Raw genomic sequence first — 137097 nt, forward strand, 5'->3', positions numbered from 1 at the left:
CTGCAGGGCTGCATGATGCCTCTGCAGGGCTGCATGATGCCACTGCATGGCTGCATGATGCCTCTGCACGGATGCATGATGCCACTGTATGGCTGCATGATGCCACTGCATGGCTGCATGATGCCACTGCATGGCTGCATGATGCCACTGTATGGCTGCATGATGCCACTGCACGGCTGCATGATGCCACTGCATAGCTGCATGATGCCACTGCACGGCTGCATGATGCCTCTGCATAGCTGCATGATGCCACTGCATGACTGCAAACATCACTTCTCTGCAGTACCGAGAAGGCTGCTGATATATGGGCCACTATATTGAAACTGCACGTGTAATTCTTACAGAGTTGAGATTACAACAAATATGATTCCTACCCTTCCGTTATATAGCAAGGAAATTACTAACAATATTACTAAATATATAGGCTGATAATATATTCGTTATTTACACGTGAAGTATCTCATTAATCGTAAATATATGATCCGAGAAAAGCTGTGACTGCAGCGAATCGCAGAGACGGCAGCAGGGCAATCGGGATCAGCTCAAACTTCACGAAGACGTATAACACTTATGATCGAAAACACTTGATCGTAATTCAAATATAATTTTTTTTAACTTGAACTATGAAAATTCATGGAAAAATGCGTGATGTGTCGTGGCCACGGAGGTTCTTGTGGCTGCGATGGACAAGAATGACGAGGAAGGATGTGGCCGCTGCCACGAAGGTCAGCGCCGCCATGGGAAGCTATTAATTGAAGCCTTAAAGGGGGCCCATGAGATGCACTAGGCTGCGGGGACTGCCAGCAGTTTGTGGGACTGCCAGCAGTTGGTGGGACTGCCAGCAGTTGGTGGGGACTGCCAGCAGTTGGTGGGACTGCCAGCAGTTGGTGGGACTGCCAGCAGTTGGTGGGACTTTCAGCAGTTTGTGAGACTGCCAGCAGTTGGTGGGACTTCCTGCAGTTGGTGGGGATTGCCCGAAGCTTTCAGGAGCTGTCAGCTATTACCGGGGACTGTCTGCAGTTGACTGAAACTGCCAGAAGTTGGTGGAAACTGCCAGCGGTCGTTAATTTGGGACTGTCCAAAATCGGCGCGAGCTGTCAGCTGCACGTGGTAGAAGTCAAATGTCTGAGTGGACTGTCAGCCTTCAGTAAAGACGGCCAGCATGTAGTGGTGTCTGTCAGCAATTACTGATCCTTGTCAGAGTAGTCGTAGTACTACAGGGATTGCCAGAGACTAAAACTGCAACGATTGTCACAGGCTAGCACTACATGGACTGCCAAAGATTAGTGCTACAGCTAGTGATTTATTACAGGGGTATTATCATTTATACAACGATATTATTAGACATTAGTTTGTCAGAAACTATAGTACGACAGGGATTGCCAGAGACTAGCAAGTACTACATGGATTGCCAGAGACTAGTACTATATGGATTGCCAGAAACTAGTACTACATGGATTGCCAGAGACTAGTAACTACAGAGGTTGCATGGAAGAGGCTTCAATAGCTCGAGCTTTCTGCCAGCAGTTGCAGGCATGCTGGCAGAAAAGATGTCACTTGCAGAAGCCTATAGATTTCATCATGAGATGGCAAGCATCATCATGGTATGACTGGCACCATCATGGTATGACTGGCACCATCATGGTATGACTGGCACCATCATGGCATGACTGGCATCATCATGGTATGACTGGCACCATCATGGTATGACTGGCACCTTCATGGTATGACTGGCACCTTCATGGTATGACTGGCACCTTCATGGTATGACTGGCACCTTCATGGTATGACTGGCACCATCATGATAGGACTGGCAACATCATGATATGACTGGCACCATCATGATATGACTGGCACCATCATGATATGACTGGCACCATCATGATATGACTGGCACCTTCATGGTATGACTGGCACCTTCATGGTATGACTGGCACCTTCATGGTATGACTGGCACGATCATGATAGGACTGGCAACATCGTGATATGACTGGCATCATCATGATATGACTGGCACCATCATGATATGACTGGCACCTTCATGGTATGACTGGCACCTTCATGGTATGACTGACACCATCATGGTATGACTGGCACCATAGGGGATGAAATGACTGGCACCATCAGAATGTGACTCCATGGTGCCAACATGATGCGACTGCCTGCACCTCTTCATATCGCTGTTAGGATCATAAAATTGGCGACAGTATAAGAAAATTCCGGCCAATTCAAGAAGATGATCATCATCAACATGTAACCGATGGCGCTGCTAACAAATTCATCAATTTATCGTACAAAGTTGTAATTTCTTAAAAATTATTCGTTTCTGTTTATTTAAATATACTTGTTCACATATTTTAATGCCTTTTCACTCATCTTCAACAGGAACGATTTTCGCAACCAAGGGAAATAACGTCTGTAGCTTTGTTAGTATTTCTGCATATTTTAATTGTTATCATTTTCTCGATGTGTTTGATCAACAACCTCTGAGGAGTGTCGAGTTTCTAGTATATGAGGCAGCCGCTCCTATTCCAAGTCACCACGAGTCAAACATAATGCGCATCACTAAATGCTTTCAATGATAACGACTTATAATATATATTGATATGTTATATAATAATATATCCATCTCATATGAGGCTCAATTTTCCTAGAAATTTGTAATTTTGCAATTCAGTAGGCAATGATTGAGGATCGTCTTGACGTGCACGTATATACGACGGTCGATAATATCGACGTACGATACACTTTCTCCTTTCCTTTTGCTGACCTAGATTGTGCGGACTGCGGGCTCATCGATTGCGTTCTTTACTGTCATCACTAACGAGGGATTTCCTTCCCATATATCTATGGACATTAGTATTTTTTATAATTAATTTTCATGCTTCATGAATGCGAAAAACTGTTATTAAATGTTCGTTTATTGGCAATCAATATGCGTAAATTTTGAACCCAAAAATGGTTTCCTTGAAGATTTATATTCACTTCTTCAATGAAAATTTTCCTCAATGATCGACTTTGCTGTTTATGTCACAGGTTTCCCAGCACCGTGTCCAGCTGCTGGTCCCTGGTCACATTGTGGGCCGAGGCCCTACAGAACTTACTGTAAGTATAGGATTAAATTTATTTATTTTAAGTATATAAAATATTTTTTATTTTTTATAATTCAGGTATTCAAATATTTTTCAATTTTTTTTATTCAAATATTTATTCATTTTACTTTGATTTAATAATTATTGATAAGAAATTTCAAGATAAGATAAGAAATTCTTGATATGATTGTAATTACCGGAATTGTGCTGAATGCAGGTAGTAATAGCAAATAATAACATTCAATTTTGTAGGTATTGCCATATAATATATTTATTAACGTTTATAAACAGTTTAAAGCCCACAACCGGGCTATAAATAAGCTTATGCAAGAATGAAGATTCTTCATTATCGGCTTGAAGATATTTTACTCTAGGTTCAAGAAAAATGTCATGGTATGATGAAATTAAACACGCACCATAACAAATATATTGCGGCCATATGTTAATTATGCATAATATTATCTGCATTATTCATGATATCGTCCTTACGATGGAAGAAAATGAACATTTTTTTTATTTGCAAACACTGTAAAGCTTTGGACTGCTGATCTATATGAAATTAATCTCTTGAATCCACTCGAGATAATCTATTACGACTATATTATAGTTCTTACTTATATAGTTCTATTACTCATAGCCATTTGTAACTTAAGAAAATTTTAGATCAAACGGTTTTCTAAGAAAATTGTGCGTGGCATCCTGAATTTTTCAGAAAATTAAATGGATTTATGTACAATTTTCAATTAATTAACAACAAAAGTTATTTCTCGACAACAGACCTTTTGCTTTACTATCCAACCAAAGGGCAGGTGGCAGCTACTGCCTGCTTCTATATTTGTTCGGCCGCTCTGCTATCATCAGGCTTTACGATTGGTGTCTTATATGCAGCATCAGTAGCTGAGATCTACCCATTTATCAGCACCATGGGGTTGATAAAGAAAGAACATATCACCACGTTCTTTCTTGAGTGCCAGCTCAAGCCAAATTATAAGCCCGGCAGCTCACTCAAGATGTCACCAATCAACTCGACCACTCGATCTTATTGCAGATACGCGGCCACTTCATCTCACGAGCTCTTTAACCGCCAAACAAAGGAACAAATCTCCCCATACGAGAATAGCAATAACAATAAATCTTCTAGTAAATAAAAGACGCTGCAGTATATACTGTGCGCTTCTACATAATTAACATTAATGATTCCCGGAAAAAGTTCATGGCAAAAAGAACATGTAAAGTTTTAATAGTGAGAAGCAAACGTACGAAGTATATATGGGCAATATGTATCTATTTTAACTTACGATGTTTTGAAATATTCAACCAGTGTACCATTCAGAGTTTGTTCGACAGCGACCATAACTATGAGCACGGTTCACATGATCGCTAAAAAATTATTATCCTTGAATTAGGACTTTCGTTTATCCTATATGCTTAAATTTGATCGTATTAGAATTATAATTATTCACAGAATCTCTTTTGCTAACAAACTTAGCGCAATATATTTTCTGTGCATGGATAATGATAAAATCTGTAAGTTATAAATTCTGGCATGACAACCTTTTCCTTTCTCGTATCTCATTATTCAAAATATGAATTTTTTGTTCACCCTGATAATTGTTAATAGTACAGAGCAGCACGCGCCCGCTAGTGCAGCAAATTATCAGTAAGGTAGAAGAGCTGCAATGTTCGAGAGCCTTCACTCGAACAGACGCCGCCACAATATCTGATAAAAGATCATCGATAACAATCATGTCAGCAGCAACAAAGAGACAATGAAGATCATGAACTCTGCATCTGCTCTTGTCCTGAGAGCCTCCTGTTGTCGTACAATCTTGAGTCGTATTGCATAAAAAGTTAGCAGCATGCGAGACTTTTATTTATGAGTATTAAACTGCCACGAATTAATGTTGGTTTCAATTATACAAAATTTTACGATTGAAATTTTGAAGGGTATAGTAGTATAGCTAGTGCAACCCGCTAACACTTCATTCAAGAAAAATGTACTGAGCGAAATTGTAATATAGTTAAGCTGCCTTTGTTAACATTGCGCTAGATAAATTATAATTGTAAAATGTGGTCCATTTAATTTCAAGTGTCACTCGTCGATCAGTCAAAACGTCTATAATAAAAGATGTGCCAACAAAGTCCCTAATTTTTTTACAAAACACTCAATCAAATATGTCATTTCGTTTTAAAATACTGTATATATAGCATTTAAATTTTCCCTTTGCTCCCGCTGTGTAAAATCTTTGTTTAATCGCTTTAAGACATAAATAGCACTTAATTAAGTGAGAAGGAATCAATGGCAGGACGACATGTACTGGACCTTAGACCGTCGGGAGCAGCAGCAATGCAATGCGAGAGGGCGCAGTTCCAGACCTCAGACTGCTCTTTCCCCTCGTTTCCCTCACTTTTGCCCTCCCCTTCTCCCCGGGTTTCAGAAATATGCTGCGAGTCAAAGAGAAATGCCCTCGAAAATCGCCAGAGGGAAGCACTCTCCGATCCTGCCGAAGTCTACGTCACCACGAGGGCTATTTGAAATATTCCCTGGATACATGCCATTCATTCTGATTAATAATGTGTTTTTATTGCTATTAAAATGATTTTTTCGCTAATCAGTCAAGCACTCATATATTTGATTCTATAATGACTAGTCCGATCCAAATTACAGTAATAATTAATTCCATTGTTATGAAACCGCATCCATACCTCATCCAACGTATCCCGCATTTATATGTTACCTATTGTAATAAAATTGTATGTACAATGTTTTAATGAGAAGTAAATTCCTTTAATGCCTCGCGATCCAATAAGAACTTTTGTGGATTACTTTGAAAGGCCAGGCAGAAAAATTTGTTCTACATCTTCAATGCAAATCAGCTATTTGAAATGTAGACAACTATTACGCAATTTCTCTGTCAGTCATTGATAGCTATACCGAATTTTGTCGAATTTATCTTTTGTTTGCTTTATTCGTTATCGTTTTGATTCAACTACGAAAAATAATAACAATTGGAGAGAAAAATTACATTTTCCCAAGAGAAAGTACAGCCTTGCACATCTACCACAATCCCGAGTTGGGTTTTTACAATAAAGGACTCATTTGGAGGGATTTTTCATCATTCGGAGCGTCAAGTAATTCATTAAACAGATACATATTTAATAATTTCACAGGTTTTCTGTGCATACGAATATTGAATCATTTAATATTATGGAATATACATGCAAGTTAGCTTTAAATTAAAAGTATTCCTTTTACCTAAAGAATGCAGACATGAATTTTTTTTTAATATACTGGGGTTAAAAACACCAACGCCAGTCTCCATTCACCCGAAAATACTGAATTGTGTAAGTGAATAATTACAATATCCAACAAAGGATCTCAATGGAGGAATCTAAAGAGAGAGTGACGGAAAATATAGTGACTGAGTAAAGAAGAGAAGCAAGGAAAGAGAAAGTAGAGCGTTTACTCGCAGTTGCAGGTGTTAGCGCGAGCGCGGGTGGAAGAGGGAGGAAAGAGGGGAGTGAGTGGGAGGAAGTGAGGCAGCGAGCGAGGGAGGAAGTGGTGGTTGGGGTTGGGGAGTCTGCGGTCGGAAGTCGGAACTGGCAACAAAACGTTTGTTCGAACGGATGTCGTGAGATAAAAGAACGCCGTGCATGCTGCTGTCGCTCGGGCGGAGAACGTTCGCTTCAGGTATTTGTGGCTTCAGGTTTGGAAGAACGTCGTCGAAAGAACTAATCCTAATTCTCAATATCAGTATACCCAGAGAGTGGAAATATGTATCGATGTACATTTTATGTTTTTTAGATTGTTTGCTCGAGAACTAAAAATTTACTCTACGTTACTCTGAAATACAAGTAAAATGATATGTGTGCTCCCGAGGAAATTCAGTGCATTACCATCAAATCCAAAGCATCAGGAACAATATAATGCAATATTGTGAGTAACTTTGACGAGAGTGCAAATCATAGTGGCGCACGAGCATACTCCTTCAATGTAATCCCACAGCCCAATTAAACTATCATTCATTACGATCACTGCCCGGTAATCCGAGTCCGCTCGCTAGCAGTGACCAGCAAGTACGGCTGTAGGCCGCACGAGCGCAGGCGTTCGCACAAGCTTCCTTTGGCGACGCGTGCCGCTGCCCTGCGGTGTCTCGCCAGCTTCTCTGCCCTTAATCAGCTGACAACAATCGCCAAATTCGGCAAGAAACTCTGTTTATGGAGCCTCCCAACCTAGCTGACTAGGAGAAGCGAGCTGCAGGCAAGGGGGCGGCCTCCGGTAACGGCTGTCGAGGCGGGCGGCCCTTGCCTGCCAGACTGGACGCGTGCCAGAAGCCGCCACGGAACTTCTCGCGTTCAAGACGCCTTAACCTGCTTCTCCTTAGCTTTAAGATTCTTTCTTTCATCCTAAGTGCCTTTGTTTATTAGAGGATTGACTTGGTTGTCTTATTTTTGAGTAGAAAAGATAATTTATCATCTGGAACTAAATTTTGAATTTCATTATGCAGGAAATTTAACCGCCTTCAAGGAGCCGGATTGAGATGATTTTCCGACTTTAGGGAAAGAAAAGAAGTCTTCAGGGCGTTTTGACTGGAATTGTTAAAACTTATAGTTACATGTATTTTACTTGACAGTTTTTTCAGTAAATAACAGAAGAGAGTCGTGAAAATAATGAGTTAAATTTGTCTAATTTCAGCAAGTAGTGTGGATTCGAGTGTCCTGGTTGGAGGCTTGAGACCGAGTCCTCGTGACGTCACCTTGCCCTACTGGCCGTGCCTGCCTCTCGCGCCGCCTCCGCTTCACCCTCCGCCAATGGCTGGGTTAGCTTGTCACGAAGAAGGCGAGTGTTTCCTGGCAGAAAAGCAGCTGAAGAAAACCAAGAGGATCAGAACCCGTGTAGACGCCGGCGAGCCTCGTAACCCTTACAGTGCAGCGCCAGCCTTCGCCAGTGTCGGTGGTTTGAGTAGCAATGCTCTGTGTATAAGTGTTGACAGTGCAGTGTTGAGCGGACCTGTGACAGCCCCTGGTGGTGCTTACTCTTGTGCCCCGCACTACAATCTCCCTCAAACGTGGTGGAGACCACCAAACAATTTTTATCATTCAACATTACAACATCCGATGACTTATTGTGCAACAGCAGGAGCTGCGGTTCAGCCTTTGCCTCTTGTGCATTATATTACACAGCCTCAGCAGCCTCTGCCTCACTACCTCGTCACTGCGAGGCAGAGACAAGGAGCTGCAACTGCAGCAATGTTGAGTGAACTTTTTGCAGGACATAACAAGAATAACCCACCAACTTCCCTCGAAAGCATGGGAATTTTGGATAAACTTGCCAGTGGAGGAGCCGATGCCACGGCTCTTTTACGGTCTCCTGGTCCAGACAATGTTCTCCTCAGGGAGATCTTGCAAGGTAGGAAGCGAGACATCATGACTTTAGACGATCTTGAAGCGGCTCGTGCCTTGCATCAAAATATTAATAATAACAATAGTCCAGTATATAAAACTGGAGCGACAAATCTCGAGTTGACGAACGCTGATAGCAGTGCAGACGAAGCAACCAGAGAACATAACATGTCTCACGACAGCGCCGTAGAGGACGATGACATTCAGTGTGACAGTGGTGATGCTGCGGACGTAACAGATGTCGCTGAATCTGGTGGTGGAAGTCCCGATAGTTCAGGCGCTGATTGTGGTTCAGGAAGTGCAGCATCTGGAGGAGACTCGAAGAAAAATCGCCTTGAAAGTATTGTATCAGTAATGCGTTCATCCCCACCTCCACCCCTGATCACCAGCGCTAACGCTTCAATTAACGGTTGCAAAAAACGAAAGCTCTATTTACCACAGCAGCACGAAGCGCGACAACAGAACGAACCTTCAAGTGACTCGGCCACACCATCTGTTAGTGGATCACCGGTATCACCCCCTGCATCTCCTTTACCTCCTGGTTCGAAAAGTAGGAAACTCGACGATCGCGACGACGAAGACATACAAGAAATTGAAGATGAAGCAACAGACTTACAAATCGACCTCAGTCTCAGGTCAGAAGCACGACTTCGTTCGCCTACATCGCCTGACCTTCCAAGAGCATCGTCTCCTAAACCTCAAGTGTCTATCAACGGAGATCTGAGGAATGAAACTTCGTCTAACTATCTTCTTGATTATGCTAAGCATCTATTTAGTACGAGGACCCATCAAAATCTGCAGCATCAACGCAACGTTTCAGTTGTGCAGGATTTGCACAACTCGTCTCAAGATTTCTCCCAAAAATTGTCGCTCCTCCGAAGTCTTGGTGGAGAGCCCGGCACTCCTGGAGGAGGTAACACTTCCGAGCTGGAGACCCTTGCAGATCTCCTAAAGACCGAAATTACTGCATCTCTTAGCCTTATTATCGATTCAATTGTTAACAAGTTTGTGCAGCAACGAAAGCTTATGATGAAACAAAATGAAAACACAGTTCCAGAATTGCCTTTTTCAGCCGCCGATTTTTCAACGCCTCGTAATCTAAAAATTAACGTTTCACGGCCAAACGGTCTTCATCCACCCACGAGTTTACCTCAAATGCGACCAATAACTTCTGAGAGTAACTTTAACTCGTTGAATTTGCCTCCTCACTTGCGTCCTCAGCTATACAAACCTCCAGCACATCTCTTCAACACATCACTGCCATCCGTACCCATCGGCAAGACGTCTCCTGTAAGCCTCCAGGAGCCAGAACAAGACGAGGCGCTAAGTCTTGTCGTGACGCCGAAGAAAAAGAGACACAAGGTCACCGACTCGCGCCTAACTCCCCGCACCGTTGGACGACTGCTTGAAGATTTGCCTCGTTACCCACAAATGACACCCACATCCGGAAATTCTTCTCCGCGTTACAATTCTCCACCGTCACCACCTCCCCAGCCTGCTCTTCCCCCTCATTCACTAACTCATACTCTGCAACACACTTTGCATCATCCCCACATGCATCCCAATCGCCCCAATCCCTTCCACCAGCCACCTCCTCCTCTGCTCCCAGTGTCACTCCCCACATCAGTGGCAATCCCTAATCCTTCCCTCCACGATTCGGGGCTTCTATACTCGGGTGTTTACTACAACCGTGGCCCTCCTTCCCCACCTGACAACTGCAGAGAAGAATCCAAATTCCCATCTTCCCAAGAATCCAAATTCCCAGCAAATTCCCATCTTCCTCCCCACCCGCCGCCTCACCCTCTGCTGCATCCTGCCTTCTTGGCCGCGTCTTCCCCAGACTCCTTCTCACACTTCCTCAAGGGGAATGATGACAGAGGCTCAGACTGCTCCCCTGCTGACGTAGGCGCCTTTGATCAGCACCCGCTGTCCTTCTACGCTGACCGCGAATATCGTAAGTTTTTTTCTTAACTATAGTATATAAATTATTCATATATAGATTATTCATGTGTAAATTATTCATGTATACATTATTCATGAATAGATTATGTACAATTATAGTTTGTTATATGCATGGATGTCGCTAGTCTAAATTTAACTACATTATTTGCTGGTAATCTATACAAAATGTGCAATTTTACTTTTAAAATATTCCTTACAGTTATTTTATTATTATAATAATTACATAGAATATTGTAAGCACATTAGATTCCTAGCCTGTAGCCCAATAACCCCCTTAAAATTGCTTACCTAAACATTAAACATTATTTGTCCTTATTTGTTGAATTTTAAACTGAAATTCTTCTGTTAAACCATACTCTAAATTAATTATGATTATCTGATTTTTTTCTGCTGCGTTCAAAAGATAATCTTTTCCGTAATGCTACCTTATGTTTGCTTAGAAATTAGTCTCCTTCTGAACAAAAAATTATTAAATTCTACCCCGAATTATGTGTTAGGTATTTAATTCAGTGCATGTCATAATTTATTTCGAAAGCTCCTTCTCAATATTATTACGTAATCAAAACTCATGAACGCCCCGATACTTGGTCAAAATCAGTCATATTATAAATGCTTATATGTAAGACTTTCCCTATATTCCTGTGCCCATTCGATTTTCTTAATATTTTTTTTAGAAATGTGTTCAGTTGACTAAACGCGATTACTACGAATTGTTAGCCCTGAGAGACGTTCAAATGTCTCCATAAATATCCAGAAAATTTCTGTACAAATATTGAGTGAAATTCTTCATGTTAAATTATTATATTTTAAACGATGTAACGCACCACAGTTCAACTGAAACCATTTGGCACGCTATGCTGTTTGACATCAAATGCAGAGGCGAATTTAAATAAAGTTTATTTCGTTTTGTTTTCTCATCGACTATTAGCCAATAAATTTGCGGTCCATGATAAACACGATCGTATTGAGCTTATAATTTTGCTTCTAGATATTAATAAATCTTTTGGTCATATCTTGAGTCAACATTCGTTGTAAGTTGACGTTATCACTCACTAAAAGAACTTGCTTTTGTAAATTGCACACTTTACATGTATCCTTTGACGTGAGGAGACACGTGCGTATTATCATTGTACTTCTCCGTTCATTGCATTTTAAAAAGGTTTAAGTATAATACAGGACTTGATCACCTTGACATTTGCATACATTTCATACGCGCATACATGTACATTTCACGCCACGTGTTTACTTTGCGCTCCAACACTCCGGTCGATGTCAAACAATCTTATCACTCCGACGATTACGACGATGCATATCAAAGATTGTAACGAAGACTTTCCCTTTCACAAAAAGTCTTGTACAAAATCAGCTCTGCTTGCCTCAACTCAACATGTCTGCTGGAGTACGATGCATTATATAGAAGCAAACGACCGTGAATGCTTTTTTTTATTTCCGGTTGCGGTATAAATCCCTGTTATTTATTTTCTAGTGTTCAACATCAAGAAATCATAATACTTTATAAGCAGCTAAAAATGTCTTCACGCCTGATTCGTCATCGTAGATTATTAGATTCAAAATATCAGCATTGCACTCTCATGATCAATCTCACGATACGATAAAGTTTACGTCGAAACTCTACTGTATTTGCACACAAGATTCAACTACCTGAAAGTCTACGGAATTTGATCCGAAACGTTCATTACCCTGAAGTTATTCCATCAGTAATTTCATACTCTAATGTAAAATATTTTCAGTCACTGCTGTTTCCGCATTCACTCATATGAATTTTTCAAATCCTCCACTTCACTATCACTTTAATCAGGTGTCAAGTGATCCCTAAGATGATCCCCTTTAGTGTGCCCTTCAAGACTAGATTTCTTGGCCAGATGAAAATCAATTCAGCTGAGTTTTACGACTATTAACCTAAATATGCATTTCGGGGGACGGTCGAGAAAATTAGCAAATATCTACAGCCTGAATGCGGGTGAGGGGAAGTGAGGGGGCGTAGGCCGTGTTAGGAGGCGGGGTCTAGCCAAGCGGCGGCTGCCAACTAGGAATTCTGAGGGATATTTTGCCCTCACATGCAGTGCAGGAGCGACGCGAGTTGGTTGCTTCATGCTGCATAGCTGCAATTTTTTTACATTTTTCCCCTCTTCTTTTGAGTGTTAAATACTAGTTTGTTTGTAATGGATTAGGCACACATCATTAATATTTTAAGACAGAAATCACAGCGGGGAAGTGAATTCAATAGAATTGAATTAGGAATTCAGTGGAATTGAACTATCGTTATTAATATTTGAACTGTTTTTGTGGTTACATATATTCAAGATATGCGCATTAAAAAATTATAAACCGATGTGCAAAATTATCAATCACGAACAAATTTTGAAATAGATGCGAGACAAAGTATTCTTAATTTCTTTTGTGCCTGAATTTTATTCTTGATTTTATATTTTGAATAATATTTATATTATTTATTGGAATACATTTATAAACTATAAATTTAAGTGACATTTCTTCATTTTTTAAATTTTATTCTGCAACGCTAGTAAGAAGTAAATACAAGAAAATCTTCCTTTACCTGTTAAGCAACGTTTCCCTGTTACCTAGTTAGCCATAATATCCTGGCCCTCCCCTTACTCAGCATCCTCCCCTCTTCCCCCCTCCATCTTCTTCCCTCCCTTTTCCCATAGGCCGCCGTCTTTCTTATCCAATCCTAGGCCGGGAAAATTCTTGAGATTTTTTTCTTGCGAGACGCGACGCCATTTTCTTGAGATCTTGAAAGGGGGACGACCGCCCCCGAGCTCCCCTAGCAAAAGCTTCAATTGAAAACTTGAAGAAATAATTGAGCAATATCAAATTTTTTTATGGTAGATCAAATTTTTCATCATAGTGATATCATATTCCAACTAAATTCAAATAGGATAACACCTTTTTAAAATTCTTCAATATACTTATTTTGATTTGTTCTTTTCATTACAAGTGTTAGTGGCCCGGTTTACTGATGAATGCCAAATTAGCTCAAAATTCATTTAGGGTTCATAGTAAAATTTGTGAAAATTACCTGAGAGCGTCACTCAAAATTCCCTGTAACTTAATAACATCGAAAGTTTCTCATGACACGCAGTTTTGATAAACTATTTAAACTTTAAATTTTATTCAATCCCTACCTAACCAACAGTTACACTTGACAAGTTACTCCGTATGTGCGCTTGATTACACATATAAGTCATACAAAGTGACTCATACTACACACTTGAAGGTCTCACAAGATGACCAGACCTACAATAGCGTCTCATCAGACCCCTGCAGCTCTGCACTTACAGCCTCCGCTCTCATCCCTTCACCCTTTGGTCGGCTTATAAACCTGGCACTTGATAGAGATATGTAACGTGCGTGAGATCATACGCTGCTACACTGCCTGTTATTTCAGACAGCGTTACAATGATTCTTCAACAACGTTTCGCGTATTTATCCCTCCGTTATGCCTGAATCAAGCGATGAAAAATTTGTTCATTTATCACGTAAAAAATCTTTTATTCGTGCCTCATTTCGATTTGGAATGGTGGACCTTCCTAGTAAAATATTCTATTGTCACCCAAGCCATCCATTTTCCAGTCTATAATCCCATGTGGCCATTACTATATACTAACCTCTCTTCACCATAACAGATATTCTTTCTACCAATTTAATCACCTTCTTTATTATATTATTTCATTTTTTTCTGCCTTTAAACTTTCTATTATCATATTCTGCATCTTATTCTCCCATGCTTTCTACCTTCAAATTGTCCATTACCGTCCGTCTTCTGTATCATATTCTTTCATTTCTTCTATCTTCGATCTGTCTTTCATGATCTTCTACATCTTTTTCTCCCATGTTTACTATCTTTGATATAAACTATCCTATCTTACTTACGCATCTTCTCGCCTGCCGCAGCAAGCGCCTCGGTGTGCCATTCTTCTCTATTAAGAATCATTGATGGCTGTCGTTTGTTCATCGTAAGGCCATCTCAGGGCTATTCTTTATAATCAAACAATCGCTTCAACTCCTCGGCCTCCCATAAATATATTTATTAGCTTTGCTAACGAATAATAATTATTTCGCCTCAATATATGAGATCCATGCGGTATCTTAATCTATGTCGGATTTACCTGTATTAACATATGGAATAGAGATGAAGAAGCTGTGCACAATTACATTCTTGATATGGATACTTGAAGTTAGTGTGTTTTTAATGCTCTCCATTTTGCGTTTAACTTATCTTTTAGTCGTGATTTTCCAATCCTCTTCTCCCTCTCACACACCCTCCCTCGTGTCCATCTCTCCCCTCACTCCCCCTCCCTCGTGTCCATCTCTCCCCTCACTCCCCCTCCCTCGTGTCCATCTCTCCCCTCACGCACCCTCCCTCGTGTCCATCTCTCCCCTCACTCACTCCCTCGTGTCCATCTCTCCTCTCACACACCCTCCCTCGTGTCCATCTCTCCCCTCACACACCCTCCCTCGTGTCCATCTCTCCCCTCACACATCCTCCCTCGTGTCCATCTCCCCCCTCACACACCCTCCCTCGTGTCCATCTCTCCCCTCACACACCTCCCTCGTGTCCATCTCTCCCCTCACACACCCTCCCTCGTGTCCATCCCTCCCCTCACACCTCCTCCCTGCGAGGGCCTGTGTTTGCCAGGCTCTTTTACTGCAATGCAATTCACTCTCTCCATCATTTCTTCAAGGAATGGATGAAAGCCTCTATGAAGGCTGCTGAGCCAGATCTAAATTAAAATTCCCGTTGCACGAATTTTGGCTGACGAAAAGTTCGCGGATGTCGACTCAAGTGTGTTATATTTAAATTTGAATTTCTGGTCTCGTTCATTTTTTGAGGGTGGTTTACAGATTTTTATTTAATATTTTACATGCAATTTTTTTCGATTTTGGCTACTTCGTGCTACTTCATGCTTTTTATTTGTCTTCAACAACTTTTATTCTTTAAATTAATAAATAAAACATTTATTTTCTTTTTTGTTCTTTCTTTCTTTTTTTTTCCGATTAAATTTAGGCTTGGTTACTTTTTAATTTATTACCTTTTGTTTCCGGTTTTTTTCAAAAATTTTCCTTAGGTTGTTTGATTTTTCACCCCAATTCCGTTGGGTTTTCTTTTCCTGGGTTTGCGGGGTTTTATTTTTGTTGTTTTCTATTATTTATCTGTAATTTTCTTAGAAATACAAAAATAACGAATTTATTTTCGAATTATTAGCATTTAGTTGGTTTAAATCACGCTTCTTCGTATTTTCAATTTTCTAAATTATCATTTTTCTAAATCTTCTGTTTTTAAATAGAAGAAAATAGAATGATTTTTCATTATGTGTAATAATGACTAATGTTATTATAATCATATAATATATATTTATTAGTTGTGGCACTTCATTTTTACGGACTTTTATAACCTCATAAGTTGTTACCATTAACAAATTATCTGCAATTCATTGTCCAATAAGTAATTTTGACTAAAACGAATTCAACTCATTTTTACGCCTTTATTAAAACATTTTGAAATATGTGTGATATCCTCATGAAATTTTCATTTAATAATTGTTTTTTTTGCCGATAAAATTAAACTATTTCCATTTATTCTCCTTTAACGATTTTTAAAATGATAAATAAACGTTAGGACTTGCACACACTCAGGCTCTGTCTAACCATATCCTTCTCTACGGTTCTCTTAACGCAGCCTTCTTTGGACCTTCCACAGCGCATTCGAGCACACTTACGCCCATGCATCTAAGGAAGGCCAAGCTCATGTTCTTCTATGTTCGATACCCATCGTCTTCTGTCCTAAAAACCTTCTTCCCAGACATCAAATTCAACAAAAACAACACCGCGCAACTCGTCAAGTGGTTCTCCAATTTCAGGTGAGACTTAACTCTCCTACCGAAGAATATTGCATGTAATGCATGCATTACAGTTTTGAACTTAATTTCTGGACTTTTAAGTAATTCTATTGCTTTTTTCATTTATCAGTCCTATTGTAATAATAACTATTCCCTATTTTTTCCGAATGCTTTCTACTTCATTTTTTTGCAGTTTCAATCCAGTTCATTTCAATATTATTGCTGTTTTCGAGATGTTCTTAGATTGTCTTATTATGATAACTGCTCATAAGTTTTCTTCATTGCAATATTTCTTTTATTTATGTCGACTTTTTTCTTCAGCTCTCTATCTAAGATAAGAGGTAGAATATTGACGCTTCATTGCAATTTTCATGTCGTCGCTACCAGTTTGAATTACAAAGTAGATTTTTGATTATAAATATCTTGCACGAGCCTTCAAATTTTTCGTATTTTCAAACTTAAAGAAATTTCTTTATAAATTATTTTCAGAGGTAAGTTAATAAATTATTAATTAAAAAATTTAACTGCACCGTTTTAATTGATTCCAATCAAGAAGTCTTCAAGACGCATCCATATTGACTTACATATTACAGCTTAACTCCTTAGTTTATCTTGGCTGTGATGTCGACCACGCTCTCTTTTTCCATTACTCTGGAGTGTCTCGCCCCTCTGGTCTAATCATTCTATTAGATTAGGTCACCTCACAGTCTCCTCGATTAATCTTCACTCTTCAAGATGAAGAAGGCTCGCCACTTGAGATCCTTAATCGCTCCTAGCGCCTTACGTTCACTCCTCATGCCGGCTAAGTGTATCCGGTGTTAGCTAAGCAGTAACATTGAAAAGAAATTCTAAGACATTGTGAGAAAAGCTCCCCTTATGCCGTAGATTGGTTATTTAATTGTCGCATTACTTTCTACAACACGTGAGTCGCTACCGTAATTAAAGTCGCCAACTTACACAAAAAAGGATGTATTTAATTGAACGAATTTCAAAATTGTTTATTTTCATAGTGATACAGCTTCTTTACAGGTAAAAAATTTATTAAAAATAATCAATTTTAGGTCGTTTTTTTCGAAATTAGGCGAGAAAAAGTGCGATAGAAAAACCATGGCGAGTTATGATCTTTGGTAGCCCTCATACTGTAAGTACATATTGAATCTGAAATTTTATTCCAAAATATTAAGAAAACATAACAAACATTGAATTGTATTGAAACATTGAATTTATATGTATGATGAAAATATATGCAATGAAGACATGCTAACTTATATCGAGGAGTGCGATGATTAAATGACGATGCGTGAATAATGAGCGAAGCTCTCTCTAACCGAAGGTGATTCTTAAATCGTGAGCGACGGTTTAACCGCACGTGACATGTGAATCTTTGGTAACACTCACTCAGGTAAACGCGTGAGTCAAAAGCGATATTTGATTCGGAGATATGACACTTAATGCGTCGGCTACGCGTGAAAATTTATGACGTGTGAGTTGAAGGTGACATGTGCGTCAAGTCTTGGCGACGTGTGAGCAGAAGGTGACACGTACGTCACGTTTTGGCGACGTGTGAGCCGAAGGTGACACCTGCGTCAAGTCTTGGCGACGTGTGAGCCGAAGGTGACACGTGCGTCACGTCTTGGTGACGTGTGAGCCGAGGGTGACACGTGCGACGTGTGAGCCGAAGGTGACACGTGCGTCACGTCTTGGCGACGCGTGAGCCGAAGGTGACACGTGCGTCACGTCTTGGCGACGTGTGAGCCGAAGGTGACACGCGCGTCAAGTCTTGGCGACGTGTAAGCAGAAGGTGACACGCGTCACGTCTTGGCGACGTGTGAGCCGAAGGTGACACGCGCGTCAAGTCTTGGCGACGTGTAAGCAGAAGGTGACACGTGCGTCACGTCTTGGCAACGTGTGAGCCGAAGGTGACACGTGAGTCACGTCTTGGCGACGTGTGAGCCGAAGGTGACACGCGCGTCAAGTCTTGGCGACGTGTGAGCCGAAGGTGACACGTGCGTCAAGTCTTGGCGACGTGTGAGCAGAAGGTGACACGTGCGTCACGTCTTGGCGACGTGTGAGCCGAGGGTGACACGTGCGTCACGTCTTAGCGACGTAATGGCCGAGCGTCAATTCCTTGGTTGGTTTTTATGCGTGCGTTGCGGCCTCCTTGGCTTGCCGACAGCCTGGTCTCTCGATACTCCCCCTTTGTTTACCCAGGCTCTAATTACTGAGGGGTTGTACCCGCCCTTACACTCCATCCTTGCGTCGACTCTTTCTTTGTTCTCTATTACCTGCCATTTTCTTAATTACCTCGCGCTTCCTTGGTTTGTTGACCACGCATCTAATTATGTACGCGAATGTCTTAATATCCATCTATTTGTAGGTCTTTGTTGGTGAAATTCTTGCGTAACGAGGCTTTGAATATTCAGTTTCTATTATTGCTACTTTTTATTGTGGTTGCGACGGGCTTCTATCAATTATTATTGATAATTATTATTAAATAACGAACTACTACTTAATTAGTTTGTTACTACTTTATTAGTTTCTACCTCATAACAACGTTTTTCTTCAGATGTGTTTTGCTGGTTTTGTACAAGACAACTTTTGCTCGGATGTACTGACATTGAGTATCAATAAATACAATTATTGATACGGTACGTGTCATAATGATCGCATGAAATAATACCTTCGTTGGTAATAAAAATAATAAGTTCCATTCATGTCAACTAATAGGTTGCAAAAAAATTACATTCACCTTTGAATAATAACATTTGACTCATTATCTTCCTAATTGAAGCTTGTACTTTTTTCGCTTACTGACATTCGTTGACGCGATGGTAATTTCCTACAGGATATATCCGCCTCTTCGATACGAGGCAATATCGATACCGTCTGCAAGATTTATCCACAGCAAACAATCAAGTGTAGCAAACTTGCCTTTATCTCACGTTATCGTAGCCTCATCATCGCCTTATCGTCGCCTTATCTTTTCCTTGTCCTGCAGTATCGCGTCAGTGTCCCAATCTTGCCTACCATTCAAGTCTCCGAACAAAGGCTTTGTGGGAGTTCCTAACCTTTGTTTTCAATTTTTGACGTTTCGCGTGTGATAAAGAAAGATATGCTTTAGTCATCATTGAAAGATTTGTTTTCATAGCACAAGGAAATTATGTAAATGAACGTCATGAATTTCACCTTCGTTGCTTAGATGGAGATTTTTTAGGGGTTCTTACATTTGGAAGAACCCCTAACTCTTTTTTACCTTTTTTGTGTCAAATGGATTAAAAGGCTAGAACAGGCTTTCATCGAAAATTGTGTTCAGTTTTTAATGTTTCTCATTCGAGAAGGTAACAGGATTTGAGGGTATTACACTTGATTAATTACAAATTATTATTGGAATATCTATATCTCTCACATCTGGGTATCGTACCAATATATTTCCACGTTCCCATAACGCTCGTTCTAATTCCCGTTCCAAGTCCTTTGATTCCCGTGAGGTCAAGGAAGCTATTCCGTCTTGTCTTGACTCTCGGACCTAAGACGGCCTGATCCCGGCGGACAGACTTACTCAGTCTCCACATTGTAGCTCCGTCCTTTGTAAGGACTTATAACTGTAACACGGAGATCTGAATCTTGCTGTTATTACTGACACAGCTTCAACAATGTCTCCGCCAACGCATTGAAATCTGAGTTATCGATCATATGTTGCAATGTCTGAGATAAATTTACGAAATATGAACAGGATTCCAGATTGAAATAATAATTTCTAGTTGTCTTTTCACCAAAGCTTCTCAAGTAAAATGTTAGAATGTATAAAATGTTGTGTTGGAATATACCAGAAAATATTGCTGTTGTGTAAAAAATATAGCAGAAAACATCGCTTTCTTCTTGTCCGAGAAAAAGATTGTCGCAAGCAATCTCTGATCGGTAACAAATTGTTCATAAATTTTAAACATACTGACGTTCAAACGCCGGCTTGTATTTCTGGCTGATTTTTTTTTTTGTAAATATTTTTAGTATTCATGAGAGAAATTTTCAAGCATTGTGATCATATACATATTTTGTCTGATATTAACCTCTCGAAAAAAAACAACACTGAGATGAACAATCATCAGTACAGTTGCTATTGCTTCGTCTCTGGAAATTGTCTTTAAAAACTGTGGACATTGCAAGCGATATTCTGCATGCGGCTGTATCTATTTTGCTTTATCAAAATGTGAACAATAATAAATGCGATCATGGTTGTAATCATGATATTACGTGTTATTTTCTTCTTGTCTAGTATAATTCTAAGCGTTATTTCTTATTCGCTTCTTAATGCACTGCTCGGAGGCTCGAAGCGTGTGTGCTTTGCACTTTTGCTCTCTCCGGCCACGAATTAAAACAAAGCTTTTAATAACGCCTTCACTGCACGGGACTAGTGAAGGTTGCGTGTAATAACGCCTTCACTGCACTGGACTAGTGAAGGTTGCGTGTAATAACGCCTTCACTGCACTGGACTAGTGAAGGCTGCGTGTAATAACGCCTTCACTGCACTGGACTAGTGAAGGCTGCGTGACGAAGAGTGTGAGAAGTGAAGGCACAAGGAAGATATCAAGGAATTATGTGAACGTGAGATATCAAGGAATTGAGTGGAAACAAGAAATGTGAAAGGCGTAGAATGAAATTCAGTTGAAATCCTTATGAAAATGTTGCGGACGTATAGAATATAGTAATGGGTTAGCAAGGACTTAAGGCATGAAATGGGATGATCGACGGAGTTTAGTATAAGAGATGAAGTGGTCATGGATGCTTATTACATTAACGATCATGTATATAAAAGTTTTCTGAAAATAATAAGGAAATCATTCAATTATGTGATTTTGCACCATTAGCATTGCTCGTTTTACATCATATAAAATAAAAGTAATGTAATTTTGTTAACATTCTCGTATTTCGCATTTTTCAATGAATTTTTGCCTGTTGTTCCTAGCTTAATTGCTGTCGTACTTGTGCTTGTCCTCCCTTTTACTCTATTTACCCTCGATGGGGTTCATCATCCATTTTCTTCACTTATTTCGAACGTGCCTTATTTAGAGTTTTAATTCGTATTCTTCCTCTCCCCCCAACTTTTCTTGTGTTTGTAGCTCGCCTTTTTAAGAAAGACTCCCTTGTTTTCTGCATTGAATTTATTCGTTGTGTTCTAATGATAGAACGACACCTCGGGCTGCATTTCCGCCGTATCCTTCACCCAAGAACTATTACAATTGTCTTCAAACTCCAAGAATTAAATAAATTCATAGATCATTTCTACTCATTTCATACATTAATTTTCTTTTAAAATAATGATAGCTGCACAAGCTTGCAAACTTTACATACTACGAGCTATTGATTGCTTGTCCTGACGGTCTCAAAATGCATCCAGTAAAAGGTGACTTTTGGAGTCACCTCTCATCAAGTTAATATTTAAACTGATACTCATATGAACTCTCGCCTGCCTATCTTCGCAAATTGTTTATTCTAACGGTAATCCACATTTTATTATTCAGCAATTAATAACTTAGTTATTACAAAGTTTCCAGTTAGTTAAAGCAGAAGCTTCATTTTTTTCTCTCAATTGTGCGAGACAATGGTATTTCTCGCACATTATAGCGGAAAATTTTATCACATTTTAAAGAAGCTCAGAGGATTTATTTTTGTGTTGAATTTTTATCATCGTTGAGATCATGCAGCGCATTTTTACCTGAAGAAAAAAATCTCACAGATAATTTCCTGAAATTTTCGTATTCTTTCAATTGTCTTGTTTTATAACAGTAGCTCATCAAACAAGTTTCTGTAGTATTTGCTTGTAAAAAATGTATCTCTGATGCATAGGTTTTACAGTTCTGACTAACATTCACAAACACTTCAACTTTAGGTGTTCCAACTTTGAGTTGAGGACCAATTTCAACTTTTTGTCACCTTATATCACTTTTGCACTATACTTTCGCACTTTTATATAAATACATTTCCCAGCATCCACGCGTCTCGCATCTACTCTGTAAATTCATCCCTCATTTAATCTTCCATCCTTTGCCATCGTCTGCGCTTGTGTGGTCTTTTATTTTTCCCTTCCTCTGCCCCGTTCGTTTATTCGTTCATTAAGCACAAGCAGCATCTCTCATCTGTCGTACCTACTCTGTTTGTTCTCGTATCGTGCTCCTCGTAAAGTTCTGTTCCCCTTTCATCATTTTTACTACGCTCCCCTCCACGTCTTATTACTATTCTTGCTCTTTATCTTCCCCCGCTTCTTTCTGGGAGCTTTTTTCTTTACCTTGATCATCCTTACTCACATATTGTAATTTTTATCGTTACTATACCTTGGACTTCCCTCGTCTGCTGATGCGAGCGTCGTATTCTTGGCCCTCTCTCCCCTCATCACCTCTGTTTCCCCTCACTCCTTGCTGTACCTCTCGATGCCCTCGATAATTTATATTGCTTAACCAATCTCAGCTGCGCTCTGCAAAACATCCTCATGCGATCGTCGTCCATTTTTATCAACACTTTGGATTTTCATGCGTTACTTCACTTCGCTGCAGCTTACAATGTTTATTGTCACTCTAGCGGCTTACAAATCTGATTGGTATACGCCGGGGAATTTATTATGAATGCAAATTCTGCTCTAGGGCTACCATTTATTATAAAAAAATGGCAACATTCAATGGCGCTGTTTTTTCATTCGCAACAGACTAAATTTTTCTGGCGGAATGAAGCAATTTTAAGCTGATTTCCGCGTAATTATATTTATTGTTCATTTGTGGGTCACTTCAATTCATTCAATACATGAATTTCATTAAAATAATAATCTAAAAACAAAATAGATCCGAAGCGTTCTTCCAGTTCAGGATTTTTTATTTCCATGCAACATCATTCACTAAACTTTTTAAGCCAGCGCTACCGAGACGCGGTCAGCTCATTTTCGCGCATGGCGCTGCCTGCATTCGCGGCACGAAAATTAAAGAAGAATACGAAGGAAAAAATCGATGAAGGAGCAGCCGGGGCGAGAGGGAGAGACTCGTGCAGTGTCTTGAATGCTGTCGAGAGCCCTCAAGACCTCATGGCGGCTCTCTAAAGAAACCAGGCGAAAAAAATGCGCCCGACATGCACTGTAAACTTCCATGTCTCTCCTTTATCGTGTATTCTTTTACTTGTTATCTTATTCGTCACACTTTCAATAGTTCTCTGATTCTAACATAATGCAAATATTTTATTATGTTTCTAAATCTGATTGTTATTTGTGCGACATTTCCAGTGTCGTGCCTCATTGCAAAGCAAAATTTGTGTGAAGGAATATTTTAATTCCAGTTCAACTAACGTTGATTTTTACTACTTAAATTTTTTTCTACTTTGAAAAAGAAATCACAGCTCGAGTCTTTTAATGGGAAATAGGATCCATTGTCCGTATGAAATCTTGTGCTTATACTTGAATTAATTGAAAATTTTTCCACCCGTTAAACATAAAAAAATGATAAAATGCAGCTGCAAGTGAGTGATTTTAATAGAAGAAATTCAGTAAATTTTTTTGCTTATGTACCAATTTACCTAATTAAAAAAATGCTTGCTGTAATACTTGATTCTTCATTCAAGTATTCTAATGCTTGCTGGAATATTTGATATTGACTCCAAGTATCAATATCATTTTAATACTAACAGAAGACGAAATATTATAAAAATTTCATCCAATCTGAATTAAAAGAAGGTTGTGCTCACGGTGCATGGGGTGGTGAGCATGCAATGCGTCTTGCGCCGAGCATGACTGCATGTCTTGAGGACCTCGCATTGATTTTTGAATGAGGCGTCATGACTGCTGCCTGCTTCTTACACTCCCTACCTCCTCATACTCCTCCACCTTCTCAATATCATTTTAATACTAACAGAAGACGAAATATTATAAAACCCCTCCCCGCTGCAGTCTTTTGTTCATGTCCGACTTCTGCATTCGTTTTCGGCTGGCCTCCCCCTTCTTCCTCCCACTCCCCCTCCCCGCCAACATCACCCAAAGTCAACGCTTGTTTCTGGAACAGAAACAAGATATATCTAGCCTACCTCCTCACACTCTCTGTCTTTCGTTTGCATGACGCTCGTTCTCAGCCACCAGACCGACTTCAAGTCTTACATTTTGTCTATTAATTAGAATAACTTCAAATTTTTTAGAAAAATTCCTGCATTGGAGGACGACACTTGGACCTAAACCATCATGAATTAGTCAAGCATGCATGGGTCAATATACATGCGAGAATCTACAATAAATACAGGAATAAAGATTGAAATGAAGGACTCATAGGCGAGGAACCGAGGATCCTTCTTGAGATGATGAACGCTTGGATGGTGATCCTCCTTGAGATGAAGGATGCATGAGCGAGGATCCTCCTTGAAATGAAGGACGCATGAGAGAGCATCCTTCTCACCATGAAGGACGCCTAGAATCTGCTAAGAAGGGATCGATGCATGACGGGATGTGGCTGATCGCATGGCGTCGATCAATTAGCAAGGAGCGTCTCGAGCATCAAAAGACTCGTGCCTCCTTCATTAGTGGAATTAGAGAGACTTGATGGACTCCCACCAACAGCCTGCAAGACTAGAACGCCAGGCCGACTTTTCCAGGGCGGCGCGATGCGGATGATGTGATGATCACTTCTGTTTTTTAGTGAGACTAATGCCTGCATTCCAGATTCACGTTCTTTTAGGTAGCTAAACGGCTAGGTTATCATACACCGTGGTTGCTGATTCTCAGGTTCACTATATAGTAGTTTCTTTTATTTTTAGGGATGTGTTGGAATGATGAAAAGTTCAAATTATTTTTTTCCAAAAGATTATCGCATTCCTTATAGAACGGATTGTTGAAAGTAAACGAATTCCAAGTTAACCCGTTTCTGCATCGTCATTATAAAGACACCTTGTAAGCAATGATTTCTGCCAGCGATTATTTGACCAACAGTCCACAAAAGAAATTGCACTTCCATCTGGAGCGCTTCTTAGAAAAGTTACCTTTCTTCAAAAGTTGTTATCGCTTCAGGTAAATTTCAGTCATTGCGCATGAATCATCGATACTTGGCAATATACTCCTCCAGCTCACAGATTTTTTCATATTACTCTACGTGCTGCTAGTATCTTACTACTTTACTCATCCAACTGCCGGAATCTTCTGGCTTTACTCTTTTGGCTACCTGAATCTTCTCACTTTACGATTCGAGCCGCCAAAATCTTCTCGCGTTACTCTTCTAGCCGCCAAAATTTTCTTATTTTATTCCTCTAGCTGTATGAATCTTCGATGATTTTCCCGGCAGGGGTTATTTCTGAAGTCTCAAGTCTTCGATATGCAGGCTGCAATGCTGCCTCGGATGCTCCTTTGAAAGCCTCGCCGCTGCATCTTTGCACCTCATTAAAAATATTCATAGGAGGAAAAAGACAAGCCATATCAAAGACCCGATGCTTCAGCCGACCTCCTCAAGCAATGCAAAAGGTCGGCTCGGCAATCCTTGTCGTATTCTCGAAGGTTTCCGTAATTCATGATCCTTCTTTCTGCGAAACCGTGATCCGAAGGGCTAAAATATTTTATGACAGTATTTTGTCGTATGTCAAGGTTATATCAGCAAATCTTTTTTTACGCTTGCATGGCATTTTCTGTCTCGTATACACTCAATGTGAAGAACTCCTTTTTTGGTATCTTGCATTTACTTTTTCATTATTTTTTTACTAAAGCGGAATGAATTTTCCTATATTGCATCTATAGGAAGTGCTCGGCATTCCTCTTTGATTATTCGTGTGTGAATTTATGAAATAATCAATAGCAAAGTGGTTAGTATAACCAAACTAGTACCTACTATTTACTGCAACTCCCATGAAATATACTGTCTTCCGAAACCTAAATTTGTATATACTATGTAGCTGGTAAACTGCAGCGCTCCCAACACGTTTCCACCTAACCAACCCAAGAGTGAAAGATACAAGCCTTGCAGTGCGAATTACTTGGGTTTTTTATGGTACTTTTAGGGAGAGCGCGATGATTTTTGGAGCGGCCTCTAAAGCTTGTTATCGTCATAAGGCCAGGCTCTCTTATTGTTCTCATGCGGCTCGTTCAAACCGAGTCGCTTGCCGATTGCATTTCTCTTTTAAAACGTTAGTACCACACTAGTGATGCCACTAACATTACGGGGTCATTTTCCTACAGTGAAAATCAGTGAATATCCCTACACGGATAACAATTAAAAATGTCTTGATTTAATACTGAAGGCAATACTCCGTCCTCAGTTATCTTTGAGTAATCTGTAACACAAAAAATTAGCAAGTTTTCTTCAATTTATCAACATCGGTACAAAACTACTTGACATCATAAGCGTTTTTTCTACTATTTTCATGTTAGCTATTCGCTCTTCTTTGCTTTCAAACACAAACTGTAGCAATGTCGTCACAAACTGCTTGCAAACGCATCTCCAGATATTCCTGCAAGCTTAACCATTTATCAATCGTGGAAAAATCAAGCTACGCTAATCGAAGAGATTGTTTGTCGACTTTAATTAGTTTTTATCGGCTGTGTTTGGCTGCGATTCTGGTCTTTGCGTTTTTTTCGGTCTCGAAAGAGAAGGAACTTATCAGGCCGCCAAAGTGCACCCTAAGGGATAATTAGGCAAGTTTTGAGATCTTAGACCGCTATGACAGCACGGCCTCTGTGTCGGGGTAGGTCGGGTAAACACTCTCTTGCTCGCTCAATTATCGCTATTTTCTTATCACAATTATGCGTGGAAACGACTATTTTTTTCTTTGTAGCACCTGTTCATTTTTCGTTTTCTTATAGGAATTTTTCTATAAGGGTTCTACTACAGACATTTCTAAATTATTCACTCTCTATGTTTTCACATCGTTTTTCATTAGAGAATTAATAATTACGTACTATTTTGTTTTCTTTCAGAGATTTCTAAATCGAAATGATGAGCCTTTACTTTCGATGTCTTTACAATGTTTTACGATTACATAACAAGTAACAAAGTTTTTTTCTTTTTTATCTTTTGCAGAGAGTTCTACTACATCCAGATGGAGAAGCACGCTCGACAAGCCCTCAGTGAAGGTGCAAAGAACGCCGATGATCTCACGGTCACCATCGACTCTGAACTCATCAGGGTCCTTAACCTTCACTACAACCGCAACAACCACCTCGAGGTTCGTGCGAAATTGTATAACTTAACTGTGTAACAAAAAGTTCGTTAACTTTAATTTCATTGATTTAGCATCGTATTTAGTGCAGGTTATTTTTAAACATTTCATACATGAATTTCTAGCCCTCAGCAAACTACTCAAATTTGTTTGTATTGCGGAAAAAAGTGTGATGCAATTATTGCCATAAAGAAATTTTGTATTTGCATTTCATTTTTCAGCTCAGTACCTCAGTATTCCGAAAATATAGCTTGAAATAAGATGATATCAAGCCTTTTCTACAATTTCCCTCGTGGAAATTTTTTAATTTAAGCAAGAAGTTGAGTGGTTTCCTTCTGTTCCAGCAGATCCCAGGTCACTTTAGGTTCGTGACTGAACAAACGCTGAAGGAATTCTTCAAGGCGATCCAAGACGGCAAAGACAGCGAGTCGTCGTGGAAAAAAGCTATCTACAAAGTGATCGCCCGCCTTGACGAGTCAGTGCCCGACTACTTCAAGTCACCCACCTTCCTGGAGCAACTCGAATAGGGGCAGAGAGATGCCTAGGCTTACCTAGACCTAGTGCCGCAGATATAAGAATATATGTCTTAGTTTGTCGGTGCTAATCTAGTGTTGCTTAGGCATTGGTGGATACAAGCGAGAATTTCATAACCCACACGGTTAAGATCACGAGATGTTTCTCTAGTGCGGCGTAGAACTGAGGTCAAATTTACTAGATGAAGGAAACTACCAACTTCGTCCTAGCGAACGAATCGTCACAATAGAATTGCCTATCGTGGCACGGCTACCTCAGAATTGTCCAACTTAAGATGTGTTAACTCTAAACGATCGTCGCCTGACGTGGTACCTCAAGAATGCCTAGTGTACGTAGGTGGTGCTAACTTGATAGAATTCCTAGCATAATAGACAAAGACCTGCCGTTACCTAGCTCATTTAAAGACATTACAAAGATTATTATCTTTGTTGCATTCAAGGTGCAGAATTAGGAAGTATGAAGCACAATCCTGCCGCTGCTGATTCACAGCTAGAAATGTGTAGTCAATGTGAGGCCAAGAAAATCCGTTGGCTAACTACTTAACTCGCGACTGGCTTACACCCAATAAATATTAACACAAATGCGAGCCTAATAAGCTATGGTGTAACCCGCCATGGGCTGAACAGTTGAAATTAAAATCCGAATTCGGGAACCTTGCTCCTAAAAACCCACTCCTCTAATCGGGCATATCAGAGGATTCATAAATAATAATTTTGAGCCCGCTAATCACATGTTTAAATTAAAATTGAATGGTGAAAATAATATGCGCAAAGTTGATAAAAGTTAGATTTGCAATTAGTAGGATTTAAAATATTTTAGTGAGTTGTTTGGTCACTTGACGCACTCAATATTCCGGCGAAAAGCTCCCGAGAAACTTTGTTTTCCAAAGATCCAAATTCGCGAAAATCCTTCAACAAAAGAAAGTAATCCATGAAGATGTTCTTGAGGAGTGATCACTGAAGAGCCTGATGATATGTTCTTGGGCTTAATGCGGAGATGATGATGAGTCATAATGATTGATGTACAAAATGACATTCCAAAATGTAAAGCATTCCTGCCAACAATATTTCCGTGTTTTTTCTTCATTTCTATGCTGTGTGTTGATAGTTGTAACTGTTACTTGTATTACCAATTGTAAAATAACGATGATTTAATGATTCAAATCTTTAAAGGTATCTATATCTAATAACCTAATTTCAATTGTATTAATTTATTTTGCGGTATTCCAGCATAACTAGTCTGTAAGATCATTTCTAAAATATTCCAGGAAAAAATCATGTGATAATATTCGGTTTGGGTTTTCTGATCAACTTTTCGATTTTTCCTTAGCAGTAGAAATATTTTATTCCACATAATCCCGTTATTTTCAATGTAGTTCATTTTCGGGCTTGATAATTTTTAGTTGAATATTATAAAAACTGATTTTAAACATGTTCGTTTGAAAGTTACAACCGCTGTTGCTTTATGATAAAAGAAATGTTACTTGAATTATGGTTAGGCGGTTACCCTATCGTTAACTTGATATAACTTGTTTACTAGGTTACACCCGTTACTACTTAACAAACGTCTTTTCTCGAGGTCACTAACTGGCTTACGTCTACACTGTTTTTAATATATACTTACCATAACACTGAAACCGTTCTACTTATACTGTATAATAACGAAGAGTGCTCTGCAATATGACGAAATGTACATATGATAACGTATTCCTAACAACTGTAAATAGCCTGCACTCATTTATGCACTAGGAATGGCTGAGATTTTGTCCCTGTTAGTAGTTGAGCGCGTACGAATGTACTTGTCTCCGAGTAGCAGTACAAGACATTATGATTTAGGGCATAATTGCATTGTTTATACGCGACTGAGTACAATAACGAGTAGAACTATCACTTGTAAATTGTAAATAGAGCTTATTACCAAAACTTTCTCGGTGAGCCCTTGATGTCCGGGACAATGTAAAGGAGGATCTAAATCTTTCCTTTCATTATCTATGTTTTTTCACATTTAGTCCTCGTTTTGTTCTAAATTATCTAAGCATTGAAAAAGTTCAAGATAATATCGTGGTTACATTAAACTGCATGAAGTTCGAAGTATTTTTAACAACTTTCATTTTTTTCTTTAAAGTTGTTATCAATATTGGTTTTCATTGTAGCTTCATGAATGCTTCTAGCTTTTTGTCATTTGATTCAACAAGCATTGCGTCTACTTACTCATTTTTTTAATTATTACTTATTTTAATGACTAAGTAACGGCGAGCTTTTCTTTCTCTGCTCACATATGTCCACAACCTACTTTTTATGTTATTTTTTATTTTTAGGCTACTTTTTATGTTATTTTTTATTTTTTCCAATTGTGCCGACGCTCTTTTATTGAAAACTTTAATCTATAGTTCAAGTCTAGTCGGGTTTCGGAAAAAGACAGCTATACGTCACATATTGCACTACTAGTCAAATGACCTTCAGAAGTACAATAGCGAAAAGTTGTGTACTTACATGATTTCTACATTCATCATTTGATTTACTCTTGTATCTTTTTAGAATATAGGCATCTGCAAAAAAATTATATTCATAAATTTCACTGTCATTCCCTATAGATTTATTTACTTTATTTCAGTCGTGCGAGACGTTTTCTACGGAGTTCATTTTTCGGCATTTTTGTATTTTTTTGCGACCTTTGAGATGCGCCTGTGAATTTTTTATTAGTGTTATTGATATTTGTTTAAGGCCGCAAATTTCACGAATTCTTTTTATTTAAGTCTATTCCATTGTGCACATTTTGCATACTGCAATACACCGTCTCACTATCTATTATCTCCTTATTTATCCGTTTGATTTATTTCCGATTGCTTGTGCCAGAATTTGCAGTTTCCTCCGGCATATTTTTATAACTATATATAGATGTTATACTTTTTCTCCACTCCAAAAACTCAACCTTCATAATAATGATGGAAATCCAGTAATTACAAGTCTTTACAAAACTTTGAACACACGGAATCCGTTCCTCGATTTTTGATTTAGAGTTTATTATGGAAGAGACGCAGTTCCACCGCAGTACAGCAATAAACCAAAGAACAGTCAGGAGTAAGATCGGCTGTTTTAGTTGTTCGGTCTCAATTAACAGGGGCAGATTTTCCGTGAAAAGCATGACCGACAAAGTTGCTTAGACCCAAATTATATCCAGCGGGTCCATGATGACTTCAGTCCAGTGACGAATTTTCTTTGGCCGCAAAGCCACTTTTAGGCGACATAATTGAGAAGCGTGTCTGGTCAAGTTTCTTGACCTAGAATTACCTCACATTGCTAGTAGTTAATCGACAAAATTTGTTCTAGACTGCACTAGGAAGGCTCTCAGAAGGAGTTCATATTCTAGAGCAAAGCTGTGTTCATCTATCAAAGTGTAAGGCAGGCAGGCTTCACGGCGTCCATCAGAGCTTGCGAAGTTCTCAGCATTAACTGAAATCGGCGGTCACAAAGATTCCAACATTTGCAGAAACAAAAGAATTTATTACGGTGTTCAACTCATAACATCGTGAGTACCAAACTTTTAATTGATCTTTGGTTGAGCAGTGGCCGAGATTTACGGTATGCAATGCCTGACCGAAGAAACGACAAAACTTTCTTTCGGTTGCGCTGCTCTATAATATTTATCTTATGCGGAAAAAAATTAAAAACTATGTTAGAAAATATAACTTTCTCAACGCGTAGAAACTTGCTCAATTAATATCAAGCGATCATAATGCAGTTAATTTACTTTTGTGGGGTTTCATCTATTTTTTTAGTTATGCAAACACTTATTTAATGTGACGATCATCAGATTACGTTCAATGATTTATTTTCAAATGAATCGTTACGGGGGCGAGCTCGATTATAAATTGTACATGTTATGGGTCAGGTTTCACCAGAGAGCATTAAGCAGCTGTATGTTTACACTCAATGAGACCCAACATCTGCTCGTATGCTACTTAATTGGAAACATGTGTACCAGTGTATACATGGTTCAAATACTCTGCGTACTTTCTCAGTTTGATTCACACTGACAAATAAGTATCATTGATAATGCATCATATATGCGCGGTTGAATTATGACAGATCAACAGTCTGCAATCAATATAAAGAGTAAAGGTTTTTCAGATGATTATGAACGATGTTCCCAAACTATTTGGACTTCATACTGTTGGAATAATTAGACACAGATAATTTTAGCTGTTGGTCCTAAGAAATATTTTCTGCGAATTTCGATTAAAAAATTTGCATGACTCGAGATTTTTCACGTCGAATTGATGTTTGGTGAAATATGATGTTCTTCAAGTCCATTTTCATGTATTCAATAGAAAATTCTTCTTTTTTTATCAAAGTTCTATTCTGACTTCATTTGAGGGTAAGATACTGTATTTTTCAACTATATTATGCAAGTGAAATTAGATAGTAAACCCATCTCCGCACCTGAATGCTGTTCATAAATATTATAGATAAGATCAAGCGTAGCAGCTATAATGCCGTCTGTAACAAATGCGTGTTTAAAATATCATTAAATACAAGTTGACTTGCTTACTTGACGCCTACATTAATTATTCCTTTACAAAAATTCTGTTGAAGCTTGCGACTGGCTTTCTTCATGACTTAAACTTTATAAATTTAAATAGAGTAATATATTTGAGACATAATATCTCCTATGTACAAACAATTCAAATACAATAATATATCTGAGACATAATATCTCCTATATCTACAAACTATGATAGATGTATAATAGTTTAGGAGTAAATATTGTGCCACATTAATATTTTTTGTTAAGAAATGTTGAAGGCTTTTGAATTCATACAGGGAGGTTTCCCATAAAATATCACTAAATAATAGCTGTAACATTTCAATACTCACCCCCGCTATGCTTCGTTTTCTATGGAACGGTAAGAAGAAAACACAAATTTGAGGATATACTTTTTCAATTTACTAAAACGTCATCAGTGTATATAACATGATCAATAATTATTTTCGACCCATAATCCATTCAATATAGTTTAATACTTGTAATTTTCAGCATCGCTCAACCAGAAAAAAAAGAACAATGCTATAAGCTGGAACGATTAAATATCTTGGATTTAAACGTTCTGCAAAGGTTTAAAACTGAGCACGGAAATGACGGAATACGGATTACCGAGCAGTAATAGGCAACAAGGCGAGTATCAACTTGCCAAGTACCGTACATCTTTAAGGAGCTGTTCTCCAATATTCATATTATTTTTAGGTATAGGAGCCGCGAAAATGTTCGAATTGTTGAACAAACTAAGTGGCATCAGGTAAATTTCGGTAATTTGAGCTTTAAAATGTGAATAAATTTATTAACGGTGTTCACTCATATCTTTAAACATCAACAAGAACATTTGAGATTAACTAGCTGCCTTAAATGCAAAATTAAAATTAACCAATGCATTTTTATACATTCAATTGACGATAATGGTGACAATATTCAAAGTATCTAAATTAAGCTCTGAAAGCACATGATGATATATGCCGTTCATAATACCTTCTTTCATTCCAGTTTAAACAAAATAGCAAGAAAATGAAACTCATATATAGGACTGCAAAATAAATTGCAGTAAAAAGTAATTCGATGGAATGACATTACATCAGAGAACGAGCAGCGCGTCGAGCAGCCCAGCCGTCAGAGCTGATATTCGAAGATGCGATCTTCTGACGTGGCGCTGCCTGCAGGGGCGGGGGTAACTTAAACAATAATTTGGTCACGAACATAAAAACGAACTTAACGAACTTTTCTCAAAAAAATTACAAAAAATGTGTCTCGCAAATTGTTTTCTGGAACACAAAAACGGTATTAACTGGGGTTACTCAAAAAACTATTTGGTCGCGAACATAAAAAAAAACTTTTCTAAAATAAAAAAAATGTGTTGAACCAACTGTTTTCTGGAACACAAAAACGGTATCAACCGGGGGTTACTCAAACAATAATTTGGTCGCGAACATAAAAACAAACTTTTCTCAAAAAGAAAAAAATGTGTTGCACAAATTGTTGTCTGAAACACAAAAATGGTAACAACTAACTGTTCTCGGCAAGAAAAAGATGTTATGAACGAAAAGTTCTCAAGTACACAAAATTATATTCAAAGAATTGTCTCATAAACACAAATACGAATTCAATTAACTATTCTCAAGAACACACGATCGAAAAGAAACCGTACCCAAAAACATCACACTATATATATCATGAATATGAGTACAGTGACTAATATATCGATATATTATCATGAATACTCATTTTTGTACTAGTCTAAAAAAATCCTGACTTACTTTTACTAATCAAGTGAGTATACACCTGATCAGGGGACATAAATAAAAAGCATTATTAAAGGCGCTGGTATATTGTACATATCTTATCATTACAAACAGGAGAGTACAAACTGGTATATGCAACACACTTTGTACACGTACAGTGAAAACAACACAAATTTTCACACGGGACACTGCGGAATTTACAGCGTTTCATATCTACTGAAATAGGCAACAATAAAAACAAGTAGACACTTTTTGAAAAAACAAATTGGAATAATGAAAAAATAATTTTTTTTCATTTAAAAATCAAAATCTACATGCCCGAGGAGCTCTCGGCGCTACTAGGGCATGTAGAATTGTTTTAAACAAACTTTGAACAATGAGTAACGATAAAAGCTTAAAGTTATCCTAACAGAAAATAATTTCTAAATTATTTTCGTTCAAATTTTGCATGTTTACAAAATTCCTGTACTTAAATTGGTGAATTCCTCGAATCTGTTGTTATTAATCCTCGAAATATTTCTTCGTTCTATAGGGCGGTGATTTTTTGAGATGGAAATGCCATTCAAAAAGTGCAGTTAATACACACTTATATTGCACTTTAATTTTCTATCACTTACGTGAGACTTCCGCATTTTTTTTTTTTTTTTGCTTCGCATTTACATGCAAAAATATTGTTACTGGCAGTAAATCGTTTGAACCCCAATTTATTATTTTTTCAATCTTATTCTAAATAAACATGTTCATGTGTAATTTTTGTAGTTTATAACCTGATAGCAAAATTATGAAGCAAATATATAAGCGGTCTATCAGAAATCTTTGGCAGTGTTGACCAGAATGCACGCGTAGAATGTACACCTCATTAATGTTAACAAGAGAGAGCATCGATAATAAAGTTAGTTCAACAACTATGCTTACAAAATTATGACGAAAATACTGAGCAAATGTACAGCAATACTACTTTTTGATTTCAAAATTATGAATAACTGTAAAAAAATCTTAAAGTAATGCAAGAATTTCTCGGAATCAGTTATATGGTTATAATGATAATTTTTGAATTGCGAATTTATTGTCTAATTTCTTCATTGAAGCATTTATTGTAGTAAAGTTCCGCATGAAAAATAAAAGAAAATTAATTAATCGAGAAAGTCTGTAAAAACAACAGGATTAAATTTTCATGGTAAATGCTCAATCAAAATAATAATAGGCTGGCACACACTCACACAAGTCATAATGAAGAAACAGTGTAGCCGGTGCCATATATCCTTAAAATTATCTATACAGAAATGCGCAGAATGAAGATAGTTCAACCTCATTATTAAAGTTGATTAATTAAATGTTTCGCTAAAAGGCATTTGCCTGATTAATTTACGGAGTTAGAGAAATAAAAACGGAAGTAAAAAGCTGGTCCCGTCATCATTGCGACTAACAAATAAACTTTGAAATTTTCCGAACTATGTTACGGAGGATAGGCCCAATTATTATAGGAGGTAATTAAAAATGAACATTAAGGCCAAAAGACATGAAATTTTTTTAATCTAATAAGTGACATCGATTGATCATTAATCACTTCAATTATGATCCGGAAGCTCATGATAGACATGAGGGTGGAAAATTTTGTAAAGCTAAAGCTGAACTCGAATGCTTCTGCTCTTCTTTCAAGTCATTTAACGACCAAATTACCTTCTTCCACAACAATAAAATAATTATATTGATCGGTGTGCATACACCAGACAAGTGACGTTGAAATAACGTTTAATTAACGTTTATCCAAACAAACGGTGTTTTATTTAAAGTAGATTCAACGTCAGGTGTCTGGTGGGATGGATGACCAGAAGGATATCAAATATTAATATCCAGGAGCCTCTACGCTGGAACAATGGCCAAGGTGGCAGTGGCATATTCTCATTGCTTTGAACTTAGACATTGAGCAACGTGATGTAGCCGCTTTGCGGCTGAAATTCTCAACATCCTGTCATAAATCATATGAATTCGACAGTGAGTAATCGGGGCAAGAAATGAGATATTTTTACTTTTGTGTAAAAAGCCTCAAATTTTTAAACTTTGCTTTCGTTCAATTTCGTTAACTGACACATTACAGGATTACATTTTGAATATGATGATTTTTTAATTCAGAGTTTGTAGTATGAAATTATTTCAATAATTCAAACACTACAGCGAGCATTAAGCTTGATTTTCATCCTTACGATCCGGCTGATTTGATGTAAGTAATCCAATTTTGTAATTTATCCATATTCGAACAAACGCATTGCAAACACAAACGTCAAAGCTCCAGAGCAAAACAAAACAAAAAAGCTCGTGAAGTAGCGAAAAGAAATCGCAAATTGTTATTTGTGCAAACTTGAACATTGTAACAGGATTTATGCATTAAATGTATTCTTTCAAAATAATTACCCCATTAGTCAGTCACAAAATATTATTTGATGGAAATTGTAAATTTGAATGTAAAATGAACTGATTAATTATGAAAAAACCAACGCAATAGACTTCACTGAATCAGGTTATTTGAATGTTCGATGTAAACTTGAAAGCAAATGTAATGTTTAGTTTGGATAAAACATAATATTCTTGCTTGCATGCAATCTGTGCTTGCAGTCAAATATATTCAAGTATATATATATAGATTCATATAGACAAATTAAGATGAGGTAAACCTAATAATTGAACTAATATCTAATGAATTGTATCGCAATAAAGCTCAAATTTTTTCATGTTATTACAAGATTACATCAGTACAAAATTGGGACTTCTATTAGAAAAATGTGACTTTTTAATGACTTTTATGACTTTCACTTCTTCCATTCCGGCATTTTTCGTATAAATTTTACCTGCTGCACCTTTATCATTCGATACGAACATCCTTCACCACCAAAATGAATGTGCAGAGCGAAAATCAACTTTTGCATTTAAAATCAATTGCGTTTTTAAACTAATTTCACAAAACATTCATCATTAATTCCTTATTCTTTCCCGAAGAATTTTTTTTGCAAGTGCTTTCGTTTCGGCAAGGATTTCGTTCTCAAAATTTTTTTACGTCCAAAAAAAATTCTAAATTAGTCATTCACGCACGAATTCTCGAAGAATACAGACGCGATTTATACATTAATTATGGAGTCTCGGGAGCTACTACCCTGGGGGGTTTTGTTGAGCGAGGAGGGGGCCGATGGTTTGGGGGGCTTGGCGGGGGGCAGCTTGTTGAGGGGGTCGTGCTGCCCCTGCAGCCGCTGCTGCATTTGGCTCAACATCTCCTGCATACGACGGATCTGCGGTACAGGCACACAGATTAATAAATTTTTTATATAATTTTAATGGAAAATATGCACACAAGTACTCAAAATAAAAATTTTTAAATTTATGTTGATAAAAATTACGCACAGAAATACTCCAGTTAAAAATCTTTTAACTTAATGTTAATAAAAATAGGCACTCTTGCTAGTACTCAAATTAACAATCTTTGAATATAATGTTAATATAAAATAACTACACAGCCACTCAAATTAATAATTTTGGAATGCTAAGTTAATCAAAAATCGTTCTCGTCAAAATAGATTAGAGATCAAATAACAAATGGCGATAATCACAGAGTGAAGATAGCCTCTAACCTAATATCAAAGAATTCCTGTAATTAAAATCAAAATCTCATTATTTAATTTACAACTTCCAACGAATAAATCTTATAATATTAGCAAAATCGATCATCAATCGGTGCATTATATATAATATGGCATTTATTAAATTATTTTCATGTTCGGTGAAGTGCAGTAAAATTTATATTTCATTTCTGATCTTTAAAAATGCTGTTGACGCCTTTTTTAAAAGAATTCTTTTGAAAAATGAATTACTTAAGTGTACTCAAATTAAATGCTGCCCGACAAAAGTAAGAAAAACTGTATGAGAATCCTACAAAAAGTTGCGGCGGAAAAGATGAAAGGAAGTTTCACCTCCACCGGTTATTATTCACCAGGTTCAAAAAATAAATGTCATTAACATAACCGAAAGCACCCCGCCCGAGATCCTGTGGAAACTTATTAATGCTCACATTAGATGCTCACGCTTTTTTTAATTCAATCATGAAAATCGTTTGATAGGCACTGCAATCTCGCTACGTGTACTAGGGCCGCTACGTGTACTAGGGCCGCTACGTGTACTAGGGCCGCTACGTGTACTAGGGCCGCCACGTGTACTAGGGCCGTTACGCGTTCTAGGGCCGCTACGTGTACTAGGGCCGCTACGTGTACTAGGGCCACTACGTGTACTAGGGCATACTAGGGCCGCTACGTGTACTAGGGCCGCTACGTGTACTAGGGCCGCTACGTGTACTCGGGCCGCTACGTGTACTCGGGCCGCTACGTGTACTCGGGCCGCTACGTGTGCTCGGGCCGCTACGTGTGCTAGGGCCGCTACGTGTACTCAAGTCACTACATGCACTTAGGCGAATTTTGATAGCAAGGCCGCTATTCTCCATGCAATTGCAAAAAAGATGTATTCACCTCCTCATCCTTTTGCTCGAGCAGCTTGCCCGGGTCGTCGACAGGCCGCTTCACGTCTGCAGCGCTGATGCTGTCGCGCCTGAGTTTGCTGCGCTCCTTGAGCGCGACTTGGTTCATGTGCGAGATGCACTGAGCTCGGAAGTTCTCATAGTGAATATCCTGCGTGACCTCCTTCATATCCTGCATGTGCGTCGAGATTAACATCGTCCGCAGCTTCACGAAGTCGCAATGAGCCGCGTTCTCCACTGAAAAAGAAAATTGAATAATGTATGGGCACTTGACAGCGCACTGCGGTCCACTAAATCATACGTATATGTTGATGCTATTTAAATTAGTCATGGGAAGGCTACTATCGTTTAAATGCAGCTACAATCAATATTGTGATTATAAACTTAGTCGAAACATTTGCTGCGGCTGAGAGCAAGGAAAATCGAGGTTGAGCAATTTTCAATTTTCATAAATAAAATATTCTTGAATGATTTAAAAAGATATCATTTATTTATTTATTTATTTATTTTTTTATTTTTTTATCCATATCAATGCAATAACACGTTTCACATACACTATAATCATTACACTATTAAACAAAATAATAAATATTATAACTTAAGTTATAAAAATTCAAAATAATAATAATAAAGTAGGAAAATATGCACCACCTTAAGTTATAATATTTGAAATAATAATAAAAATAAAGTTAAAAACTATCGAGCACCTTCTACGATGCCCCAGGGGTACTGGCGCCCCCGCACCCTCCTGCCGGCGATCTCGATGATGCAATTACTGCCGATGACGGCGAAGGGGATGGAGGCCTTGAGCTCGCGGTCCTGCTGCTGGAACTCTTCGTCCTCGTCCTCGTCGCAGTCCGGGAACTGGTAGATCTGCCCCATTCATTTCGTGAATTAAATTGCCCCATTCATTTCGTGAATTAAATTGCCCCATTCATTTCGTGAATTAAATGCAATTCTAGTCATTATTAAACAGGTATTGCTTGCTTGATGTCTCCTTGTATCCCACCAGACGTAGAAAAATTTTTAGAGCGATAATGCATGCATCCAATAAGATTTATTCAGTATATAAAAAGGTCATGAAAGACTTCACTTTCCTTGATATTATTACGCGTATGATAGAAAATGAATGATGTGTTTGTTACTCCCCTCAATGCTGTTCGAGGGTAATATAGAAAGCGAATGATGTCGAAGCTACTTTCCCATGTAACAAATTTCTAATGTTTTAAAAAAAACTGATGAGTTCACAGCTATTTGCTTCAGTACCTTTACAGGTGTTTAAAAACTTGATGAAGTAATTGTCACTATTAGGGGTGCTATAAAAACTAATGAAATCGAGGTGACTTTACTCAATAATTTTCTTTGTATCGAAGCGAAATGATTAATGCAACTGCAGTGACGCTATCACTCTTTTGATACAAAAAACACAATAAATGTAAAAATAATTGATGACCAGAAGTAATGACCTCACTGTTTGTCCCAATAAACTAATTTTACGTAATTGTATAATTAAGTTCTTCATGAAATATTTACGGAGCTCTTCAAACTCTTTTAATTGACAAATTTAACTGTAATATTTCACATTCAAAAAGCCACTTCAACTAATATTGATGAAATGAACCATTATACGTGTTATTGTGTCCATCATTACTGCTTGTATAATACCAGTTATTTAAACGATGAGATAATATTACCAGTTTGTTTATTTTGTACGCATGATTCCAGGAATGCTAATGTGTAATAATATCTTGCCTTTATTTTATGAGTGTCAATATCCCGCAGGAGGTTAGCCTTGAGTTTGGCGATCTCCGCCTTGGTGAGAGTGTCCGCCTTGGCCACCACAGGCACGATGTTCACCTTGCGGTGCAGGCGCTTCATGAACTCCACGTCCAGCTGTCGCAACCTGCACGTCGTCATGAATGATGCTATTTTATACTATTGATAAATATATTGTAAGTGCTATTGATAAATATATTGTAAGTGCTATTGATAAATATATTGTAAGTGCTATTGATGAATATATTGTAAGTTTACTAGTAAGATCTGCATTCATAAAAAGGACTTGAAGATAAATGAGAGTAAAATTATAGATAATATAGAAGCCAGAAGATGGTTTCTAACTAATACAAAAACAACAAAAATTGGTGACCAGAAGTAAATCTCAATTTTGCTCAAGAGGGTGGCCATTGTCAGTAAGCATTAGTTTCGGTCATACTTTAAAACAAATACCTCAAGAAGACAAAATAACAAGTAAAGTTTAAACACAGTTGAGTAACTTTTAAAGTCCATTCATGCTTACATATGCTATTTATTACTAATTAAAAAGGCTACTTCTACTCAAAAATATATGCAGATGAAACTGAATTTGAATTTAATACTCGTAACACACCCATGTCCGTAAGGCGGAACGAAGTACAAGCAGCAGTGGACTCTGTGGTCTTGAATGTTTCTTCTGTTGAGGCCGGACTCGTCCTGGAAGTATTTATTAAACTGCTCGTCTACGTAGCGCTCGACACTCTTCCAGTCGTCGCCGCAGTCTACGCCGTCGCCGAACCCTGCTCAAAATTTTGTTCATATTATGTCACAAAGCCGACAATTTTTGAAAATGTTATTATACTCACGACAGTTTCCAATATAATTTTATCATGACGAAAATTTCTTATTACAATTCCCCGCTAACGACATTTTCCCAAAACGATTTACACTGACGATATTTCCTAAATATAATTAAATTCTGACACAATTACGCAATAAAATTTCACACTGGCCACAATTTCCCAGTATAATTTTACACTGACGACAAGTTCCAATATATTTTTAAAACTAAGGAAATTTTCCCAATAAAATTTTACACTGACGACAATGAATACAAAATGGACTTTCATATGCATTTAGAGAGATTTAGCATCGTAAATTTCGAAACAAAAAATTAATGGATTTATAGCAATGATGAGGAGGATAGGTAATCAAAATGTATTTTCAAATGTAAGATAAGTACATAAATTATAAAGCAAATGAACACATTACCCGAAATACAGAAATAATAATAATAATAATAATAATAATAATAATAACATATTAATATATCCAGTCAGCTTCAAATCACCTGGCGTATCCACGACGGTGAGTCGCAGTTTGACGCCTTTCTCCTCTATCTCCACCGTTTTCTTCTCGATCTCCACTGTCTTCTTGATCGCCCCTGAAAATGCATATATATGAAGTAGTGATAAAAAGTTCACACTTTCCAAACTTAGCAAAAATATTCATCACAGTATTTACTTTATAAAGCTGTGACAGATATAGATAAAATGGCCAAGATCTTCACAGTTAATTTATCTATACACTTCGAATCGTACACTTCGATCCACCATATTTATTGAAATGGTTTATAAGCTGTAAGAACGAGAATGATAATGACTTGATAATAATTCGACAGTAAATGTCTCTCGTTTGCAATGAAATTACGAAAATCAACTTTTAATATATTATTCGCTACAACTCACAAAGTTTTGTTAGTTTTTGGTTCACGTTTGTTTTTCCCCTTGATGTGGCATCAAATAGTTCACGACTAGGTAATGATTTTTCGATAGGGCAGCATTTTTTTCGTGATGCAATATTTTGGAACAATGTGCCATCATTTAATCCTTGTCAAGTCTCGATTTTGTAAGTAAACTCATTGAAGCACTCATATTCGGGTTGAAAAAAAATTTGCTAAATCGACGCGCACGAACGAATATAAATCGCCATGTAAATTCGTGAAGTCATATTACAGATTCATACGAAAATTTACAGTCTAACTTCGCATGAGATGAGAACAAAATATTTATTGAGGCCTCCAGTATCCGATACATACTTGCGATAAACATCTGTTAATATATATATATATATTATATCATATATAGAACTACTGTATATAGTATACTGTAGAAGGAACTTTAAGAAATCTATCCATGAATTGTATATATATGCATTTCATACGGCGAGCCATTTACAGTGAGACCCACAGTGGAGAGTGAGAGGCCGCCACTCTAGTGGATGAATTGCCTGTGAAGTACCACTCAAGAGTGGCGATGTGGGAGGAAAAGCTGTGGTGAAGAAACTCTCAGTGTGGGCACGAAATGTGGGTGAAATTGACGAAGAATTAGTTCTTAGACAGATGGACAGTGTGCAGACAAATATTTTTCTTTTCTTGTATACAAATGATTTGAACTCCAGTTATAGTGGCGACAATATTTTGCCTTTGGACTGGTTAAGCTCAATTATCTTGTCTTAATATAAGTGAACTTAATATATTTAATGAATTAATTACAGTTTATTACAGTTTATTAACTTTGAAGCTTTCAAATCATTAAGCTTTGAAGCTTTTAAATTTTTTAAAAAAGTTCAAGCGATTTCGATTCAATGATATTTGATTTCCAAATAACTTTGCAATAACTTCGCGTGAAAGCTTAAAAAAGACCAAATTAGCCATGTAAATGATCGTTTGAGTTCCAGGCAAAATACATGAAAATAGATGTATCAATACTAAAAAAATTTTCAGCAGTGCAACCCACCATGTACAGGAGGGTTTTTTCTGTCCTTGTAGAGCTCGGTGAGGAAGAGGCTGTTGACAAGCGTACTCTTGCCGAGTCCCGCCTCTCCCACCACCAGCAGCGTGAACTCGAACCCGCGCTTGACGGTCTTGCGGTGCACCTGCTCAGGCAGCGTCGCGAACCCGATCATCTCGCGCGTCCCCTGTAAATAGAGTTACCAATAGAAACGACTCGTACAATATTTGCTAAATTGAAAAAGAATCTTTAAAATACTCATTCATAATCGTTAAATTATTGGAGAACAAGTTCTGTCACATTTAACGCGAGTTATATATTCGTTGTTTAATGCCGGTTAAGTCTCATTTAAAATAGTCCTGGAAATCACACATTACATGTAGACTCATGATTAATAACACGACGCATTTATTTCCTATAAAATCCGTTGCGGCACATGTTTACACTCCGAATAAATGGTGTCATTTTAGGAATTTTTCGTATTCTGCGAGATTCTTTCCTTGCTACCACGCATTTCTCGAATCATAGAAACTTTTAATGCGGAATACATTGTTGAGCTTCACGCCGAGGCTCATAGAAATCATATTGTCTTCAATTGTAGAGGTCCAGAAATTTGCCGTCAAATGACTGACCTGCTATAGCTGCAGGCAGCATTGCATTGTGTTTCGTTAATAGAATAATCCATAGAAATATTTCATGTAAATATTTTTTAAGCTAAATTGAAAAAGAATCTTTAAACAACTCATTCATAATCGTTAAATTATTGGTGAAAAAGTGCAGTCAGACTGAACGTGAGTAATATATTCGTTGTTTAGTGCCGGAGACAAGACCTACGTAGGTCCCATTTAAAATAGTCCTGGAATAGCACACATTGCATGTAGACTCATGAATAATAACACGACGCATTCATGTCCTATACACTCCCTCATGGCACATGTTTATAATCCGAATAAATGATGGTATTTTAGGAATTCTTCATCTTCTGTGTGATTTCCTACCACGCATTTCTTGAATCATAGAAGCTTTTACGGCGGAATACAAAGTTAATTTTCGTGCCGAGGCTCATAGAAATCATAATGGCTTCAATTGTAGAGGTCAAGAAATTTGCCTTCAAATGGCTGACCTCCTATAGCTGCAGGCAGCATTGCATTGTGTTTCGTTAAGGCAACGTAGCCGCCAATGTCTCAGAGTTCAGGTAAGCGAATAGGTTTTCCTTCAATAAAAACAGTAACGAGCGAGGATAGGGTCGGGAAATTGTAGCTGTTCGCAGTGTCAACAACGAGTGGCAGCGAGGCCAGCAAGCAAGTGAAAACAAAGTAAACTCCGATTTTGAGTACAATAAAGGTGGATCGTATACAAAATTGTAAACAATCAAATATTATGTTTATGATATTATTATTATGTATTATATTATATTATATTTTTGTACATCAACATGCATCTTTTGCGATTTGCAAACTTAATTTGGAAGAACTTTGTAATCAGTAACCCAGAACTTAATTGCTAGCCAAATCCAAAATTAATAATTGAAATGGAATGAGTAACCAACATGATAGCCAAATGTTTAGGTAATTAAATAGTCTGATGTAATGAAATTTCAATAAAATCCCAGAATTATTAAACCGGAATTAATGCGTGAAATCCGGCACGGTTGAATCGGCCTGTTGCTACTGTCAAGCGAGTCATCTTTATCTGGAGATATTTATGCTTTTGCTTATTTTCGCGCCACGGACGTTTTTCAGCCGGCCAATAAATGGCCAGCGGTCTGCCAGGAGCTTCTTGGCTCTGGCCGACCGAAGGTGGACGCAGGATTGCCAGAGCAGACCTCCTCGGAAACTGATAACACGCGGCAGGACTGCCGGACTGGCGGCTGAAGACGCTCTGCACTTGAGCTTATCTCCTCCACGCCGCAGCTGCTGTGCAAAAAGCTTCAGATTTGCCATTCATTCTATTTAAAATCAAGTCAGTTCGTCGCTAAACGAAATTAAGTTTACCAGCCATTTAATATCAATAAATTAATGATAATATAAATAAAAATGGAACCTCATTAGTGTCCAACCTCAGGCCATTGAGTGGGCGTGTGCAGAGTTTCACTCAAGGCGTTTAAATTACAGACTCAACGGGTTAAATAAAATCAAATATGTGAAATGCACTAATATTATGCATTATAACGGGGTTGGCAACTTAACAGTCCAAAATGACAGCTTAAACCACATTAAAATGTCAAAATATGTCTGTTATAATTATTCAAATATTTAACGACCCTAATTCTAAATAAATTAAAATATCAGTAACACGTCACTGACAGTTCTTAGTATGATTTCTAACGTTCAGTTCAGCAGACACAAAATATTCCTAGACGGACGTTTAGGAGTGTAGCTGCGCAGCGTACATGCTTGATCCGTAACAGGATCTTGGATGCGTCTGCCTACGCAATTGTTGCTGCTGCAACCTACGCAATTGTAGGCGTAACAGGATCTTGGATGCGTCTGCCTACGCAATTGTTGCTGCTGCAACCTACGCAATTGTAGGCGTATGTTGCTGCTGCAGCCTACGCAATTGTAGGCGTATGTTGCTTGCTGCAGCCTACGCAAATGTTTCAGGCGTATGTTGCTTCTGCAACCTACGCAATTGTAGGCGTATGTTGCTACTGCAACCTACGCAATTGTAGGCGTATGTTGCTACTGCAACCTACGCAATTGTAGGCGTATGTTGCTGCTGCAGCCTACGCAATTGTAGGCGTATGTTGCTGCTGCAACCTACGCAATTGTAGGCGTATGTTGCTACTGCAACCTACGCAAGTGTTGCAGGCGTATGTTGCTGCTGCAACTGCTACAGTTGTGCTGCTGTAAATGCAGATGTGCCACAGATGTAGCATTGTATTTCAGTTGCAGACATTGAGAATAAATCTAGGATGATGGCGGGGAAGCACGGACTGATCTTGACCAACCTGGTCACGCGCGACCGTGCCATTAGTCGCCGTGGTTTCGCTTGAGCGAGAATTCAATTTCGATTAATGGCGACGCGAGGAAGATTTCACAGATCAGTCGGGAAGTGAAAGAATTCGTGTGAAATTTCGTTCTGATAGCTGAATGAGTCGAACTTCTGTAAGTATTACAATTTCATCTTTCATTTTGACTTCTGTTAATAAAAAGCTGTTCATTGCGACAACAAATTACTGCACTTCTAGATTTGATCAATTAATGGAAAATATATCTACATTTAACAATCACTTTACACTCTTTGTTTGTGTTTTAAATAAATAATGTTGCTATTATTATCAAAGTAGGATAAACCACATGTATAATTCATTTCCATTTTTTGTTCAAAAATATAAATCTTTTTGGACTAGATAACATATATCGCGATTCTAAAAGGAATTTTCATAGACTATATTCAGTATAACGATCCACCCAAGCATACACCATACAACTACCACTACTTCTAAAGCGGATCGACAGACGTACGAAGCACCACACAGCACCACAAAGCAGCACACTGCAGCACGACAGCCTCGTTTAAAGGACAATGTGCTGCACAATTGCTGCATCCCGGCCTGTCATGATGACCTTACCGCTGCTGCACATGCTTATACTGTTTGCTGCTCTTCCTTACAACGTGAGGGCTGATAAGGTTTATGTTGCTCGTTATACATTGCAAAAATTATCATCCTCATTTGCAAGAATTGTCATTTTCATCTGCAAGAATTAGTTTTTCATTCGCAGGAACTACCATTCTCATTTGCAAGAATTACCATTCTCCCGTTTATGCAGCTGCTGCTGCTAAGGTTCCTACAGCTACATGTTGCTATGTATAGAGCTCTCTCAGCATGCATATCACAATTCATTACACCATCCATGTTGATGTTTCTTTCCTAACATTTTTATGTGGATAAGAAAAATTATCACTAGATCTTGCGCTGCAACACTGGTGCTGCTTGTCTACCGTTACTATACTATTCCTACTGTGAACATCAAAACTGATGCAATATTCCTGCTACCGTTACTTTCGTTGTTAATACTTATACTGCCTGTAGTCTTGTAGCTAATATGCTTCTGCTATTTTCCCTTTAAATTTCTATTTGTTGAAGATTCAATGCCATCCACATTAATTCATGAAAAGATAAGGTTTTGCATATCGAAAGTTTCTGCCTATGTTTTTTTCGTGCGAGTTTGTAGAGAAATTCTGCGAGACAGACACGGTACACAAGCGCCTCACAGAATTGATCGTATACACACAAGAAACCTGCTACACCTGCTACACCTGCTACACCTGCTGTATGTGAGCTGCAGCTGTGCACAGATGCCGTGCACCTGGAGCAGGTGTTCGATGTGTGCTGAACGCTGTACATTGCACTTATGTCTTAGCTCGATTTCCATGGATAATCTAACTTGATATATAGTTCGCCTATAGTCAGTTTGAAATATAATTTTGAATCACTTACTCCATCCACGCTTTCTCCGAGATACCATTTTCATGTTCCCCATCACATTCCCATCCATCGTGAAAAGTAATATTCCCTTACGTTAAAAATTCTTGAACAATTTCTGTACGCCTCCTCTTCAACACATTTATATACACTCGTCTATGCATTGTTCATACATTCAGCACTATAGTGCCGGTTTTTACCACCGCAAGATACCCGGTATTGCACGCCCATGTAGCTGCGGATCAAGTATCGATACTACTATCGTGTGGCAAAATTTGATCCTTTATGCAAGTTGCATTGAAGCTCCGTGAATCAGTTCTACTATCGTGATTCTTCGTTTTTCGTCATAATTATTGAAGAAAAATAATGAACAAGAAATTTGTTATTGAAAGTAATTTTTATTTTGAATCGAACTTGTAAAAAGTATGAAGTGGCCTGCACCCTGTAAAGAGTACAGCGCGACAGCAAAGTTAGCCGTCTAACACCTGATATTGCCCCACCAATACGTCAACCGACCGAGCAGGCGTCGTGCTTCCTTTTTTAGTATTTCAGGTATACTGCTTAGATGGATTAATATTTCAGGTATACTACATAGGCGAATTCATATTTCAGGTAGAATGTAGCTATAATTAAGTAAAATAATATTTCAGGTATAACACTGACTGTAAGTGGCTTCATATTTATAATAATGTAAGTGATATAATATTTTAAGTAGAATGTATGTATAATTATATTTTAGGTATAGGGTAAGCGGATCAATATGTCAGAAGAAAAGCATAAGTGGGTAAATTATACACTCATGATAAGGTGTTGCACGATACCCACCACACCGCGGTGATGCAAGACTTCCTAAAAATTTTAACTTGACTGTGCACTGAGTTTTGCATTTATATTAATCAATTTTTGTGCATCAGAGTGAAAGTAGACAAATTCCGAGAGCAAGCATAGTTTTGTGTTAAAATCCGCGTAGATCCGAATTAGAAGAACTGATACATGATTCTTTTATGTCGAGAGTCTGGCTTAGTGTCACGAGGCCTGCATATATATACGTAAATATAATGTCGTGCGGCGATGTTAGTATTGTGAAGTTAACTCAGACGTGTGGTGATCTATGCTACGCACGTGTGGTTTTCTATGCTACGCGCGTGTGGTGATATATGCTGCCTGTTCTTACGCAGATCTATCGCCATCACATAATCACATCATCTGTTAATGATGAGTTTGGCAACATCTGTTACCATTTACCCTGACATCTTGCTAATTAATAATTACTTGACATAATTACTTGACATTACCCTGACCAGGTAATATTCAAGTAATTTATTTTCTCGCTATGAATTAAGTTCACCATATGAACAATGATCTATTAATCAATGTTCATGAATGGTTAGACTATGGTTCACTGAAACGACTTTGCTGTGTTTCTGGTAGAAGTTGATAGTTATTGTTTCATGGATTACATATTTGACTCGAACATGGACTTAAAAATATGAAAGTTCACATAACACAAAGTTCACAAAATTCAACAGTCATTGTTGAATTCGAGACCAACTTCTTATTAATTGACAAATAATGCATTCATCTCATTGGCTTGTCAAATAACTCTCTACAGGGAGGATTTAAGTAAATAATTTTTAAATAAGTTGAAAAATGAGCCTCATTACCTTGCTGCTGTCGTGGCGCAGAGGAGGCATGGGCGGGAGGCGAGAGGATCGCCCTGTAGGAGGCGCTTGCGGCATCCTAATGTCTAATTACTTCCTTACAATTATCTGATCCTTCAGAGATTAGCTGAAATTGCTTCCATTAGCGCTATGAGGTACTGTGTTGTAATTATTTCTGTTTTTTGATTGCAAATTTCACTCCATAATAAGAAATTGAAATTAATTCAATAGTTACTAATATAAATCTTTTGCGGTGCTTGGTTCTTGTCTAATGATATTTTGAACTATTGGAACTAAGAGCAGGTCATATTAAGTTATTCAGTATTGAATCTACACAAATCCTACAACACAGTACCTCACAACATAGTACCTCACAACATAGTACCTCACAACATAGTACCTCACAACATAGTACATCACAACATAGTACCTCACAACATAGTACCTTACAACATAGTACCTCACACCATAGTACCTCACAACATAGTACCTTACAACATAGTACCTTACAACATAGTTCCTCGTTAAACCATCTTCAAATATCTAATTGACTCCATCATTTACAAGCAATTTTATTTTCAAATCTGTTAGAAGCGTTCGATGTCGCAATAAACGCTCTCCGATAACGAGGAATTCATTTACAGCTAATTAGCATTTGTCAGCATGTACTGCATCCAGCTTCACGATAACCTAGCGAGAAATATACGACAAATGAGAAGAAACAGCAGCTCTGTCACCAGGTGTCCGTGTAATTATATAATAGGTCGATCATGAGGAAAGTACCTCACAACACAGTACCTCACAACATAGTGTGAGGTACCTTGCAACATAGTTCCTCGTTAAACCATCTTCCATTATCTTGACTCCATCATTTACAAGCAATTTTATTTTCAAAGCTGTTAAAAGCGTTCGATGTCGCAATAAACGTTATCCGATAACGAAGAATTAACTTACAGCTAATTAGCATTAGTCAGCATGTACTGCATCCCGCTTCACGATAACCTAGCGAGAAAAATACGACAAATGAGAAGAAACAGCAGCTCGGTCTCCAGGTGTCGGCAACATAGTTCCTCGTTAAACCATCTTCCATTATCTTGACTCCATCATTTACAAGCAATTTTATTTTCAAATCTGTTAGAAGCGTTCGATGACGCAATAAACGCTCTCCGATAACGAAGAATTAACTTACAGCTAATTAGCATTTGTCAGCATGTACTGCATCCAGCTTCACGATAACCTAGCGAGATAAAAACGACAAATGAGATGGAACAGCAGCTCGGTCTCCAGGTGTCCGTGTAATTATATAATAGGTCGATCATGAGGAGCATTCCAAGTGTGACACGTTGTTTCCATGCAGGAAATGTGTTTATCACCTCAAAGTACACCTTAGAAAGAATAAGGCCCCATATAACGAAGGGAGATAGACGAGGATATTCGAAAAGATGGAACACTAGTATTAAAGAATGTAGTGCAAACAATAATCGTACTGGAATGTAGGTACAATAACTGCAATTTTCCTGTTGCCATTATATTTGCATGCCATCATGAACTTCATTTCGTTCCCACTTTGCAAGCACCCGCTCAATTCCTAACTTACAACATATTTAATAGGATTATTTCGTGTTCCTTAACGTGCGAATATGGAGGTGGAAATTCAGGACATTTTGAGACAATTTAAAGTGAATTCTGCGAAGAGAGGTAAATGTGCGACGAAAACCGCGTCGTACAATATTTTCGGTAATTAGTTAATGCTCAATTGTGCGACACCGAAAAGATCAATGCAATAGTGCGACATGCTTTTTAACGCCATCCTCCTTAGTTTAGGGTTGATAGACCCCAACAGGGTTAGAGTTTAAATTAGGATATTTAATCGCAGGTCACAGCACATGCTGCTGCTGGTGCAGCTGTGGCACATGTACAGTTGTACATCTTCCTCTATTGTTCGATTAAGACAATGGGAACTGAGACGAATTCTATCTGCTACCGTCGAGTACGTAAAGTGTTCGGCAATTAGACATGTTCTTTCAATAAACTGCGTATTCAGGAAATTATTTTCTTAATTTCTACAGTTTTTCCAGGTATGAAAGAATTCTGGTGCTGGATTGGACAACGTTTCGTGTTTAAAAATCGCCAAATATTTATCTCTTTATGCGAGTTAATGGTTTTAATTGTAGAATACCATTTCATGTACAAGATTTTTGAAAGACTAAAAAAAGGCGTCAATGTAATGAATAAGATAGAGTAACACATATAAAAAATCTGCATGTAATTAAGTCAGCTTACAGAGTGCGCCTATAAGTACTCTTTATTTAATCTCGTATCGAGTTAATTCGCGAGTTAATTCGGACGTTCTCAGTTACGAAATTCTTTCCTGACGATTATATCATACGATGGACGAAAAAAGTTTAAGCAACACTGGCAGTGCAATTACTTTTTGATTGCAAATAATTTGAAAAGTGCCGCCATCGAGGAAGGAAAATTTAGCAAGGTTTATCGAAAAAAGCTAAGAACTGCCGTAACTCAGAACACCTGATGTAAAAACAGCTAAGAACTGCCGTAACTCAGAACACCTGATGTAAAAACAACTAAGAACTGCCGTAACTCAGAACACCTGATGTAAAAACAGCTAAGAACTGCCGTAACTCATAACACCTGATGTAAAAACACCTAAGAACTGCCGTAACTCAGAACACCTGATGTAAAAACAGCTAAGAACTGCCGTAACTCATAACACCTGATGTAAAAGGAAAAAAACAGCTTCCTGCCGAGCTGCCGCGTCACCCTCTCGACCTGATCTCTTTCATTGCTCGATCGCGACTTTTCCTTTAACGATTAGCGGAAAATCGTAGTTATTTCGTAGTATAAATGTTAGGAAAATTCCAGCAGCATGACTAACCATTCATTTATAACTGATTTCTGGAGCTAGTAAAGATTCTGATCACCGAAACTAATAAAAATATAGAATGAAGAACTCTTGAATCAATGTGAAACAAAAGTGCCAGTAATAATGGAAGGATCCTCTTTCTACGCTGAACTGAAACCTGTTGAATTATTCTCGAGAAATGAGAGTCGAGTTGGAGGAAGGGGAACCGGATAGAAACTTGATATCGAGTTAGGCTTCCCAGGAACAAATAAAGGAATATTGACATCCTCGTCCGTTCCTTGGCATATGATCGCAGTGTCGACGTTAAGATTAAGCTGTAGTCGAGCTGATGTAATATTTCAGTCATCGATTGAAATGGACCAATTCAGTAATTATGTAGTAAGTAAAAGTTATCAGCATGTAAAAATTATGACACAAATAATTTGAAAGAAGCGCTAGACATAAGTATTTGTTCCTTAGGTTTTATTCCTTAGTATTATATTAATTTTATTCCTTCTAATATTTGATTTATTTGGGAAAATCCATCACATTGCGCGTTTGAAAGTTTTTTTTCTTCATTTCCTTCGGATGTTTGTCATTCGCAGCCGAATTTACAAGTACACGTAAACTCTATTATTTTTCACATTCAAAAACTCATCGACAGATTTGCTATAAACAAATTTATAGGAGAACCGCAATGATAAGTTAATACCCCTAAAAAAACCTTTCCTAAAGCCACAATTCCTGTTCAGAAATTGAACAAAGATCTTCGTTATTTCACTTTCAACAAAAAATCACGAGTAAAAAACATTCAATATTTTATTGAGAAAATATTATTGTTTTCATTTCAGCAGTGAATGAATTATCATGGATTCTACAGCTCAGCTTATGAATGTTTATCAAAGCTGAAGTGAGAAGAAACTCGATTTAAATTCAGGGAGCGTCGCACAAACACCACCAGCGACCACTAGAGCTCAACTGAGGGTCTCGGTTGACACATGCACGCTATACCTCCGTTCTCGGGATCATTCCTAGCAATACCACTGTAGCACAATGCAATATTGTTTAATACCATTAAAAACTGCAACAATAAACATAAATAGACAACAATAAACAAAGTGCAACAATAAACAGAAATAGTTCAACGGTAGACGCGCACAACTCAAAAAAATGTTTCAGTAGCCTCCAGCGAGATGCAGCTACTCGTATACTTTTTAATTATTTCATTGATGCCACAAGTTGAAATGTAGCAGAAATGGGCTCAAAAGGTTTTTCGGTGTTGTGTTCTAGTTCTCCAGCTGTTTGATGAAGAGTAAATAAATCTATTAATTTTCATTATTTATTTTAATTTTGAATATAAAAACACCATAATCATATTAGTACGAAAGATAAGAATTCATTATTTAAGAAACTTCCCGTTGCTTATTAATATTAAACTCAAGGGTTTGCGTGATCATTAGCACTCACCTCGCCATCATCTGAGGTGCGGTATTTCGCCGCCACAGAAGAAGTGAAGTCCAATCCAACAGGAGGGCATGAAAGACAAAAGGCATTCTTAATAAGGTCGCAGTCAAACACGGCATGTTTACGTGACAGTTTCCTCACAGACGTGGACATTTGCGGTGTAGAAACAGGGGCACCAATAACAGAAGAGAGTGAGGAAGACGGGGAGCTAAAGCCAGGTGATGGTTCATGGGCAACCTGGTCAGCAGTCCCTGAGCGGGATGAAGCCGAGCTAGACAAAAATGGTTCTTCTGTGGCATTACATTCTAGTTTTTTATCTTCAAAGTGGTTGGCCTCATCTATGAAATCAATATCATTTCCATTTTGACTAGCAACCGATGGGAATGAACGTTCTTCTAGTGACCTAGATGAACTCGGCCGTGTCTGAGGGGGTGTTACCGAAGGTGTTTGAAAACTAGTCTGCGTGTGAACTGTGCTTCGGTCCAGGGCGAACGCCCCCCTCTTCGGCGACGAGGGCAAACTCCTGGGTGACCTCATTGCGTAACTGGGCACGACATACCGTGGTACGCCCACCACAGTGGATGATAGTTCCTCGCTTGTCCTCATGGATGACCCCGCGTACCTCAGGGGCATGGTCGGAGTCAGAGGCCGGACGGCGTAATACACTCCAGGAGTTGGGGGAGGTCGTTGGTATCGGATCTGATTAGGGTTCGCTCGTCCTATCATAGATGCCGGTACAGGGTAACGTATGAAAGAAGGAGATTGTCTCATAACCAACGTCGTTTCGTAAGGTTGCTGGTGCAGGTTTGTGGTTAAGCCTGGTTGTAACGTAGCAGTTTCACCATGAAGGTGGTTTCTTTGAGAGCTTGATGGTTGGTTCGATGCATTTCTTGATATATTAGCGGAGAATGCTTCGCTATCACGTGTGATCGTCGATTCATTATTTTTAATTGGTCTGGGTAAAGTAGTAGCTCGAAAACCTTCAGTAGGTCCATAATTTGTTGGCAACTGGGTGGAAACGGCTGAACCAATTTTTTCTTTACTCCGATCAATATATGCTTTCTTAATATCCTGGACAACATCATAGAGTGTTGTTTGCTCTCTTTTCCTCGTAGCTGTGGAAGTAGTTTGGACATCTTGTCCAAACTCGCTTTGACTCTCGGATGGAGGTTGATCGGTTTGGGCAGTCTCAGCACGAGTTTTTTTGGAGTCTGATGACTTCCCGCGAGCAGTTTTATAACGATGAAATTCATGTTCCGATGACGTAGCTTCTTGTGATCGTTTTTTCGTATCTGAAGCGGTTGATACATCTGTGGAATTCAACTTGTTTGGAAGATCTTGTGTCATTACATTTTGTTTCGTTGGACGTGTATCGTTCTTATCAAGTGACACTTGGGAACCGAATTGCTTGCGACTTTCTTTTGGTGCTCGTTCATTCTTTAACTTGCTCGTCGAAGTATTGCATTTCCCAGGATCTCTATCCTTATCGCCGTCGAAACTTGCCGATGGATTAATCGGTGGTTGCGTCTCAGTCTTGGGCTGAGGGTTGCGGCGCTTCATGGCATCATACATCATTAGATTTGTGCACTTGTATCGGTATAGTGAATGACAACACAGTGCATCGACACTACGAAATCAATGCAATTAAAAAACCCAAAATGAGATCCGATTCTATTGCATTGGAAATTGCCGCTCTCAGATGCGCATCTCTTGATATAATTTTATCGTTCATAATACATCGTTGGTGAGAAAAGGCACCATATTCAAATTTTATCAAAAATCTCACTTATTTTCGAATAGAAAACTTTTTAGATTTGAATGATTCAACAAATAATTAATTTTTGCTTATTCGATGAAGATAATTTAACGATTATTCCATGTTTTCCACGCTGTTGTCGACAGAGAACTGCAGTGATAGTCGTCCTGACCAAGCTTTTATACGCCAATATTTCCCTCGTGCTAAGGGACGATGCGGACAAGTTGCTCTTCAAGACCCCTTCTTGCCCTTCTTCTGGCATTATCTTAATGTACTTAGAGGGGAAATATAATCTTAATGTATATGGAGGGGAAATATTATCTAAATGTACATACATGGAAATGCGACATGACGAATCCGTGTTATTTTCCTGCTATAGCTCCAGGAACCAAGACGGTATTATTGACCATACTGTTGCTATGTCATGAAAGTTATAGTTTTAACACCTTTAACAAGCCGAGGATATTGTTGAAGGATGTGCCCATTTCATCTTTTCATAAATAACATCTACAAAACCATTATTAAGAACACAACGTCATCATAATGAACATCAAAATAAAAAGCCATGAAATTTTAAAAAAAATCTTTATAATATAGAAAAGATTTGGCCACTAAAATTATAATTCTCGAGTATATAAATGAAAGCAGACCGCCTATCAAATATTGGTTACCTCAGAGCACCCTGGACGCACCCAGAGCACCATGGACGCACCATGGAGCAAGTCAGGTCTGGAACCATACTCACCGATTCTCTGTAGTTTACTCATGATACTCAAACGAGGATTCGTTAACTTAACGCATTCTTTGCTTCGACTGGTGTTCTCATAATTGCTGGATTTTCCCACAGAGTTTTGAGATAAGAAGCATTGGTAAAAGTTTCAAGTTGTTGACATCACACAAGACTCCACACCCACTCGCCACAGTCGCGAGACTTGTACTGACTATATACTGCGTTCACAAATCCAATTTGCCAGATACAATTTATCATCTGATTGTTCCTATTGAATTATAGTTAGAAAAATAAATAGCTTTTAGCTTACAATAAAGACAATTCAATCAAAATTAATAAAATTTATTCATTTTCTTTTGTATATTTGCTAGCATTGTGGTTCCGGAAAATTTTCGAGTGTGAATACAATTCCGTGGTTGCCAAAATATCTACGGTTGAAAACATCCTTCGTTCACATACAAACTCTCCCGGTCATCGGGAGCCCAACGAATTGTATGGGTATGAATCATCAATACGAGGCTATTTCAATAAAATTTTGTTTCTTAGCCAAGCAAAAGAGCACTGAAAAGCACGCTATATTTCCCATGAAGATAGACCACGCGTCGCAGCAACCGGTAATCGATAGACCGACTGGAGGGGGGTGAGAGATGGAGGGGGAATGGAATGGGTGAGGTACATCGTATACTTAATACACTTCTAGCGGCGACACTTGTGGAGCAGGAATACTGCAGCAGCAACACTCCTGCAGCAGCAACACTCCTGCAGCAGCAACACTCCTGCAGCAACAACACTCCTGCAGCAGCAACACTCCTGCAGCAGCAACACTCCTGCAGCAGCAACACTCCTGCAGCAGCAACACTCCTGCAGCAGCAACACTCCTGCAGCAGCAGCAACACTCCTGCAGCAGCAGCAACACTCCTGCAGCAGCAGCAACACTCCTGCAAAAAAAATCCTGCAGCAGCAGCTCAGTGCTACATCGTCTTAGTCGCAATAAATCGAAGGTCTTCGATTGCTTGAGTAAGTTGAGTTTGCTGTTAATCAAAGAAATGGAGGTTCATGAGTAAAATTTTGGTATACTCTCAATAAACATTAATAGCTAAATCTCCAACATAAAACCGTGATAATTGCGGTAGAGCCGGTAATTTAATATGTATTCTGCAATTAACGAATAACAGATGGTAATTTCAAATCCAATATCTACTCAGCACTGAAGTTTTGTTCTATAGTAACTGTGAGTTTGTGACGAGATCTCTGCGTTGCCTCAAGTTTATTTGCGTCTCCCCTATAAAATAAACTTTTTCTCTTAGAAAAAATAAACATTCGTTTTCTAACGTTTGCCCTAACAGCTCACACGAAAATGCTTGCAAATACAGTATAAAAAAAAGATATATGAGACTGACACTAAAGATATTGAGCGTGGACTGCAGATTTTATGCTAAATCTTTCAAAAATAGTTCGGCATGTGAAATCAAAAATGATTTAAATGGTTACATGTATGCCCATGTTGTCAAACCAACTCATGTATGACTATTAAATTCGTGAAAATTCATTTCCACAATCATACGGAAGTGAATGGTTAAGGTCAAATTTATTGTAATAGCTTTATGCTTGAAAATTTGTCAACTTCCATTGTTACCAAGCAGACAGAGTTGGCTGCAGAATTTCATTGCGAAACTTCTGCCCAATTCTATGGTAATTAGAGCGACATATTCTCCATTACCCATTCAGTGAAATTCGCAGCAACTACTTGAATTGTTTCTTCCTGGTTCAGATGGTCATTACATCGCAATGCATTGATACAGATAAAATTAACACATTAAATTCGATTTAATTATAAAAATTAGCAATTAAAAGTATCTTATGTGCTCCTCAGATATTATGTCTATTGAAACATGATTGATGTTTATTAAAGTAAAATAAACTTTAATGGGATTAGAGATTATTATCATACAAGAAATTCCTAGCCGGTCGGATGATTTTCTTACGAATAGCGCGAATATTTACTTACGTACTTTTTTACTTTTACATACTATTTCCTTTTTTGTACCAGGAATATTAACTTAAATTAATATGCTGAAAATGGAAATTCATTTATCAAGCTATAATGAAAAGCCTTTACAAATTTTTTGCTGGCAAATAGCTGTTTTCCCGATATATTGTCTACAGTCAACTTAGTCGAGCACATTGGAACTCCACTCACAAAAGGAGTTCCGCTTATGCTAAGAAGCGTAGAATGAACCAAATCGCCCTACCTAATTAATAACTAAAATAATTTAACTACAAATTGATTACGCTTTAGCCTCATTATCAAAGTAACACCACATATACAAGGTTGTTCCTCAGAAGCAAACGCATATTCCTTTGTTAGGATTTTACCCGACACGACCTTGAAGAAACAAATTCCTCGATAGGTTTTGTGTGCTCTGTTACTTAACTTCAGAGAATAAATTATAGATAAACTGAATTAACTCAGCAAGCCGACTAAATAATTCGTTTCAACCTTTTTTTGCCCCTGTAAAACCTTGAATGAATATTTTATGCTGTGTCGTATCTCTGAAATTAATTATGCCCTATACACTATACTTGTACTTTATTATGCTTATAGACTTGTACTTCCATCTCGCGCAATCATTAATTTCTTGAAATTTCTGCAGTCACCGTACATCACCGCCGAGGTCACGTCTTCGACAAACAGTTACGAACAATTCGTCCCATAGAGCATTCGACGTCTGAATATTGTTTGAGTGTGAGTCCACGAATAATTTGCACTTTAATAAGAGTTCTCGAGACCTTTTAGCGAGAATAGCTTAGTAGCCACCAATGCAAATCAGATTTGACGGCTAAATATCTAATGGGGAGTAAATAATGATTAAAGAATCTTCCTGTTTTGTATTTCGCGGCAAGCAGTCAAACGTTGTGGGCAAAAGAGGAAAGTATTTCACACGAAAGGCAAAATCATGAAGTTTTGTGTCTCGCCTAGTCAAAAAAAAGTTTTGTGTCTCGCCTAGTCTCGCCACTAAGCATTGGACAAGTGAGCAGCGTGCGTTTGCTGTCGTGGCGTACTTTCCTAATGGCCGTTCCATCATCGCCACTTAACCGAGCATTCCGTATTTGCCCATCAGGTCGGGTTCCTGATCGAAAATCGATTGTTACGTGGGTGAACACATTTAAGGTAAGTGGAATTAGTGTTTTCTGAGAGGTTATCTTGAGTCAATTATTCACAATTACTTTGCAATGATCCAACCTCATTTGGAAAACAACCTACGCCTAGCCATTACCAACAAACCCGTCTATATGCTTCAGCGAGTTGAACGGAACTTCAAAAAACCGGCTAACTGAAGGCATTGACGATGGGAGCCGTCACTGGTCAGATTTCATCTTCAAATTGAAATTATACGAAAATTCAGATAATGTTATTTTCCATAAAACTTATATTGCAATAATATCTTTACTACTTCGTTTTTTATCAAGCTTTTAAATCAGGAAGTTTCCGTGAATCACCCTGTATGAACGCGTATCGAATCTATCCAGCAATTATGAGCAGAAACGAAAGGGTACAAAAATTATTTTCATGTGCAGCGCGATGCCTTCTGCTCTGCGACTGCAGTTCCTCAAGCGCGACGTGCAAAGTAAAACTGCGCAATCTCTACGGACTTTAATTAAAAGCACCCTTATTGTACACGGGGTAAGGATAAGTAATTGAGAAAATTCTCAAGTGAAATGATTGACTCAAAATAAATCTGGTCTTTGCATTCAAAAATAAATCGAAACATAAGATAGTTTTTGGAATGTCGTGAAGACTCATTAACTTCAACGATTGAAAGGCTTTAAAGAAACCAGATCCAAATATTTTAAGTTTAGCTTCCTACATTATAAAAAAGTTTACTAATTATATCTAAAATGTAAAATTACCGAGATCATGTAGTCTTTCTCTTCAGTTTTGGTCCAGGGTCGCGAAATCTTCCTACACACTATCAAGCTTCAGTATGACATAACAATCATTTAGTTTCATATTAATCTAGAAAGATTTTTTAATAAATAACAATAAATGAATAATCACTCAATTTTGTACAATTTTTTATAACGTCATTTTTACCATGGCAGCGAACGCCCAGTTTAATTTAATTATCGCTATGATTCATCTCCATATAATAATAATCTTAAATTTCTAATTATTCCAATGTGACGTAGTCGTTTTTTATTGATTAACTTACTTATCGACGATCGCGAATTATTCTCAGACAAATTAATGATAATCTTTGATACTACCATTCGATACGAAGGCAGAGATACTGATCAATCATTCACAAATACTGAAGTTCTTAACGATAAGTAATCTTGCCTTTGAGGCGACCATATCATTTATCACACGAGCCTCACACCGTTAGCTTATACTTTATTTGACACGTCCGCGGTGGGCGCAAGGCTATCATAACAATATTTTAAGGCCAATTTTTCGCCAACCCTGAACGTCTGTTACATATGGATACTGTGAACATTTTGGTGTTGCATGGGGGCTTTCAGACTAAAATATAATAGAGATTTCATTTTCATTATTCATTTGAATGGACTTGCGGAGGAACCGCCGGTGTCCAGAAAACCATCGGTGATACAAATCTTCTAACCCTTTTATAATCGCAACGTTATTCAAGGGCGGAAAACCACGTTGTCCATGAGAACGATGGCAGTCAGCAATTATGCAAAGCGCCCGCAGCATGAATTGCTATTCAAATATTACTACGCTGGCGCACACTGTCCTAACAGAATTATGAGCATCAATTATGGAAGGTTATTTGCGGACCCAAACTTTAATATTCACTAGCAAATTTTTTCGTCTGAGCTGCAGGCATCGAAAACCTGCTAGCTCGTGCCTTTAATGGGCATGTCAACGACACGTGAGCTGCATAGCAATATATATGCAAAATAAACATGATCAGGAAGCACTGTACGCCAAATTGTAGGCAACGTAAAGTACCTTCCCGTAAAAACAAGTTTGTTTAGAAATTCCCATTGTTCTGAGGGCTTGCTACCTTTAAGCCTTCGCATGTTAATAGCTTGATTTACTTTGTTTCGCATACAAGTAGTTTAATCGGTTGCAATATATCCAGGTTGTCTTTAACATGAAGGATATACTCGAGAGCTTGTGCGAGCACATGAGTGCTCGCACAAGTTCTTCACGCAAGTTCACAAGTTCACACTTTCAGTTCTTTTATAATGGATCCACTAAATTGCAGATCAATAAATGGAATTAACTGTAAAATATAGAAGAAACTCCCACATTAAACCCGTCGCACCTATGTAACTCTACACCCTCTAAAACTGAAATCAGGGACTTGAATCCAACCGTCACAGAAAAGATGTCGGAATGTAATAATGTCTAAAAGGGCTTTTAGAATAAATAACCCACTGAACATTGTTTATATTATAGTATTGCTAATACAAGGAGAGGCATGAGTAAGTCCCGAGTTGAGTTACTCATGTAATTAACTCGTGAAAAACAAAGTCGGAATTGAATGCCTAGCAACATTTACGGTGCTCAGCTAGGCCAGGGTACTTTTTTGGGAATTCCCCGGGCAACTTCGAATGCCTCCAGATTTTCAATCTCCAAAGCCCTACAAAACTATGGTCATTATTACAACACTTCTCTTTAACTTCACTTCTTGTTTGTCTGTCTGTCTGTCTACTACAAATCTTATAATCAAAATTTAACCCATTTCTACTTATCCTATCGATCTGAAATTTTGCGCACTCGCTTAAAGTTGGAGACGTTGCAAGAATCAAATGACAAAATAAATTATTTTAAAATTGAATTTTTTTTCAATATTAAAGAAATTGAAAAATTAATTTTGTCAGATACAAATCTTATAACTGATATTTGACACACTTTTACCTGTCCAATTGATCTGAAAATTTGCACATTTGTGTGAAGTCGAAGGCAATGCATGAATCAATTGACAGAATAAGTAATTTAAAAAAAAAAGAATTTATATAATGAAAAAAATGAATAATCGCAAATAAAATGAGAAATTCATTGTACATCTGTAACATTGGAGACACTGGATTCTTCAGAAAAGTTGTCTTTAAGAAGTAATTTTTAAACGTATATTATTTTACATTTATACGGCAGACCAAGCCGGCAAGTTAAAAACATGAAACATTGTGCTGCAGATGATTGCAAATAAACTATTACCCAAGACAATTGGTGCCTAAAGAGTGTAGGAAGGTTTTATAAAAATCTGCTCAGCATGTGAGGCGAATGTGTAAAAAATGCGAGAAAACCAGGAAAAAATCAACAGACACTGAAAATATAAAAGAACAAAATTACTTCCATGATCACGTACACAAAACACGTGTGCACATTAGTCATGTTTGAACATGGCTTCAAGGCTGCCCATGACGTGTACTACTGCATCCAACACACGGCACCTGACATGTAAATAAATTGACGGTCTCAAGTGGACATTTGCATCTGAAACAACAACCGTGGCAACTTCTTAGAAGTCATTGTAGGCACTGGAAAATTGTAGTACATTATCACTTGTACTAATTCAATAATTAATGTTTGCACAATTAAAATTTCAGTAATTTAAATCTATTGCATCTGAAACAACAACGTTGGCAACTTCTTATAAGTCATCGTAGGCACTGGAAAATTGTAGTACATTATCACTTGTACTAATTCAATAATTAATGTTTGCACAATCAAAACTTTAGAAATATAAATCTATAAAAATATAAATCCATAAAATCTTAAAACTTAAATTCGAATAAATCGTTTCAACTTGTATATTCTATTATTCTATGCGAAGCATTCTTGAAACTTGAAACTCTTAACTTTCACCAGGCGTTCCGCAGGATCGAGGACATCAAAACCTGCATTGGTTATAAACATGACAATTTCGATGCGTGAAAACTTGATCCGATGAAGCTGCATAAAGCATGTAGTGAGTAAAGGAAAAGTGGTACGTGCTGGCGTTGCGTCACGCGCAAATTCATGGCACGAAAGTTGCACGTGCCCGATATTGGTACATTGAATGCCTAGAGTTAAAAGCTTTTGCATTAAATGTCAATCTAGTGGTCTTTGATGCAGTGACAACTGAGGTAACCCTGTAGCCGCAAGCTTATACTTCGATGGATCACCTGCGAAAATAAATCCCATGCATAGGAGTAAAGTGTTACCAAATACAAAGCAGCTGATGTAGTCCTAAACATAGCATGTCTCTTAATTTATTTTAATGCTAAACAATCATTTAGAGTTATATATAAACCTTTTCTATTGATTGGACTGAATTTTTCATTCTTTTCCGTATTTGGCCCCCGTCCCTCGACGGCTGTATGGGCTGTTTTTGAGTAGCCCGAAAGAGTCGCCCGGAGTCAGACGCTGACATTTGGGGACAGTCTGCGTTGGCTGTCATCCTTGGGCAATGTTTACCAGTCATTAATAGACTGCGATCATTTATTTTTTAACGAGACAATCTACCGTGGACGTGAGCATGCGTGATTTTTTCGCGCTATTATAACGGTTTTAACTGAGTCATTTTAATTATCAGCCTAGTTTCTTGAAAAATATTCCAGATTGTTTAGCAATCTTAGGCTGCTATACGATCACATTTTTTCATATAACACCCAAAATTCTATGAATATATTGTGTATAAATATGGGTATAGTAACATATACAAGTTTTATGTTGAATTCTAAGTTATCAAACCGATAAATAATTCAAAAATACGCATTGACAAAGTGAACTCAAACCCCATATTTTCAGTGCACAGTTGATATAATCAAAGTTCAACTTAATTGAGTATAATTATATGTATATCATTAAAGGACACTAAACTTTCTCGTTTGAACGACAGAAACAACGGGGCCAATCTCTTGGTTAATGTAGCCTTGAACAAATTCTATTGAATTAATATAGCCATGAACAAATTCTCTGCCTATGTTGAAGCCAATACTATAGAATATCAGCCGATAATACGCGTACATATTGCGTACAATGGCGTCATCCAACTATGACGAGAATTACCTGACAAATTATCTCAAGCAATAGCAGTTAAAATATGAAGAAAGGTGCAATTACTTCTGTTATTAATAAATACAAGACAAATTATAAGATTAAAATTCGGATAAATGTAGTGATTTAAATTCCATAGTAGCAACAGATTCAATAAGAATTTAATGAATGTACTATGTGTTTAACCGAAATATAACGAACAGAAAAAAAATAATGATATTAAGTATTAATGATATGATTTAAATCAAATAGGCTAGCTTATGGTGTACCAATATCAGGAAAGATGTCTGAGAAACTTCAGAAGTTATCATTCCAATATGGCGGTATTCATGTGCCAAGGCTCTCATAGAATATTGATTGTACCGGAAATTGAGCGCGTTTAACTACAGTGCAATGCTCATTTTAAAGGTTGTTTCAAAATAATTGATTGAATGTTCATGCTTCTATGTGATTTAATGTTTCTATATCAATTGTATTTATATGTTTCAAAAGTAAAGAGAAGTGCACTTTGGCATAAATGTAATGTATTGAAATTTACTTATAAGAAATTAATAATTATATCTGTCACAATAATTTTACCGAAATTAAACTTTAAATTCTTGGTTAATTTTTGGTAGTGTATGAGAGTTGCAGTAAATACAGTAATCGAATACATCATAGTTAACCCTAGAACGGTTATGACCTTCAAATATTATAATAAATCAAGTGTAAACAGTCAAGTGTCACGGGTAGGTCTGAAAGTCATGGGTAAACAGTCAAGTTAGTCGCGGGTAGGTCCGTAAGTCACGGGTAAACAGTCGAGTGTCACGGGTAAATTTGAAAGTCACGGGCTAAACAGAAGCCGTTTCTTCAGTCCTATTAGACCTAAAGAATTTCGAGCTTGCTGAAAAAAATAACCGACCTTTATTACCTGAATACCTCCCGAACAAAAACTTGTCTGCATCAGACAAGACAGTACAAAACCTCCTCTTCGCGCGTCATCAGCAAACTCTGGCCGAAAAAAAATCGCTCTTCTAGTAAGTGCTCGGGAGATTCCCCTCTCAAATTGGGCCATTTGGACTCAAAGTAGAATTCGCATTCAGAAAATAATCATCACTGAAACTAGTTACGTACATAGAGGAAGTAAAAAATCGTTTTGCAGCCTTCAGAGTACAGCTCCTTTAATATTAAGTTTCTGGTAGAAATAGCACTGTTGTAATTGAACAAACTTGGTTTCGTGTGTTGGCAGTTTGTGACTAAAAATAAAACAGGCAGCAGTCAATAGATTATACTTAATAGCTAAAAAACATGTTTGAAGAAAAATTGGACGAAAAAACTATTTTAGGCGCTTTCACCTTGGATTGGCTCGGTGGCAAAACGACAAATAATTTGTGATTTTTTATACAAACATGTTACATAGGTATGAACTTAACCATGAATTTTACTTAGTGATAAGTTGGAGTTTTGATAAAAGGTCTAATAATATATTTTGTTCATCACTCTAGCATAATCGACTGTTAATCCTTAATTAATAAACAAATTAAACTATTTTTATTTGGCTTGTATAATGTATTAAAAGTAATATACTGCCGTTTGAAAAGCAAGCTACTCGCATGTGTTGGATCAATATAGCCGCAGTAGAACTGGTCTGGCTTAGGATATGATTTAAAGCAGGTCCAGGCATTGAAACATGAACATCACTCCAAACATGAACCTAGTAACATACCATCACACCTACATCACACATCTGACCTACGTGAGAATAGCATACCTAGTAACATGCCATCACACCTACATCACACATCTGACCTACGTGTGAATAGCATACCTAGTAACATACCATCACACCTACATCACACATCTGACCTACGTGTGAATAGCATACCTAGTATCATACCATCACACCTACATCACACATCTGACCTACGTGTGAATAGCATACCTAGTAACATACCATCACACCTACATCACACATCTGACCTACGTAAAGCATCAGGGATCAAGGACAACGTTTATTCCGCTAGGACTGCAGGATGGCTTCTGGCAGTACATACAGGAAGAGGTGCATTTTACGATAACGATGATACAATAATAAGAGAGAGCCTTTGCGTCGACACAATAGGAGGAAGCCTTTGCGTCGACACAATAGGAGGAAGTCTTTGCATCGACACAATAGGAGGAAGCCTTTGCGTCGACACAATAGGAGGAAGCCTTTGCATCGACACAATAGGTGGAAGCCTTTGCGTCGACACAATAGGAGGAAGCCTTTGCATCGACACAATAGGAAGAAGCCTTTGCATCGACACAATTCGAGGAAGCCTTTGCGTCGACACAATAGGAGGAAGCCTTTGCGTCGACACAATAGGAGGAAGCCTTTGCATCGAAACAATAGGAGGAAGCCTTTGCATCGACACAATAGGAGGATGCCTTTGCATCGACACAATAAGAGGAAGCCTTTGCATCGACACAATAGGTGGAAGCCTTTGCATCGACACAATAGGTGGAAGCCTTTGCATCGACACAATAGGAGGAAGCCTTTGCATCGACACAATAGGAGGAAGCCTTTGCATCGACACAATAGGAGGAAGCCTTTGCATCGACACAATAGGAGGAAGCCTTTGCATCGACCGACGCAATAGGTGGAAGCCTTTGCGTCGACACAATATGAGGAAGCCTTTGCGTCAACACAATAGGAGGAAGCCTTTGCGTCGACACAATAGGAGGAAGCCTTTGCATCGACCGACACAATAGGTGGAAGCCTTTGCATCGACGGAAAGTAAAAAAGGAAATTAATGTGAAGGTATAACTAGGGGGCAAAGACATTTGATATTTGAAGTAAGATTTTCATTAAGAAAAATAATTTAGCTGACCTCATCACGAGTCTCTTTACTATTCCTTCCAGAACTACTTACGTCATATTCACAGAAGCCAGTCGAGAAGAACTGCGGTTTTTTTACACCCAGCAAATTGGTTGCGAAATGGAGACCCCAATAAAATGAATTTCAAATATTTATAGATTTGCAGACGAGTCTCAGCTCTTGTATTTAAACTCATACTCGTCTTTTAGATTTTCATTGACTGGAAATGAAAGAATAAATTCAAGCTTAGAGCTACATCCTGTATGCAAACGTAGTTGAGCTTCAACATAACAAAGATACAATTTGCAATGACTAAAATTTCTCAATTCAGCCTCAATATATTTTTAGTCTCCAAGGCCACCAAATCATTCAATAAGCGTTAGGGTATTTAGATCACTGATGAACTCTATGGAGCAGAAGTTGTATACGTAGTCTGACTTTAATATCGTTCGATTTCTTCATCGGTGCTGCTAACCTTATGAGGCAATCGAGCATGTGAAGCAAATGCTAATTAATTTGTTCAAGTGATGACACACAGGTATGAGTGTAATAGCACAAAATATCTCAAAATACTTAGAAGGTCGAATCTGCAATTCGACTGCAGTCTCTTTGATGTAAATCAGGAAAACCTCCTATTTAGCCGCAAAATTCGATATTGGTTGAACCTTACTTTTGGCTACGTGAGGAAACTTTTTAATTCAGACTAAAACCTGGAATCAATTTCGCAATAATCGGATATGGGAAAATAAATAGCCCTGAGAAATCAGCTTTCAAATGCAATCATGAATGAATCAGATCATGCCATGTGAATATGCAGGCATACATACGATATATTGTATCTTCAGGCATCGTGTCTGAGATGCCACTTTAACCTCGGGAAAGCTAAGAAGTGTTATAAAATTTCCAAAAAATTAATATGACAAAATAAATTTCATTCCTGCTGGTTCATGAGGAACCAGCAAAAAAAAGGCGTTTAATTGAGTTGTTGGTGCGTGGCTAGGGTTAAATTGTATAGTTGGGGTTAAACTGTATGGCTGGGATTCAACTGTGTGGTTGGGGTTAAACTGTGTGGTTTTGGTCGGCTTGGATGAGTGGAAGAATGCCAGTTCTTTGAAACATTGGCACGGACAACTGAAGGGGGTGAATGGTTGAGCTTGTAAGGCTGGGATTCAACTGTGTGGTTGGGGTTAAGCTGTGTGGTTTTGGTCGGCTTGGATGTGTGGAAGAATGCCAACAGTTTTTTGAAACATGGGCACTGACAAGTGAAGGGGTAGAATGGTTGGGCTTGTATGTGAGAGAGCCTCATTAGTGTTAGTGAGACCGTTAGTGAATGAGATAGCCCATTAGGTAGCTGCTGCGTGAAGCTGGTGAGTGGGACAGTGAGAGTGTGAGTGCACTACCACAGAGATGCACTCACTACGTAGCTGGCTGACCTCGTATATATAACGCCATGGCTTGATCCTCACTGCAAACAACGAGCAGCTGTCAGCTGGAGAGGGTGTCTGTGATGATCGTCCAAGGCTCGTCTAGTGCTCAAGCTCTTTTGTGATTATTTCGCTAATATGAGCCGGTGCCATCAAATAGTATAGTGAGATGATAAACGCAAAGTTCGGAGATAAGATGCAGACGAATGTACAGTTTTGCAAAGCCAGTTGTCGGAATAGTGATTTTCTCAAGTGTACATGTTTGAACGGATCTTATAGCGAACAAAGCGTGGAAAGTGGTCCGGAATTCCATGTTAGTTGATTTTGACTTGAGAATATTCCTCACAAAAATATCCAAATTTGGAATTCCATTTTCAGACTGCTGTTTTCAGCAGGTTAATGTGTTTGTTAAAAAACTTTTTTGTTGTACTTTTTGCGTCATTTACATCGATCAAGTTTGAAAAATTAGAATGTCTTGTCAATCGGCAGTGTCCAGCTTTTGCTTTATGTGCGCTGGATATACAAAAGTTTATTGTACGGTGTAGGATACGTCAGAATAAGTGCAGTAGAAAAAATAGTCTTTATAGTTCAGTTGATTGGAAAGATAAGTTTGCAGCTGATAAGTGTAAAGCCCTTCATCGTTGGTAAAAAAACAATGAACCGCAAGAGAACCACTCGCAAATGAATGGTTGCAACTTTGGAGTGATGCATAAATAGTCGACGGTGGAAAATTGTAGTAGTTAATCTATGAAAGGTTTTGACGTTATCAAAATATATTGAAACTAAATTAATATACAACATAAACTACTGCATGGGACTCACTAGACGTTCTACCGAAACTTGAAAATAGCCTTACTTTGAGGTTTGAAGTCAAAGCGTATGAAGAAAGATTGGATTGGAGTTTAAAGATTAGAAGGATTCTGGAAACTGATTGTTCACGAGCCCATTGCCGTATTTCCAAGCCTTTGTTATCAACGTCTCCATGGTGTTATCAAAGAAGACAAGTTTACTCATGGCTCACAGAAGATTTGCGAATGACTAATAGAATATGAATTAAGAGTAAACAACCGCGGGTATAGGGTAACATGGGGCAGCGAGCCCACTGCGGGTCAAGGGCCCATAGCGGGTTTCTCGCTAAGTATGGCAGATATTGGTCCGTGTTCTCTACCGCCGGTCGACAGTTTCACTGGGATGAAGTGCACGGATTTACGTTTTGCTAAGTGTTTGCGTTATTAAGTTCAATTGGAGTTTAAAGATTAGAAGGATTCTGGAAACTGATTGTTCACGAGCCCATTGCTGTATTTCCAAGCCTTTGTTATCGACGTCTCCATGGTGTTATCAAAGAAGTCAAGTTTACTCATGGCTTACAGAAGATTTCCGAATGACTAATAGAATATTAAATAAGTGTAAACAACCGCGGGCATATTTACAAGCTGACTAACTGCGGTGTCACTCCATGAGGCGACAACATTTCTTCTCGCTCGTGTCAAAGACATAAGAAATCTATTGGCTTGACGCCTTGAGTGTGGATTCGTACTAAAAAAAAGAGCAGACAAAGTAAGTATGCAACGCTGTGCAAATTTATTGGTTTGCCTTCCTCGTTGACTTCGTTAATCGCGGGTCAGATGAAGGACAGAAGAAAATGTTGCGTGGAATGTTTTAATATTATCTTTAATTTCGATATAGTGTTAGATAAAACGAATAGAAATTTTCACAGAGAATGAATCTTTATAAGATGCATGGAAATAATTTTACAGGCAAGATTCATGTTTCCAGTTTTAAATACTCAAACATAGGATTGCCCTACAAAAGTTCTAAGCTATTTACGTATGAAGCAGCTGTATTTATAGCGTTCTGGTCAGCTAACTCAGTAAAAACTGGTGACTTTGTGAAATTTATCAAAGGTCTATTCAGACACTGAATTACTGTATGCCCTGGTGAACTGTGGGATAATCTAGCTAGTGGCACACAGCAGTGACCTAGCTAGTGGCACACAGCAGTGACCTAGCTAGTGGCACACAGCAGTGACCTAGCTAGAGGCACACAGCAGTGACCTAGCTAGTGGCACACAGCAGTGACCTAGCTAGTGGCACACAGCAGTGACCTAGCTAGTGGCACACAGCAGTGACCTAGCTAGTGGCACACAGCAGTGACCTAGCTAGCTCAGCCGTCTAGGCCAAGGCTTCATTGCTATTCTTGTTCCTTATATTGCTATGCCGGAAATGTCTCTTTATTAAAGGGATAAGACGCTGATATTTTGATGAAGTTTTCGCATTGTATATGCTGCGTTTCTAGAGTTTTCATGATGTTCTTGAGGATAACAAGTAATTATTAACAGAAACGACCGATGCTCTTCATTGTGGACAACCTATTTGTTATATGTGAACTCACTGAAAATTTTAAAATAAATAAAAAATTAAGTTTCCGTACCCTAAAACCTGCAGTTCGCATATGCACGCATTGTTGTTAAAGTTACTTGTGCATCTCATCCATGTTGTTTTTAAAATTCTCCGAGAATTTCTACCGCCCTTTCTAAGTCGTACTTTTTAGCGCGTTTTCTCATTTATGAAAAAATGCACTTTGTGCTCGTTATGTCCGTCCGTCTGTATGTCCGTCCGTCTGTCTGTCTGTCCGTCCGTCCGTCTGTCTGTCCGTCCGTGACTTCACGTTTTCGTCGACGAGAAAATGCGCTCTCTACATGTCACTCACTGCAGTGAGTACTGAATAATATTTTTTTTAATTCAATTAATTGATTAAAATATGATCATCACGCACGAATCGCGATGTATGAGGCTGAAGGTGACCTTTGTGGCTGTGGCGGAGGGAAATCGAAGCTATTTATTTATTGCATTATATGTAATTTGAATAAGTAAATCGTGGTCCGTCGCACGATAGGTAGCCGATCAGTGACATGAAAAATTATGTTTGTGTTGAGATGAATGAAGAGTGAAAAATTATGTATTAATAACTCGTTGCAAAAACTAACGAGCAAAAGTGTGGATAAAAATTTAAAGAGTGGTTCAATTCATTGAGAGAAATTCAAAACGTAAAAATCTTCAGTTAAAACCTGAAATGAATATGTTATTAAATTTTCTTTACAAAGTCGTAACGGTGATGACTTTGAAAAATAGAGTCTCTATAATGGCTTAATGAACGATCAACACTTGTTGAACTAAACAGTTGCATCGCTGGCATGCAACACTCCCGGCCTTCGCCACAAATTTAACGCAACATCCGAGGTATGCGCGTCAATTACGCAACGGGCGGACGCTGTACGCCTTCCGGCCTAGCGACCTCCGCCCCACACTGCACAGCCATCAGCAGCAAGTTGTCACAGCCAGCAAGTTGTCACAACCAGCAAGTTGTCCATCACGGACAACTTGCTGCCATCACGGCAAACTTTTTGCCATCACGACCAACTTTCTGCCATCACGGTCAACTTGCTGCTATCACGGACAACTTAATTTTTCTGCCATCACGGCCAACTTAATTTTTCTGTCATTGCGGCCAACTTTCTGCTATCACGGACAACTTACAACTTGCTGCCATCACGGACAACTTGCTGCCATCACGACCAACTTTCTGCCATCACGGCCAACTTTCTGCCATCACGAACAACTTTCTGCCACCGTGAATTACCATGCACCACGCAGTCTTGTGAACTTTATGAAGGCTATACATAGAATTTATATATATATATATATATTGTGGCATATTATTGCATGGCAGCCTTGGTGCCTGCAAGCCATTAACTTTTTTAGCTAACATCCGCTTTTGGTCATCTATAAAGTTCGAAATGGCATTTGATCTGCACTGTTATATACTGCCTTTAAGAGACATAATTATTTTTCGATATCACTCTGTCCATATTCTACAAATCAAATTTTGTCTTGTTCCTCGTGAGCTGCTCGCCTTGTTGTAATGTTATGACCTCCACATCTTAATTACCGTACTGATGGAAACGTATGTATTTCGTATGTGATTAGCGCTTATCGCGAAATGTTTGCTGCGTGTTTTGCTAGTACGATAACGTGTTTGCATCTTACATTGCGCGTATCTCAACGCGTTTGCCGCGTGTTTTTTTCAAATACGATTACGTGTTAGTTCCGTGTTTTGCATATTGACCCAAGACAATATTTTTATCGGAGCTGCTAAGCCTGCAGAACTTTCTTAGTGTGTTTGACAGGCTTGCCTTGGACCGTTGTCTGTAATATGTTTTTGCTGTGATTCGATCTGTCGATTAGATAGAACTTGAAGATATTTACATTTTCGTGTATATATTTTCAAAGCTTAACACTATTCTTCTTCCTTGAATATTTGCTGGTGATATTGGCAACGCGACGTTACAATTTTTATTTTATTTCTCAAGTTATTATTGCTTGCTGGCATCGAAATTCCCTGCTAACTACTTCCTATTTTTCGAAGCACTGCAATTATTGACACAATCTTCGTGCCAGGCAGAGGGAGCTTCAATGTTAAACTGCAAATTTCAAATGCAAACAGCGTGGCTCACTGTAATGATAATAGTTATTCATCCACTGGTGGTCTGTACTCTGCGATTAATTTCCTTTTATATTTCCTCAGCGCCAGAATAAATGTGCACATCTCTTATCGTGCAGGTGAATCTGAAATAAAGATGTTGTACTTCTGCCCTCAGACGCTTCAGTGCGAAAGTAACTTTAAAGCATTCGGGATTCTAGATTTACGGCACTACCTACATATATTTCACTTTCCTGATTAAATAAAATTTAATACTGTTTGCGTAACTTGTTACTAATTTATCCGTCCAAGTTGACAATAGTTCACACGCAGTATGCCCAAATATCAGGTAAATGAGGAAGCAATTCTGCAACAGAGGCTGATGGGTTTTTTGTCACTAATGGTGCCTTTTAACCTTGGCATCGTCTCGTAATCGTTCTCCCCAGCGGCGTTTGTAGTGATTACACGGCAGCAGAAACATGTGCTTCTAAACATCATCAATGAGTCGTGGCAGGTCCCCTTGAACGTCACATGCTCACATCAACATCATCAGTCAACATCATCACATCACAACACAATATTGCAACATCAACATCGTCAATGTGTCGTGGCTGGTCCCACTGAACGTCACATGTTCACATCAACATCATCAATGTGTCGTGGCTTGTCCCTCTGAACGTCACATGCTCACATCAACATCATCAATGTGTCGTGGCTGGTCCCCCTGAACGTCTCATGTTCACATCAACATCATCAATGTGTCGTGGCTGGTCCCCCTGAACATCACATGTTCACATCAACATCATCAATGTGTAGTGGTTGGTCCCACTGAACGTCACATGCTCACATCAACATCAAAACATCATGATAGCCGTCATAATTTCTTGACAGCCATATATCTTTATTAATCCTGCCTGTACCTACACATCTTGCAGAATTTCTCGATTTCCGCGATATACTTAGCTTCCTAATGCACCTTTATAGTCGATTTGTAGCTTTGGTAGATCTAATTGCTGCTATGTCTTCAGTATACGTATATCTGGAGCAAGATATGGGATAAAAATGATACATTAAACAAAAAAATATATGTTAGGAAATCATTCAAACAAAAAAATAATCATTTAAACAAAAACACTATCAGCCAGCTTCCTGGTACGAATTCTCAACGTCAAGCAGACAGCGCGATCTGCGTGTGCTATTGTGCGTGCGATTGCTTTGGTCATCACACATTTGGACCGTTTGTCCCGTGTTAGTAACTCTCATTACCAGGTCAATAGCGTTTAATTATCTACAAATAGCATTTACGAGGGTTAATGTAAGCGTTGTAAAAAGCTTGATGATTGCGAGTAACTTGAGTTCTGATGTGATGCTTTCAACTTAGGAATGCGACGCACGTTTAGCTTTTGTTTAACTTGACACCGCGCTTCTCCCTGAAATTCTACCGAGCTTTATACGTATTTTCTCTGCGGTTGAGGTGAAGATACCCAGCTAATGGCAGACTAAAGGATGAGATAACCTTAACTGATAGTTAGATCTTAGTAGCTATGTTTAGCTTCTCGTCGCCCATTAGCGACACATTTTTTTGCATTTTCGTCTGAGATTGTGAAGCATTTCTCCGAAGGAGGTGCCTAGTCCCAATTAGCAGTGAAACGAAAGTAATATATTCTCTTTAGAGCAAACTGTTTTCCGACACTTTAAATTATTTTTCCTTATCTATAGCACCAGTAAAAGTGTTATTCTTTATTTGATAATTTATTTTTCACGTCTCAAAATGTACACATTTTTTATCGTAATCGCGAAACACTTATTGCATATTTGGTATAGCGCTATATTAGGCCATATGCTCTAAAGCCTTCTCAGTGAAAGATTCTTGCTAAATCGTAATCATTATGAGAAGTGTTTTTAAGTTAATATAAAATAGATTCTTGCTGAAAAGCATGAATTAAACTTGAAGTGTCATATAACGGTACTTCTGCTTTACAACGAAAATTTTTGTTCAATTTTCAGAATACAGACGTTTAAATGTGTTTTCAGAATAGTGAAACGTGCCAAAAGGGTTCAGTAGTTTCCATAACAACCATTATTTCTCAGATTTAAAATAATAGTAAAATTTGTTAAGAATCAATCATGAAATTCATCCGATTCGCCGCCCTCCTGTCTCTCCTGAGCTACGGTGAGTATATACAGCATGTGCACACATTACATGTTTTTATGAGGATTATTTGGTTTACATGACGACGAACATGGAGGGTTAGAATGTGTATGATTATGAAGTTATAATAAATTTTATTAGTGAAGTAATAATTAATTGTTCTTTTTGTTTAGAAATTAGTCTACGAAGGTAATATTTCAAATTATTCGTGTGTAAGCATTTTAAAGACTATTTGCTGTTTCAATGTTTTTATTTCAATTGTTCTTCCATCAAATTAAAATTTCCTGATCGTTTTTATACATATTAAAACACCGCTCGGGCACTTTTGAGACTTATTTTTGTAAAGACTTTTATAGGACGATTTTTCGCAGTTTGAATTATTCCAACCATTCCAGTTGCTTAATGTGGTTAATTAACATAAAGTACAGAGTACCAAGATTTGAGCAGAGATCTCAGCTCTGTGCGACAGTTTCTGGTCAGAATCGGCGAGGAGGCCGGGAGTCGTGCAAGGCACAATTAGGGCAGTAAGTTACGGGTTCGAGACCGCAACAAGCTGTGAATGTTCTGCGATGTTAAGAATCGGCATACTGCCTAATAGACAGTGTGACCGCTAAATTATATCGTTTTTATATCATATTGGTTATTCAAGCCATTCCATTCAACTTTAATATTTATCTCTCACTAAATTAACAATTAAATTATTCAAATTCTAGCATCCAAAACTCGTAAAATCGACAGAAATAGTCAGTCTTTGACGTAAAAAAACATGAGTACCACATTGTGTAGTCGACATTCGGCTATGTTAACTCTTCGTCATAACGAGTATATATAGGTATAGATGCTGTGCTGTGCACGATTATCTTGAAACCGGTTTTGGTTTCAACCACATATTCGCCAAATGCCTCCTCTTATGTTTCTGATAACCCCAGATGAAATTATGAGAGTCAATTTCAGTTGTATCGTCACAATGAGTTTCTAGACAACAAAAAAGATAATGAATTAACAATACTTGAACACACCGTACTTTCATTCATCTGTAGAGGCACCGCGAGTAAATAAAACTCAGTAGTGCCAAAGCATTGGTGGAGTGTGGCCAGCCGGTGTGGCTCGTGTCTCTGTTCACATCAAGAGAATAACTATTCGTACTCGCTCCTGCTTCATCGCTACCAATGTATCGTTGTGATCTAGCACTTCTTTTCAGGAGGAGCTATGTCACCTGCTGGAGCTAATCTCAGTAGCAGACATGCTCAATTTTTCGACCAACTGTGTTCAATTACACTTGACAACGGCCTGGTTGTTAACAAGTTCCGCAGCCGAAGAACAGGGCTTCATGTCATCCTTGCCCGAGTTGAAGGCCCGATTGTCAGTGGATACTTCACGCTTGGTAGGACAAAAACTTTAAATTAGACTAACAAACTAGTATGTTCTTGTCGAAAGTTTTGGCTTGCCACTTTCTGACAGTTTCTGTAGACAATAATATCAACAGTCCATAAGTTCATAACATACCTAATTCATCTTAGCTCTCAAATGCTCAATTTACCGATTGCCGATAAACGACTTACGACATGACTGTCATGACATAACATTAAAATTTATTTTCACTTGCAGAGAGAAAATTGCCAACTTAAGTTTCAAATTCAATTTTTTCTGTCACACTAACTTCTGAAATTGGTGCCAATTTGTATCTAGGTACACAATTTTCGAAAGAAATTATTATGGCTGTTCTGAAATATAGAAATCGTTAGCTGTTTTAATTATGATAGCCTATATGAACTAAATTTCAAACATTCTGGCATGATTCTGTATGTAGAAATTTTGATTGTTTACTAACTTCCTACTTGATTTCTGAAGCCTATTGATGGGATATGTGAGTGTGACCAAATAGAAATACCTATTACCTATCTGATAGAAATTTGCAACCACTATGAATGAGCAATTCATTTCACCTGACTGAAATTGTGTCTTTTCAATTATTTAATAAGTTAAATTATGAAAGAAAGCAAGTGTATGTAATGAAGAATATAGCCAGGCTTAATTGTTTGGGAATGGGGCATGGCACATTTTGGCTTCTATGCATAGTGGCTTTTGCCAGATTTCCTATGTTAGAAATTTAAAATGTTCCAATTTATATAATTTATTATGAATTTCTTTGCCATATATATATATGTATATTATTATATATACTAACCTCTGTCTTTTTACAGCCACTGAAGCCCTTGATGACGATGGTCTCCCACACACGCTTGAGCATCTAGTGTTCCTAGGGTCAGAAAAATATCCATATAAAGGAGTCTTGGATCTCTTGGCAAATAGATGTCTTGCTTCAGGCACAAATGCCTGGACTGGTTAGTTAACCAGCATTTGTCAAATTTGGTTTGATAAACAACTGTTGCATATTTCTTAGTATAATCTATAATCTATGGATTTAACTTTCTAAATTCTTATTCCATGATAGTAAATATGAAGTATTGAAATCTTCATTTTTGTCCCATTACAACTGCTAATCTTATGGTCACTTTTCAGTATTGAAGAGCTGTGATTGATTGATTAACTGGCCATATTATTCCACATTGAAAACCAATGAGCTGTAATTGAGCACCTGTCATAACAACTTCCATACCAAAAGTAATTATTGAAATTTTTTCTGCTAATCAGCCTGCTTGTTTCCATTAACTCTAGATATTATGGTTATTTTTCTTAACTTTGGAAAAATGAATGGAAAATTTTTTTCTGTGTGAGAATTTACCTAATACTTGATAACTTCTTGGATATTAATTACCATTTTTTCAGATACTGACCACACTGCTTTCACCATTGAAACTGCTGGCAGTGAAGGCTTTCTTAACCACTTGCCAATCTACCTTGATCATCTTCTTTACCCAACTCTTACTGTGAGTAGCTTGACTTCAATTTGGTGAATATATTTTATTTAATTTTTTGCAGCTTTCCTGGCTGCAAGAAAATTTAATATATTTACATTTAAATGGTTGCTTAAACAATAAAATTCAAGTAATTATGCTGAAATACACAAGTTATCTTTGCACTCCTTCAATATGTCCTGACAGATTTCTTTTCATTGTTAAGACTCCTGAGTCTATTAATGTTCTTGATATGTAAAGGCTTGGAAATTAATCACAGTACCATACTGCATTGATTTTTTCAGGATGCCTCTTTTAAAACTGAAGTGTATCATGTCACTGGAGATGGCGAAGATGCTGGAGTTGTTTACTCCGAGATGCAGAGCAGAGAAAATAGTGGAGCTGACAGAAGCTTTCTTGCCCTGCAAAGGGCATTTTACCCTGAGCCTGAATGTGGTTACAAATATGAAACTGGTGGCCTCATGTTCAACCTTAGAAATTCAACAACAAATGAGAAGGTGAATTTTTTTTTAGTGCTGCTCCTTAGAAATAATGATAAAACTAATAGAAACATGGATTCCAATCTAATTATTGAATTCAAATTTTTAGTAGGTATTTATTTCTAGCTTAACCAACTCTGTCTAAATATATGCATTATATTTTTTCAACTTGGTATCTTCTGTCTGGTGCTTCCAGATTCGAGCTTACCACCGTGAGTTCTATCGACCCGAAAACCTCCATCTCATAATCACAGGCCAGGTGGAAGCCTCTAAGCTTTTTGAAGTACTCATCAAATTTGAAGAATCTATTTTAGCAAAGGTAGGTACTTACATGGCTGTGGTCACTTATTGCTCAAAACTTCATGTTAAATGTAGTGTGTCAAGCAGATTTGATTACTAGTTGTCATCTCGTGGAAAAAAGCTAAGCTGAAATACCTGTAATCAAACTGGTATTAGTGTTTAGTGATTATATGATAGACCTCACCACTCCTCAAGTTGTAAGTATAAATGGAACACAGAATTGATTAAAGTTTATTTAAATAATTATAATTATTAGAAATTAACTTCTTGTGCTTTTTTATCATGACATTTGTTGCTCATTCAGGGTCCCCGTCCTCCATTTACACGTCCCTGGCAACGACCTGTGGCTCCATTGATGGCGTCCGTACGCAAGGAAGTCGTCTACCCCAGCAACACTGAAGACAATGGCAGAGTTCTTGTTGCCTGGAGAGGGCCCTCGGCTAGCAAAGATTACCGGCAGTTAGTACTACTCATTTTCTCCACCTTTGTTATAGAATTGATTAGCATGCTTTCATTCAATTTGGTATGTTAATTTCAATTTATCACATTGGTATGCTACTGTTTACCTCGCATCATTGTTTTCATGCTTTTTTGTTTTACAATGAGCTGTATTCACTATCCAGTGTATGTGTATTAAATTTTTTTTAGTTGTGTCATTTCTGTAAACCATCGTATAATTTCAAATTATCTTTTTTATTTTTCACTTATTTTATTAACACATTTGATCCTTATTTATTTTCAAATTTAAATATATCACTATCACTTTATTGAGATCAGTTAATTAGCAGAACCATTTTTGCATACAACTCTGAAATGGTTCATAGTTGATGCTTGACCGCTCCTGTCCAGGCTCCTCTCACTGTCTGTGCTCATGGAATTCCTGACACACTCTTCCATCAGTGCTCTGCCAGCTGCTTTTGTGGAGATCCATGACCCACTTGCCAGTGAAGTAAATTACTACCTTTCTCCTACACTTGTACTAATTTGATGTTAAATCGTTGTTGCATTTTTTCCTGTGAACTCGTACTTGATAAATATGGCTTGGCTTATTAGCTGCAGTTGTTTAGGTAATATTCAGATGTATACCATCAGATTTGTATTGCATTTTTTTCTACTATTTGTTTCATTTGAACTATTATGAAAGTTCATTTTTTTTCCAGGTTTCTCACTACGTCTCTGAGAATCAAGCATCAAACTGTTACCTGAAATTCACCGGCGTACCTTTGGAGCACATGGAAATGGTATGTTTTTTATCTACACAGTCCTATGTTAAAACAACGTCAATAATTCAGTTGTTTTCTAATAGAATCCATGTTAATCTCTTTGTTCTAATGAGACCTAATTACAGATTAGTTAACATTTATTTTCACGTAACGTTCAGGTGGAGCCACTGATGCGAACCACGCTAGAAAACCTGTACTCTGGCACCGACGGCGACGGTATCGACTTGGCGCAAATGCGAGAGTTTCTGTCACATCTCATCCTCACGCAGCTGAGCGAACTCGAGACGTCGCCTCGTGACACCCTCGCCTACGCCATCATCGGCGACGCTCTCTATGGAAACACTTGCCAAGATGTGTGTGCTGCTACACATTCTTCCGGATCTTAAGTATTATTAACTCAGTGTCCTTGTCTTATGGTCAAGTGTCTTATCATTAATTTAAACTCATTTTAGACATTTAAACAATTCCTATATAAAAGATATATTTCACTCGATTCTGTTAGAAATTTACTCAATCGATGATGATGCAAGCACGTGAAAAACACTCGAATTCATTCAGAGGGTCTGTGCCATTCCCTCACAACTACATCTAGAGAAAGAGAATCAGGTTTGTTGGTAGATATTTAGTTATACTTTAACTGATGAACATGGAGCTGCCAATGACACTTATTTGATGACGGCACAGAAGAGAAGTGTCTTGTTCTAACTGATAGGGCTGACCAACACTGGGAACTGCTTGAAAGGCACGCCCGGTCTCATGTCTCCTTGAGTCCTGACTTTGATTCTCTCTAAAGTCTCAACGAAAGCAGACCGCAGTGCGCGCCAGATCGATACCTACCGTATAAGAATCCCAACAATCCAGATTAGTAAATTATTGGTTTATGGATGTGAGTAATTCTTCATAATTCATCTGGCATTTTAATCGTTTATTAATTTATAAGGATCTATCGATTTTTGACTGTGCAGCTAATGAAGCTCTCTTGACCTCTTTTATTTACTCTTGTCTATAAGAAGCACCTAAGTTCAGTACGACTTGATCTTTTTCCAGTACATCTGAAAATCCTTAATACCTTAAGACTGGAACTGTGACCGTGCAGCTGGAGCACCGCGTGGACAAAGTATCGTGGTACCGCGTGCTGCTGACTCAGCCTCTGAGCTTCTGGCGGGACCTTCTGCGTCAGTTCCTGCTGGACCAGCCCTCGGTTGTGGTGCTGGCCAGACCTTCTGCTGCCGAGGCTGAACGCCTGCATCTCGAGGAAGAAGAGCTCAGGCAGGAACGAGTCATGCAACTTGGCAGGGAGGGACTTGAACGCAAGCAACGAGAGATCGATATTGCTGAGAGTATCAATGAGGTGCGTCTTATTTGCTCNAGGCGTCCAAGATACTCTCACTCATGCATCGTGGCGTCATCTTCAAAAATGGTCAGGCTCCGACCACTAACTCACTCATCAGATTATTTAGATATACTGTAAAGTTTGTCTGCTTAAGGGCCACGCAATATTTATGATATATTAATAATCCTGTGCGCGGGAAAACTTGTGTAATATATTTATGATATATTAATAATCCTGTGCGCGGGAAAACTTATGTAATACCTGTCACTGGAGTCGTAAAATTAAATTTTTACCATTCATTTTCCATTCACTGTTAGTTAATGTAGATGAATGTTATTTTACATGTATTTGATGTCACGAATGTGATTTCTATTTTTTCCAGGTTTCTCACTACGTCTCTGAGAATCAAGCATCAAACTGTTACCTGAAATTCACCGGCGTACCTTTGGAGCACATGGAAATGGTATGTTTTTTATCTACACAGTCCTATGTTAAAACAACGTCAATAATTCAGTTGTTTTCTAATAGAATCCATGTTAATCTCTTTGTTCTAATGAGACCTAATTACAGATTAGTTAACATTTATTTTCACGTAACGTTCAGGTGGAGCCACTGATGCGAACCACGCTAGAAAACCTGTACTCTGGCACCGACGGCGACGGTATCGACTTGGCGCAAATGCGAGAGTTTCTGTCACATCTCATCCTCACGCAGCTGAGCGAACTCGAGACGTCGCCTCGTGACACCCTCGCCTACGCCATCATCGGCGACGCTCTCTATGGAAACACTTGCCAAGATGTGTGTGCTGCTACACATTCTTCCGGCTCTTAAGTATTATTAACCCAGTGTCCTTGTCTTATGGTCAAGTGTCTTATCATTAATTTAAACTCATTTTAGACATTTAAACAATTCCTATATAAAAGATATATTTCATTCGATTCTGTTAGAAATTTACTCAATCGATGATGATGCAAGCACGTGAAAAACACTCGAATTCATTCAGAGGGTCTGTGCCATTCCCTCACAACTACATCTAGAGAAAGAGAATCAGGTTTGTTGGTAGATATTTAGTTATACTTTAACTGATGAACATGGAGCTGCCAATGACACTTATTTGATGACGGCACAGAAGAGAAGTGTCTTGTTCTAACTGATAGGGCTGACCAACACTGGGAACTGCTTGAAAGGCACGCCCGGTCTCATGTCTCCTTGAGTCCTGACTTTGATTCTCTCTAAAGTCTCAACGAAAGCAGACCGCAGTGCGCGCCAGATCGATACCTACCGTATAAGAATCCCAACAATCCAGATTAGTAAATTATTGGTTTATGGATGTGAGTAATTCTTCATAATTCATCTGGCATTTTAATCGTTTATTAATTTATAAGGATCTATCGATTTTTGACTGTGCAGCTAATGAAGCTCTCTTGACCTCTTTTATTTACTCTTGTCTATAAGAAGCACCTAAGTTCAGTACGACTTGATCTTTTTCCAGTACATCTGAAAATCCTTAATACCTTAAGACTGGAACTGTGACCGTGCAGCTGGAGCACCGCGTGGACAAAGTATCGTGGTACCGCGTGCTGCTGACTCAGCCTCTGAGCTTCTGGCGGGACCTTCTGCGTCAGTTCCTGCTGGACCAGCCCTCGGTTGTGGTGCTGGCCAGACCTTCTGCTGCCGAGGCTGAACGCCTGCATCTCGAGGAAGAAGAGCTCAGGCAGGAACGAGTCATGCAACTTGGCAGGGAGGGACTTGAACGCAAGCAACGAGAGATAGATATTGCTGAGAGTATCAACGAGGTGCGTATTATCTGCCCATTTGTTGTAGCTATACTCCGGTAAATGAATGGGTATTTTCGTTAAATTGGTGATACCTCCTTATCAGCAGCAGAATCAAAGAGCGGACATAGCACTGATATGCCTTTTTTTGGGCTAAATTGGGTCAGGATTACCCACACAAGCACAAAAAAGTGTATCACTATTTTCAAAATGTGTAGTTCATTTCTCTAAGTACACTGGAGACATAAGTTGCTGCCAAAAAATGTTGATAGAATAATATTGAATCTTCTTATCAACTCCTATTAAGCCGTTGAGAAATCTTTTATCATCTCTGTTTATACCCCGTTAGATTCCACCACCATCGTCCATGCTGTCTTCATTACCCATCCCTTCACCGGCGTCTGTGGTGTTCCACAGCGTCGAGGCTTACAACAACCATCCCTCCTCTGACGCGTCGCGCGCCACACTGACGCCCGACCCTCCCTTCTTCCCTCTCTCCAAGCTGCCCCTCAGAATGCAGCTTGATCATTTGAACACAAAATTCGTCACAGTAAGTGCTATAGAAACTTGTTTATTTCTTTTTTTATAATATCCTCTTATTTGAACACGAAATTCGTCACAGTAAGTGCTATAGAAACCTGCTTATTTTTCATTTTCTTTTGATAAAATCTGCTTAGAAACAACCTGATTATGGGCCACCTACTTTAGTTGTGATATCTTTATAGTTTGCACGTAGTGTAACTTAAGATATAACAGATTTAATTTGGTAATTTTTTCCCTACAGCTTACCGCCGTATTGGACTCATCAATGCTGTCTACTTCAGACCGTCTCTACTTGCCTTTGCTGCTTGAGCTTTTTTTCGAGTCTTCATTGCTCAAAAATGGTAATATTTGCCAACGGTAACTCGGCAGAATAAATTTTAATATTGTGGTTTCTATCGAGATAATTTTTCAAGTCAAAATCGTTTCTGGGTTCAAAATTCTTATAAATACAGGAAATTTTATGGAACCATGGAAACTAGCTTTTGAATATGACTTAGTGTTGGCTTATTTTCAATACACACATAATTATTGAATCTAATCGAGAACACAAAATCAAGAAAATATTTCGAATAATGTCATTCGTAGATTTAAATAAAACCCGACGTTCAACCCTTGAATACTATGCTATGTATAATTACTTGGCGTCATTTGTTGCACAGGCACAACCCTGATGCCTTACGAGACGGTGATACGCAGGTTGTCTGCTGAAATGGTGGAGTTCTCTGCGGAGATGGGCCTCAGTCTCGCAGGCACCAACAGGCTGTCTCTTATACACATCTAGATGTGTATAAGAGACAGCCTCACAACTGCTCACTGCTTATGAGGAGACGCTCATCCTGCTCGTGAGTAGACACCTCACAGCGGCTCACTGCTTATGAGGAGACCCTCATCCGGCTCGTGAGTAGACACCTCTCAGATGCTCACGACTAATGAGGAGTTATGATACAAGATGAGATGTAACTATTTTATCTCAGTACGATTAAAAAAATTATGAAACGGCTATACACGAATGAAATAATTAGTAATATTTTGTTTACAATGTTTTTATCCAAGACTTAAGTTGTTTAAAGGTCTCCGTCGTTATTGCAATTCCAGAATATGGAATTAATGAAGTGATTGGTAATGGATTTCCTATCGGTCATGTTGGGGATCCTGCAAGTTAGTACGGATTGACATTCGATTTTTTATTTCTCCCGTAACGAATTTCAATGGTAGCTCCGTCCTAGCGTCTGTATTAATGTGTGTAAGGTAAATTAATTTGTCCACAGAGAAGCTACATCAACGGCAGCAGAGACTGGGACCCGCTGCTGCTGGAGAGCGCCAAGAGCTCACTGATGTTCGATGTGATCTACAGAGAAGACACCGTGGCCGACGTGGTCCAGCAAAGCCTGCTCTCCTACTACAGACAAGTCTCTCTCTCATACAATAGGTGAGATGCATTCTGTAATGATGTTGTGGTCTAGGTGAACAAGAGGCTTAAACTACTCATTTTCTGCACAAAGAATGAGGCATCGTACATCGATGATTTTTACTCCTCTAGCAACAACTAATAATAGTATGAATATTTTTACTCACTCTGTAAATTGGTAGTAGAACGTTGAAAAATTCCCGCCCCGGTGAGCCGAGGGGACCGACTCTTCGATGAGTTTTAAACTTCACCAGAAATGTTTGATTTGTTTGTTAATGCAATATAGGATGTTAGCAACACCGTGCTACAAGTATCACTGTGCGAGGTGTAACTCAAATGTAACGTCAGCACCACCGCGCTGCAGACATCACAGTGCGAGGTGTAACTCAAATGTAACGTCAGCACCACCGCGCTGCAGACATCACAGTGCGAGGTGTANGTTATCCTGCAGGGAACTGCTGTCCATGATCGCTGGGGTGTCCCTGGCAGAAGTGCAGTGGGTGGCCAAGCATTACCTGACGCCGCTGCTGCATCCCTCGTCCTCCCGCACGGTGGTCGTCTGTCATCCCTCTGAGGTCAACGAGACCATCGCAGCACTCACCAGGTCTGCTGCTGTTTAATGCTTCTACTTCATTCATCTCACAATGAATTAACTTTGAGTATCAATTTTAACATTGAATCAACATTGACTCTCTATTTCAAAGTTTAATCAACGTTAAATATCAATTTTTGCGTCCAATCAACGGTGAGTAAACGTTCAATTTACGTCGATCAAACGTTGCTGAACGTTTCTTACCTGGAGAGCTATTTTCCACAGATCCAGTCGCAGTTGGTCATTTTGTGGATTTGTAAATGATGTAAATAGTCGATTCAATACATATTTTATTGTGCATTGATTACCCTATACTGGTTCTAGCTTCTTAACTCATCTTTCCAGCTATTTGCATTTCATGAGCATCAACATTGTTCCTCGAAAATCATTCTTTTTCTGTCATCTGGAAATGTTGATTTTTTTTAATTACTAATACATTATGCCCCTGGTTTATAGCCTTTACTTTTTAGTCTTGTTCATTGGGGAGGAGTTTATGTTTGCGTATCCATCTATCCATCTGATACCATATATACCTACTTTCTTTCTCCTGCTCTTCAGTATGGGTCACGAAGTGGAGGAGGTCGTGTCACTCGCCGAAAGCCGCTTCTCTTGATGAACGTCGTCCCTGCACTGCATAAATTCTTAGCGTCGACTAGTACCCAGTAATTGACCTGACTGCACTACCTAATTAAAACTTATTTAAAGTTGCTACAATACTGATGTAACTTTGTAGAGTAAGAATGAAGCTTAAATCTAACCAAACGTGATTCATCAGCGGTCGTAAATCAGAAAAAAAGTGCAGTTATCCCTTCAAAGACAATTTTGTGCCGTGCTATCTAACCAACTTGTTATACTTAACACTTTGTCCTCGTGTCAAATTTTCTTGTTCAATAACTTCCGATTCAACAAGCTTACGTTTCATTTGAAATGACTTGAAGCCATAAAAAGTGGCTTCAAGTCAAATGTTCCATAGATAAAAACTTCGTCTTTCTTATCTCTTGTAGATTTTCTAAAAACTTGCATAATTCTCCAGACGTCCCCACAAGGCCATCGTGACGCCAAACTCCAGAACCGAGTAGAATATCAAGTATAGGTTTGTGTATAATCATCGATTTAAAGGCATTATGGATTTGCGCTGCACCAGAAAATTCAAGCCTGTGCGTGTGAACACAATCAACAATTCGTCGCTACATTTTCATGAAGTAAAATGGTATCCTTACATAGTTTGATAAAATTTCAATTATAAATGCATTGTATGCAGTTTGAATCCACGTATTTTCACGATTTATTTCCTTATTTTTTGGGGGCCTATTAATTCACTGAATTGATGATCCTTGTCCAACTGATGTCCGTCATATTTTGCTGCTTTGTAATTTTTTCGATGGCCAGATTTTAAACTTTTGTCCACGGACACCTCAGCCGTCCACAATGCCCTGCGTACCTTAAGTCCTGGTATCGAGAAATGCCTTCAGTGGAAGGGAGTAGACTTAAAATCCTAATCCTGATCGAATGCTGTGATGAATGTTCTTCCAATCTGTAGTAGGTATTGCTCAATATTGCTCAATCATGCCCGGTAACAGTGTATTTCAGACATCAATATTGGTTTGTAAGCCATCCGCACTTTAACGGAAGATTGAATCTCGACCACAATATTTCTGAAACTTTGTGAAGAGCGGTGATCCACAGAAACTTTCATAGAAAGAAGAAATCCGCTGTAACTTTATTTTCATTGTACGGATTGTTGACCGTCTCAATAATAATGCAATACAAGATTACTCTATTTTGTTTATTGGTTGTGCAAATGTAGGCATCTTGAATTGTATAGTTTATACAACACAGTTTATGCTATATCTACCCTTTGTTTACATCGCTATCTAGTAATACTATTAAAAATAATTTTATTGTGCACTGCACTATACAAATTTGTCGCAATTATCTTTTATAGGAATTTATATGTAAGGAATTCTTCGAAGTCAGCCGTGCAATACTGCATTTACACATTTTTCTATAGCATTCTAGTATCTTTGCCCACGAGCCTCCTCTAAAACTGTGAAGATATCGCTAAACATTCTATATTCCTTAGTACGGTATACCTACGCTGGACCAGCGATCATTATATAAATTTTCCGAAATGTTGTCTGTTATATTTTGTCAACTTGTTTATAGTTTTATTTCAATGTGTTTTAGGACGTCTTTGGGGGAAATAAATAATAACTTCTTCACAAATTATGTTAGATTATTCAAGATAATAGTGTATTTCAATTGCATCAATCTGCATGCCGTTAGGGTTTAGGACCGAAGTGTTAATGGGTGAACGACCTTGGGTAGCGAGTGTGGCCTGTTTGAAGTCATCTACAAACTGCAGCACGAGGTTCTGTGAAATATTACATCTAATTCCAAGATTCTATTAATTTCAAGCACACTTTTCTGATCCCTGAATAATATGCGGAACTGTGGAATTCCAATTCTTGACTTTCTGTTGAACGTGCTTTGAACTGATGCGAGCAATAGGCGCTATTACTATTAATCAGATTTATCTATGGAAAATTAACTAGCTTTTCTTCATTAAATTTCATGCCAACTTGCAAGTCTAGGTTGTGTGTTGTCTGTGGAAGGCACTACACTTTTCACTTGACTTCCCTAATCAACGATCACTTCAAGTAGTGTCGAACTTTCCCTCGAAGTGTTTAGAAATTTCCGCCTTGTCCTATTTGTGCTTCTCAACAATGGGATTTTAACCAAACCTGAAGTTAGTACAAAAGATTTTCATTTTAATCCGATATTTTTTACTATTTCCGATGTCCATCTAATTGATTTTACCTCGATTTATTTTGATTTTTTAAATTTTTACTTCGATTTCTGGCAGCGATGTTGAAACTTCACGGCAATATATTGTTCAATAAAATTAAAAGATGTCAGATGTCATCTGATGAGGTATTACTTGCGATTTATACATTTATTGTTAATATTATTATTGAGTCATAAATATTTATGTACTTTGAACTTAGTCTTTTTTAAAAGAGAGTTTTGATTTATGTCTGTCGTTAAATATTGTTGAGAAGAGTGATTTTTTATACAAGTTTGCTAAGAACAAATTGTTTGATTTTCCCGATGCTGTTCTTGTGACGTCTGACAAGAAACGAAATGCTCGATGCGCGAGTTCAGGTTCCGCTGATCATCTGAAGAAAATTACTTTGTTTTGACAAAACTGTGTTATGAGAAAAAACTGTTTTTAATTCTATATGAGAATTTAATAGATGGAATATTAAAAATTATGACCGCAATTTTATATGCCACACATTGCTGGAAGTTGTGCACCAACGAAAGTTGTAAAATTCATTTACGGCGTTGTTAGCTGTGATTGATCTATTTTATGGTGGACTGCCTGATAAATGTCATCTGTTTATTCACTTCTAACTCGCAGGGTCGAATGAGAGCTCAAAAATTAGGTTAATTAATTATTTCAATTCCATTCATTATTTACAAAAATACATTCTAGAATTTCTGGCTTAAATAACTAGACATAAATTACACATAAGTTACAATGACCTGATGCTTTAAATATGTGCAATATTATCATAGAATAACGCACATTATTGAAATTTCTCATGTACTCTTTTCAAATATTTACAAATTGAAAAAACGTGTGTCTATCCAGACTTCAGAGTCTCGAAGACTCCTCGCATCTTCAGGAATATATCAGCTGTAAAACTCTCTTGTTGTTAGGACATCAAGATAACATTCTACAGCTATTTTCTTTCGGTAAACTTGAAACATTGAAGTGACACCAAAATAGAACATTGCACTGCATCAAAAAACATAACGGAATTTAAATAAAGTTTATAGCTCCGTAAACTGATTTATAAGTTTGTTCTATTCATAGATTTCAATATATCGAGAGAGGTTGTAAACTCGATCATGGTGTTTCCTTCGGGGGCGCAGGCAGGTAAATAGTTTCCTTCCTCCTCCTCCTGAAGAGGGAAGACCTGTAGCTTTCCCCTCGAGTGAAGTTGCGGGTACGGGCTATGACCAGGGAGCCGCGAGTCGGGGATTTAGGCTCTTCAATAATTTCGGGGTCTGGCAAAGGTTTTTGGGTGCAAGGGAATGACCAAAACTTGAATGATTTGCAAAAGACTTCACCCTCCATCAGAGTTTCTGGTAGCTGGGAATGCAGCGTCTCTGGTAAAAAGAGTGCCAGGCAACCTGCTATCACGGCCAGAGCTCCAAGAATCAGCAATGGCAAAGCCGGAGATGTTCTACCAAGTAACACAATTTGTGGTGCCAGCAGAGCTGCGACGTGCCCGGCTGTGTGAACTGCACTCATGCCCTGGGCCCTGATCACGGTGGGCATAATCTCAGCTGCGTACTGCAATCCAATATTAAACGCCGTATTAACACAATACCTACCAAGGATAGCCAAGGTTGCTATGGTGTAGACATGATCTTGTGGGACAGCTAGTACAGCCAGTGTGAATAATCCTGACAACAACATACTTCCGAAAGCATACCACCTTCTTCCCCACTTGTCGAGGGTGAAGGTTAAGATTGTGTCCGCTGGGAACTCAGTAGCAGCCGCTACAGTGAAGATGATGAACACATCCAGTGGAAGGTTGGACACATTCCTAAGGTGCCCATCGTAAGATAAAGTTACCAACATCCAATACAGAGTAACGATGATGAATGTCCTCAGTTGTGCTGGTGTTTTCCTGATGTCTAGTAACGTTTCGGTGTCTTCTTCCGTCTCTGCTAATCTTTTCGCTTGCCACATCGAAGACTCGAACTTCTTGAGTACCTCTTCAGGGATCTTTTTCTTGTTGACGCTTGCAATTTTAGTAACGATCTTGATGGATTCCTCTATCCGACCTGCACAAATGTAAGCGTTCGTCATGAGTAAGTCCTCACATCAAATTAATTATTACTGAAAATATTAGACGGTTTCTATTTTTTATTTTGAATTGATGCCTGCTTGTTATCAATAATAACATTAATTTCAAAATAAGATATCTATCCTACTTACACGACGGTAATAATTGATCCGTAGCTATTTTTAGTTCAATGTGCAGTTAGGATACAAATTAAAATAAAAAGTAAAAAATGGCACCGATCTCGAACAGACCGTGCAATTGAAAAGAATGAAAAAAACTGTGAGTGCAACCGGCGACAAATCTCTCACCTTGCAGCATGAGCCACCGAATGCTCTCCGGAATGAAGTAGTACGCGCTGGCCCCGAACAACATAGGCAGGCTACAGAGCACCGAAAAGAGCCTCCAGTCCGCTACGAGCACCGCCAACCATGGCACAACCACCGTTCCAATCGTATAGAAAATCGCGATTGACATATTTGCAACGATTGTTCGGTGTTCTGGTGCAAAATATTCCAACGCCAGTACGTACATCATGATGAAGATGTTATCGAACGCAAGTCCAGCAATGAACTTGTAGATAGCGTATTCAACGAAGGTCGTGACCGTGGCGGTCAAGAGACACGACACTGCCCCGATGATGTTGGTCCCGACGAGCACCGGAATTCGTCCAAACTTATCGGCGAGCCATCCAATGATCAGACCGCCCACCACCGCCCCAACGAAGAAAATACTCTGCGCTGTCGCCGCATAGCCACCCCGGCTACACACCCAGTCCAGGTCAGACACTATGGACGCGTATCCTCCTACGCGAGAAAAGTCATACTCCCAACTTGTGCACTCGACTGTCCCCCACGAAGAGTTCGGTACCACAGATTGACCAGCGTCCAGCGACTGTCGGATGGCAGCGAAGTCGACATCGTATACCCGACAGCTGTCGTATCTTCCAGTCTCGGCAGAAATGGGCGCACTCAAGTTGCGTCTGTAAAATTAAATAGTTCTCAATAAAGTGATGATTTGAACCAGTGTTTGAAAGTCCTCAGAAAAAATCCTTTGTGCACATACTGGTATGACAATTACAACGAATGAACCGGTTTCAAAATTGTCAATGGCTTAGGGATTATTTCTTGGAAGTGTTGAAATTGTAATGAAATTCAGATGTTTATAATTAGCCATTGTAAGGGCAGCGCGTTCGTAAAATGTAGTGGAATTCTTAACCTAATGAATTATTACTCGAAAAAGTTTGAAAATCTTCGGCGATGAAACACAGCATATGGAGATCAAATGACATCATAGTAATGGAGTATTCACGATTGGTTTTATTTTAGTAAGGGGTGTGTATTAAGCAGTGATGTTGCATTCACAGTTATTACTATAGTAGATGGTTATGTACATCAAAATTATGATTTGTTACACTTCTTAAGGGCTCACCTGACATCGAGAGGAAGATGCAGGAGTTCTGGAACTCTGCACCAATGTTCAGGTTCCAGGGTCACAAAAATGTGCGGGAAATAAATCAGGACTAAATTAAAGCAAAACGGAGCCATTGCGAGGAAAAGAAGCTTTTGGTAGCGGCCAAACTTGTCCAAGTATGGCACGATGTCGTCGAAATCCATAAGTTCCTCGTTGAGATCAGTGAGAGGCGCGGGATTCTTCGTTTTATTGGAAATTTCATCTTGTTTCTTTTTGAGGCTCTGCTGGTTGAAGCCTTCATCGTCGATGAAGGCTGCATTTACGTGGGCCTGCCTACTCATTCTGAGAATTTTTTCGTGGAAGTTGAATCAAAGTTTTTTCAGATTTTCACTTGATTTTTCTCAACAAAGCATAACGAAAGTTCACGTTCATGTTTTTGACAACAACTATTGTTAATGCACTCAAATGATTCTTCAATCGAAACTTATAAGAAATACACAATATTCTGAGGAATCAAGTGATGCAGAGTACATTAAAAATAGATCAAATTTATCATCATTGTTCAATTCTTTACGACAATTAACTTGAATTACAATTATTTATTTAGTGTTTGTTCAGTTTCTATTTTCAGAACTTGAAAATCGAAAATCCAGAGAAAATATCGAAATCTATGAAACCTGGCAGAAAAGGCATTAATTAAAGTAATTGCGATTTCCAAGTAAATAACTAATTTTTCATTAAGAAAACAAGGTTCCGCTTCAGTCATAAAATGGAAAATTTTATATGGCATGCAACATGTACTTATATTAATTTATGAAACACTTGAAGAAAAATGATAAAACCCAAACGGAAATCAGCACAGATATCGTGCACAGTCTAGGTATAACCTAGTCTCTGGAGACTAGGTTATCTCGGAGCAGCACACGTGCTGGCCCGGACGATGCAGGACGACAAGTGACGAGCGTGAGCGCGACACATCCGATGTAGGGGCGGCGCTACCGGATGAAGCACGGTTGTCCACAATCGTTGCGCCATCAAACAGCAAACATGGGTACTTACCGAAGCTGCGGTAGCCGCACTTAGGAAAATAGATGGTATTATTGTCCAAATAATCGCACTTGCTGCATGTAGCGTTGAAACGTATTTTTTTTCTGGGTTGAGACGTATTTTTTCGAGATGACCCACAGAAGGGCAAATGTGCGTCGCTATTTAGAAAAATTTTCGTTAATTTCTTTGAGTGTGCGTTTACGTCTACTAGACTCTAAAGTAATTGACTGCATTTGACAGTCAACAGTAATTAAGAATATATCTAGCAGTGCAATTGCCATCATTGTCTTCAATACACAATTAAGTGAAATTCAGAGATCAAAGTACCGTGCTCGAAGAAAGGCCTAAGTTATTCAGTGGCAATCTGCTGACCTTGGTTTTACCCTGGATAAAACTTCAAGGATTAGTGAGACATTTTAGACACGAGATTTTGCCGAGTCATATCCTCGCCCGAGACGCTCACGGTGCATATGGCCGCCAACTTCAAGCAGCTCGTCGCGGTCAAGGACGTCGTCCAGCCATGGCTCAGCTTCGTCAAGGACAGGACCTTCCAACACAGCGCCCAGCCGTAAACAAATACTTATATTTCTCAGCTTTATCAATTGCTATGTAGTGTGTATCTTTGTTTAAAACAGCCATTGGAAAATTCGACCTGTTAGGCAATGAAATTTAATACGAGTTGTTCCTTTGGTGGATGGAATGCCTATAAATATATCTACGTGGTTCATTCAAAACAATCTCCTTGTTTTGGTCATCGATCAAATCATCAATTAATTCAATTCGATCTTGCTTTAAGAATTGGTCATTTGTTATAAAAATTAATCGCAGTATATTTTATTCACTGAAGCATCTCTCCATGATAGCGTTTCAAACTCCTTGATTTTTCCAACAAAGCATTGTTTCTCCACCTAATTCAACACTTACAAATCAACTGTTTTTTGCGGGCAGACTTCACGTGGTAACGGACAGCAGCGCCCGCATGTTCTCAGGAGTTCTCCCGTTCGACATGCCCTCACAGCCGCCCGTGCGTCGCCTTGACTTGAACGAAGACAGACGCATACCCGTGGACGATGAGCACGATACGCACCTCAAGGAAAAGATCAAGAAACATGATCAAGAAGAAGAAATAAAATCCCTTGGCAAGAGCATCGGTAGCGTCTTGGACTCGAATAACGATCTTTCTCAACTGACGCTGGAACCAGAGATTTCTGAGGACGATAATCGTTTTGAGGAGATTCCATTCGATGAGAATTTCGACGAAGTGCAATTAAAGAACGCGAATAACACTCAAGCTGTCACTAAGGGATCGAATATTATTGAATCCCTGAGGAATTCGTCCACGGCTGTTGAAACAGAGAGTTCGTTGACAGTGCATGGTGCGATTCACGGTGAGACATTCTATTACAATTTTATAATCATTAGTCATTTTATCAATATATTCTATAAATTGAACTCTGTCACCATTTATCATCCAAACTCCTCTATGAATAATTTAGGATTATTTTTTAGTCGATTCCATTGCACTCTATAGTAACTTTTCGCCGACTGCCGGTCTCGTTACGTGGCTTGAGCGAGGTCTAACACGGGTGATATAAAACTTGTCTCGTTTTGGATCTAAAGAATAGTTTTGGACTTGAAGAATATTTTGGGATTTGAAGAATAGTTCTGGATCTAAACAATTGATGTGAATGTAACGTATTGTTCAGGTTCAAAAAGATATATTTGCACCTAAAATATAGTTCAGGATCTATGATATATTTCTGGATCAAACATATGATTTGGGTCCTCGAGAATAGTACTGTACTGAGAATAGTATTCCATTGAGACATGTTTTGATATAATAATTAATGGCAGAGGCGACTGCGTGGGTGTACGGGCTGCCTGCAGCAGACAGTGGCTACCTGCAGCAGACGGCTGTGAGCATCACGCAGTACACGCACTGGCACCTGCCTGCGCTGCTCACTGCCATACAGTTCTTCACGCAACTTGAGGTGACAAACGGGTATTATTGTCCAAATATCGTACACTTGCTGCGTGTAGCGTTGAGACGTATTTTTTATGGGCCAAACTGGGTCAAGATGACCCACACAAGGGCAAAAGTGCATTGATATTTGGACAAATTCTCGTTAATTCCTCTGAGTTTACGCCTACTAGACTCTAAAGAGTGCCTATTGATTCCACCAGTATAAACGTGCACGCATTTAGCCGTCAACAGTAATTAGAAATATCTCTATTCAGTTGGGCAGTTGCCATCAATGTTTATAATACAATTAAGTGAAGTTCAGAGTACCGTGCCCGAAGGAAGGCCTGAGTTATTCAGTGGCAATCTGCTGACCTTGGTTTTACCCTGGATAAAACTTCAAGGATTAGTGAGACATTTTAGACACGAGATTTTGCCGAGTCATGCTTTGACTTGNGGAAAAACCGATGCTTCTGCCGGTTACGAATTACAACGCGCATCGAGAAAACGTCGAAAACAAATCATTGTGCGAAAATTGTCTGCAAAATTCAACTGGTTATGGGAAAATTCGTTTATCGAGGCTGAAAACGAATATTCAACGAATAAATACGATGATTGTAAACTGTGCGTACCTCTTTCCTACATAATAATTATTTAATGCAATTTATGGTTAATTTTAAATTTTGAATATAATACGCTAATTTTTTATGTTATTTTATTCATTCTTGTCATAATATATTTCCCTATTTTTTTAAACTTCAGTAGTATGACTTATTTGTAATACAAATTATTTAGGCTGGAACAACATAAGACTGGAATGCTTGCGATACAAAAACCTGAGCGCCGACAACCAAGAAAAAAGATGCCGCAGGGGAGTCCCAGTTCATCCTCGCCATTATATATTTCCCTATTCCCTTTAAAATTTAGTAATATGACTTATTTGTAATACAAATTATTTAGGCTGGAACAACATAAGACTGGAATGCTTGCGGTCCTAGAACCTGAGCGCCGACAACCAAGAAATGAAATGCTAGGGGAGTCCCATGAACAGCCCCTTCTCTCTTTCTCTAATTTTTTATAATTTCTGATGGAAATTCATGGCTCGGGTAAATTTCCCTAGCTTTTTCAGGTGAACTTTTGAGAACGTTCTCAAAAGTTCACCTTTTGAGAACACAAAGTTTAGAAGTTTTGAGAAAGTTTACCACTGCAGATCGTGCTATTAAAACTATACAGAGATTACATTGTGAAATTCCTCTGAAACAATTCCCTGAAGAGAATGTAACCAATTTTTATTTTCAAGCGTTTTTGCTAAAATTTTTTTCCAGTCGTAAAAAATTTTACATATGAGGCGAATCGTGATTCACACTTTTCTCTTCATTTCCTGGTCCCATTATTTGGTCCCTTTATTATTTCTCACATTTCCCATTAATTTGAGATTTCGATATAGCATCATAATTACGACGAAAAATAATCTAAACAGCATCTGAAGCACTGCAATTCTCTAGCTAACTACTAGATAACTACTAGCCAGCTACTTGCTAACTACTTGCTAACTACTAGCTAACTATTAGCTAACTACTAGCTAACTAATAGCTAACTACTAGCTAACTACCAGTTAACTACTAGCTAGCTACTTGCTTACTACTAGATAACTACTAGCTAACTACTAGCTAACTACTAGCTAACTACTAGTTAACTACTAGCTAGCTACTAGCTAATTACTAGCTACTAGCTAACTACTAGCTCGCTACTACTACCTACTAGCTAGCTACTACTACCTACTAGCTAAGTACTAGCTAGCTACCACCACCTACTAGCTAACTACTAGCTAGCTACTACTACCTACTAGCTAACTACTTGCTAACTACTAGCTAGCTACTAGCTAACTACTACTACCTACTAGCTAACTACTTTCTAACTACTAGCTAGCTACTAGCTAACTACTACTACCTACTAGCTAGCTACTAGCTAACTATATACTAGCTAACTATTAGCTACTAGCTAACTACTAGCTAACGCTGCAATAATTGCATATGAATGACTGAGCAATATTCAGCCTCGTTTAAAAGTCTGAGCAGGAAGTTGTCATGTTCCAGAAGTTTTTTTAACGTCGTGGAGCTCATCGGTACTAATTCCGAGGTCAGGGCGTGGCACTGATCTGAAGGTCACAGAAGTAACGGTTCACGAGAAAAAAAAAATGAAAGCTAGCAATAGGGAAGAAGTTGTCAAAAAGCATGTTTCCACCGACAATTCGAAAATTTGACACATAAATTGTTACATGAGACAAAAAGTATGTTTCTACCGACAATTTGAAATTTAAATTGTTACATGAGCGTAAATGGTACATCAGACTCAGTTATTTTATATATAGCGGCAAGGTGGCTCAGCGGTTACATTAATTAATTGAATGAGTGCCAAGACCATCAGTTATAGGTTATGGGTTATAAGTCATTGGTTCAATCGCCGCTTGCTGAGAAAATTCTGGTTGAAATCAGCAAGGTAGCCAAATTATTTAGAGCAACCTCATTGAAGCAGTGAATTGTGGGCTAAAATTAGCAAATTCCAAGGATCTGAGTCAAGCCGCCATATGCGGCCTCATCAAAGCCGGCACCACAGTTAATATTATTGTTTGCGAGAAAGTAATCTTTAAGAAATATTTTACTAGCTGTTCATGACAAATTAAATCCAATCGACTATGAGAAGCGAATGCGACGCCGTTAAAAGCCACTAAATTGTCTTAAAAGCATATATAATCACTATAGTTTGCAAAATTGGAAAAAAAACTCTACATAATTAAGTAAATTATTTATTTTGCACTCCGATTACTGCTCGGTATCCACATTTTTTCTGAAAGTAGGCGTCACATTTTGCTACGGTGCGAGTGACAACAAAGACAATAAAAACGACTTAAATATCAGGACTCATGATTCATCATAAAATATATCACTTTTTCGGTACAGTAAAGATGAAATTGAGCCATGCTAAGGTCTTGAACTTGAACTCGAACGTATTCTCTCGGTCGCGGCTTTAGCGGTGATCCTCATGGCCTAAATATTAACAAAAATGATGAATATCTTCGAAAATACCTTCATTTAATGTGATAACATATATCAACATTCATTATAATAATCAGTATTAACATCATAATAATAATAGATCATATACTACAACACTGTAAACTGATTCTTGGTCACTCTCCATTTTCAAGCGTTGTCATGCGGGCGTTAACATGAAAGAATTCAATTTAAAAAGAAAGATTCCTATTTACATAATATCCTTGATATTAGTGTACTGTACTATTAACTTGCAGTATTGATTCTCATACGCTCTGTTATTCGTGAGTTTCGCACCTCCTCACTCAGTCAAGTTGTGACGCCGTTTGCGATCTCACTGAGTGGCATGCAAGTTCGTTTAGCGCCGCGTCAGTGCGGAAGTCGAACTGACCTTGCGAAGTGAATCTGAGGGAAGCGATCGCGTCGTGCTGTAGCACTTCCCTCGCGTTGCCGTAACAAACTATTACGAAAGGTCATGTTGGAAGACCAATCGGATTCATTTAAACTTACTTGCTCATGAATTTATCGTATGGCAAGTTTGAGAAAAATTATGACGCAAATACGTACGTTAACAGGCGACGTATTATTTCAAAATAGTAGAGATGAAAAGTCTTTTTCAAATGAATAATCTCTTCGCAGCTCACAATTTAATAAACTAAATCTTATTTTTTTGGCAAATGCCTATTGAACTTTATTTAAGTTAAACAAATGCAGGCCCTTATAAGCAAGTTTAAAGGCTGGACTTAAAAATATATGCGCTTTGACGCAACGAAAAAAACATGAAGTAAAATTTTCGCAAGCGGAATACCCAGCGCGACCCTGCATGAGCGCGTTAACTGACGTATTTGAAAAGAATTCGAACGCTGTCGCTTTCTGAGGTCGTGAATGCGGAACAAAACGTCGCCGTACAGCACATTGACATCGAGTGATAAACATCTCTAGCCCATAAAGTATGACAAAAAAACATTAAGGCATTTATATCAGACGTACAGTTTTTACAGTGTTGCTGGTGTGACTGACCAAGGTTTACACCGAATATTTTGGGTAATATATTTAAATTACGTCTAAACGAGCAATACTGGAACTGTGCTTCGGCAAGATTCAATACGATGGATGAGGTAGATTCTTCTTAGAATATTCGTGTAAAAGTAAGTATCATCAGTTAACTCAAGTTGAAAACTGACAGCGACATAAAAGCTAATTGTTTAGATTTTAATCACATACGTGTAAATTCAGTCTTTCTGCTAATTATATTTGTATTCTTTATGCTTTAAACTGATGCTGGAGCTGATATTTTTTTAAATAAAATATTGTGAATGTATATGGCATTTTCTTTGCTTTTAATTCTCAATCATTTGTGTCGAGAAATATTTTCAACGATAAACGGAAAGTGGCTGTAACACTGAGGCTAAACACTCCTTAGAGTCCAGCCCAGTAAACGGGTACCTACACGTGTAACGAGTGTCTCGGATATACAAAGCCATTCAAAGTAATTTAGTAAATATCTTTTGGTGTAGAGAAATAAAACTCGTCTGCAGATATACGAGGGTTTATTCACTAAAACATCTAACGATTGTGCCGCACTGTACAACGGAACAATGGTAATTATCTTGTATTTAAATCATAAACGACATACGTTAAACTGGCCGCGTTGCAATAAATATTCGGTTTTAAATGATAAAAACCTTCATAACCGATCAATCTTAACAGAGCTAATTTTTGAACGACTTAAATAATTATGCACTTCGATATGTCCTACATGGAACATATTATAAATTAAAGCTTAAATTACCATTAGACGTATTATGGAAAATACGCATACCTAAAAATGAATGTAGTATTTGAATCAATGGACTTGAATTACAGAGTGGAACATTTAAAATTTTCCCAAACTAATAAGCTTAGTTTATAAATAAAAGTAACACAATCAAAAGTAACATATATACTGCCACGGTGAGTTTGTATTTCACTATTGGGGCAATCTGAGTGTCTGTTAGACAGGTCGTGCATTAATAAAGCTAGGGTGCTAGGTCAGGATACTTGCGCTGCATTACAACTATAAACAAATCATCAACCCTTATAATCAATTACTGACAGCAACGACCAAAAACGCCTATCTAAACAGAAGTGACATTTTCCCTTATTTTAAGTCATTAAAGTACGGTAATGCGTGCATACTAACAGTACTAATGAAAAATCAAGTACATAGTACAGTGGAACCCAGGTAGTCGACAGTTTTAGGAATCGGACGAATACGCAAATTTTTTATAAAATATAACTCAGTAGTCGACGGAAATATGAAATTCGACGCGACTCCGAAAATGCCGATTTGCTCATCTAGCGCCAGTTGGTGTTAGTCTGTTGCATTTGTCACATGGTCTCTGCCCGTCGTTTATGCAGATTGCACGATATTTTGTTCACTTTATACAACAATTCAAGTGAAAAATGGGTCCCGAGAAAGAAACATGGAGATACTGACAAAAGGAAAATAATGAGAATAAAGAATTGAAAAGGCGGTCACTCAAAACCATGATATAGGAGGAAGCGTAACTGATACAGCCACAGAATATAAATTCGCAGAGAATTAATGAATGAATTTTGCCAAAAAATTCCACATTCAGATTCTAGGTGTACTTTAAGAAAAGGATTTGTTTTCCAGTGTATGGCCCTCTAACAGACACTCCTCAGTCGATCCAAAGATGTTCCTCAATATCGAAGTAAGCAGCGTTTAATGATACCGTACGCTATAGCTACTATCAAGTTAGGTCGAATATTTAAAAGGCTGTTTATTTTAGCATGTATTAGTAATTTTTTTTTCAGGAAAAAGAGCAATCATTCAATATAAATCAAAAGTTTTATAAGGAAAATTCAAGTTCGAATCAAGTTAATTGGTTTTCGATAATTTCCTTCGATTAAAAATTTATTTGAAATTTGGTCGTTTGAGAAGTCGACACTCCACATGGAACGTATTAACGTCGACATTCGAAAACCACAGAACAAAACCAAAATTTCTTCCTTCACAAACACCGAAGTTAGTTTCGTGTCACTCCATTCGTCATGCACAACGATTGCATGCTGTCACGTTAATACCAACTCGCACGCTTTCATGCTCCTTATCTTCAGGTTATCTTAAATTAACGGCATAGGAGCTCTGAAGGAATTTACCATCTCCCAATGATGGGTAATTAATTGGCTTTACTTGGCCATTTCTTTTAAAAATATGGATCATGGCAATACTCAGGCAAATGCACGTTAAATATTAAACGGTAAAAGACACTTAGAATAGAATAGAATAGAAGTGTCGGCACTGAATAAATAGGCCCATGGCGTCAGTTTGTTCAGATTTCAGTAAAAATCAAGTGAGAATCATGGGAAAACAAAATCAAGAATACGAGAATTACCCGTACATAAATAACAGGCAGAAACATAGCCTTGATGCCAGCAACTTGTAATAATTAAATCAAAGTAAACGCAAAATTTCTGGAAATTTCCCCCCAGAAGCAAATTACGATAACCAAACACCACAAATAGCAGCTCATCTTGATCCAGCTCTCCCTGTATCACTAAGAATAATTCAGTATTATTCAATATTATTTGTGCTCAGTGCTACATAATTATAGTTTGTGGACACCTATAGGGAAAAAATTTGCATGCCTTCGATATTAAATCCGTTCAAACAGATTATCTCATGAATATTTCAATTTATTCACTTAAGCTGAAGCGTGAAGAAGAATCGAAACGAGGGAAGTTAGTTCCCGGTTATAAACATGTATCTATTTCGACTTATAAACAATTAAAATTTAGTAATACTGGAGTAGTAATTCCATCAAAATACACAAAACAAACGTCTTTGTTCAAAGACAACAATATTTCATTTGATAAACACAGTCTTACATAAAATGATGGCATGAGAGCATGAGAACGGGACGCGATAAAAGAGAATTCAAGATACATGAATGTTGTTAGCTTCAGAAATTAATTCCATAACATTAATTTAAAACTCTAAGAATATATATCGTAATAGAATATGGAAAAACACTGAATCAGATGTGCTTGATTTCTACATGTATCGTATATCTATAGACTTAAAATACAAAGAATGTGGATCACGGTATGCCTACAACTATTTTCATTACAAATGACCTAGACTAGAGTATGCAGAAGATGAATTTGAATATTAGACAACACAAAATAGGATACACCACACAAAATATTTTCTCGGACATAGACCACATCAAAATTTCCGTTCCGCACAATTATTAAAGCTTTGTTAGACACACACAATACTACCTTCTTCTCAAGACCGAGTTTTCAGTGCCACTTTCGCTCTTTTTCTGCAACGATAGGAATTAAGAATTATTTCAAGTTCTTCAGAAACTAAGGAAAAGTTCACTTAGTACAATCAAACGACACATACCGTACGTTGTTATCAACAATGAGAAAGATATACGGTGTCAAGTTGGTGCATCTGATGTGAACTAGAAAAATGGCTCGAGTAACTAACTAACATTTTTTAGATTGAATGTAAAAGTAACTAACTGCAAGGAAACCAGACACAGCAGAGCACTTAGTTTTGTAAAGAATACACATCAAATTGACTGAGGCGCATAAGTGATGAGAACAATTTTAGTGTCCATTTTATGATTAAAAAGAATGGCTGCTCAGACGACTAATTATCGACAGGCTTTAGGAAGCAAACGCCTCTGATGTAATTGCGTTGCAGTTATGGTACTATTTCATGACCCGTAATAATTAAGATTTACACGGGTAAATACTTGTATTTTTAGAGGAAGTAAATAAATAATGCGATTAACGTTATTTAACGTGATCATTTAAACGCTGTTTGCCTTGCACCTAATTGTTCCATTTTTTTGAACAAGGCATACAAATGATGAATTTTGAACATTACTCAAACCTTCCACGAAGGAAATAACGATCTATAAAATACTTAAACAAGCTACTTGAATGATAATTAAAATGATAAGCTTTATGTTGAAGCTCAAAGACAATTACACTTTTAAAATAGACACTCGCCTTACATTAATTTATCTATGCTAACCATTGATAATATTTTACACGTCTAGTGCGGCGTAGGAATGTCTTGAAGTTGAGATCTCAAGTCGAAAATAATATCATAGCAGCGTCACTTTAAAAACTATATTTAAACTATGAAAAATAGTTCAACTACTTTAAAACAAAATCTTCGGACATTGACAAAACGACAAGCTTGTCAGAGATCAACAAAAAACGAAAATAACAGATTACAAAATATCTTCTATATTTTTTTAAATTAGATGCCAAAAAATCCGAGATCAACTAGGAATACCAATGCCAGGTATCGTGGTATGATACCGACCGATGGCTGCTCAAGCAATGCCCAAGCTATTTTATCAGCAATTCTACATAGCCGCCGGATTACAAATTTTGCAAGACGAAAAACTGGTTCTATTTTATAGAGGATGCGCAGTGCAAGTTACTAAGTTTAAACTAGTGAGGCATTTCCAATTTATGTAATATGAGAATGGAATTCAATAAAGAGACTAAATTTAAATAATCATTTTCGGAATCATTCAGTTTTAAACTACAGAATATAATTGCAAAAGGTACTCAAGGGCAAGCGAGTGTAAATAACCTCTTGTAGAACTATATGTGAACAAAGAGGGAAAGAAACTATTCAGGAGACACTAGGAAAGTGAATGACTGTGACAGTCCACACTTCAACGATTATGAGAGCTGCTTTAGAGAGGGCTGGCGAAATGGTGCGAGTGAGAGGGATTATAGAGGGCTTTAAAGAGGGAGACGATTGAGGGAGCTCTTTTAAAGAGGGCTGGAGAAGTGGTGTGAGTGGAGGGATCGCAGAAATGAGTAGAGAAGATTATGAGAGCTGCTTTAGAGAGGGCTGGCGAAGAGGTGCGAGTGAGAGGGATTATAGAGGGCTTTAAAGAGGGAGACGATTGGGGGAGCTCTTTTAAAGAGGGCTGGAAAAGTGGTGTGAGTGGAAGGATCGCATAGGAGTAGAAAAGTAGACGATTATGAGAGCTGCTTTAGAGAGGGCTAGCGACGTATTGTGAGGAGAGGGATAGCATGAATGGATAGAGAAGGAGACGATTAAAAGAGCAGCTTTAGAGAGGGCTAGCGAAGTGGTGTGAGTGAGGGGGATTACAGTGTGGGGTAGAGAGAGGTGGCCGTGTCTCAGCTCCCTCAGGACGATGACGCACATCCAGATTATGATGAGTGCCGCTGTTGGGTACTCGGGTACGCTTGCTTACGATCACCTTGACACTGTCATTAGGATGTATGAGCTCAGTACTGTAGTACCAGCGTACATATTTCTCATAGTTGGACCTCACTCGCCTGTCCACAAGGCTAAACACGCAGCTCGCCGGCAGCCAGATGAGCACGGACACCACGAGCACCGTGCCCACGATGTTGTCGCGTAAGAACATCAGCACGGTGTTCATGTTGATGTCTTCGATGATGTCCCAGAAGCGCTCCACCACGTCCTGAACCGTCTTCTCGCACTTGCCCTGCACAGCAAGTTTAGAAATATTTACCTTTGCATGAAATTTATTAGTGCTCAACGTGAATAATTTTGCAAGTTTCACTAAATATCCTCAGTAATACCCATGTCAAAAATTTGCTTATTTTTGAAAAAAATTGCAAAAAGTTTTATTTCTGAAAAAAATTATAAAAATTGCTTATTTGCCATGCTATTATTATTATTTTTATTTTTTTTATTCAAGCAAACAAGTGATTTTAATAAAAATTTGATTACGACATTCTTTTAATTGGCTTGAGCAAAAGGTTCTTCTTTCAGTCCCGCCTCTTATAACTTGATATTTGATATCGTACTCTTGGAAAGTAAATTCAAGCACATCCATCCTACCTCGTTACAGAAGCCGTGGATGCAAGGAGTGCCACTGGGCAGGATGTCCACAGGCTTGATGGGGAAGCAGGTGTCGTTGAGGTTCTTACGACAGCAGCGCTTGCAAGCGTTCTCAACTGCGAACACATTTTGTATTCCTTTCAAACTTGAGGATAGATTATTCACATTCACAGGTATGACTTCATGTGAATATTGATGATATAAACTTCTTAATGCCAGCTCGCACGCTTTTACGTTCCTTATCTTCCTGTTATCTTAAATTCACTTAAATTAACGGTATCGGAGCTCTGAGGAATTTACCATTCCAGTGATTGGTCAATTTACTTCAATTAGCCATTTTGTTTAGAAATTAGGAAAGGTATATAATATCACTAGAGAACCTGCTTGGAGGATTACAATGAAGCTGCAAGGGTCTAGTAAACTACAAACAAACTACCTTTACCTACAAAAAAATACGCTAATACAGTAATTGCATTTATAAATATTAACTAACATAGATCATAAATAGCAGTGTAACTCACTTGTATCACACATGCAGCTCTGCATGTGCTGCACCTCGCAGTACGGCAGACATTTGCCATCCTTGCACTCGCCCTTCTCGATGCATGGCGTGCCATCAGGCATACTCTCCGCCTTGGGGCAGGTAGCACTAGTGCCTGTGCAGCGCGACACCTTCTCACATGTGGCACGCTGAGCCTCACGACATTTGACGTTCATGTTCATGTATTGGCAGTTCTGACAGCAAGGCGAGTTCTTGTCCGAACACTTGGCGCCTGTGGTGCGCAGCTGGCAGTGCTTGTCACAGCAGGCGTCGACGTCGTCTTGTCCCACGAGTCCCGCGTCACATTCTTCTTGTCCCTCGACGCGCTGGTTGCCACAGTAAGATTCCTCGGGCTCCGTGAAACATCGTGAAGACTTCGCCACTAAAACTGACCGGATCGCACGCAGACTACAGGGCGAGAATTTCTGTGAAAAAGTGTACATGAGGTAAGACCCGCCCTGGCTGGCACCAGGGCTGCACTCAGGACGGTCAGGGTCATGCTCGCTGCCCCAGTTGTGGCCGAACTCGTGCGCCGTGACGAGGTCAGCCTCACGCGTTATCACGCGCTGTCCGTAGTGGTTGCGGGAGGAGCTCAGACCCGAGTTCAGGTACAATGTATGGCCGTTCTTGAAGTATTCTGCAGTGACGGAAATAATTGCATAGTAAGGATCATTTATCATATATAATTAATACAATCTTAAAATGTAATAGGCAAAGTCTTCAGTACCAGGAATATTCTCAGGGAAAATTAGTTATATTAAGCTTTGTTGTTTCTCATTCTATGCTGTTATGCCATATTCTTGGTCCCATATATTATAGCAGTGGTTCAAATAAGAGTAGGTACCTTATACACAGCAAAGCATATGGAGGTGCTATAAATTAGTTACAAATAAAAAAACGCGTCAACAAAGACGGCACCTACCAGGAGTGCAGATGCCGCCAACGGAGTTCCGTCTGGGAGAACCAACGTAAGCGAGGCCCAAGATGCCGCCCTCGAACTTGATGTCAGTGAAGAGATGAGCCAAGCAGTAGTCCTTGTGGCTGTACTCTCTGCTGAACACCTGTCATACGATTCATCTATAATTAACCACACCTGAACCTGTCTCATAAGCTCATGAACAGAACTTGCAAAAAATAGAATAAGGAAAATCCTCATTATAGGAATTTAATTTTTCAGTTTAAAGGAGTTTTGGGCAGTGAAACTTTCTGCAAACGTCTAGCCGGCTAACCACATTTTTATTTTCAAGTGAGGAACTCAACAGAAACCAAGTTACATTCACACTAATAATTTTTTCACAACCACATAACGATTGCTTAGTGCTTACCTTAAGAAGGTTCCTGTCGTCACAGCTGAATTTCTTAGACAGAAAAAACTATTTCACTGACGTTTGAAATGTTTTCTCAATCATCACACGATTGCTTACCTCAAGAATGTTCATGACGTCTCAGCAGACTTTCTTAAACAAAGAACATCAAGACAAAAAATTCCTTCTCATCCACCTAAAGTTTACTAACCTCAAGAAGATTCCTGACGTCCCAGCTGTCCTTCTGCATGTTGTAGTGGACCTGCGTGCTGGACACGGGCGTCCACTCCTGGTGCACCAAGATCTTCTTGATGACGAAGCCCATGCCGCGGAAGCCGCCGTTGTCGCTCTGGTCTCGCCACTCCGTGTTCTCGTATATCTTGTCCACTCTGTCGATCAGGCTGATCTGAAGATAAAATTCACGTGAATATAATAGATTATAGTTAAGACAGTACAGACACTCTGAGAATTACAAACATACAGCTTTAGTAAATTTATTTAATGTTGTAGGCTTCAATAGTCTAATGACCAGTGCTATTCTAATACTCTCATTGATCTGATAAGTCTCCTTCAGCATGACAATATCTATCAACGAAGTATAGAATTAGAACAGTACATAGAATAACGTAGATAATAAGCCAGACTGTGGTGCTCACGAGATAGTTGACGGTGCTTTTGTAGTTTGAACCGCCCATTTCCTTGAAGAACCTGTAGTCAGCCACAAGCAGGAGAGGACACCTCGTCTTGTCGCCATTGAAGTTATAAGCCTCGGCCTGCTGGCGCTTCACCCTCCTGTGGGGGCCATCCAGGGAAGCGTTGTTGAAGGATGGTGTCCACTGATGGTCAAAGGAACTTTCGTCCACGCTCTCCCATTCATCATCGGCATCTGAAGATTAATTAATTCCAGCTTAATCCCAGGCAGAAGGCTGTGCTTAATGACATACATCTTTGTCTAATCAGTTTTGCAAGAGCACTCATGCACATTTTAACACTACTTAACTTGACTGTATCCAAGCTCATTGCACACTAAAAATGAACGCTACTTACCGTTTTATTCGATTCAACAAGTTTACAAGCAGTGATCAAATACATAAACGTTCATGTCATATCACAACATAACACATTATGTACCCAAGTAGATCACTATAGGCACACATTCTACTCGGACGGAAATTCCTGATCCAAAAAATTATATTTCTCAAACTAATAACACCATTCACATTAACTTGATAGCTTATGAATACAGTCTAAATTACACCAATGGCTTCATTGTATTCATAAGCTATTGTTGTAGTCTCAGAACTAACCTGTTGTTTCATTGCCCTCTTTGATGTAATCCATGAGCTTTTGCTTGCGTCCCACCACTTCAGGATCGTCCCAGGAGTGCAACACGTCCGACGCGCGGTACACGATGAGGTCGTCCGGGTCCGCGTTCGGGATGTGTCGCCACGATGGCTGTAACGATGGAAATTATAAGCAGGGTGCCAATAAAAAGCACATGGAAGGGCAAAAAACAAAAATCCATTAATTATCAGAAATAAGTTTCTTCTATTTGAAACACAACTCCTCGCACTGGCAGATTGGGCATTCCGTGATTTTTTTTAATATGATTCAAGCTCAAAATTAACCTAACTCTAGCAATCAATGCTAGGAACTCGTTCTTTAACACAATATTTTTTTTTTATTCAAAATCAGCTATTTTTGGAACTGTTGGCATAAGTAAAACGTAAAAAACGGCCCATAACGGTAAGCACACAGTGGTATGCAGATATTCATAATAAATAAATGAGAAAAACTGCAAAAAAAAACAGCAATGACAGTAAAATTGAATAATAAATGACCTCTTGATATCTAAGTGACCAATCTTGAATGATAAATGAGTAAAAATTGCAGAAATAATTATAGGAATGATTTTTTAACAAGATAAACCCAATATGCTATTTTATTTACCTATTTAAACTAGGTAAACAACATACATTTTAATTATTTAGAATACAAATTTTGAATTGATTGATTCCTGTTCAAACACTTTATTTTATAAACCAACATCCATGTAATTAAAATAAAGCTAAATAAGAAAATTTTTTGATACAATTTTGAGAGGAAGCAAGGAATGCAGACTATCTAGCTCCTGCTACACAAGTCAAGCAACCGGCACCTCACTTGAGAAACATAACACAGAACAATCATGAGCTCTCCTAGTACTCGAGGCTATGTCAAAAATAGAAAACATTGCTAAGTATTCCCATTTATCACTTAAGTATCAAAGTTTAACATCAGGCAACTTCGGTAGCAACAGAGGATATAAAAAGCTAATTAGTAGGGATATATCTATTATGAAGATCAGGTGATAACACTTCTGAATGCTACATGTTATCGATTGTATGAAACTGAGTAAACATTGTTGAAATAATTATACGATTCGTTTAATATAAAAAAATATAATATAATATTTAATTTATATGTGAACAACATATACATATTAATTATTTAGAATAAAAATTTTGACATGGTTGATTCCTATTCAAGCACATTATTTTATAAACAACATCCATGTAATTAAAATTGGAAGCTAAATAAAAAAATCCTTTGACACAATTTTGAGAGGAAGTCAGGAATGCAGACCATCTGGCTCATGCAACACAAGTCAAGCCCCCGGCACCTCACTGGAGAAACATAACACAGACTAATCATGAGCTCTCCTAGTAATTGAGGCTATGTCAAAAATAGAAAACATTGCTAAGTATTCCCATTTATCACTTAAGTATCAAAGTTTAACATCAGGCAACTTCGGTAGCAACAGAGGAGAGGAATACCTTCTCTATTATTTTAAGGATAAACTCCACTAAAACTAATGCAAAAATTTATACAAATTAATTTTTGAGGTACATGGCGAACCTCAATGTGGTATGACTCGTCAGGGGTGTGGATGGTGGCCGTGAGTCGGCCATCTTCCAAATGAGCCGTCACTTCAGACGACTGCTCGCCATAGACGCGCCCTTCGAGGAACCCATCGTGATCTGTAATTGAAATCAAGACATAAGTGGGCAGCTAAGAATCGGCAAGCTGTAGAAATAGCTAAAGAGAAGTTTGAATGTTTAAAAGCTTATTTTGCATAACCGAGATATGGGATGAAATTCCTGTAATTCTTTACTGTTCTGTTCTAATTATTTCTTTCAATTGTATGGATTGAATAGAAACCTTATCTCCAGCTGAAAACATGTATCACATACAATAACCACAGTGATCTGGACTGTTCGTCAGAATGTACATTATTTTGGGATCGTTAACATAAACATGGTCATTAGCGTCAAAATAAACATGGAAAATCTCGTAATACAGTAGTTGAAGAACACCAGATATTTACTAATGTTAACAGCAACACAACTCACCAATATCAATACGCTTCTCGACGCCATTACCGTCTACAGCATATGCATTGAAGTGTGGGCCCAGCAGCCCGCTCCTTCTGTTCAGCACCAATCGGAACTGACGTCCAAACGCGTTAAATTCCAGCTGAAATAGAAATGAAACATTGTTAGAATAAGCAATGTAAATTATAGGACAATTGAGAAGCCAAATATGAGAAATGTACAAGGAGTTTAAAACTAAAATAAAATACTTAAAAAAACTTAAAGTATTTTATTTTCTCCTTTTTAGTCCGTTGCTACACATGAAAAACGTTGTTGCGAGCCAATTTACTTGCCTTGACGTACGTATCGATGATACGCAGCGTCAGCGCCTGCTCTTCTATAACGTCAGCGCCCGCACGTCATACTATATATATATACTATTTAAATATACTTTACTCATTTAAGCTAATTTAGGTCTCTAATTGCAAGTTTTTATGATTGTATCTGAAATTGTTAGGCGAAAATAGCCTGCATGCCGAATTTCAGATCTCTAGAGCAATCAGAAGTGGGCTAATTTTCGTTGTCAATTTTAACAACAAACAAACAAATGCAAAGCTAAGCTAAGAAAAACTTTTTAAAATTGCATTTCAACCATTACCAAAAGCCGAGCTGATGACATTAATGAAATTAAAAACTCATTTTGAGATGCCAAATTATTTGACAAGCAATAAACAAAATCATAAAAATTAGGAAACAATTGACAAATAAAGATGCAACAGACAGTTTAGAGTGAATCTAAATTTTTGTGGCATAAGTATTCAAAGTATACCGTATACATATGCACATAAATGCAAGTTTCTTTGAAGGTCAGAGAGTATATACCGGTATATATTTTTTAAATTAGTAACAATTTTTGTAGCAATTTTCTCAATTCAGTACCTAAATTAGGCTTCTGGTAGGGCTTGAAATTTCAAATATGAGGTTTACATGTGACATTATATTATAGTTTACAATTTTTGGGATATTGAACATTCAACTTATACCTAATTATACATATATACACATAGATAACAAATGAGCTCACAATATTTAAAGAGATAATGCAACCATTATTATGGTTTGAAAAAAAAAGTGGATAAGCACCTCTTTAATGGAGTTGAGTTTGTTGGCACTGAAGTTGACGCCTCTCTTCACAATTTTATGCGTGTTCCTTAACTGAGCAGCATTGATGGTTTCGTAGTAGCGGAGATTGGGATGGGAATAGCTAGACCAGCCTGTAAATGAAGCATTATATTAGTTTTGAGCGAAACAAAAATAATAAAGATAGTATAATATGAAAGGGTACATGCCATTTTTTTGTAAAAAAAATTGTGCTCAATCCAAAGTCTACAAAACTGAAGTTTTTACACATACATTACAATTGGAAACTATTTCAGAGAAATTAAAAATTCTTGTGTGGAGAATCTAGGTTTTTTTTTACTATATATGCCATCTCACATGTAATTAAATTGGCTCTAGGGTCTAATTACAGCAGTAAACCTGAGCCATACCACTACCACTATTGCTTGTATGATATTCAATAATTTTGTACAACTCATTTCTACTGATTTATGACAATTTATTTTCAATACTTCAAAAATTGAGATATGATCTACAAACTAATGAATTAAAAAAATTGACAGCCAAATATTTACATGAATGTCACCAGTAACTACTTACCAAATGCATATCCATGACTGCAGAACACTAAGAATAATGAAAAGAAATAGACCAATCTAACTTCCATCATAACTCCTATTTATTAGTCAATTCTGGACTTGATGATAGCATGAGACTGAATAACCAAGAGCAATGGAAAGACGAAATTAATTCAAGCTTAATTATGTAGTATATATACTATATCTGTATCAGGCTGTTGTAGAAAAAAATTATTAATACATGATGCTTTGTAAATTTTGACCACAGCCAAATGATGCATACTACTGAAACATAAGTTAGTGCTAGAAGTTACTATATATTCTCCATTAGCTAGAGATATATATTGACCTGGTAGTCATGCAGCCTACTGAAAGAGTTTCTGATTCAATTTTTAGTTATAGTATACATGTTTTGGTATCAGCTGTGATGATTTTGAGCAGGTTTAATAAAGTGGCAGCAATGACATCACTGAACAATAGGTACTCAATGTCATAACTTCACAAAGGAGAAGGTCTTCTTTCCAAGCCATCACTGGATTTTGGAGCCATGAATTCATGAATTTATAAGCTGTGACTCCCTTGTCAAGCTGTGGAAAGCCATTTTCGATGCACAAACTCATTTGCCAAACTGCAAACTCATTTACCAAGTTTTGCACATATCTATGCCAAATCTATAACTTTACCTTAGACATGCCAACAAGAATATTTGTCTCCACTTGAGAATCCATTGACATATTTTAAAATTTTGGTCAAACAATTAAGATTTAAGTTGTATATAATACAGTCTGACATCAGTAACATTAACACAACAACATGATCATGAACATAACATTTTAGGTGCAGTTATTGTACAGAATATTTTGGCAAGAGCAGGGTACTGAAGTGCAAAAATTTAAAATATCATGAATTGACAATTCTTAAATTGTGATATTTTTGATCTACCAAAATACATGACTTAGGAGTTTGGAGCCACACAACTTGACACAAGGCAATGGTGAATTATCAATGTGGACCTGGTATGGATTATAATGAATCTATGAAAGCAGCTAATTTGTATCATCAGGAGGATTTTCAAAAAGTTGTAGCCTGTAGCTCAAGCCTATTTATTTCAGGGAAATTTAATGAAGAAAGTGCAGGCAACAATATGACATTTTCCCCGTTTTGTTTTTAAAAAGATTAGGCAAGGGGCCTTCAAATCATTGGAAATTTGCTTCAAGCATAGGCTTTTTTGTCTCATTCATAAGGATTTTTCCTAATTTTTCAGAATAACGATGCAGGTACTATCTATACTAATTCAAATGGTTGTCAGCCTAAATGTGGGCTATAGCAGAGACATATGCATGAACTGATCATGTTATCAGGTTGCAAATTTGTATTATCTGGCAGTAGCAGAAGTTTGTCGAATCAGAGGCAAAATAATAATTAATTGGGTGATTTAAAAACTAGCAGGTATAGCACAATTTTTCTTATTTGTCATTGTAGGAAATGGAAAAAGGCAATGAGAGGAAAAAAATTAGCTAGATTCACATGTGTTTTTTACTTTTTTATGCAATTTACAGGTGGCTTCTGTCCAATTTTCCACTCTGACTTTGGCCACTAGTGGCTTATGGCCAGGCAGCCACGGATGTGCACATGTTTGTCTATGCAGACGACATCACTATTTTCTCATGATATCACAACTACAAGATTGCAGAACAGCGTATACCATTCCTACAACAGATACACGACTGGACTATCAGAAACAACCTCCAACTAAATGCATCCAAAATCACAGCCACACTTTTCACACCTGAACCTGCTGAATACATGGAAAATACTAAACCTCACCATAGACAATAACACAATTCCTACCATTACACACCCAAAAATACTAGGAATCACATTTGACCCAAAACTAAACTTCAATACCCACATCCATAACACACAAGACAAAGCACCTAAAATAATAAAAATTCTAAAATCTCTCACATCAACAAACTGGGGAAAACAAAAAGAAGTCCTACTCACCACCTACAAAACTATACCACAACCTATAATAGAGTATGGCAGCAACATCTGGTCCCCCAACCTAGCACAAACTCACACAAACAAACTACAAACAATCCAAAACACAGCACTCTGCATTGCAACAGGTTGTACAGCTGATACTAACCAAAGTCACCTACACACAGAAACAAAAATGCTGCCAATAGACCAGCACCTTAGACTCCACACATCCCAACTAAGACTAAAAGCTCAAGCACCGACCCACCCACTTCACACTCATACTCAACCTTACAACCCACCCAGACTCATGAAACAAACAGTTTTCATAAATAGAAACTACCCACTAACATACTCATAGAACCAGATCAAGCCACAACAGATACACTAAACAGACACAACTTCACAAGAAACAAATACACACTACAATCACAACTAACTACATAGACAACCTACCAAATAATGCTGTACTTTTGGCACCAGCTCCGGCCATAGACCCTTCAGAAACCCAATTTGCCAATTACCCAGACACACACGCCGAGCACTAACACAACTCCAATCTCCGTACAAACAAGACCCCCCTACTACTACTAGGCTACTACACCAATACCTACACAAGATAGATCCAGTCACACATCTGTCCCCTCTTTGTCCACTCTGTCATAGACATGAACACAACACCAACCACCTGTTTGGCTGCTGGAGCTGGTCATGCCCTTGTCGCCCCTGGTTTTGTGGAGCTCTCCCATTGAGGCGGCAGGGCTGCTGCCCTGCTGGCGCGCTGGGGAGAGAGGTTGGGCTGGCCGCAGGAATGGGTGTAGGCCCCGTCCCGCATTTGTCGTGGGACGGGGAGGGCGAACAACAACAACAAAATCATTATTATAACGTATGACAAAAGTGACAGAGATCACTAAGTCAGAGCCAGAGACTCAAAGTCAGTGAGCAACTCATGCTACGTGACGCATGAGTGGCTCATTTTTTGACACATTTTTTCTCTGCATGGCATGAGTCATCATGCATAGTCACAAACCACAGATTTTTTAGAATCATTCATTTTTAATTTTCTCATTTAATCCTGATTTAAACCAATTTCTTATGTATGATAATGCAGGTATCCAGGTCCAGGATAGCCTACTTTACTGGTCTACATATAGGACTTAAAAATGAACTTGAGCTCGGCCTGAGGGAGAGTCGAAAAAACTCACTGCTTTGCCACTAACGGTGACTAACCCAACTCAGTAAACACAGAAAAATGTGTGAAAAAAATTACTTGGAATTCAAATTTTCAAGCTGGTAGGTAATTTTGTAATTGAATTTGAAGGATGGATGATCTTGCTCAACTTGATGGTTTGAGCAAGATCAAGTGTGTCAAGTTGACATTTCAGCAGCTCAAGTGTCAACTTCAAGTTAAGAGCTTCCAACGACCAACTTCCCATATGGACCTATTATGGGGGGAGGGGGTGCTGCCCCCCCCCCATATGGGAAATTGGGAAGAATTAGATCGTGCACCCCACATATCAGATCGTGCACCCCGGGTGCACGATCTAATCTAGCTAGTGGGTTTCTTCTTCTTTTCCGGGTGTCCACGCTGGGTGGACTTAAAGCCACAGGACAACCGCAAGGATGACCATGGGGCCTGAGAGCTTCTGCACTCTGCAGTTTTGGACCTCTTGTCTTGGCATGGGCCATGGAAGTCAATCCACTTTGTTCTTGCTTATAAAATGTCAGTGGGTGTGATGGTTTGGCTGCTTTGGCATGACAGCGTGTAAGAGAAAAGTTACACATAACATGAAAAAAATATCAGAAAGCAAGGGTCATTGCTTATAGAACTTGGCATAATAAATGATAGTTAAATTGGGTAAACTAATACAAGAAGGTAAGATAATTCGGGTGATGCATGTGTATATGTACATGAATGAACATACATACGTACATATAAATATATACTACACCCACATACACACTTATACATACATGTAAGCAACATTTCCATTTTGGTCACCTGTCTAAAGTTTGCTAACTCTAAGTCTACCTGACTTCAAAATGTATACAATCAAAAATTGAAAGATTTTCCTTTGTACATCAGCATCATAGTTCCCTCCCCCCAAAAGTTCACGCACAGAAAATTGTACATTTATGCATCTTAAATTAGCTAGTTGGTTTGGTCACTGAATCACCGTCACTTAATTCACTTTGGAGTTTGGGGCACGATCCACTGTGCTTCCTCTTTTCATTTCGTCAACCCAGTGGCAAAGGCAGACAGTAATTTAGTACCTACCCACCGCCAACAGCCTACAGGCTGTGCAATTACGAAAAATGGATGATTATAAAAATTGAATTTATATAAGGATATCTATTATAAAATATGAATTTATTTGTTTACCAACTTATTCAATATTTTTCCATACATGACTAAAAAGCTTTCCAGAAACGATCAGATATATGAAATCTTTTTATGCGTTATCATCACTCAAATCAAACTGATCGTCTGATGCAATAACTTTTTTAGGTAATTTGTTTGTGTATAAAACCTTGATCATCATCATGATCATGCCTTTACTGACCACATGTACGCACTGGCGACAGCCCGAATCTGCGCAGCAACTTGAACCATATAGAAGCCACTTGTAAAATCAAAACAAACTTTGGATGGAGGTGGTACCGTCACATCCGTGGTTGTGAATGGTTGATTTTTGTATATTTTAGAGCTTCAAATTTAATGTACGGTTAACTTCATTAATACCGAAATGAATAATGGAACTAAGAACTTTAAGATACATAAAGAGAATGCTCTCACCTTATTAGAACGTTTATCACATCATGAATCTGTGACTCAGTCGGGAAATTCACTTATACGTGAGTAGGCTACTTTTAGTTTTAGAAAAAGGTAAAATGTTTAGTATTGTGATTGTGAAGAGTTAACTCTTACCATTATGCATTAATTTTAGCCTTTTTAGGAATCATTAAATTGTAGTTACAGTGCTCTCTCGTCTCTCCATCTATTCACTAAACTCTAAAGTATGTTGGAATACCTAAATAAACAGAGTGGCAGAGCTCCAGAGCTCAGTGAAATGAGTGAATCATTAATAAGTTGACTATTAGTATCAGAAATTTTTTAGAATTCGTTCATTCAGGGTATGTACCGGTCATGGAAAATCTGGAAAGTCATGGAATTTGATTTTCTATTTTCCAGACCTGGAAAGTCATGGGATTTCAAGTAAAGTTTTATGTCATTAAATGCCTGAAAATATTAAGACTTCATGTTTATAATGTTTTAAAATGTATGTAAAATGTAATGTGCATAAATATGCTATATCTTTTAATAAATTGATAGTGATCAGACCTGCTGACTGCTGTTGTATATAGATTTCAATTTTAAGGTTGTATTGATGCAAAACGTAAAAAGATATGGATATCTTAAGTATAAGTTCTTGATGAAAAAGACCTTGCTTTGCAATCAGCAATTTATATAAAAGTGTTATAACTGATAAAAAAATGTCATGATTATATTTATCTGGTCTTATCTTATACTTTCAGAAAATAATTTGAACAATCAAAGATTATGAATTTTTCTTTGCAGTCTGCAGACATTGCATTGTACAATACATAACAGTCTGTGTTGCCTGTAGGCTGTATTAGGGTAAACACACCAATGACACCAAATTCCGACACAGCTGTAAGAAGATCACTGTATGCGCAATTCAAGTTCTGATTGCTTTATGTCACTCTCAAAACACCACACTACATGCCAGCAACAATGAAATGTGACAAACTGTTGCCATATTTATTTAAAAGCCTTTAGACTTCAAATCTACAAAATCCCTGATTTCTGACGCTGTGTGTGACTAAATTTGACATATTGTGAGACTAATTCCAACAGCGCTTCAAACTCGTACTAATTCGTAATTCCTGCGCCCTGTGTTGGAATTCCGACGCCCTGTGTGAGCTGTATCGGAATACAACACAGCTCGGAACAAGCTTGAATAAAAATTTTTAACTTTTTAATCAGGATTTTAATTAAGAGCTATTAAGCTTTTAATTAAGAAAATTTTAATTTTTGAACACAGCTGGGAATGAGCTGTGTGTGTCCAATTAGAAGCTGTGTTGGAATTAGTTTTTATGTATCTAAAACTGTCTCTTAACTTAATCATCTAATAATTTATTTACCACTTAAAATCAGCAAATACAAGTATACTTAAAGAATTCCTAATAGTTATATTCACAGACTTATTCAAAAGTCTCAAACCATAATATTCTTTCTACACAAACAGTTTATCACTATTTGGTAGAGCAAGGTCAACTATCAACTTTGACACATGTTTCAATGTTCTCACTAGTTGACTTGGACTTTTGCTCTGAGGATCTTAACATTTTCCCGCCAGACCTAGTGTTTTGACGGAATCTGGCACGCAATAATAGTATGACGTCACTATTTCAACCATCTACGCATGTGTGGAAGTAAGACAAAGCTTAATATAAAAGAATAAGTTGAGAAGTGTTGGAATTACATTACCTACCCATGATGTCGGAAAATGGTGCGTTTACCCTAGCCACATTATACCTATTATTTAGATGTGTTTCTTTCATCAATCACAGGTTGGAATGTTATATGCTTTCCTCTCATTTATGCCTAGAAAATTATTGCTTCAAATTGTTGATAATGAAACTACAATTGAGCTGCAGTAGGTAAAATTCAACAAAAATAGGCAACATAAGAATCTTGACTGCATTCTTGTGAGATAGAGTAAAAAAAAGAAAATTTTGCCAAGAGGGACAATAATTTTGCAATTTTTTAACCTACATAAATTCTTTAAGACAAATTGAGTTGTATTTAATTGTGATATAAACAATCAATTAACCCAAATTTCACATTCAACTGAATCAGCCTAATTTTCATTTTGTATAATATCTTGCAGAAACTCCTGATGCAAACAAAGTTGCTTGGCGCAACACTCCAGATGTACACTGCTTCAGTGTGGAGAATCAAAATGATGAAGATGAGGAATTGCTATCTCAATACAGCAAAGACAAACTATTGGGTGGGGACAGTGATGTGGAGAGTGGTGGAGACAGTGACTTGGAAACACTACAGTCAGCAGGCATCTGGACTGATGTGGAAACTGTAAAAGTTCACCTAGCTCACCTCAACAAGCTCAAAGTATGGTGAAGTTAAATTTATCTACAAACCCTCAAACTTGTATGAAAGCAGATTCAGCTGATATATCATACATTTTCAAAGTTATGATGATATCTAATTGAGAATTGTTCTCATTGTAAACAAATTGTTGCATATATTTTTCTTACAGAGTGCCTACTTGGATGAGTTTAGCTACCTACATCAGGAACTGAGAGAAAACCGACAACAGTATTTGGAGGAAGTGGCCGCTGAGCATCAAAGCCTTACAAGAATTCACAGTCAGCCAAAGGACACAGTTGAAGAGCAACAAATTTATACTCAACTCAAAGCTTTGCGGGGATATCGGCGTCATCATGGCAGGCAAGCACTTCTAAGAGCTGCATATTTGGAAAAACGTGCTAGCAAACTTGCAAATAATTCCGAGTCTGCTGCTACAATTAGTAAGGATCGCGGCAGCAGTAGCACTAAAAGCAACAAGCACTGTTGTCTCTATAGTCAAGGATCATGGAAATGTGGCGACCCTGCCATACCACTGGCAAAATATTGTGTCAAGCATATACTGGAAGATCCCCATCAGCAGCTGTACAGGGTGTGCGGGGTTGTGGAGGGTGGCAGTGAGCCCTGTGTCTCACCCATCATTCCTCTTCCTCATCTGCCAACCTGCCTCTATCACACGCCTGTCCCTCCACCTGATCAATTGGTAATTAATTAGCATAAAAATTTGAAGATTTATAATTTGTTGTAAATTTTGAAAATGAATCACTTATTCTCCAATCATTCCACCATGATCACAACTAGTGTCACGTTGGAGAATTACGGTACCTGATCCACATCTTTTGAGTGCTCAATTTCTGATGTTCATTTCTTACATTGAGTGTAAGTTTCATTTTGTTTGTCAATAAACTATTGTTTCATTTTGCTGAGTCATATTTTCATCCTCTTTATCTTCATGGAATGAAATCTCACAATTTTAACTCTATTTCTTTCTATTAACTGGATATAAAGAATTCAGTCAACTTGTTAGAAGAAAGTTTCACATTTTTAGATGAATTATTGAATAGTCTATTCAAATAATGTTTACATTTAATCATGTACCAGTATGTAAATAAACATCTAATTTGAAGAATGACTGCTACCAAAAGCTAATTGTACAGTCCACATTGAGATTAAAAAATAATTTTTAAAATAAATATCTATATTTCTATTAAGGTGAAGTATAGTATGTGTGTTGGTAAAGTATATTCACCCTTGAAATTTTAACTTTCATCTCATTCTCTTTCATTGAAATTTAAAGTAATATGATGATTTTTTCCTTCTCAGTTGTGACCTATTTTTTACATGATCATTAATAAATGAGAAAAAATGTTGAGCGACTGAATTTTTCATCAATTCAAAAAGTATCTATGGTACCTAGGTATATATTGTTTGAATCAGCTTCTGCATAATTGTTGCTTTTTTCAAAATCTTGATTTCTTTTGTTGTCAATTATTTATGGAAGCTCACTTAAAAGTATTGTACATGTACAAATAATAATAGTTTCCATTTTTACTCCATGACATTGGCTGGCATGCCATGTCAATGGTATGGCATCAATGGATGCACTTCAGTTTTTGTGTACCTATGTACTAATTGAAATGCCACATTATTAAATTCATTATTTTGTGTACGATCACCAAAATATCCATGCAAAAAAATTCTGTTCATATGGAACAATTATTCAGTTATTTGAGTTTTATCAAATATGCCGACTTTATTATCAATAAAAGGTAGGGGTCAGAAAAGCCTCTGAAATTTGACTGTCTTGCGATGAAGATGTAACCCTGAGCCTGATGTGTCAGAACAAGACTGCAGCTGAGGAAGCCTCAGCATCTTCAGGAGACCCCCCTGTGCTGACTCTGACTGATGACAGCGCGTCAGTGCTGGTACTGCCAGACGCTGACAACATCAAGGACAGCACTGCCAGCTCCGTGACAGAGACACCTGCTGTCTCTTGATAAAACATTGATTGTTGGATCAAACATAATTTAAGAATTGGTATTGGTCACACTTTATCTTCTACCAGACTACTACTTTTTCTATGTTGATTCAAGTCCAAAAAAAGTTGTAGTGTAAAAAAATGCTAAAATATTATTCAATAATTATTTAAGTCTGTAGGAAAAAATATTCTGTTCATAGATGACATCTCTTACAGTGTTTTTCTACCAGGTTCTTAGAGATGAAGTTGTTCTGACGATATCTGTAACGGTGCAACAAACACCATTACGATACCGATAGAATAAGTATACTCTAAATCTAATATAAGCTTCATCCTTGTATTGAAAAAAAAAACGGTGTTGGAGTAAGCTTTTAATTTATGTCATATTCATTTGATGATGCGATAAATATTAGTTATTGCCAGCCCTCCTCAGACACTTATCTCACCAACAATATTTGAAATTTATAATCGTTGATGAGTTTTGTTACTAAACACTAGATGAAATTTACTAAATAAAAAAGTATTATTAAACTGGCTTCCATGTCCTAGATATCCTTGCTGGCTGCCCTGAACCAACCGGATATTTTTTCACTTAAATATCAGAAAAGATTAAAGTTGTGATACTTTCTAATTTCAATATTGATAAGATCGTGCCCATGTTAGCATGTTGATTGCAATTGCTAGTGAAATTTGATATTAAATAATTTTTCATTTATCTGAAAGAAACTTGTGAATCCTTTTTCAACAAACGTGTGGTTCCAATTAAAAAAAAACTTGACTAACCAAGTGAATTAAGCGTTTTGTTTCATTCATTGGTAACGGTTTTTAAAAGCATGAACTTAATTGCCGTACAAATTTCTACTTTTGTTGGTTGATGAAATTTTACAAGTTGAAAGATGCGTACTGTTGGAAAATCTGCAATTTACCTAACACATGAGAGAATGGGAGGGCGAGTGAAGACATTGATACTTTTATCGGTCTTTTCGATGGGCCACTGAGCCAAACCTCGTACATCTCAGAGTAGGAAGCCTTGTTGCAGCTGAAGCTTTTGTAGAGCTTCCTCGTAAGCCGCTTACGGCTGCCTCTGTCGCCGTCGCTCTCGCGCAGTTGCGATCGCGGCCGACCTGTAAGACAGCGCGTCGCTCTTCGCAGGAACTAGGCTTCTTCCTGTAGGCAGGACAACCTTGTTATTGACGCAGTGATGTCATTTAAATAGACAACCTAACAAAAAGACATTTATAAACGACCCGTAGTGCCTCAAATTAAAAGACCACTTACGAGGAGTAGAATTATGCTCAAAATTCTTGAGAACGCAATTGTTGGCGCCTCAAAATTGTGCTGGGATGTTAATATGCTGTGATTTAGTAAGTCAATCGTTCCTTGCAAAGGGATTTATCTGGCGAGCGTGTTGAAGGAGAGCGCCGAATTGGATACGTCACCAACGTTGATCTACTAATTCGGTGAGAATTATTTTCTGGTACATATTTAGCCTTTCGAAATATTTTCATGGGCAATGACTAGAATTGCAGTTTAAAAAAAAATACCGTGAATTCGTTAACTTTTGAAGCTGTCCCCAAGTTTGCTAACGTGCACGTTGTCTGTTTTTATATAAAGTTTATACTACATTTATTTCATTTGTCACTCAATTTTTACAAAATTTACAGGTAGGCCGATCCAAAATGTATATTAATATTTTGTTATGTTCAATCATTACATCCGCTTCAATGAATATCATTATACGGTAATTAATGACTAATGAACATCATTATATGTTCGCGGCCTAATATTAGGCCACGGCAGTCGCCGGAATGGAGTACGACGGCTTGAGCGACGTGCTCGAGCTGAGCGCCCTGCCAGACCCTGCCGAGAAGTTCATGCTGGAGGGTCTGCTAGCTGAGGGCGCCTATGGGGCGGTCTACGAGGCCACGGACCGCTGGAAGTGTGGGTAGACCAGGGGCTGGTGTAGACGTGTGGGTAGACCAGGGGCTGGTGTAGACGTGTGGGTAGACATCGCACGAATTTGCTCGAATAATAAATTCGCTATTAACATGAACGATGAGGAATTCAGCCATCGTTAATGAGTTTTTTGTATATATCCTATCATGCACTGGCCGAAAGTTCGCCATGAAGGTATGAGCTCTCGCACGAATTTGTTCGAATAATAAATTCGCTATTAACATGAACGATGAGTAATTCAGCCATCGTTAATTAGTTATTTTATATATGTCCTATCCTGCACTGGCTGAAAGAAATACAAATGTTTATCCTAACTTATGATAAATTATTGATTCTGACATTGAAGTTGGCTCTGAAATGAATTTCCGAAGAAATCGTATTTGTTATCTATTGAATTGCAGGTAACGAACGACGTTGAAGATAAAATTGAGCCATATTTACTCAGAAGCTTGTCTTTAGAAAAATATAACTCATTATCTATATGACTAACTAAGTAGAATAATTAGACAAGCTTCATATTTACGTGCAGCTGGCACAACTCGGCAGTGTAGGAGAGCTGAGCAGACGTTGCCAGCGTCGCTGCCAGAAGCTGCCAGAAGACGTGATAGCCTACGTCCTGGCCGCCGCTGTCAAGGCATGTTAAGGCTCGCTTGTTACTCATTAAATTGCATATCAAAACATACAATATTATTGACGACTTTTCAATTAGTTTTTATTATTATCGTTTTATAAAGGAAGGCAAATTTTTTGTGTGCATTAGCTGTGAAAAATTCATGTTGAAGTTCATTTCGTGCCTGACTTAGATTCGGTTTGCCAAGAATAAACTTAAATTTATACATATTTAAATGTTATTTGGCTTCTTAATTTTAACTTCATTGACATACACTTCGTCATATTTTAATTCCACCGTAATTATAGTAACGTCTTTATTATTGCACACAGGGCCTGTGCTACATGTACAGCAAGCACAGCGTTCACCGGGACGTTAAGTGTGATAATCTCCTCATCACCGAGACCGGGGTCATAAAAATCTGTGATTTCGGTGCGTTTATTGACGATCCAGTTCTTCACAGTTAATTTTTTATTATTCGTACATATGGAAATTGTTCAATATATTGGTATTTATATTTGTAGTTTTGAAGTCTAAGGTAAGGTTTCGAGTCGTTCGGTTTAAAATGCTCCGTATTTGCCGTTCTTGCAGATCCCAATTTAAATAACTATATAGATGTTTTTCCATAATGTCATGAATGTTTTCATGCTGAATGTTTCCTGCTCCGAAATTTATTCAGCTGGCTTTACTCATATTTAAATCTATACATAGAGATAGTGAGCGATTCATCTTAATATATATTTAATTTTTGTGACCATGGAGATAACTAAATGTTAGTTGTAATATCCGCAGACTTTTTGAACATGTCAATCTCTGATTAAATTTGAAAACTGGAGTTCAACTTTCCTTCACGATAAATTCCAGTGTTTGCTCTTTCAGCTTTATTACTCGCGTGGTGTATGAACTGCATTTCGTTTTCACTAATAGAAATTTGGGCCAAACCTGTGAACATTAGTAAATTTGATCTGTTAATAACCAATTTGTTTTAAATCAAATGGCGCTAATTTATAATAATACAATAATATATTCGATTATTGAACACATTAAAGAAACTAATATTCAATTGTATAAACAAATTAATAGCAAGTTTTCGAAGAATTTATTTACATCTATTTTTTGAGGAGAAGTAATATTTTCTAATGATGGAGTCGTCGCCTGTACAGGCCAGGTGGGTTACCTAGACAGCACCCTCTCCCGCCGCAGCACTTGCGTGGGCTCTGTGTGCTGGGTGGCGCCTGAGGTCATCGCCTGCAGGAGCGACAAGCCCTACGACTACGACCTCCGCTGTGATGTCTGGAGTCTTGGTAAGCAATTGTGATGATTGTTTTTTATTTTCTATGATGTTTTTGGGCAATTAACTTATTGTAATAAATGTGTGTTACGCGCTGTGATGTATGGAGCCTTGGTAAGCAATTATGTTGATTAATTTTTATTTTGTATGATGTTTTGGGCCATTAAGTTATTGTAACAAGTGTGTGTTACGCGCTGTGATGTATGGAACCTTGGTAAGCAATTGGGATTATTAATTTTTATTTTCTATGATGTTTTTGGGCAATTAACTTATTGTAACAAATGTGTGTTACGCGCTGTGATGTATGGAGCCTCGGTATGTCATCGCATTGATTACTTCTCATTTGGAATAATATGGAAGCAATTGTTTTTTTTGTGCTTTGTAATAATATTTTTGTGCGGTGTGATGCTGGAAAATCGATAAGTGTCCCTAATGTTGTTATATCTTCGGCGGAAAGTTCTTTTTAAATCAAACTTGATAAGATGTTAATAAGAACAAGTATCAGACAGTGGCTCCAACACACAGCTGTATAATCGCCGTGATTTTATATCGCCATGTCAAGCACTTCATTCTTTTAATCTGCCTCAGCTCCGAATTTTTAATTTTAGTATAATTTTTGTTTAAATATTTTACAAGGGAAATAGCAAGTGTTACTCTGTGTCTTGATCAAGTCTTTGCAACTTTAAGTGGTGTCGTGAAATGGCTGACTATTTTATTTATACGGATACGGTGACGGTATCCAATCTCGAGGGCTGCTCGTTTTCGCTAAAAATGCAGAGCTTGTTTTTCTATTTATTTTATAATTAAAGCTGTAATAAACTACTAAAGTAGGCATTCAATCTTAAGAGAAAGGTACATTCTCTAGTACTTCCAAAAAATATTTATTAATATTCCTATAATAATGTGTAGCTCTATCCGAAATAACATTTTAAAGAAATAGCATGCGGGAAAGGAAGGCGGAGTCAGACAGACAAGACTGGCACAATTAGACACAGTCATCAAATCTTTTAACATTGTTGCAGTTATCGTTCCATAAAAAATTACTACGGCTATCAAATTACACGTTTATCCAAGCGCATCAAAACGGATAGAAGTCATCACTAGAAATTAAAATAAATAAAAGGCTTTTATTTTATAAAAATGGATAAAAGTCATCACTAAAAATGAAAATGAAATAAAAGGCTTTTATTTTATAAGAACGGATAAAAGTTATCACTAAAAATAAAAATGAAATAAAAGGCTTTTATTTTATAAAAATAAAATAAAAGGCTTTTATTTTATAAAATGGATAAAAGTCATCACTAAAAATGAAATAAAAGGCTTTTATTTTATAAAAATGAAATAAAAGGCTATTATTTTATAAAAATAAAATTAAAGGCTTTTATTTTTGAAAGTAAAATAGAATGCATCTGTCAGGCATCACGGCACTGGAGATGTGCGAGGGCACGCCGCCCCTCGCGTCCCTGCCCTCTGTACGCGCCCTCTTCCACATCGCCCACAACCCTCCTCCCTCACACCGGCGACCTCTCGACTGGTCCTCGAATTTTAGGGACTTTGTGGCCGAGTGAGTCATGCATACCCATTTAGACAACTGCTTTATACACCGTAAGATTTGTTTGCAACGTTCTCCTCAATTAGACTTTTATAGTTTTTTTCCTAGTTTTTTATTAGTTTTTTTTCCTAGGTTTTCCCTAGGTTTTTTCTTAGTTTTTTTTTCTTAGGTTTTTTCCTAGGTTATGACGGTGATATGAAATTCTTACTGATTTTTTACTATGGCTGTGTATCGGGTTATTCATTGATATATTTTATTCTATTGCTATTGAGTTTTATTGTATTTTCATTTCCCGATCTCAGATGTCTGGTGAAAAACCCCGACCACCGTCCCCACATGGAGGAGTTACTGGAGCACCCCTTCCTGTCCCCAGCTGTTGGGGAAGATGACACTCCTGTAAGTTTTTGTCAATGCGATGCTTCAGTCATCCAACGAATCCTGGCTATAAATAAACTGGATTAATAAACTATTACTGGGACGCAGTTATACGGAAAAGTTTGTTGATAGTCGGTGGGATCCCCGTATTGGACTATTCTTAATTTTTTAATTATTTATGAATGAATGTTATATTCTCACGCTAATTTTCAATTACTGAACTTAGGTATTAGGCTGCGATTTAAAAAAGTAAAAAAGTAGAACTCATGCGAGATCTAAAAAATAATAATATTTATCTCATAATTCGAACAAAATTTAAACATCAGCGTTAAATATGATTAAAGAAGTTTAAAGATTTAAACGGCAGCTTTAAATATGATAGAAATGAAAGAAGATGTAAGATCATCTACTACTATATTCAGTTATTATATCAATTATTTTAAAATATGATGAAAGAAGTGTAAGGAACATCTAATTTATTCAGTTGTTATAACAATTATTTTATACAATAAACTGCATATTATACAGATGAAGTCGCGGCTCGTGGAGATCTGCGTGCTGGGGGCGAGTGGCCCCGACAGAGCCACGCCCTGTGGTCCCACGCACGCACCTCAGGCCATCACACGTCGGGGCTTCATCAAGGTCTGGTGCTGCATTCAACACAATCATTGATGATGATGTGTTGAGTGGTGAAATGCTTCGTACACTATTGTTACAAAAGTCATTGTGGTAGAATCTTAGATACAAAAATTACAAGATAAGAATCTTTTTACAAGACAAGAATCTTTTTATAAGACAAGAATCTTTTTACAAGACAAGAATCTTTTTACAAGACAAGAATCTTTTTACAAGACAAGAATCTTCTTATAAGACAAGAATTCTACAAGACGTACAAAAATGTTTAAATTTTCATAAGGAATTCTAATGAATTATAGTTGGCTGGGAGATGACAAAACTCCGTGTTCAGTGGTTGCAAAGCAATATTGAAAGATGACATAAACAGTAATAATCGAACTTGTTGAAAACATGGTTGGTCATTGTGAATGTTTAAATACATGTTAGATGACATAAGTATCGGTATAAACATCTTTTTATGGTAAAAAAGTTTCGGTTCATGAGAATAATAGGATAATTCCAATTTGTCATCTTTCTTTCACAAAGCTCTTTATTAACTGATATCTTGGTCGAATTAATGGTAATTTAAAAACTTTAATCGAAGTATACGCGAAGAGATAAGTACCTACTCAAATTTTACTATAATAGTTTTCCGATATGCACCATTGTGTCCAAAATAAAGGAAAAAAATATTCTATTGATAGCGGGTTAAATTTTTTAACGCGCGAACCCTGTTATTACTTTAATTTAATGTGTAATCCCAACGTAAAAAATAACACTCTTAACTGTGACCAGCGAGAGCGCGACGGCCGCAGCGAACAGCTCATCGTCGAGGATCTCGCGGCGCTCGACGAGTACAACGAGCGCGTATGTATCAGTGATACCTGTAGTAGTTGTCATACCTGCAATGGTGTTCAAGTTTACCTAATATTCAGAACTATTTTGTATTAACGAAATTTTGCATGCGCAATGCTGCAAAATTCTGGTGCCAAATTTTTTATTGGTCATATCAATTTTATGTGTTCAAAATTATAATTGATAATCCGAAATGCGTCTCCCATAAAATGTATGTACCTGCACGTCTTGATTGGTATAGCAGTTTCTCGAGTATCTTAACTGCCAGGCTTATTTTGCTTGATGATGGCCTCGATGGCAGATTATAATTGTTGAATCTTGTTGTCATTTCCCTACGATTTAATTATTGTTTATATTCCTGATATGTACGGATGTTTGATCAGATTGTGGTAGAGGCGCTGGAGGAGCGGTGGCAGAGAGGACAGCTGTACACGTGGCTCGCCGACGTCCTGATCGCCGTTAACACCAACGCCGTCAAACACGCCTACGATGAACCGGTGAGTCAACACCAACGCCGTCAAACACGCCTACGATGAACTGGTGAGTCAACACCAACGCCGTCAAACACGCCTACGATGAACTGGTGAGTGTGCTGCACAGTGCTGGCCTAGCGGTCTACTTAGCGTCGTGCTGAGGGTTGTAAATGAGAGTTAATTTTACACATGATTGCGTGTATAGAATTCATTGTGAATTTCACACAATATTGCGTGTATAAATTCATTGTAAATTTTATCATTATTGCCTGTATAAAATTCATTGCGAATTTTACACAATGTTGTGTGTATAAATTCGCTCGGAATTTTTCATAGTGTATGTGCGATTTATTCGACAAACCTAGTCTCTAACCATGCCTAAAGCCCATGCCTACAGCTAGCAATGATTCACTTTTCCATCTTCGTTGCCAAATAACCAATTTTCATGAAGTGTTAAGCTGCTTATACGTATTAATGTGACGCAAACTCGTGTCTATGCAGACTCACAAGCAGTTCCTGCGTCGCGCTCGCTGCGACAACGCGCCGCACATCTTCGCCGTGGCTGACAAAGCTCATCAGGACCTCATGCACCACAGGTATGATGGGGTGATGACAGCACCACAGGTATGATGGGGTGATGACAGCACCTCATGCACCATCATAACAAATTTTTGGGACCGCCTAGGCTTCTTCCTATATGAGTCGCCAGCACAAGTACGAGACTGATTCTACTCTCTTGCATAAACACTGATGCAGGGTGGCCCAGTGGTTACAGTTCAGAGTACCAAGATTGGAGCAGAGAGGCGCGGGTTCGATCCCAGCTCTGTGCGCCAGTTTCTGGTCAGAATCGGCGAGGAGGCCGGGCGGTTAAGAATTAGAGCAGTGAGTTGCGAGTTCGAGACCGCAAAATGCTGTGAATGTTCTGCGATGTTAAGAATCGGCAACCGGCCTACTGCCTACTAAACGCTGAAACCGCTATTATTATTATTAAATAACTGGCTTTTGCGAAAATTTGTAGAGTGTTGATATTTTAATAGGAATCGTAACGACTTAACTGGTGAAGGTTGCCATTTTTTCAATAAATTGGTTGTCGTTTAGGCGCTACAGCTATATTTGCGTCACGAGATATCAGCTGTTCATGAGATGTTCAACTTCATGTTTGACCAATAAATTCTCGTAGAGAGATGATTTCGGATTCATTTTTTTAGGAACAATTTCACGGTACCAAATTCCTCCTCCTTTTATTTTGTTTGGTGATGCAGGCAAAATCAAACCATTCTTCTGACGGGAGAGTCTGGCGCCGGCAAGTCCTTCTCGTTCCTGAAAGTCATCGAGCATCTGTGCTACATCGGGGCGGTGAGACTGCTTAATTAGTAATTAACTTAATTAATACTTAAATAATAACTTATAATTAATTAATAATTGCATTTAAATATTAGTTGTGTTCTAGTGAACGAATGGTCTTAATCTCACTTTATTCATTATACCTACGATGTCAGCGTATTTTGGGATACTTTTTTTCAAGGAATAATGGAATAACAACCTCCAAAATGTAGTTTCATTTTTTAAAAAATGTTTCTATATTTTTATAAATGAATTTANAAACCGCTAAAAACACGGCTTCCACTTACGAGTTATGTAGCCGATAATCTTACGTTTCTTGAATTATCTTTTTCAAGCAGCAACATCAAGAAACGCTCGCTAAGAAGATTTATGGCGTAGTGACTATTCTGGACGCCATGGGCAACGCCACAACTGAGCTCAACGCCAGCGCCACGCGCCACACGCGCCACTTTGACTTGCTCTTCAGCAGCTCCGGCAAGCTCTGTGGCTTACATGTGGCACTCAGCTGCCTGGACAAACTGCGCCTCACTAATGTGCCCAGGCATGGAGTTGATTACTAATGTGCCCAGGCATGGAGTTGATTACTAATGTGCCCAGGCATGGAGTTAATTACTATTGCGCCCAGGCATGGAGTTAATTACTATTGTGCCCAGGCATGGAACACTAACTAGAATTACTTTTAAACGATTTTTTTTATAGTGGGACGCATTTATGGAGGTGTTATTCATACACAGGGATTCAGAGATAAATGAACATTTTTACTCAAGACTGAACAGTTGCTCATACTGATGAACGGCACATTCTCTGCTCACCGAACACTGTTATTCTACTCTGACATACGCTCTAGATCCTCTCGACCAACATTCACTGCTCACTGTACAAACTGTTAGAAAAATTAGCGTTAACGGTATAACCGGCGTTTCAGTGGCCGGTCGGCACGTGAAAAGAAACTTCGTGTCGCCGTTTTTATTCTAATTTAACACTAGAAATCCGTAAAATATCTGATAAAAACGGCTAAACAGTTTATTTTCACGGGGCAACCGGCCACTTAAACGCCAGTAGAACAGTTTTTTCACGTTTTTTTTTCTAACAGTGCATTGTTACTCAGTTCTGAAGGCCGCTGTTGATTAAGTGATAACTCAAGCAACACTGGCTAATGAAGATCCTTGTACGCAGCGGAGGCGGCAACTTGCACCTGCTGTACTACCTGTACGACGGCCTGGCGCTCAGCTCCCGTCTGCCGCAGTTCGGGCTGAGCGTAGGGCGGCGCTACGCCCTCCTGCCCACGCATCACTGCGACAACGAAGTCCAGAACGCCCACAAACTCGCCCAGATGGAGGAAGCCCTGCTTGTGCGCTCTATTTTGTTTATATTTTTGTCTCAATACATTTCTAATATTTGCTCCAGCAATTTTTTATTTGGGTTTAAATTTTTTAAGCGCTCTATTTCGCATACTTTCTTTGTATTTGTATCTCAATACATTTCTAATATTTGCTCCAGCAATTTTTTATTCAGGTTTAAATTTTTTTAACCATATTCATGCTATGCGCATGCTGAGACTATTAGTGTGAAGGGTATTGCTCAACTGAACAACTCTAATGCGTTATGCATCGTCCATTATTCAAGCAAAATAACAAGCCCGTAAATTTAATTTTCTGTGCAGCTCATCGGTTTCTCTAAGGATGAAATTACGACCGCTTACCACATCCTGGCCGCCATCCTGCACCTCGGCAACGTCCGCTTCGGAGACTCACAAGTGGCCACGGTGGAGGACCAAGCCCCGGTTGTAGAAGGTAATCTTTTTCGCAATTTCAAAATTCATTTTTAGCGCATTTTCTCATTTATGTAAAAAAGCTGCTATTGTGCTCGTCATGTCCGTCCGTCCGTCTGTTCGTGACTTCACGTTTTTTTTCGACGAGAAAATGCGCTCTCTGTCACTCACTGCAGTGAGTACTGAGTTATATTTTTTTAATGATTTGTTGCTGGGAAGGGATTAGTGGAGTGAATGTTTAATTTATTTTTCGAGAATTCTCTTCACGATGTAGTTAACTAATAGAAATAGGCAAAATATAGTTCATAAATTTAAGGTTAAGAATTGGATCCTAAACACGTTGAAAAAATTATGTACAACATGCATCTCACGAGTCAACGGATGTTTGCCGTAACTTTTCAATGTTGTTATGCAGATTGTTCTGCGCCGAAAGGAAGGGAACTACTATCTTGTTAAAAACACCGATCTGAATAAAGCATCTGTGGTTGGTATTTTATTGCACTTAGCTTCAGTTCATTAAAACTTCAGTTAACACGTATGCAACGTGAACTTTATTTAAGCAAAGATGAGTTTGAAAAAAACTTTTTTAAATATCAAAAACCAGCGCAACATTCTTGATCGACAAACTGCTTAATAAAGCTTTTAAGGTACCGCCAGAAAATCTGGCGTTAGGGCACAAGATCGCTCTTGAAGCAACACCTGATGCACGATGCTGTTGCTTGCTTCTCGCCGCTGGTAGTGTTGCAGGGGAGGTCGATCTGGGATTGTGCTCAGGAAAACGTCCAATTGTCTCATGAAGGTCTCCAGGGTGAACTCCCCCTCTCTTAGATCCTTTGATATGTAACATATCGCATATGTAACTTATCACTACTGGTATCCCTTCGCAACCTCAATATGTTCAGGAGGTTAAACGTAACAATAACTTATCCCCCCGCATAGCTGCTCGCCAGCTCGGGGTGGACCACCGTAAGCTGTCATGGGCGCTGTGCCAGAGCTGTCGGGTCTCTCCTACTGGCGATGTCAGCCCCAGTGCGCATTCAGGTCTGCTATTATTATATAATATATTTATATTTGCGCTGTCATTGTTCTTATTGCCCTGGAAATTTAATTCTGATCGATTTTGTAATTATTCTCTTTTTAATCTATAGTAATGGTCCTGAGAGTGATAATTTTCGATGTAATCTACTCTGCACTCTAATGTGTTAGTGGCTTTGAACGAGTTTCATTATGTTCATTTTATTCATTGTATTCATTGTGTTCATTGTATTCATTGTGTTAATTGTATTCATTATGTTCATGGTTTTCATTGTGTTAATTGTATTTATTGTGTTCATTGTATTAATTGTATTCATTATGTTCTAGTTTTTCATTGTATTCATTGTATTTATTGTGTTCATTGTATTCAACATATTCATTATATAAATGAAGGTTATTATGCTGATTGTGTTCAGGCGCGCGGGCGTCGGCGGCGCGCGACGCGCTGGTGCAGGCGCTGTACGCGCGGCTCGTCGACACCGTCGTGGAGCTCATCAACGCCAAGATGGCGCCTAAACCTGCCTACAGGTCTCTTAAAAAATTATTATAAAATAAAATGACAAGAATTATCTAAGAAATGATCAAAAATTTTAATTTTTAATCTGCGTGAATTTTTTCGGATCTTACTTCGTTAGGAACCAATTACAAAATGAAATCGTACTTCGTTCTAAGATGTATTTTATTTGAAATTGCCGAGGTTATTTTGTTTTGTTGTAATTCTTTGTTCGGTGTTTCATTCGCCGTAGAATCTCAACGCAGAGCTCGGCAAAAGTTTTCACTCGTCGAATCCTTTGTAGGATATTTGTATTTACATCTATTCTTCCATGCACACTGACACAAATACAAATAAAACGTACGAAATATAGTTAAACGTACGAAATATAGTTGAACGAACGAAATATAGTTAAACGAACAAAGTAAAGTTAAACGTACGAAATTTACTTAAACGTACGAAATATAGTTAAACGTACGAAATATAATAAACTATTATTGATCGTAAAATGACTTGAAGGTAAGCAATAATACTTTGATATGGACAGGAAAGGGCCCCGTCTGGCAGTAAGTGTGATGGACATGGCAGGTTTTGAAGCTACTGAACACAACGGACTAGAACAACTGCTTGTGAATGTTCTCAATGAACAAATGCAGTTCTACTACAACCAAGTCGTGTTCTCCTGGGAGATGGTGAGTCTGTTCAAAACCTTCTGAAGTAATTTGATGCACTTGAGCAGCATTAGTGAAAAAGTTGTAACTTTTTATATTTCTGCTCTGTTGGGTTACTAATGACTTTTGCTGGAAAAGTGAAGCATTATTTTTGTTTATTAAGATATGCCTATAAATGTCGATAGTTATGTATAATCATGTGATGGCTTATAGTAGTGGTGCTCGTGTAACAACCATGAGCGAAACGGCGTGTTTAGAACAGATTAAATAAAGTTGTACCTCATTATAAATATAGTCATAATTTGGTTCAGTATTTGACCATAACGCCCTGAATAGATTTGGTTTATTGCTTTTAGAGTATCTTCAGTTCAATTTCGTCTTAGGTATATACACGACTACATTATTTAAGTGGAAAGAAATAGAAACTGGTTACAGAACACAGCTAGGAATGCTAGTGAGAAGAAAATACAAAGAAAGCTGCAACAATTAAGCATACTAAATTAAAAATTCTAACCATGTAATGGAATTAATGTATGAAAACTTTGAAAATGAGAATATTTGATAAAATTAAAAAATTCTAATAAGTAGGCAATGATTTCAAATCTATCAATGTTCACGTGAGTAGTCGCTGAGAATAACGTTTAATCGCTAAAATAATGTTAAACGCTGAAATAACGTTAAACGCTATAATAACGTTGAAACTCTAAAATAACGTTACAACGCTAAAATAACGTTAAAACGTTAAAAATAATGGTTATACGCTAAAATAATGTTACAACGCTATAACAACGTTAAACGCTAAAATAACGTTAAACGCTAGAATAACGTTAAAACGCTAAAATAACGTTAAGCGCTAAAATAACGTTACAACACTAAAATAACGTTAAACGCTATAAATAATAAATAAATAGCTAAATAACAACATGGCAATATTGGAGAACGACTACGAGAGCGAAGGCGTAGCGGGCACGCAGAGCTTCAGCTTCCCTGACAACCGCCACCTGCTGGAGGTGTTCCTCGCCAAGCGCGTGGGGCTGCTGGACCTGCTCGACGACTGCACCAAGCACGCGTCTGGGGAAACGTCGCTCCAGGGTAGGTCTCTTGGGGTCACCGAACTTGTTAATCTCGTGATTAAAAACGGCGAATTTGACATTAAACATGGTAAACTGAAGATGAAACATTCTAAACTCGAGATTAAAGAACTTAAATTCGAGATTAAAGATTTAAATCGGTGAACTCGAGTTACATATAAAGATTAAATATGGTAAATTTGAGATTAAACATGCTAAACTCGAGAATAAACAACTTAAACTCGAGATTAAATACGGTTAACTCTAGATTAAAATCGGTGAACTCGAGATTAAACAAGGCAAACTCGATATTAAATACGTAAACTTGAAATTAAACACGGTAGATTAAACTCGGCAAACTCGTGATTAAAAACGGCCCTTGAGTGGGTCATCCTGACCCAGTTTGTTGCAGCGAATGAGCAAATCAGTGCCACGTGCAGAAAGTGTGTTAGTATGATTTGACCCATTCATTTCTCTGAGTGTACCGACATTTCGGTGCAGATAAGCTCGGCAGTCGCGCGGACGGTCGTCTCATCACGCGGCTCTCTAACACAGAGTTCGCCGTGGCGCACTACGTGGGCCGCGTCAAGTACCACATCGCGGACATGGTGCACCGCAACACGGACCACATCACCACCGGTGCGCTGCATTAATATATCATCATTATTAAATTTAACCATCTTTTAATGGTCTCGAATCTCTCTATCTAAGATACTCAGTTGTTTCTGTTAGCAATTATTAGTCAACAATCGCAACAAGGATCACATCGCCACGGGTGCGTTGCATTGTTAAATCATCATTATTAAATTTAACCATCTTTTTAATGGTCTTGATTCTCTCTAAGATACTCGGTTGTTTCTATTATCCATTAGTAGTCAACGATCGATCCTTTGGCCACGAAAAGGCGCGCTGGTATCGATTTATAATCATTTTTAAATGCCTCTAGTTTGTACCGTCGAAAGAACTCATTTGTCTGTTCTAAAAATCATCGGTCTTCAACGATCACCAATTGCCCTCATTTTTCACGATCCCAAAGATTTACTCAAAGCCTAAAAGCAGATGCAGTTGATGGTTCTCCGCTACTTTTTTTCTTTATTCTGAACTGCTCATGAGGAATGTTGGCCGGCATAACAGCTTTACATTTACTTTCTAATTCGTCTGTTTTTCATACGTGATCGTTTAGCTCCTTTGAGTTTTCGTTGTCATCTCGATCACGCAGTGGCTGGATGTGGTCTTTTCTATGGGTTATATTGCATGGCAATAAACTTGTTTAGCGCGGGATTTGCAATTATTTGATTGCAAAAAACTATTGTCCCCGCTTGCATGCTCACAGACAACAGTTGCTTGAGAAGGATGTCAATTTGATACAGTAAAAATAACGATGATTGGAAAAATTTAACATTACATTAATAACCACATTAATAACGTTCAAAATATTTGATATTTCACGCAGTGATAGTGTCTAGATGAACAGAAATGTTTGTTTTCAGAGCTCGTACACACGCTGAGAGGATCATCGCTGCCGCTGGTGGCAGCAATGTTCTCAGCACAGCTCACGCGGTCAGGGCAGGTACTTTCAAAACTTTGCTAAGTGCTCGTAGCGGCTTAAGTCCAACGTAAGTCCGCTAAGTTCGCGTAACTCCAAATGATTGTACCTTCAAAACATTTCCGCACCGAGTTCCGTCCGCGAAAGTCGACTTAACTCTACGCTTGCTGGAAGCACCCGTAAGTCGGGTTAGATTGTTAGAAGAACCTCCATGGCAGTAAATTTGCAGCAAAGCAATTTTAAATGAGTGATTTACATACTCTATGGTGAATTGTAAATACTTTTTATTGATTTCTTTCAAAGTAAAATGTTATGCTATCAATGAAACAATATGATTTGTGTTTTTAGTGTTGACTCTTGACAGTTATTTGTTTTTTATAATGTGTGAGAAATTGGAAGTAAATGTTTCATTCAAAGTAACATAATTTCAAGTCATTTTACGGTAGTATGATCCAACATTAATATTTTTTATCTACCAAAATAAATAAAGAAATAATAAAAT

General features: G+C 38.0%; 8 protein-coding genes across 11 annotated transcripts; 5 read left to right on the forward strand and 3 right to left on the reverse strand.

Annotated features, from left to right (window-relative positions):
• The first annotated feature begins 682 nt into the window (after positions 1 to 682).
• Positions 683 to 30838, forward strand: LOC108674803 (homeobox protein prospero). The gene is made up of 5 exons (XM_047882736.1): positions 683 to 725; positions 7789 to 10449; positions 16180 to 16360; positions 27361 to 27505; positions 27844 to 30838. The coding sequence occupies exons 1-5, from the start codon at positions 683 to 685 to the stop codon at positions 28024 to 28026; spliced, it is 3213 nt and encodes a 1070-aa protein (XP_047738692.1). The 3' UTR covers positions 28027 to 30838.
• A 5924-nt stretch (positions 30839 to 36762) lies between these two features.
• On the reverse strand, positions 36763 to 56483 carry LOC108674837 (septin-5-like). Of its 3 annotated transcripts, XM_018162822.2 has the most exons (9): positions 56305 to 56483; positions 53807 to 53817; positions 43393 to 43573; positions 41946 to 42038; positions 41229 to 41394; positions 40592 to 40742; positions 39547 to 39712; positions 38832 to 39076; positions 36763 to 37604 (listed from the first exon to the last, which is right to left on the reverse strand). In XM_018162822.2, exons 1-9 carry the CDS (start codon positions 56324 to 56326, stop codon positions 37437 to 37439), a joined length of 1203 nt encoding a protein of 400 aa, XP_018018311.1. In that variant the 5' UTR covers positions 56327 to 56483; the 3' UTR covers positions 36763 to 37436. The 3 variants fall into 3 exon arrangements, with proteins under 3 accessions (XP_018018311.1, XP_047738691.1, XP_018018303.1); XM_047882735.1 differs by lacking the exon at positions 53807 to 53817; XM_018162814.2 differs by lacking the exons at positions 53807 to 53817; positions 56305 to 56483 and adding an exon at positions 49480 to 49764.
• An 18566-nt stretch (positions 56484 to 75049) lies between these two features.
• LOC108674753 lies at positions 75050 to 88816 on the forward strand. Its single transcript, XM_018162726.1, has 21 exons — positions 75050 to 75216; positions 76397 to 76579; positions 77400 to 77540; positions 77986 to 78086; positions 78359 to 78571; positions 78750 to 78872; positions 79158 to 79312; positions 79703 to 79802; positions 80014 to 80094; positions 80235 to 80429; positions 81173 to 81427; positions 81792 to 81872; positions 82013 to 82207; positions 82951 to 83205; positions 83534 to 83734; positions 83969 to 84068; positions 84387 to 84489; positions 84524 to 84569; positions 84996 to 85156; positions 85587 to 85739; positions 86286 to 88816. Exons 1-21 carry the CDS (start codon positions 75171 to 75173, stop codon positions 86338 to 86340), a joined length of 2943 nt encoding a protein of 980 aa, XP_018018215.1. The 5' UTR covers positions 75050 to 75170; the 3' UTR covers positions 86341 to 88816.
• Positions 88817 to 89204: 388 nt separating this feature from the next.
• LOC108674784 (organic cation transporter protein) lies at positions 89205 to 92561 on the reverse strand. The gene is made up of 3 exons (XM_018162759.2): positions 92021 to 92561; positions 90901 to 91571; positions 89205 to 90590 (listed from the first exon to the last, which is right to left on the reverse strand). Exons 1-3 carry the CDS (start codon positions 92341 to 92343, stop codon positions 89644 to 89646), a joined length of 1941 nt encoding a protein of 646 aa, XP_018018248.1. The 5' UTR covers positions 92344 to 92561; the 3' UTR covers positions 89205 to 89643.
• Positions 92562 to 93497: 936 nt separating this feature from the next.
• On the forward strand, positions 93498 to 95210 carry LOC108674764. Its single transcript, XM_018162737.1, has 4 exons — positions 93498 to 93617; positions 93998 to 94437; positions 94904 to 95051; positions 95204 to 95210. The coding sequence occupies exons 1-4, from the start codon at positions 93520 to 93522 to the stop codon at positions 95208 to 95210; spliced, it is 693 nt and encodes a 230-aa protein (XP_018018226.1). The 5' UTR covers positions 93498 to 93519.
• Positions 95211 to 99595: 4385 nt separating this feature from the next.
• LOC108674819 (ADAM 17-like protease) lies at positions 99596 to 112056 on the reverse strand. 2 transcript variants are annotated; one of them, XM_018162803.2, is made up of 12 exons: positions 111866 to 112056; positions 111290 to 111420; positions 110186 to 110309; positions 109692 to 109813; positions 108101 to 108248; positions 107450 to 107679; positions 107005 to 107199; positions 106412 to 106550; positions 105470 to 106126; positions 104949 to 105064; positions 104417 to 104589; positions 99596 to 102396 (listed from the first exon to the last, which is right to left on the reverse strand). In XM_018162803.2, exons 1-12 carry the CDS (start codon positions 111933 to 111935, stop codon positions 102360 to 102362), a joined length of 2142 nt encoding a protein of 713 aa, XP_018018292.1. In that variant the 5' UTR covers positions 111936 to 112056; the 3' UTR covers positions 99596 to 102359. The 2 variants fall into 2 exon arrangements, with proteins under 2 accessions (XP_018018292.1, XP_018018283.1); XM_018162794.2 differs by having other exon boundaries at positions 99596 to 104589.
• Positions 112057 to 116423: 4367 nt separating this feature from the next.
• LOC108674851 (KAT8 regulatory NSL complex subunit 2) lies at positions 116424 to 121474 on the forward strand. Its single transcript, XM_018162835.2, has 4 exons — positions 116424 to 116682; positions 118743 to 118984; positions 119133 to 119663; positions 120802 to 121474. Exons 1-4 carry the CDS (start codon positions 116574 to 116576, stop codon positions 120955 to 120957), a joined length of 1038 nt encoding a protein of 345 aa, XP_018018324.1. The 5' UTR covers positions 116424 to 116573; the 3' UTR covers positions 120958 to 121474.
• A 1264-nt stretch (positions 121475 to 122738) lies between these two features.
• Positions 122739 to 136619, forward strand: LOC108674773 (neither inactivation nor afterpotential protein C; the record flags this gene model as incomplete). Its single annotated transcript, XM_018162749.2, has 20 exons — positions 122739 to 122883; positions 123441 to 123528; positions 123837 to 123936; positions 124668 to 124808; positions 126212 to 126359; positions 126650 to 126743; positions 127251 to 127364; positions 128133 to 128204; positions 128576 to 128689; positions 129167 to 129261; positions 129928 to 130021; positions 130348 to 130550; positions 131186 to 131360; positions 131673 to 131802; positions 132720 to 132821; positions 133232 to 133343; positions 133856 to 134000; positions 134918 to 135071; positions 135551 to 135688; positions 136540 to 136619. Coding segments are annotated over exons 1-20 (2436 nt in total), but the record flags the coding sequence as incomplete, so codon positions are not given.
• Positions 136620 to 137097: the final 478 nt, after the last annotated feature.

Source organism: Hyalella azteca, unplaced genomic scaffold (genome assembly GCF_000764305.2).
Source record: "Hyalella azteca isolate HAZT.00-mixed unplaced genomic scaffold, Hazt_2.0.2 contig11184, whole genome shotgun sequence".
NCBI lineage: Eukaryota > Metazoa > Arthropoda > Malacostraca > Amphipoda > Hyalellidae > Hyalella > Hyalella azteca.

Bases quoted from the DNA above. Each gene is read 5' to 3' on its own strand.
- LOC108674764 (XM_018162737.1), top strand. From the start codon at position 93,520: ATGGCCGCCAACTTCAAGCAGCTCGTCGCGGTCAAGGACGTCGTCCAG. The intron at 93,618-93,997 runs GTAAACAAATAC...TTTTGCGGGCAG, and splicing joins TTCCAACACAGCGCCCAGCC to ACTTCACGTGGTAACGGACA. The intron at 94,438-94,903 runs GTGAGACATTCT...AATTAATGGCAG, and splicing joins AGTGCATGGTGCGATTCACG to AGGCGACTGCGTGGGTGTAC.
- LOC108674851 (XM_018162835.2), top strand. From the start codon at position 116,574: ATGAATAATGGAACTAAGAACTTTAAGATACATAAAGAGAATGCTCTC. The intron at 116,683-118,742 runs GTGAGTAGGCTA...AATATCTTGCAG, and splicing joins GTCGGGAAATTCACTTATAC to AAACTCCTGATGCAAACAAA. The intron at 119,664-120,801 runs GTAATTAATTAG...CTGATGTGTCAG, and splicing joins TCCCTCCACCTGATCAATTG to AACAAGACTGCAGCTGAGGA.
- LOC108674819 (XM_018162794.2), bottom strand. From the start codon at position 111,935: ATGATGGAAGTTAGATTGGTCTATTTCTTTTCATTATTCTTAGTGTTC. The intron at 108,249-109,691 runs GTTCGCCATGTA...CCATCGTTACAG, and splicing joins ACGAGTCATACCACATTGAG to CCATCGTGGCGACACATCCC. The intron at 104,590-104,948 runs GTAGGATGGATG...CTTGCTGTGCAG, and splicing joins TCCACGGCTTCTGTAACGAG to GGCAAGTGCGAGAAGACGGT.
- LOC108674837 (XM_018162814.2), bottom strand. From the start codon at position 49,554: ATGCCGCAAGCGCCTCCTACAGGGCGATCCTCTCGCCTCCCGCCCATG. The intron at 43,574-49,479 runs GTAATGAGGCTC...CTCTATTTACAG, and splicing joins TGCGCCACGACAGCAGCAAG to GGGACGCGCGAGATGATCGG. The intron at 39,077-39,546 runs GTGCTCGATAGT...TTTCTTTTTCAG, and splicing joins CCCCTGGGGCATCGTAGAAG to TGGAGAACGCGGCTCATTGC.
- LOC108674753 (XM_018162726.1), top strand. From the start codon at position 75,171: ATGAAATTCATCCGATTCGCCGCCCTCCTGTCTCTCCTGAGCTACG. The intron at 84,490-84,523 runs GTCTCTTATACA...TGTATAAGAGAC, and splicing joins CTCGCAGGCACCAACAGGCT to AGCCTCACAACTGCTCACTG. The intron at 85,740-86,285 runs GTCTGCTGCTGT...CCTGCTCTTCAG, and splicing joins ACCATCGCAGCACTCACCAG to TATGGGTCACGAAGTGGAGG.
- LOC108674803 (XM_047882736.1), top strand. From the start codon at position 683: ATGGACAAGAATGACGAGGAAGGATGTGGCCGCTGCCACGAAG. The intron at 10,450-16,179 runs GTAAGTTTTTTT...CTCTTAACGCAG, and splicing joins CTACGCTGACCGCGAATATC to CCTTCTTTGGACCTTCCACA. The intron at 16,361-27,360 runs GTGAGACTTAAC...TATCTTTTGCAG, and splicing joins AAGTGGTTCTCCAATTTCAG to AGAGTTCTACTACATCCAGA.
- LOC108674784 (XM_018162759.2), bottom strand. From the start codon at position 92,343: ATGAGTAGGCAGGCCCACGTAAATGCAGCCTTCATCGACGATGAAGGC. The intron at 91,572-92,020 runs GTGAGCCCTTAA...TTAATTTTACAG, and splicing joins CATCTTCCTCTCGATGTCAG to ACGCAACTTGAGTGCGCCCA. The intron at 90,591-90,900 runs GTGAGAGATTTG...ACATTTGTGCAG, and splicing joins TCGGTGGCTCATGCTGCAAG to GTCGGATAGAGGAATCCATC.